The 124,914-nt window shown below is 38.5% G+C and overlaps 14 protein-coding genes and 2 pseudogenes across 15 annotated transcripts; 12 read left to right on the plus strand and 4 right to left on the minus strand.

Annotated features, from left to right (window-relative positions):
* Nucleotides 1-6,055: 6,055 nt before the first annotated feature.
* Nucleotides 6,056-7,691, plus strand: LOC133730476 (uncharacterized). The gene is made up of 4 exons (XM_062158059.1): nucleotides 6,056-6,256; nucleotides 6,857-7,070; nucleotides 7,270-7,516; nucleotides 7,619-7,691. The coding sequence occupies exons 1-4, from the start codon at nucleotides 6,056-6,058 to the stop codon at nucleotides 7,689-7,691; spliced, it is 735 nt and encodes a 244-aa protein (XP_062014043.1).
* A 19,786-nt stretch (nucleotides 7,692-27,477) lies between these two features.
* Nucleotides 27,478-28,517, minus strand: LOC133741039 (uncharacterized; annotated as a pseudogene).
* Nucleotides 28,518-28,925: 408 nt separating this feature from the next.
* On the minus strand, nucleotides 28,926-34,736 carry LOC133730484 (uncharacterized; annotated as a pseudogene).
* A 2,169-nt stretch (nucleotides 34,737-36,905) lies between these two features.
* LOC133730492 (uncharacterized) lies at nucleotides 36,906-38,215 on the plus strand. Its single transcript, XM_062158073.1, has 2 exons — nucleotides 36,906-37,528; nucleotides 37,738-38,215. The coding sequence occupies exons 1-2, from the start codon at nucleotides 36,906-36,908 to the stop codon at nucleotides 38,213-38,215; spliced, it is 1,101 nt and encodes a 366-aa protein (XP_062014057.1).
* Nucleotides 38,216-40,358: 2,143 nt separating this feature from the next.
* Nucleotides 40,359-41,174, plus strand: LOC133741048 (uncharacterized). Its single transcript, XM_062168985.1, has 2 exons — nucleotides 40,359-40,518; nucleotides 40,788-41,174. The coding sequence occupies exons 1-2, from the start codon at nucleotides 40,479-40,481 to the stop codon at nucleotides 40,976-40,978; spliced, it is 231 nt and encodes a 76-aa protein (XP_062024969.1). The 5' UTR covers nucleotides 40,359-40,478; the 3' UTR covers nucleotides 40,979-41,174.
* Nucleotides 41,175-43,499: 2,325 nt separating this feature from the next.
* On the plus strand, nucleotides 43,500-45,205 carry LOC133741054 (EPIDERMAL PATTERNING FACTOR-like protein 1). The gene is made up of 3 exons (XM_062168997.1): nucleotides 43,500-44,174; nucleotides 44,671-44,717; nucleotides 44,800-45,205. Exons 1-3 carry the CDS (start codon nucleotides 44,066-44,068, stop codon nucleotides 45,034-45,036), a joined length of 393 nt encoding a protein of 130 aa, XP_062024981.1. The 5' UTR covers nucleotides 43,500-44,065; the 3' UTR covers nucleotides 45,037-45,205.
* A 6,119-nt stretch (nucleotides 45,206-51,324) lies between these two features.
* LOC133741072 (coatomer subunit zeta-2-like) lies at nucleotides 51,325-53,663 on the plus strand. Its single transcript, XM_062169008.1, has 6 exons — nucleotides 51,325-51,460; nucleotides 52,078-52,237; nucleotides 52,382-52,529; nucleotides 52,627-52,704; nucleotides 52,865-52,949; nucleotides 53,429-53,663. The coding sequence occupies exons 1-6, from the start codon at nucleotides 51,437-51,439 to the stop codon at nucleotides 53,486-53,488; spliced, it is 555 nt and encodes a 184-aa protein (XP_062024992.1). The 5' UTR covers nucleotides 51,325-51,436; the 3' UTR covers nucleotides 53,489-53,663.
* A 6,720-nt stretch (nucleotides 53,664-60,383) lies between these two features.
* Nucleotides 60,384-67,075, plus strand: LOC133725442 (probable phospholipid-transporting ATPase 4). Its single transcript, XM_062152708.1, has 11 exons — nucleotides 60,384-60,600; nucleotides 61,062-63,007; nucleotides 63,109-63,219; nucleotides 63,783-64,059; nucleotides 64,145-64,233; nucleotides 64,359-64,446; nucleotides 64,539-64,748; nucleotides 64,884-65,009; nucleotides 65,612-65,710; nucleotides 65,889-66,080; nucleotides 66,174-67,075. The coding sequence occupies exons 2-11, from the start codon at nucleotides 61,182-61,184 to the stop codon at nucleotides 66,834-66,836; spliced, it is 3,681 nt and encodes a 1,226-aa protein (XP_062008692.1). The 5' UTR covers nucleotides 60,384-60,600; nucleotides 61,062-61,181; the 3' UTR covers nucleotides 66,837-67,075.
* Nucleotides 67,076-68,223: 1,148 nt separating this feature from the next.
* Nucleotides 68,224-73,496, plus strand: LOC133725443 (casein kinase 1-like protein 2). The gene is made up of 14 exons (XM_062152709.1): nucleotides 68,224-68,462; nucleotides 68,571-68,611; nucleotides 69,482-69,551; nucleotides 69,644-69,792; nucleotides 69,880-69,975; nucleotides 70,086-70,156; nucleotides 71,060-71,121; nucleotides 71,217-71,280; nucleotides 71,361-71,445; nucleotides 71,547-71,673; nucleotides 71,831-71,913; nucleotides 71,990-72,050; nucleotides 72,330-72,472; nucleotides 72,637-73,496. Exons 1-14 carry the CDS (start codon nucleotides 68,387-68,389, stop codon nucleotides 72,931-72,933), a joined length of 1,425 nt encoding a protein of 474 aa, XP_062008693.1. The 5' UTR covers nucleotides 68,224-68,386; the 3' UTR covers nucleotides 72,934-73,496.
* A 4,029-nt stretch (nucleotides 73,497-77,525) lies between these two features.
* Nucleotides 77,526-79,380, plus strand: LOC133741077 (uncharacterized). Its single transcript, XM_062169020.1, has one exon. It carries the CDS (start codon nucleotides 77,688-77,690, stop codon nucleotides 78,885-78,887), a length of 1,200 nt encoding a protein of 399 aa, XP_062025004.1. The 5' UTR covers nucleotides 77,526-77,687; the 3' UTR covers nucleotides 78,888-79,380.
* A 4,516-nt stretch (nucleotides 79,381-83,896) lies between these two features.
* LOC133741086 (transcription termination factor MTERF15, mitochondrial-like) lies at nucleotides 83,897-86,355 on the plus strand. The gene is made up of 2 exons (XM_062169030.1): nucleotides 83,897-85,592; nucleotides 85,983-86,355. Exon 1 carries the CDS (start codon nucleotides 84,031-84,033, stop codon nucleotides 85,237-85,239), a length of 1,209 nt encoding a protein of 402 aa, XP_062025014.1. The 5' UTR covers nucleotides 83,897-84,030; the 3' UTR covers nucleotides 85,240-85,592; nucleotides 85,983-86,355.
* A 584-nt stretch (nucleotides 86,356-86,939) lies between these two features.
* Nucleotides 86,940-91,204, plus strand: LOC133725444 (transcription termination factor MTERF15, mitochondrial-like). 2 transcript variants are annotated; one of them, XR_009854449.1, is made up of 2 exons: nucleotides 86,940-88,411; nucleotides 89,027-91,204. XR_009854449.1 is itself a non-coding variant. In XM_062152710.1 (1 exon), exon 1 carries the CDS (start codon nucleotides 87,119-87,121, stop codon nucleotides 88,343-88,345), a length of 1,227 nt encoding a protein of 408 aa, XP_062008694.1. In that variant the 5' UTR covers nucleotides 86,940-87,118; the 3' UTR covers nucleotides 88,346-88,415. The 2 variants fall into 2 exon arrangements, 1 of the variants encoding a protein (XP_062008694.1); XM_062152710.1 differs by lacking the exon at nucleotides 89,027-91,204 and having other exon boundaries at nucleotides 86,940-88,415.
* A 1,261-nt stretch (nucleotides 91,205-92,465) lies between these two features.
* LOC133741097 (cell wall / vacuolar inhibitor of fructosidase 1-like) lies at nucleotides 92,466-93,125 on the minus strand. The gene has a single exon (XM_062169038.1). It carries the CDS (start codon nucleotides 93,055-93,057, stop codon nucleotides 92,551-92,553), a length of 507 nt encoding a protein of 168 aa, XP_062025022.1. The 5' UTR covers nucleotides 93,058-93,125; the 3' UTR covers nucleotides 92,466-92,550.
* A 9,139-nt stretch (nucleotides 93,126-102,264) lies between these two features.
* LOC133730513 (uncharacterized) lies at nucleotides 102,265-103,500 on the plus strand. The gene has a single exon (XM_062158094.1). The coding sequence runs from the start codon at nucleotides 102,265-102,267 to the stop codon at nucleotides 103,498-103,500; it is 1,236 nt and encodes a 411-aa protein (XP_062014078.1).
* Nucleotides 103,501-105,156: 1,656 nt separating this feature from the next.
* LOC133725446 (transcription termination factor MTERF2, chloroplastic-like) lies at nucleotides 105,157-109,999 on the plus strand. The gene is made up of 4 exons (XM_062152712.1): nucleotides 105,157-106,277; nucleotides 107,834-108,020; nucleotides 108,421-108,883; nucleotides 109,187-109,999. The coding sequence occupies exons 1-2, from the start codon at nucleotides 105,193-105,195 to the stop codon at nucleotides 107,943-107,945; spliced, it is 1,197 nt and encodes a 398-aa protein (XP_062008696.1). The 5' UTR covers nucleotides 105,157-105,192; the 3' UTR covers nucleotides 107,946-108,020; nucleotides 108,421-108,883; nucleotides 109,187-109,999.
* An 81-nt stretch (nucleotides 110,000-110,080) lies between these two features.
* On the minus strand, nucleotides 110,081-110,711 carry LOC133725445 (uncharacterized). Its single transcript, XM_062152711.1, has one exon. It carries the CDS (start codon nucleotides 110,550-110,552, stop codon nucleotides 110,118-110,120), a length of 435 nt encoding a protein of 144 aa, XP_062008695.1. The 5' UTR covers nucleotides 110,553-110,711; the 3' UTR covers nucleotides 110,081-110,117.
* Nucleotides 110,712-124,914: the final 14,203 nt, after the last annotated feature.

A 124,914-nucleotide genomic window follows, 5' to 3' on the forward strand; every position in this document is an offset into this window, starting at 1 on the left:
TTGCATCAGGTGTAGTCCCGATCTGGTTCCTGCAGTACCAAATATTGTTGTTCCTGCAACTAGCTCATCAATTGAGGAGGGTTTGGAGGAAGCAGAGGCTATAGTTGCAGAGACTCCATCATGTGTTATTTGCACCGAGGATCTTCCACTAGGCGATGAACAACTGATTAATCGTTTGCCCTGCAAACACCATTTTCATGTGCATTGCATTCTCCGGTGGCTGGAGATCAGTGGCGTATGTCCACTCTGCCGATCCGAATGCGGCCAGCAACCATATCCTTAACACTAGTTAAGGCTCATGTAAGCCAATGCGACCTCACTTATGTAAGACCTTATTGAACTAGATATCAGTATTTTCACTTAAGTTGACATTGTGAGGAGTTTTAGAGTTCAGTTTGTAACATCAGTGAATTCAATAAAGTTGTAATCGAAAATGATTTTATTTAATGCAATCTGTTTGAATTTGAAATTCAAATTGTGTGATTATCCATATCAATCCTTATCAGACAAACAAAGAGGTTATTGACAGTTTCTTGATGGAAGAAACTGTGTCAACCGTTTTGCAGATATAAAAAAGGATTGTAACGTCTGTATTGATCCCTGCAAGAACACCATACCTCATATAGTCATATTCTTTGGTCCCATCACAAAACCGAGACTAAAGGGTGGATCTTGGAGAAGAGCAATAGACACAGGCACTCCATCATCATCATCAGCCATGCATACTTGATTCTTGGTTGTGTTGTAGAAGCTGGGAAGATAGTTCTCTTCCAAGGTTTGACAGAGGGGTGCGTAGTGAAACTCTATTGAAGATGTATTTCCCAGGTCAGGCAATTTCCAAGAATCATTTTCGATCCTTGCCCTATTTGGTGTCTTGTGAATTGTGTCAGTATCACAAACTACTTTTAATTTCTGATTTAAGTCTCATAGTTTGTTGCTGCAATATTGTGTTCTTATGATCCAAATGTTTAAGTTACTTTGAATATCAATTCTAAATTTGACATCGCCATGTTAATTGTCTTGTATATGTACATCTATAAACTTACAAATTCAGAATTGATCATAAATTAATTATTATTAGTTTTATCTGCAGAATTTAGATGAACTGTTTTTACAAGTGTTCTTGCTGCTTTAATTATCAGAGTTGCTATATATGATCAAGTATTTAGATGTTCAGAAATAAATTGCATCTAACAACTTAGAGGTGCTGCCAAGAGGTGCCCATGTCTTGTTTGTTTTCTTCTTACTTGCCTTCCTAATCAATAAGCTGCTACTAAGACAAATAAAGCTTAAGAATTGTCGTAATGTATCATCTTTTATTTAATTTGTTGGGAACCATGCGACATTTCCTTCCCTCTATTGTCCTGCTTTATTTGCTGAAATTATAAGAAATTTGTACTTTCATTTGAGATCATACTCAATTGCTTGTTGTCTGATTTCCTAAGACAAACTAGCTGGATTTAGTCATGATCCTTTGCTGTTTACCTTTAAACCAAATGGCCAGATCACTAAGACATCTAAAAGTAAGTCATCTTCCGTTCTTTTGTTCACTTTACTGTTCATATTTGGTCAAGAGATTACATATCATATGGTCCAAATTTGATATCTAATGCCTTCCCGTCATAAGTGGCAAGCCCACAGCCGCCCTTTCATGGTTTCTGCTATGTATATATAGATCTGGTTATATGAGAATGTAACAGTCTAGGTTTCACTTGTCTTAATTTAACTGAGTGACTTCTCTCAAAACAGGTTCTACTTTGTGTTTTCTTCTAATTCCCCGTGATGTGATTGTGCTTCGGATATTAATTAGTTAGTGACTAATGTCAAACTTGAAATATAGTCAATAGCTAGCTAGCAGTTGGGGTTGGTAGCCAAAATGGTGAGTGAGTGTGGGAAAATTGATTAGGATTAGAAATGGGAACAAAATTTTCTCTGTCTAACATTCAAAATGATCCCCATTTGGTATGTGGCTGGAAACTCAGTGCCAATAAGATTAATCATAAGTCCAAATTTCACTTGTAAGGAGCTTCTTTTGCTACATAGAAAGTCCTTAATTATGTGTTCGAGTAGTGGGTCATTACTTTCAAATAGGGATGTGGAAATATGAGTTTCAATTTCTATAAAACATGATAAGCCTTTGTGCATGCCGGTAGTAAATTCCTGATCCTATCTGTAAATAAATCATTACATTGCTGTTCCTCTTTGGTCAAGATATTATCTCTGCACGACTGATGAAGATTTGATATCTAATGCTTTTCCGTAAGCAGCTAGCCAGCTGCTGCATTTGTAGTTTCTTCTATGTATGAGAATGTAAGTACGGGTATCTGCCAATGTCAGTTTGGGTTTTAGTAGTCTGAAATAAGTGAGTGACTGTAATAGTGAAACATGTTTTACTTTGTTTGATTATGTCTTGGATATTAATCAGTTATAGATTACTGTCAATACTGAATTAATCAATAGTAGTTAGCATTTTGGGTATTTCTTCCTGCACCCAAACATTACAATTTAAAAGCTAAAAACTTCACAAACAGTAAATTGCCGATTTGTGATCGCAATTCATCGTCACTCACCAATATGCGATACCTGAGATGCAGACAAAGAGCCTCGAGTCGAGGACATGAGGCAAATTGGGCTAGTACTTAAGGTAATGATTCTTTTAGACCTTCACAAAGAAAAAGCCTTGCTTATCTTGCAGCTTTGATGCAAGAAATCTTCACAATCTTTCGATCATATTCTGGGGCAAGATTAGCAGCCCAAATGTCTGTCTTTTTTCCAATGTGTTACACCAGGTAAGGAGTCATATGTCTTTGTTTTCTGCGTTATGAAATTCTACTCGCTTATTTTGGTGAGTGTATAAACAAGTCAAACACAGAGGTGGATATCTTGCATCCGGTGTTTGACTGGACGTGTGCTCTGATGTCTGTTGGCATGAGGCAAGGGTTGAAATACATTGATATCATACTCTGATGTCCAGCAGAGTTTACTCATCTGCAAAAGAGTTTACCCATCTGCAAAACGATAGTTTTGAATGCAGTGCAAATGGATCATCATTTAGAGAGGGTTTATGACTATGCTAGCACAACAGGGATGTGAGAGAGGGAAATACATGAGAAAATTGTGTGATTCTGTGCATATTTATTTGAATTTTCTAATTGATTGTTGTTCATTTGTTTTGGTTTTGACAGCAAAAAGGAGTTGTGCAGGAAAAAGAGTAGCATTTGTGGGCTTTACAGCCTTAAGTAGTATAGAAGCTCAAATGGAGTGGGCTTTGTGATACGGAAACAGTGTAATTAATCACACACTAGGGCCATATGAAATGTCAAGTATATTGTTGGGTATAATAATATTGTTTGGTTACGGGATGAGATAAATTTTTATCAAATTGATGATAGTCGTCACTGCTAACTTAATGTTATAATTGAGTTTTTTTAATCTACAATTGCTACTAATCGTGGCTTTCCATTCTTATTTCTTATAAACTGGTGAAATGTGATGCTGATCTTGAATTCCTGAGATGCTTTTCTGAGTTTGTTGGGAAGGGAAGAAAGAAGGCATCTCCAACTAATGTTTGTTTCGAGACTTATAAATGGTATTCTAGATTCATGTTCATTGAAAATATTAATTCATCTCATTAGATTTGTTTCAGAATATCCACAGCTTGATAAATGTGAGAAAAACTTTGTCGGACAACCAACTCTCAATGCTTTCCTACAAAGGTTGATGTAAACGAGTTTGTATCTTGGAAGGGTTTCCATTGCCATATATGCCGTATGTATGAGGAAAATGCTCGTTGGCCATATAGGGATTGGTTTTCTCTGTGTGAATGAGTAGTCAGTAGCGAAAGAGTTGAGCTTCTTTTTTTGCCTTCATTTTTAGCATTATTTTATATTGTGTAGTTATCTCTGATTTACTTATATTTACTGTAGGGAAATATGGGAATTGTTTCACAAATCGAGATTTAAAGGAGAGCCATCAATATCTAAAGTACTATCAGGTAAAGATTAAAGATGTATTGACATAATTGTCAAAACGTTTGAGATAAGTAGGTCTCTGCCAATACAAGATCGATGGATACACCTGTGGAGGTTGAAACAAGATGATTTACTGAAAACAAGTTTAATTTCATAGTCAGCGTCAAAATGTGAATCCCATACTCTCTTGCCCAGAGCTGATAATTACTGCTTGAATCTTTTTTCTGGAGCTAGACTCCTACCAATTTTGCTAAACTTAGTGTGGATGGCACCCGTTGTAATCAATCTGGTATGACCGAAGCTGGGGTGTGATTAGAGACCACAATGGTGATTGAATTGTTGGTTTTAGTATTAACTTGGGTACGGAGCAGCCGGGCAGGTGATTAATGCTGAAGCCAGAGGCATGCATTCGGGTTCTAAGATTGCTTCTGACATGCGAATAAAGAAGAAACTGAATCTGATTCTGCAATTCTTGTGAAACGTTTATTGGATGGATGCAAAATGGTCACCCCCTTGGCAATGTTATCAATGGTTGCAGCCACCTCCTCCAAATGCTGAATATCTCAAGCATCAAGCACATCTTCAGGGAGTGTAATGGTACAGCAGATGCTCTGGCTAAAGGAAGTCTTACTCATGAACTTGGTCTTGTCATGTTCAATGATCTCCTCTACAGTGGCAGATCCAGGACATAAAATAGTGGGCTAATCTAAGGCGGAAAAAAAAATATATATATTTTGGTTGATAATGCTTCTAAGAATTTTGAGACACTAGGAGTAAACAAGGGAAAAATTTTAGAATTCTTTTTTTTTTTTTTGAAGAAACACTAATACAAATGTATAATAAAATAAGAAAAATTTTAGAAACTTTACACACGCACTCATATACATATATATATACACATGTCCTATCCAGAGCGACGCCTCGCTCTGAAATTAAAGTACGCTTTTAGAGTTTATAGTCACTTTTCGATCGCATATCTACATCTCAACCGTTCAATTTTTAAGTACTAATGTATAGATCATCTCTGCAAAATTTCAGCTAAATTGATGGTCGTTAAGGCATTGATAACTGTCTTAAATCTAGTACGGTTCAGGTTGGATAGATTCAGTTCTTCTATTGGTTTAAGGGAGTTAGATACCTTAAAGATCATTAATTTGACTGAAATTTTGCAAAGGTGATCTATACATTAGTACCTAAAAACTGAACGGTCGAAATGTAGATATGAGATCGGAAAGTGACCCTAAACTCTAACTTCGCACTTTAATTTCAGAGTGAGACCTCGCTCTGGATAAGTATTTCATATGTACACACACACATATATATATATATATATATATATATATATATATGTGTGTGTGTGTGTGTGTGTGTGTGTGTGTGTGTGTGTGTGTGTACAGTCCTTCTCAGGTAAAGACGTCCTTACATATTTCCATATTTTGGCCACTTTTCGATCACATATTCACATCTTAACCGTTCAGTTTTTAGGTCCTAATGTATAGATCATCTCTGCAAATTTTCAGCCAAATTGATGATTGTTAAGGCATCCAAAACTGTAATTTACACGAACAAACCGAATCTGTCCAACCTGAACCGTTCGTGTAAATTGCAGTTCTGGATGCCTTAACAATCATCAATTTGGCTGAAAATTTACAGAAATGATCTACTCATATATATCGAAAAACTGAACGGTTAAGATGCGAATATCTGATCGAAAAGTAGTCAAAATATGAAAATCCGTACTGTAAGCTAAGTTAAGGATATCCTTAGCAAAGGAGGCCTATATATATGTATATATACAAGGAAAGAATATATTGTTACAAAAAAAAAAAAGGAACCAAAAAATGGAAGAAAAAAAAAAAAAGCAGAAAGAATGAGGGAAAAAGAGGCACACTTTTGAAACTGATGGTAGAAAACATCACAATAGCTTTACTAACTTAACCAAGCTGAGTATTCATATGGGTCTATATATAATTATATATCATACCGCGACCTTTTCTCTCGCGCTCTTACTCTCTCTGGTAGGGTTAGGGTTTTTGAGGACTTCGTTGTGTGGTGCTTCTTCGATGGCTGTCTCCCTCGCGTCAATGACAGCTCGTTTGGCGACCAGGTTGTCGCTCAAGGATGGTGAAGAGCCGGTAGATCTCGGCAATCTTCGCTGCCCCGATAAGGGTTTTCTTGCGAATCAATTTTTTTTGGTAGGAAGTTTGAACAGTGCTCAGGCTGTGGTGTTGGACTCATTTCGTAGTGCAGTCCGGTCAATGTGGAGGTTGTCTATACCGGTGGAGGTGCAGTCTCGTGGAGATCGATTTCTTTTTACGTTCACAAATGAATGTGATCTGAACCGGGTGAAGAATAGAGGACCTAGCTTGGGCCTTCCAGAGAGCAATGATCCTCCTCAACGATTACAATGAATTTTCTAATGTTGCTGCTATCCCCTTGGATTTCGTCTGGATATGGATGGAAATTCTCAGTTTGCCGCGAGGACTAATGACGGCAGCAACGGTGTACCTCATCGCGGAAACAATAGGGCCGGTGCTACAAGTGGATAATCCGGGTGTACGGCAAGGCGTGGCTAGGGTTAGGGTTTCTCTCCCTCTGAATGACCCAGTCCGGTTGGAAAGGAGAGTACGGGTTTTGCCGGCGGACGTGTTCACCCAGCAGTTCCATTATGAATGTCTGCTGGGACGGTGCTGAGATTGTGCTATGATCAACCACTGTGGAGCTTGTTGTCCCCGTGGATTAGAGTAGGAAAGTATGTCATCTGATGGTGGTGTTGTGGAACCCCAAGGGCGGTAGCTCATACCCTAATTTTTCCGGCCAACACGACGTCGTCATTGCCGGCAGCTCTGTTGCCTAAATTTCCTATACCTAACCTGCTGCGTAAGGAAAAGAGGGACATCACCATTTGTGCCCTTCAGGAGGGATATGTGGAGCAAGTTAAGGTTTCGGGGATCAGACGTCAAAGGGAGGAGGAAGCTGTGGAGGACAGAAAAAGGGCTAAGCATGCTTTGGCATTGGTTCCATCTTCTCTACAGCCTGAGAACATGGGATTTACGGTGACTTCTGAAAGCCTCTTTGAGGTTACTGTTACCTCAGAAGGTAAAGTTTTGAAAAATGCTCCAGAAAACCTCAAAATGCATGACAACCCCAATGATGCAAAAAGACATAGTAAATGCTGCTGCAGTTGAAACCACAAATGCTATAATTAGAGACATGGATAATGCATTATTCTCTATTCTAGTTGATGAAGCTAGAGATGTTTCTATAAAAGAGCAGATGGCTGTTATCTTTCATTAAGTGGATAAGAATGGTTATGTGATTGAACGTTTCATTGGCATTGAACATGTTGCCAATACCACTGCCATTACACTTAAAGAAGCTATAGATGCATTGCTTTGTAAACATAGTTTAAGCATATCAAGTTTACGTGGTCAGGGTTTCGACGGAGCCAGTAATATGAGTGGGGAACTTAATGGCTTAAAGACACTTATTTTGAAGGAGAATTCCTCTGCTTTCTATGTCCATTGTTTTGCACATCAACTTCAGTTAGCTTTGGTGGTTGTAGCAAAGAAACATAGCATTAATTGTAGGTGCCTTCTTCACATCAGTTGGTCATGTTGAAAATATTGTTGGTGCATCTTCTAAAGGCGTGACATTCTTCGAGAAAAGCAGTCTCTCAAAGTTGTTCAAGCATTGAAAGTTGGAGAACTTTCAAGTTGAAGAGGCTTAAATCAAGAAATTGAGATTAAGCGTTCAGCCGATACACGTTGGAGCTCACATTATGGAACGCTCATAAACTTTACTGCCATGTTCTCTCCCATAATTGATGTGCTAGATGAAATTGCATTTGACAAAGTAGGTTCTGATCAGAAACATGATGCATTTATTTCATTGGGGTTATTGCAATCTTTTGATTTCATATTTAGTCTGCACTTGATGAGGATTGTACTTGGAATTAGTCATGAGTTGTCACAAGCCTTGCAAAAAGATGATCAAGATATAGTAAATGCAATGGATTTAATGAAAATTTGCAAGAGAAAATTGCAAGATATGAGGGATAATGGATGGGATTCTTTACTAGAGCAGGTTGTTGTCTTTTGTGGCAAGGAAAATATTATGGTTCCCAACATGAGTGATCAGCATCTATGTAAATGGAAATCAAAACGCAAAAGTCCAGAAATCACAAATCTGCACTATTATCGCTTTGATTTCTTTTGTGTTGTAATAGATCTCCAACTTCAAGAGCTAAACAATCGTTTCAATGAGGTTAATACTGAGCTACTCCTTTGTTTGGCATGTTTACGTCCGAATCATTCATTTTCTGCTTTCAACAAGCAACGTTTGATGCATCTTGCTCAATTTTATCCGGATGATTTTTATACATCAGATTTGCTGGTACTACAATCTCAGCTTGATATTTATATTGATGATATGCAATCTAACACAAAGTTTCAAGACTTGCAAGGAATTTCTTCTCTAGCACAGAAACTTGTCAAGACAAGAAAGCACAAGACATATCCATTTGTCTATCTACTCATAACCTTGGCACTAGTACTTCCAGTTGCAACAGCCACAGTTGAAAGAGCATTCTCTGCCATGAACATCATAAAAAATCGAATGCGAAATCGAATGGGAGATCAGTAGTTGAATGATAGCTTAACGGTATACCTTGAGAAAGATATATTCAATGCCATTGACAATGAGCCTATAATTCAACGATTCCAAAACATGGCTCCTTGTCGAGGACAACTATAGATGACTTGAGCAATACTGTTTCTGTTTTGTTAGGAAATATTGATTGTCTTTTGTGCTAGGAAATAGCTCAAGTCTTTTTTGTATAATGCGAATCATTTTTGTGTATTATATGCACTGATTGCAAATACATGGGATGTATTTTGGTTCATCAATGGTCTTTTGGTGTTTGGTTAATTTTTTTTGTCCCCATTCATATATATTCCTCCCTCCGCCACTGGTAACATCTATTTCTAATGACATGTTCATTGTTCCCTAAGGTTCTATATATATGATAGATCGATAGAGTTTAAACTCAGTTTGACCCAACTGAAACTCCTAATTGACTGGCATGAAAACATTTGAATTTTGAATTTTCGAGTTTCTGATGACACTGTTTGTGCTACTTCCTTTCATTCTCTGAGTTCTGAAACTTGTTTGTTTGTCTTGTAGTTATGTCTCTCAAGTACAATTGCTTGGTTAATGACGTCTACTATTTCAGTATTTTTCTTTTTGGCAAATATCCTCAACTCCCTGTACCAAAAATATATATATATATATATATATATATCCTCAACTCCTCAAGTATATTTAACACTTAATGAGATGTTATTCACTGATTCTTAGAAAGGTTTGTTCTTGTTAACCCTCATAGTTCACATTCTTTGTTTTCTTGGATATGTAGTACTTGGAACAATGATTCTCATCCTTTTCCATAATGGAGATGTGTTTTAGTATATTTTGGAAGTTATGGGATCAGAGAAAGTATGATTCTTCAAAATGAACTACCTCAAATTCAAGAGGCTGTGTTCATATTAACAATTGGATTTGGGAACATAATATCTGTGAGTAAGTTATCGAATAAAGGAAAGTATCTTGTTGGATGGTATCCTCCCCTCAATTATATCATGCTGAACTTTGGTGGAGCTGTTGATTAAACTGGGAAAGCTTCTGCAGGTTTTATTCTTAGAGATCATGATGGTAATGCAGGTTTTATTCTTGGATATGACTGAGGTTTTTGGTTTAAAGATGGGGTTGCTTTGGGCTAATTGTCTAGGTCTCTAGGAATTACGATTGGAGGGCGATTCTCTGCTTTTGATGCAACACATTTCTTCACTTCCGGCATTAATTCAGTAATATATCTTTTCAACATGTATTACGAGGAAGGAAATGTAGCAGCAGACTAGCTAGATCAAAATATGTATCATATTTGGTCTACTCATTTCCCTGTATCTCTTCTCTGTTATAATTTGATAAATCTTTGTGGAGGTTCTCAAGGGAGTCCATCCATGTTCTAATGCTATGGTATTTCGTGTTGTGGGGGGGCGGCGCGGAACAAATGTTGATCCGCCGTTTCCTTAAGATTCTCATAATTGACTCAGTTTCAACTTTCAACATCGGCTGAATCAAAAGATTTGCTGCAAGTAATTGCTGAGGAAGCTGCCTAGACAGTGGCGGATCTAGGATTCGAAAATAGGGAGGGCTACATATTTATGTGTCCCTTTGGGCGAAGGCCAAAATTTTTTTTTTAGTACAATTATGCACAGGTGTGCGAATGCAAGAGTGAGGAGATGAAACCTGAGAGTTGAACACTTAAAAGATTGAATTTAGTCCGTAATTTAGGCCTTTTGTGAAGAAGAAGAACAAGAAGAATGAGAATTTGTGATGGACAGAGAGAATAGGAGAGCCAGAGAGGAGTTTGACTTCGATAATTTGAGAGTTCGGGTGGGCTTCATTAAACAAACATACATATAAACAAAAAATATACATCATATATATAGGTTTTTTTTCCAACCCAAAAGTTTGTTATGAATATAAAGCCATGGATAGGACGAAATAGCTAGCAAATAAACCCAAGCCCAATCTGCAAAGTTAACTCTATAAACTTGAACTGATTACTCGGCATTCGAATGAGGCCAAGCTCCTCGCCGAGATACTGAGATAGCACAATAATTGATAAAATGATAAGTATTGAAATCAATTAAACCCACAATAATTGCACAGCAGAAAGAAGACCCACTGATCGACCTTGATAAGTTTTGAAATCAATTAAACCCACTTACCCACATCAATTAAACATTTAAATCCACATCAATTAAAGTATACATCTAATTTTTTTTTGAAGCCTAAAAATCTCGGACGGGCTCCAGCCCGCCCAAGCCACTACCTAGATCCGCCCCTGTGCCTAGATGGTGCATAGGGAACTGCATAAAGCAGTAATATGCAAAATTATGGTAGAGAAAGCAAAAGAAGGCCGATATGACTACAAATAGTAGTACTAATAGCACTTGAAACTTAAAATGTTGTCTTAGGAAGCACATCCAAAGTTCTTTACGAATATCTATAATTCAAAAAATATTTCTAACTCTTGTTGACAAAAATTAACGTTTTTGATAATCTAAAAGCGAGCAGTTAATTTTGGAAGTAATCCAACATGAGAACGATGGATAAAAAGAGAGAATCTATCAATTTATATATCTATGTATCTATATCTATATCTATATCTATATCTATATCTATATCTATATCCCATATCTCTACATATGAAGATAATGGTGAGGTTTGGCTAAATTTTTGAAAAACCCTAGCAAAAGCAAGAGCTCGAATTTTGCACGAAAATGCGTGCAGGAAGGTTGATATAGAATAAGTGCTCAGTGTAACCATTGCAAGTGGCCTAGTGGTTCTTGCCTAGTTAGGTGTGCTCTCCAACCTAGGTTTGAATCCCGAAGCTGTCAAAGTGGCCAGACACTGGCTGCAATGCACAGTTGGAGCATTTCACATGCGCCGAAGGGGTTTATCTTGGGCCTAGGAAGCCTTTGGGTTCCCCTTGACAAAGTCAAAAAAAAAAAAAAAAAAATGCTCAGTGTACAATTATACGTAACTTTTACCCTACGGTTCATAGGTTTACCCTTCCACTGATTCAACCGCCTCAAAAGACCAGACCTACAAAATTAACATTTACTACTTACTATTGAGTTAAATTTACCCTTCAGTATAAAAGAAAATAAAAGCTAGGGCTGGGCATAAACTGGTGAAAAATCGGTAACCGACCGAACCGAACCAGTTTTTCCGGTTCGGTAACCGAATTGTGAGCAAAACGACGTCGTTTTGGACGAGAACCGCACCGAACCGCTTAACTGCTCAAAGATATCCCATTCTGTCCCAAATCGCCAAAGATGTTGTTTGGCTCCAATTTTGCTGCAGCTGGTCAACAGTCTCTTTTCTTGCGCGGGCGTGCCAGCACCGTTCGGGTGCGGTCGTCGGGGGTGTCCCTTGACCTGACTTCTTTCAAGCAATTGTGGACGAGGAGAGCACCAACCTCGTCGTGGGATTCTTTGTGCCTCGTGGTGAGGACTTTTGCTAATCTTCTTGCGTCACCAAATCGATACTCGATGTTGTAGATCGAGCAGAGCGAGAACCACCGGGAAGTAGAGAGAACTTGCTAAAGCGTGACTTTAGCTTGGCTGGGTTGCTAGGGCGTTACCCTTGCTTGGCTGGTTCTGTAACCGTTGTGGTCGCGGCACTACCGTCGGCTCCCGAGGAGACTAGGACCGAAGCACGTTGACAGAGGGTTTGGTGGCACTGAAAGTCGGCTTCTGAGAAGACTAGGACTAGGAGTATGATCACCGGTAAGAGAAAGAGAAGGAGAGGAGTTGCTCTTAGAGAGGTTTGCTCTAGAGAGAACTTAGATCATCTTAGAGATGTTGTTGTTGAATGTGAATGTGTGAATTGTGTTTCAATGTAACCTCTATTTATAGGCTACCATGCCAACTACTTTGGCATTAAACAAATGAAAGTGGAGCACTAATTGGAGATAAGGGAGGTGGAGATGTAGGTGGAGCACTAATAGGAATGATGAATTTGGGAGATAAGGGAGGTGGAGATGGAGGTGGAGCACTAATAGGAATGATGAATTTGGGAGATAAGGAAGCACTTTCGGCTCCTTTATTCCTTCATGTATATCTCCATCAGAAATTTAGATTCTGGCCATGATGTCTTCATAAAAAATGTTCCACTATGAATCTAGATCATGCTGACCAAATTTCAGAGCTTTCTTTCATGTGGTTGGGCCGAAAATGCTGCTGGACCTCTTACAGGTCCAGTTTTCCAGTTTTGTTTCTGTAGAAAATTGGGCTGATTGTTTGAAGGCCTTCCACTCAAAAAAAGCTCTTGCACTCTTCATAAGAAATGATCCTTGGGCTGTCTAGAATGGATCTGGAACGTTTCAGCACATTTCGATTTCATTTGGTTAGTCTGCCACCCCTCCTTCCTTGTCTAGCTCGGTTTTTCCTAGCCGAAGTAGGAAAATATGCTAAAGTTGACTTGTCATACTTCCATAGTAGGCTTTATTTAGCCTCTAAATATATAGGGCTAAATACTGGTTACTACCCTGTGATTTAGGTCCAAAATCAATTCAGTCCCTGAACTTCTAATTTCATCAAAAACACCCCTGCACTTTCAATTTTGATCTAATAGGTCAAATTCGTTAATATTTTGTTATGGGTTCAATTTATAATTGGATTATTTATTGAAAAACTATTTATTTTTAATAGTAGGACTCACTCCTAAATTGACTATGCAGGCCACCTCGACACCACATCATAAAACATAGGCCATATATGAGCTACGTTAACAAGTTAAATAACTCAATTGTAGGAAAACTAACAAATTGGACCTATTATATCAAAACTAAAAGTGTAGGGGTGTTTTTGATGAAATTAGAAGTTCAGGGACTGAATTGATTTTGGACCCAAACTACAGGGTAGTAATTTGTATTTAGCCCAAATATATATTTCGAGCTTGTCGACAATATATAGCTTGAGCCACTGACATTGGCTCAATTCTTCAAGACACGCCTTGTCAGGCCAAAATGTTCATTTTGGGTCCAAACAGATGTGTTCGCTGTACCTGCTTCAACCGTGGCGTCCGAAGCTGCATTCAGCCTTGGAAAAAGGGTGGTGGACCTTTTAGAGCTTCCCTTACTCCTAAGATGGTTGAGGGATTAGTTTGCTTGAGTGATTGGCTAAGGGGAGCGGGATTTGATGTGTATAAGGAACCAACCAAAGATGAGCTGCAGATGTATGAGGAGTTGGAAAAGCTGGAAATTGGTAAGGGTTTCACCGTTTTAATTTTTTTTTTTTGAACTTCCTGTTTTGTAAAATAGCTGTGTTTTGCATTGTTAATTCTGCGATCATTTGTGAGGATATGAATTTGTAGTTTCTTTGGATTTGTAAGATAGCTTTCTGATTTGTATGGGTTTATTTGTTTTTCTGTTTTGCACTTGTTGGGAATTTGATGGACAGATGGAGGGGAATCTGCTGTTAGTGACATTGAGGAATGAAGTGAAGGAGCTGGATTGCTTGGAGGAAGCTTGAAGTCGACACTCCGCACTCGGCAACGCTGAGTTTGGCACTTTGGCATTTGTTTGCTTGTTGGACTACCATTTTATTTTGGTCTGTAATTTGGCACCATTATGAACTCCCATTCTCAGTTTTTGACTTTCTGCATTTGGTTAATTTGAACTTTAACAAATGCTTTGTATTAGTGTAATTTGAATCTACTCAGACCGATTGTAATCATTGTATTAGTAGTTCTGTAGTTGGTAGTACTTGGTATGTATGTTTGAATTGTTTCTTGACTTTCTTCTAGTGGTTGCTTATGTTTTTTTTTTCCAGATTTGGTTGATTAGTTGGTCTGTATGTTTATTTCAGATTTGATTGATTAGTTGTTGGGAATTTGGTCTGCTGAAAGTAGAAGTTTCAGTTTCAAGTTTTAGTTTATTTTTCTATTTTTTTCAAGTCTGCAGGTTTTCAAATTTCCAGGTTTTGGTTGCATGTTTTAGTATGCGGTTTGGGTGCAAACCGCACCGGACCGATAAAACGGTGCAACCGAAAATGCAGTCCAAACAATTTTAAAGCGGTTGCAGTTCGTAAAATGGGCCTACCGAATAATGCGGTGTGGTTGCGGTTTCAGGCCCGAACAGCACCGAGCCCAGCCCTAATAAAAGCTATAGATTTCACTTGCACACTGTACTACTGTACTCAGTTTTAGCCTCCCTGCTTTGTTGAGCGGAGCTACAAAACCCTAAAAATCCTAAATTGAAGAAGGAAGTGAGCAATTGATCAAAAAGCAAGTGTTTCGGTGAGTGGCTTCCCTCTTTGCTCCAAGTAGGTCTGATTGTGTGCTCCAATTATGTTTGGTTTTTGCTGTAGAAAATTGCAATTACTATTTCCCAGTTGTAGCATTGCTGTTGATTATTCAGTCACCCATTTTCAAAAGGCATCTCATTTTACAAGATTATATTCATCGAAATCATTATTAAGGGTCCAAAGTAAAAAAGATTGCTCTTTTATAGTTTCATACCTTACAAATTCATGTGGGTTATCCCCAAAACTTTCTCTCTCTTTGTCCAAGAGGCATAGGGTACATTTTGAATCCCCAGAAAAACCAGACTCAGTTGTTAAGCTTTTCAAGGACTATGGATTCAGCAATACCCACATCTCTGAAATTGTCAAGAAACTCCCAGAGCTGCTCTTAGTCAGTGAGAAGACCCTTTTGCCTAAACTTGAGTTCTTGGGTTCCATTGGAATTACAGGCACTCCCCTGGCTGAGACCCTTTGCGGCAACCCAATTGTGTTGAAAATGAGCTTAGGGCCCGTTTGGATAGGGTGATTTGGACTTGAGGATTTGGATTTCGAGGGCCCAAATACAAGGTAGCCTGTTTGACACATTTTTTTATTGAGGATTTGGATTTAATGAAATCAGCCCACTGATTTTATTTAACAAAAGTAGCAAATTCTAAATAACTAGGGTACCCTAGTTATTTGAAATCTCATCCTCTCTCGCTTCCGGAACACCCAGCTTGATTTCAAAACAAGCGGAGCTTGCTCTCTCTCCACTTGTGCTCTCTACGAATCGCAGAGGTTGGGCTAGAGTTGATGTGAGATTTGGTGAAGGTGGTCTCTCTTTCTTCTCTTAATTTGATCGGTCATAGTGATAATGAAGGTTGGGCTAAACAATATGCAGCTCGATTTTGTAGTATATGTAAAATTTAACCAAAGAATGTTTCTAGTTTGATTCATAATTTGCTTGATTGCTGAGAAAAGTAAATGAGAAAATAAAATCTACATGTTCTGTATTGGTGATGGAGCTTAGTTTTCACTTTGTCTTGAATCGGTTTTTGAGTTTATTATTGCAATTGGTTTGAAGTGTATGAGTAATGAGTGCATACTAGATTCTAATTTTGGAAATGAATGAAGCATATTTATGGGACTTTATGCCTGAATAAGAAGAGCAATTTGCTTTCTAGGTTTTTCTTGTTCTTACTCTCCTTTTGGGAATGACCAAAATTTGGTGTAATCCTGATTTGGTGTTTTCTGACAAATAAGAATATATGGTTCATGGCTTCATGTGATATCAATTCTATGTTTTCCTTTGTTATGCACATAGAGATATTAGTAAGGGTATATGACAGAGTTCACATTGTTCTTCAATGATCTCATGAAATTGTTTCTTGAACAAACCGTACTAACATAGATATCGCTTCAATTCTCTTGGAGTTCATGAGATCATTGAAGAACAATGTGAACTATTGAAATTAACCAAGTAAATTGAAGATACCTCACCAGTTCACTAATTAGTTTAGTTATCGGCTAAGGCCCCGTTTGAGATTGCTTCGCTTTTAAAAAAATCAGCTTTTGTTCAAAATTTTAGATTTTATTGTGTTTGATAAATAAATAAAAAGCAACTTTAATTGGAAGTTATAGGTCACTAACAGTAGATTTTAGAAGCAGCCCAGAGGTTGCTTTTAGAAGCTGTTGTAGATCAAAACACACTCTACAGTTGTTTTATATACTGACAGCACTTTTAAAAATATTAGGGCAAATTACTATTCACACCCTGTACTTTGGGCGCGTCGACAGTTTAGTCCCTAACATTTTAATTTCAACAAGTAACTCCCCAGACATTCGAATTTCAACAATTTGGTTCAAAATAACCATTTTACCCCTCACTTTCTCTTTTTTTTTTTTCTCTTTTTTTTAATTCTTCTCTTTTTTCCTTTTTTTTTTTTGTTATTTTTTCTGCTTCTCTCTCTCTCACTCTCGGCTCAGCAGTGCGATCCAAAACCCACCGCAGCCTCTCCCACCTCATCTGCATCTTCCCTCAGGACACCGCCCTCGACGGACTCTACCTCTTCGACCTCGCCACCTCGCTTGGTGCCTCAGCGACGGAGCCGGCAGCGGTGCCTCATTTTTTTTCCTCTTTCTTTCCCTTTGGCCGCACTATTTTATCTCTCTCTTCCCGACCTCTCTTCTCTCCTCTTTCCTCTTTTACTGCCGGAAACACCACATCCGGCCACCACCTCACGTCACCATCACTATCAACCAAATCAAGATGGAAATCCGATCCAAGCCCAAGCTCCTAGCTGCCAAAACACGATCGGCAACCTCCGCGTGAGGTCCTCCAGCCCACGACGCCACCTCCATTACCTTTCTCTGCTTTCAGGCCTCCATCTCGCCTCACCGTCACCGTCACTCGACTCAGTAACCATCAATCAGCCAAACCCCGAAGTCGTTACACCAGCCGACGCCGAGCGACGTCGCGCACACACCGTCGCCGAAACCCTAGCTTCTGCTGAGATTGATTCACCGTTCTCCGGCCACGTCTGAGCTTAAGGATCTCCGGCCGGAACCCGAGGTCCTAGTTTGTTGTTTGCCCGTGAGGTCAAAACTCGAAACTCGAAACTCGAAACTTGATTATTATTATTTTTTTCCTTTTTTCTTTTTGGCAAGGGTTGTTGATGATATTCATCATGAAATTGAATTTCAGAACAATAATTCTAGGGTTTTCATAGTGATTGATAGTCGGATTGTTTTTTAGATTGGTTTCATTTGGTTGCAGATAAGGGATTGTTGAAGATTATGGAGGAAGAGTCATGGAGACTATGATGGCGGCGAGGATGACGGCCATGGTGGAGTAGAGAATGGCGTGCCAGTGGGTGCAGTAGGAAGAAGAAGAAGAAGAAGACGCCATTGTTGGTTCAGTGAAGGTTCTGGTGTGGTTGTTGAGAGAGAGAGAGAGAGAGAAGCAGAAAAAATAACAAAAAAAGAAAAAAAGAGAAGAATTGAAAAAAAAAAAAAAGAAGAAGGGAAAGTGAGGGGTAAAATTGTCATTTTGGACTAAATTGTGTGAGATTTGGGTGTCTGGAGAGTTATTTGTTAAAATTAGGATGTTAGGGACTGAACTGTCGACGCACCCAAAGTACAGGGGGGGGCCCAGTTATTTCCCCAAAATATTATTTACTAAACACGAAACTGTTTTAACTCACAGCTGATTATTCTCACAACACAGCAGCAGCAGTTTTTTTTATGGGTCCTTGACCCAAAGCACCAAAATAAGCAAAAATTATCCCACTTAGTCACTTACCCCAGCAACAGATTTTTGATCCCACATAAACAATTTAATGTCAAATGACTATTTTACCCTCGATCCAATTAAAAAATGACAACCACTGCCACTCAACATCAATCTCTCTCATCCCACACTGACTCACTCAGCTCGTCGCCGGTCGTCGAAAATCTCCGGTAAGCTTATCCTCTCTCTCTCTCTCTCTCTTCCCCCCCCCCCCCCCAGTGAAGGATCTCGGCAATTGGAGTTGTTTGCTGCTTCACCGGATTTGCTGTACCGGGTAAAGTTCGACCCGACCACATTGGAGCTGGTTCCGTAGCTGGAGAACGAGTTCGGCGTCGGATGTCGTCATACCAAAGGTAGAAGACGGTTTGGCAAGTCGGAGCGGTATCCAGGAATCATAATTGAGGACGTCAGGGTCAAAGGCTTCAATTCTGGCAACCAGCATGGGTCAGTTCACTTGGTTCCCTTCTGCATCGTTGTCGTGGAGGTTCAATTGGTTGTGAGTTTTCGTTACCTTGGTTGTGGGTCTTGAACTGGAGGTTCACTTGGTTCTCTTCTCTCCATAACGAAGTCCTCATACAAAATTAAATCAAAGATTAGCTATGCTCTGTAGCTCTGAAGAGGTTAATTAGCTGAACAAAGCATCCATGGAAATATAGATGAAGCATGCCAGCAGCCTGGCCAATGTGAGTTTACTATTTGGTGAGATAAACCCTTCTGCACTTGTTGATATATAAAATAGAAAGGAAGGTCATCACGTGCTCTTTTTGATATATAACACAGAAGAAGGCTATCACATTGACATGTGTGAACTAGAAGTTGGAAAATGCCAAATTCTATTCCTATAATATTCTGAAGGTTTCTTATTTTGGAGCATTAGTGATTTAGTTGGTACTAGCTTTTTCTACTCTTTTGTGAATTTGTTTCGTAGACTTCAAAAGTTTATTGGAGGTTTGTTAAAGGTCCATTCGGGGGCAATAGGCGTCTATTGGGGGACAATAGATGTTTTGAATTGATATAATCTCTTCGTTTTTTTTTTTTTTGATCAAAGTTTTATTTGTCTAATTTTAAGAAGATTAGTTCTCATTGCGGTGGCCGAAAGTTCTATTGGGGGGCAATAGACATCTATTGGGAGGCAATACATGGCTGATAGTCGTCTATTGGGGGGCAATAGACGTTTATTAGGGGGCAATAGACTATTGGGGCAATAGACGTCTATTGGGGGCAAAAAACACTTTCCGGTGAGATTTTCAGCAATTTTCGGTGGGCGGCAGCCGGTGACCGGAATCCGGGGAAAGTTGGCCGGAATCCGGTGACCGGTGACCGTATTCCGGCGGCCGGTGACAGGATTCCGGCGGCCGGTGACAGGATTCCGGCGGCCGGTGACAGGATTCCGGCGGCCGGTGACAGGCTCCGGCGAAGTCTCCTATAGTTTCTCTCTCTTCCATTTTCTCTCTCTCTCTAAGTAACAAAGGGGTGAGGGGTAAAATGGTATTAAAAAAAATTAAAAACAAAAAAAAAAATCTTAATGGGGTATTAGGGAAGACTCCCTTAGAGTGTATTGGGTAAGAGGGAATTAAAAAAACTTAATGGGGTAAGGGAGAAAAAAATCCCTAGAAATGGGGTAAATGGACAAAACCCCATTTTTTAAAAGTCACAGCAATCCCAAACTAGTCCTAAATCTACTTCTTCATTTTAAAGGTAAAAAATTTGTGGAGGAAAAAATGAAAAATAGTAATAGTAAAGGTTAACTTTGTGGGTCCCATGTGGTTGCATCACAACCGTGGAAACTTACCACCTGGACTCTGAACTTGCGGTTGAATTCCAAGTGTGTACCTCAATTCGAAACAGAGAAACTTATCACAGCGAGAAGAGATTCAAGACCCACAAGCAGAAGCTCCAATGGCAGAACCAAAGCAAGAGCTGAAAGACTCTCTCTCAGGTATTATTTCTTTGTATTAACAGAATCACCAAGGTTATTGTCTATTTTTGTTATCTGCTTTCTTGGTTGCTTTTGCTATATTCTAGTTCATATTCAGAGTGAGATTGATCCATTAATATTCCGAATAAAAATTGAATCTTGATGATGGGTTTTGTGTAAAAATCGCATATTTATGTAGGAGAGGATTTAGATCATGTAAAATGATTTACCTAGAAGTTAATCTATCTATCTTTCTAGGTATATATTTTGATATGGCACATTGATATTCACCAGGACATCACGCTGAGAAATCACCAGATCATGACAAAGAAACGCATGGAACGAGTAATGACATTGATGAAAACACCCCAATTGAGGAAGTGAAAGGACCAAATGTGTTTGAAAGGGTGAAGGAAGAAGTCGAAGCCGTTGTGGAGGCGATAATTCACAAAGATTCCAGTAGCCATGACTCTTCTTCTAAGTGAGAGAGGTTGGTTGGTTGAGCATCAGTTGTATGCAACAACAGCTAAATGAGAAGTTAATATTGTATTTTCGACCTTTGTGTAACTTCTTTGATTGGAATGTTTGTTGAACTCTAGCTATTTACATAAAATGGGGCATGATTGTTGTAGTTTGGAGGAACCCCTTTAATGAAAATGCCACATGATTGTTTGGTACTTATTCTTTGATCATTACGTACTTTTCATATCATTATCAAAGACTTTGAGCTAGGCTAGCTATCAACACTCCCCAAATGTAGACGCCAAATATAGCTCCAATACCATTCTAGTTCGACCACAATCTGCTTTAGATTGCTATTGCTAAAATAAAATCCCAGACCATTCCAGTTTTGTTATAATATGTCCAATCTTTTTTGGTCTATTCTTGTAGAAAATGAGTCGATTATGACGATGTTCTAGCCTTGGAAACTCACTTGATGAACTCATGCCGTGAATGATATTGTTGAAATGTTGAAATATAGAATGATTTTGTTTTGAATATGAAACCGCAGGTGGATTGCCCTGGATTTTACAGGGGTTTTGGATCCATAAACCTTAAGGGTCAGGTGGGCAGAACCAGAAATTCTGGTTTGGCCAAGGTTTTACACTTTAACTCACCAGTTGGAATGTAAGATGTTGAACATTTCTTATGCTGTACTCATTAATTTCTTCTAAATTTTCACTCACTAGGATCATGACCTCTCTACAAATCTCAGTAGAATGTTTTGATATTTAAAACAAGGACTGAGTTCATTATTCATGGAGAACACAATTGATCGGTTGTTCCACTCACACGACTTTTATTTATTCGAGCCAACTCTGCTCCCAAGCACTCTTTGAGCCTTGTCACCAGGACTCATGTTTGGCCTTCCAGTTGAGATTTTAGACATACAATCCCTTGCCAACTCAACAGCCTTCCACGCATGCAGAGTTGATTACGAAATCTCCTCGTAACTTAGTATCACAATACTTTTGATATCCCCATTAGAAAGCATGGAGCTAACCCATTGACTTACATGACTATTCACTTGGGCTGTTCGTGATATCAAAGGTCGGGTATTATCTGCAAGAGAACAACTCCAAAGCAATATACATGCTATCATCATAAGCTTACAATAGATATAGATATATAGAAATTAAGTAAGAAACAAGTCTCCACAAGTCCATGATTGATCTTGTGGATTTGAGACAGGCCCCCATATGCAGAAAGCTCAGCTGGGTGGCCTCGTGCCTTCATGTGAAACTCTTCAGTAACTCCAACCACACTACTCCATCATCATCATTCTCTCTCTCTCTCTGTAAAACTACAAACTAGCTAGGCCAACCTCTCAAGTCCCATTCATTCCCATCCTTCCTCTCATTTTATATGGTAGGGGCCTAGAAGCCACATGCGCTTTGCCCTCTTCTCCTTTCCAAAATAATCTTTCATTAAAATCATTATATAAATCCCTAGCCTCTTAATGAAAGATGTTGAGCATGCCAGTATAGGCAATGCTATCCTTTTCTGTAATGGCTAAACCGTCTTAAACACAAGAAAGGGTCCTCAAATGTGATGAAAATGAGAGAGTAAAAACTGCTGGACCTCTATTTTTGGTGCAGAACTTATGAACAAACAAGCTATATAACCCTTGTGACCATAAGGGAAAAAATAATGTTATACGATCCTATATTGTTCTGGGAGGTCTTCATATGCATTAGGCGACTTTAAGTTATAAAGATGTTCACATTCAATGTTTGTCAAGGAAAAAAATAAGAACCGAAAAAGGCCTGAGAAAAATGCTATATTTTTGTTCCAGTGAAAATATTGTATAGCATGAGAGACGAACAAAAATGACAAGGAGAGAGAGGGTATTTGTCACCATACCTGAGCTTCCTTGTTAGAAAGGAAGGGAGAATTATGCAGTAAGCTTCACCTGAGAAGAAGACTTGCCAAAGTGAAAAAAATCGTTCATTTCCTATACAGCAGACGCAGACTATCTATAAGTTTGTTTTTTTTACCTTCACCTTTCCATCATAGTGAATTGGTTTCCTAAATGTTCTTGGCTCAATTTTGTTATGGTCGAGTCTCAGATCTCAAAGTCGTGTATAAAATTGAGAAACCAATAATTGCAGGTGGGAGGACTCCAATATAACATAGGCATGTGAATAAGAGTTTCAAACTTTCATCAAATGATAACAAGGACTAAATTTGTGCAGACATGATCCCTTATAAGACAATCCCACAAAATGAGTAGAAAACAAAGAATGACTTGAGAACCCTTGTTTTGTGGTAGTTTCCCTTTCTGAAAACAAAGCTTTAACAGTTAGATTCTTGGAAGAGATTTGCTCTGATAAACTGTTTCAGAAGGGCTTTCTACTCATCAATGCGCTTCTTTTCTTCAGGATCCTTTGGTCTAACCTTTCTTCTCTCTTCCAGAATCCACTTAAAAACTTCGAGTTGTTGATCTTCTGAGATTGGTTCCCGCAATTTCACAGCTGGCTCTGTGATGGTTGGCAGGGGTAGAGGTTTTTCAGTAGTAGGAGTTGTTTGGCCAACAGTTGAAACTGCAGTAGTAACTTCTTCCTCCACATCTATCTCTTTCTTTTTCGTCCGCATGAACAAGTAAGCTACAAATTAAGTGCACTACATCAAACTAAGAATCAAACTGTCCAGGATGGGGACCATCACTGACTACAATAACTATGCGAGGAAAAAGCAAATAAATTACCACAGCATTCCTCTAAACAAATCTTAAATATGCTTCTTTTGAACTAGTTCATTAACAACTATGCCAGGCACACATCCTGTGTCCATACCTACCAAGTGTTGGTGTAATGCAAATTCTATGTACCCACTTATAAAGAAAGCGATTTAAACCATCCATAATTTGTCGCAAACAGGAGCAGAGAATGCAGCAGGTTTCAAATGTTACACCAAGTGAAACATAAACATACTGGCAAATCACAACATCTTTTTCATATGGTACAACATATGAAAAGGGGAAAAGAGAAGTCATATCCATCCAAGTTATTATAAGTTTACACTCAAACAGGTTCCTTTAGATAAAATTCATGATGCAGGTTGTTCTCTTCTACTTTCTTTCCTTGTTTTGTGGGGGAACAGATTGAGAAAGATTCTCTGCTGGCTAGTATACCTCCACACATATCAGTTAATGTAGGAAGTAGGAAGCCTGGAAAGTTAATTCTTATACATACTCGAAATCAGGATACAAAGAATGATCAATTTGTCAATATAAACATGCTTAAACATAAACAATATAAACCCCAAAGGACTAACCTTAAGAAGAAATTATAGATCTTCCCATTGATCAATTTATGGATGCAACCTCTTTATGGAACCAAGACAAGCTAAAGCAGACCTAAGACTATTTATAGGCATACAAGAAATAAGCTCCTCCCAAAGAAGTGAGCAACTAAGCTTTACTTGATAGCCAAGTAGATAGGCATCCAATCCACTTTAAACAACAATTCATTGTTAGATTAGGATTACCGGACTCGCATTACACTCTAATTACACTACTTACTCTGCAAGTAATGTGTTGGGCTTAACTAAACAATGTATTGTTCAAGTCAGTTTCAAACTACTGATATCGAACTGAGCCGCATTTCAGCTTTCATACATTCATTCACTCTATGTACATATTGATACATAAATACACATTTCTGAACACAAAAGGAACAACAGGAAAGCAGCAATCGTATTTTAATTAGGTATCTTCCTCTCTAATTAAGCTATCGTCATAATGTTTGTTTGGAATATGTCCCTTAATATCAATGCCAGGAACAAATCCCAAGTTTTAGGGTAATACACATTCTATATAGTATATACCCATTCAGCTTGTTAGCTCTAGGGTTAAAACAATCATCCCTAACGCATTTCAAGTCAACAGAGATTACGATCTAACAACAAGACCTTCTGTGCTGGTCGAGCAAACAAAGATATTTGGATTCTTTTTTTCAAAGAAACAAGAGATTACGATCTAACAACAAGACCTTCTGTGCTGGTCGAGCAAACAAAGATATTTGGATTCTTTTTTTCAAAGAAACAAAATTTTATTAAACACAACTTACAGTAGGACAGGACAAATTAGGGGTGTCCACTGATTAGCTTCATCATTAGAACAGCTAAACAAAACATCTCGTAAGAGAACTTTGAAAAAGAGGATACAGACAACTAAGAGGCAACAGCCATCCAGTCTAACGAAATAGGCTACAAAGAATTATCTCGAACCCAAGAGAACTGATGCCCAAAGCCAAAGGATGAAGCTGTAATATCTACAAAACTTGAACACATGTGAAAGTTAGGGATTACCCAGAAAGCCCTCCCTTTTCCAAAACAAAAATAGACATCCAGAACTAACCTAAAATAGAACTCCTTGAACTACCCCTTGCAAAATCCAACATTAGTTCCAAGACCTTGTGTATTCTCTTTGGACACAACAATTGATCTGACATATTTATTTGCGGTGACACTCTCTCATATCTCTTACCACTCCCTTTCAAGTCTCCACACACACACACACAAATAATACATACCTACACACACACGCACACACACACACATATATATATATATAGAGAGAGAGAGAGAGAGAGAGAGAATTCATGATGAGATCTCTAGTACAACAGTAACAGAACAACCACAAGTATCATATGTATTATGTACCTTTCAACTATTGTTTATATATTTATGTAGCATTTTTCCAATAAGTTCAACATTAATCATCTTTCCTATCGAAAATTTGAAGCTAAAGTGGGAAGCTACCACAGTATCAAGTATGGACATTTTAAACTTCACCCTCCAGAATATTTTGAAGCATCAAAAATTTCTTGTAGTGGACTAGAGAAGTTAAACTCCTAGTGCAACACAATAACATCCAGTCCCCTTTGAGCATTAATAACTACACACAGGGGGAACTGTACAGAGTTTATTATAACCAACTTAACATCAAAACGTAACCTATATATACCAAGTTAAAGATAAACTACGGTACTAAAAACATCTTATCATATAGTACAAAATGTGAAAAAGGGGAAAAGGTTTAAGAAAAGTCAGATTCACCTAAGCTATGTGAAGTTTATGCTTATACACTATTTATTTCATACAACCGAGAGGCACTTGCCTGCAATGGTAGATATACTCGGTTATAGGCTGAAACATTTTATTGTTGTTTTCTTCTCCATTTACTTTTTCTATCACACTGAGAAAGTGCTTATTAGAAGTCATTGTAGGAACTAGGAGTTGTGGCAAACATACTGTGTAACCATCTCAGTCAGGGGCGGAACCAGGATTTAAAACTTGGGGGAGTCCATATATAAAACACGAGATATAGAGAATAATAATGTTAATTTTAGCAAATCCGACGCACATTATTAAATTTCATAATAATAAAACAATTAAACAAATTAGACATCAATGATAATTTATTACAAAATATCTAAACCTAAGCAACATTTCTATACTTCTTATTATAAATTGAGTAATTAATACACATTAAGTATTGTTAGTTTTAAATTATTTCTTTATTTTTTTCGTTACTTCTTGCTGCCATTGGTTTTTTTTTTTTTTTTGGGGGGGGGGGGGGGGGGTCCAGTATTGAATTAAGGCAAGACTTATATAGTTTTATGAGGCATATGTAGTTAATTAAGTGAAGATTAGATAAATGGTGGGGGGGGGGTCCGGACCCCTGCATGATATAAGGTAGTTCCGCCCCTGATCTCAGTAGGGTAGTTACAATTTTGATTGTAATTAGCAGCAGTGTATAGTGACCGTAATCCAACATAGAGCTCTTAACTCTAAGACCAAAGGATGCTAATGCCGAATTAAATTAAGGAATTTAAGAAAACATAATGCTCCAAGGGTTAATTAATACTAGAAGTAGAACTTACTCTTGTAAAACTGGCTTTGCAAGGAAAAGGTGCCTAAGACTAAGAGTGCATATACTAGACTGAAAGACTCATTTTATCGAATTGTTCTTGATACTAGCCCGATTCACATGATATCAAATTAACAAGCCATTTAATCCTTGCTATTACCACTAATTATGTGGAGAAACTTGATAGCAAATCGAAATAGAAACAGAAATAGAAATAGATTTCATTGATAGCAAAGGCCTAAATTACATATACCGAAAACTATATTAAAAAAAAAAAAAAAAAAAACTAAAATTAAAAATTAAAGGCCCTAACAGCATCTGCCCCCGTAGGCTATATCACCATTTATAGCCTATCTCTCTCTCCCACCGTAGGCTAGTACACGGGCTTCAAAAAAAAAATGGCCCGCTAACATTTCATAAGCCAAATTTGGCTTCCCAATTGGTAGGCTAAATGGTAGGTCCCATTTAATTTTTATGTTTTATTTCTTTATATGTTATGTTTTATACATTTATAAAATTATAATTTTCTAATATAAACGTTTCCGAATATAAAAATTATACCATTGTTAATATCTTGTTGAGATCTTCAATATGAACCTAATATTTTATATGTTCAGATTTTTTTTTTTTTGTGTAATTTTCAAGTTTTATGATACACACACACATATATGTTTTTATTTAAGTAAAATAGATTAATTTTATTAATAGCCTCGTCAAAACCATACTCGGAAATATATTCCGAGCTGAGAGCTGAAAAAAAGAGTACTAGAGTGTGAAGTGCTAAAACATAACAACAGAAAGTAAAACAATGAAACTAACAATTATTGAAATACACATAAAAAAAAAACTAAATTTAGCTAATATTCCGGCAGATTAGCATCACTTCCTCCATAACCATCACTTGTTCTAAATCCACCACTTTGATTGTCGTCAAGCACAACTTCAGCACTACTTGTTCCAAATTGACTACTTCCTCCAGCATGGGGCACTCCTCCATACGCACCGCTTCCTCCGAATCCACTTGGAAATTGTCAGGGACTACCAAAATTTCCATAATGAAAGGTAGCTTCAAAACCATTTTGGAATGAGTTTAGGTTACTAAAGTTACCGTAGCCAAATGTAGCGGGTGGTCCTTGCCCAACTCACGAGCTCTTCTCTGCATAATTTCCACCTTTCTCATCTTCAAGAAGTCACGATCCATTGGATTTGTTATGGAATCCAAACTGGTTAGCATGATTTTGTCCTCATTGCGCTGGCGTTGGATATTCAGTTTGTTTGACGTGTAATGCTCAATTTTGGAAGCGAAGCTTGTTTTCTCCAGCATACTTTTTTCAAGGAACTCTTTTATCGCTTGATTGTCGGCCATGATCTTATCATAATTCTTTTTCTTCTCCTCAGTGGATTTCCTTTTCATCTTTGCCATCTTCGTTCCCATGGGACGATCATGTGAAGCAATTTCATCATTGATGTACTCTTACTCATCTTCATCTGCATTCAAATCAACACAAAATGATGGAGTTTCAGATGACTTTGATGTGCGAGAACCTGATTGAGATCCTTCAGATGACTCCTTTCTTCTACGCGGTTTAGCGACGTGCATGGCAGCATTATCAAGCCATTTTTCCGCATTTTTTAGAAGAGGCCACACATGATCAAATTGAAACTTTTTCTTCTTATAAGTTGGATCATCCAGGAGAAATTCCTTAGCTTTCTTCAACTAGAAAGTGAACAAAAAAACAAAAAAACAACCATTAAGATTTAGATAGTGTAAGACTTAATCATACTACAACTTATGGTTATGCGATACTTACGATATATGATTCTGACGCACCACTTGGATTTTGGTACTCAATTTGTCGAACATGACCACGAAGTTTACTGACTGGTAAGCATAGATCAGAAAATCGACTTTGAAGAGACCCACCAGATCTGATCCTTTCCTCAAGCTTATCTTCATTGTAGATAACAACAATCCTCTCCCATAACGCATCCTTTTTTTGCTTAATACCATTAATTGGACATTGAGAGAGATCAAGATATATATGGCACAATTGTAAATCTTCCTCTACTGTAAAATTCAACCCACGCTTAGAAGAAGACATTGAAGTAGTAGGTGAATTGGTGTGTTGTGTATTGTGGGAGAAGAGGAGTATTTATGGTTATCATGTAGATAAATACTCATTTTAAATATTTAAATCTAACGGTGTTGATGCATTCATGTAATCTAATCTAATGGTTGGGGCAATCCTATCTTATCTGATCACATTGGACAATGTGAAATAATGTTGTCCAGTTCATTATTGAGTGTTCAGATAGTAGAATAATTGAGATACATATTTTTGAAATGTGTGCAAAATGAGATATGTGAAATTTGTTTGGAATAATGCTAAATCATTTATTTCATTATAATTAGAAAATACAATCAAGGAAACATAAATGAATACAAGAGAACATCAAGAGAAACAGATAACATCAAACAAAAAATAACGCAAAATTAAACATCTAATCCACTACTTCAAGCTTCATCTTTACCATGACGATCCCATAGATGATCAATCAATGCATCTCGAAGCTCAAAATGAGCCTTTCTGTCCTTGATTTGCCTATTTCGAGCAAGAAACTGATTAAATCGTGCATCTTCATCAACAACCATCTCAACAGTAGGGGCAGGTGCATGATTAAATTCTCTAATTGGAGCTGTCAAATCACGCTCATCCTCGATGATCATATTGTGCATAATGATACATGTAGTCATTATATCATGTAAAACACGTTTATTCCAAAAACGTGCTGGACCCTTAACAATTGCCCAACATGATTGAAGAACGCCAAAAGCACGTTCAACGTCTTTCCTACATGATTCTTGTTTCGTGGCAAAAAATTGCTTTTTTTTTCCGACCTTGAGGATCATGAATAGTTTGAACAAGCGTGGACCACTTGGGGTAGATGCCATCAACTAAGTAATAACCGGCATCATATTGCTTATCCTTAATAAAATACGTACATGGAGATGATTTACCTGCAGCATGCAAGCTCCGCAAATAAGTAGGATGCTTCCAAAACATTGATGTCATTGTTGGAGCCTGGTAAGCCAAAATATGCATGTCATATCCAAAGATCATAAACAGCAACTGCTTCAAGAATAATTGTCGCCGATCCACTACGCCCTGCATAAGCACCTGCCCAAGCTGCTGGACAATTTTTCCACCTCCAGTCAAGGTTCTAAAAATCTGCCTAGGCGCTAGGAGCAGCAACACCGTTCCGATTCTCCCCTAGTCGAGCGAGCTGGGCGCTGGGAATAAAGTCGGCCGCCTAGGCGGGGCTGGGCGGTCGGTGCCTAGGCGCTTTCTGTCTTTTTTTTTTTTTTTTAGGAAAACCTAAAACTAAATGAAAACCAAAACAAGACGAAATAGGGTGTCATTTTCTGCCTTTCTGGGTTCAAAATTAAGAAGGAACGCCGCTCCGTCGCTCCTTTGTCCGGTCGTCCCTCGATTCTCAGTCTCTCTCTGAGTCTCCGGCCAGCTTTCTAGCTCTCCAGCTCGCCTGTAAACTGGACTTCCAGCTCTCTGGGTTTTTGTCTTTCAAAGTTTCAATCGAATTTCTAGGTTTCAATCTCACAATTTCTGGGTTCACACTTTTCAGGGCTTTCTGGGTTCGATTTCTGGGTTCAAGGCTTCAAGCTCGGTGATTCTTCAACCTCGAAGCTTGGTGATTCTTCAAGCTCTATTTCTGGGTTCAAGGCTTCATGCTCAGTGATTCTTCATGCTCGATTTCTGGGTTCAAACTTCAAACTCGGTGATTCTTGAAGGCTTGAAGCTCGATTTCTGGGTTTTGGATTCGGTGATTGATTCTACAAGCTCGGTGATTCTTCAATACATTGTGAGTCATTGTCTCAAAGTATCAAACTGTGAATGTTATAAACTGTATCAAATTGTGAATATTAAGTTGCTGGGTATTATATTGAACTGTGATGAGTAGATGACTGATGGTTTCTGTTGTCTTGTAACTCTTGTTGTCTTGTTGATGAGATTAAGTTTGATTGTTTGAAGCTTCTGTCATTAAGTTTGGACTGTTCTGTTTTGGTCCTTTTGGACTAAGTTTCTGATTCTTTGATTGTTGACATGTAGTTTGGACTGTTTTGTTTTGCTTAATTGAATATTTGGCCGTTTTGGATAGGAGTCATGGGACTTGATTAATTGAATTTGGCCTCTGTGAATGGGAATATAATCAATTGACACTTGACAGGTTGTATACTTGTATAGTTGTATACTTGATTAATTATGCTTTGTGCCTCTGTTATGGAATTTTTGAGTTTTTGGTAATCACTTCACAGGTTTCATTGTTTTGGTAAACATAATTGCATATTTGCATATATAGAAATGGTTGTTGAATGTTGAATGATATTTTTATTTATCATCTTCCTCAGCATCTAATGCAATGTCGGAGATGGATAGATCATTAAAGCGTGGTTCGGGTGATATTGGATGGGAGTATGCGGAGTTGGCGGATGCTTCAAACTTGGATAGGTTGAAATGTAAGTTGTGTGGGAAATTAGTGAGTGGTGAAATATATCGAATGAAGCAACATATTGCCCACATCAAGGGAAACATGGCTCCTTGTAAAAAGTCTTCGGATGAGGATAAAGCCAAATGCAAGAATGCTATTGAAGAGGCAAAGTCTAAGAAGAAACAAAAGAGTAGACATGAAGCCAAAGTGAGGCAAGAAGTCATTCTTGAAGGAGATGAAGACAATGAAGCGAGTTAAGGGACAAGAAGAATGCCGCATACTCTTGGGCCTATGGACCATTTTGCATCCCCCATCGATCCGGATTCTTCATTGGATGGAAATAGGAAGATAAGGCAACAAAATATCAATGATGCACTTTTCAAGCAAAGAACACATAGTGTGCATCAATATATACTTGGCTAGATGGGTGTATGAAGCCGGGATTCCTTTTCATGCCATTGATAGTATTAACTTCAAGAGGTTTGTCTAAGCGGTTGGTCAATTTGGCCCGGGTTACCGACCTCCAAGTCAATACCAATTAAGGGAGCCATTATTGAAGGAAGAGGTAGAGAGAACTAAAAGTTCTTTCAAGAAGCAAGAAGAATAGTGGGCTTTGAATGGTTGCTCTATTATGACCGATGCTTGGAGTGACCGGAAAAGAAGAAGTATCATGAATTTGTGTGTGAATTGTGCGGAAGGCATAACTTTTCTTTCTTCTAAGGAAGCATCGGATGAGACACACACCGGGACGTATATTTTTGAATATGTGGACAAGTGCATTGAAGATGTTAGGCCACAAAATGTGGTTCAAGTAGTGACGGACAATGCTTCAAATAATATGGCGGCGGGAGATTTGATGAAGTTGAAGAGGCCAAACATATTTTGGACTTCATGTGCAACTCACACCTTGAATCTTATGCTTCAAGGAATTGGTAACCAACCTAGATTCAAATGGGTGATTGAGAAGGCAAAGAGCTTCACCATCTATATTTATGCACATCACAAGACTTTAGCATTGATGAGGAAGTTTACAAAGAAAAGAGATATAGTGAGGCTGGGAGTCACTAGATTTGCAACTGCTTTCCTCATTTTGCAAAGCTTGATGGAGAAGAAGAATGATTTGAGAGCTATGATTACTAGTGATGAATGGAATGCAAGCAAGCATGCAAAGAGTGTAAAGGGGAAGGCGGCGGTGAATATTGCTTTGAGTGCTTCTTTTTGGAATGTGGTAAGTTTTTGCTTGAAGGTGTTTGCCTCTTCAGTCAAGGTGCTTCGCCTTGTTGATGGGGATAGAAAGTCATCAATGGGCTTTGTGTATGGAGAACTACTTAGAGCCAAATAGGAGATTAAAATGGCATTCAAATATCAAGAAACTCACTATCGTCCAATCCTTGACATTGTTGATGGAAAAGCCCGTGGTCGACTTGATAGTCCATTGCATTTAGCGGGTTACCTCTTGAACCCTTACTACACATATGCCAATCCAAGCATTGAGAATGATAATGTGGTCATGGATGGGTTCTTCACTTGTGTTGAGGTATTCTTTCCCGATGACATTCAAACTCAAAGTTTGGTGACAAATGTAGAATTGCACAAGTATTTGAAGAAAGAAGGTGGATTTGGAAGAGCTTTGGCTAAGGCGGGATGCGCACAAAATGATGACAATTATAATCCGGGTAAGAAATACCAACATATTTTTTTAGGGTCCGGATCCTGGGACACTTTATTTTACACATATTTTTAAACTTCTTTTTAGCCATTAGATTTAAGTACTTTCAATGGTCTTAATTCATTATAAACATGATGCGGTTATGACATGGAAATAATTATATAAATATTTTTTCTGTAAGCTTCAATTAACTAATTTTATAAGGAAAATCAAAAACCAATAAATAGAGGATGAACATCTTTCTTCTTCTTCTGGAAAATATGAGAGATTGAGAGACTTTGCTGCTCTTCTTTCAGCACCATCTCACCTTTTCTTGAGTTGAACAATCAACTTTTTTATTTTTTGAATGATACCTTATTGATTTCATTTCATTTAGGTTTCACACGATTTGCTACAAAAAAATCTTCTCACCCAAATCATTATGTCTTACTGCAATTTGTGTTGTAAAAATCCATCCTCCCATAATCCCCTTCTTTTATTCCATCAAGTTAGTATTAGTAATTGTACTACAAGTTTTTAGATCTCTCTGCTTCTCGGGTCTTCAATTGTTTGCATACCCTCTTCTTTCTTTTAGGCCAAAATCACAACCCATCATTCGATCTAGATCTAGATGAAGAAGATTGAGTGGTTTTTCGATCTATTTCTCAATCTACACAATCTTACCGGGTTCTGCGATCGAAATATATTTAACAATTACATAATTATTGTTACTGCAATTAACTTGGAGAATATATAGTTGGAGACTTGGAGGGAGAGAGAGGCCATGCCTTTTCTTCTTTTTGCGTGAAGAAGAAGAAGATGACATTCATCTTCTAATTTGATTTGATTTTCTGTATAAAATCATTTTTATTTAAGTTTTTTTTTTAAGAAAATATAATTGTTTCCACATCATTTGTCACACCATACTTGAAAGTAATCAAGACCATTCAAAACATTTAAATCTAATGGCTAAAGAGAAGTGTAAAAATATGTGTAAAATAAAGTGTCCTAGGAACCAGACCTATTTTTTTATATAGCCAATTGTTATTGTTTTGTTTGTTTTGCTTTTGGAGTTTGGCTAATTCATAATTGTTGTTGCTTTGTTTATGTTTTTTTTTAGTTTTGTGGTGGAATATTTATGGAAACCTTGTACCAAAATTGCAAAGTATGGCTAAAAGGATACTTTCATTGACCACAAGCACATCCGGATGTGAGAGAAATTGGAGCACTTTTGAGGGGGTAAGTACTTATTTAGTTATGCATTTTTGTAAGTTTATAAGCAAGTAGTAATGTAGTTTACTAATTATTTAGAAACTCATAATATACTAATTTTTTTTTCTTTATGTAGATCCATACAAAGAAAAGAATAGACTAGATACAACGAGGTTAAACAATTTAGTCTATGTCCAATTCAATGCCAAGATCATTAACAAAAAGAGAAGAATGAAAGAGAAGAATATAGATGTATTACTTGCTAGTGAAGCTACTATGACCCAAGGATGGATTGTGAATGGTGGTGATGAAGATGTTGATTCCGATCTTACTAGTGAAGTAGTTGGAGAGGGATCAAGATTGGGAGTGGATAGTAGCTTAGAGCCTAGGAGAAGTTGTAGAATTCAAGAAATTAGAGAACTTCATGAGGAGGATTTTGTGTCGGATGAAGAGGAAGAAGATGAGATGGATTTTGAGTTTGAGTCCGATGAGGAGGGAGTGCTAGAGGGATATGGAGAAGCAGAATTTGAGGATTAGGCTTGGAAGAATCAAATTTGCAATTTTTTAATTTATTTCTAAGAACTCATTATCTCATTGTTGTTGAACATTTTATCTATATTTTGAGTATTTTTACTATTTTCAAACATTATAATACCTTTTATATTTTTATTTATATAATTATATGTTATAAAAATAAAAATAAAAAAACAGTCTAGTCCCCGCCTATGCCCCTAGGCGCTAGTCCCCGGCCTTCCGCCTGACTAGCGCCTAGCGTTTTTTAGAACATTGCCTCAAGTGCATGCAATCTAAGCTTCCTAACATTCCTGGAAATCCACGTTCTTCATCAATATGAAGAAGTCTTGCGACATCAATGACTGTTGGCTTTCTGAGATATTGCTCCCCAAATATCTCTACAATAGCCCGACAAAACTGTTTTTTGTTAATAGGCCAAATGAGCATCTTAGAGGGAATATTCCCTTTTTGGTAGGCTAAATATATTTGGCCTTTGGCCTATGGTGGAAGATGCCCATAGTATCCTATCCTTCACATCTGATCACATCTCATCCATTAAGTTGAGAAGGTATTTGTTGAAACGCTCGCATTTTATCAGGGCTCTATGGCATGTCCATAGAGCCTGATAAAGTGAGGGAGGAAGGGAGGAAGGAAAGCCCTCTTCGCCGTCATCATCAGTGTGGGTGTGGAAGTTGCCCAGATTGGCCCGGAGCGAGTCGAGTTCATTTAGAACTTGCCGGCACGGTATCAGTACACTGTCCACCTTGTATCGGTGCTGGACCTGGCAGTCGAGGTTGAGCTCCATGGGCAGGTCGTAGCACAGCTTCACAAACTGACGAGTGGAGACCCATACTTGTGCCGAAACAGAGCTCTGCGATTTGGCTTCAACGATCTTATCCAACATCTTCACACGGAGTAGTCCGATTAAGCATGTCAATTGGGCGGAATTGCTCTCCACCTGGCCCTTCAATTCCTCCAGTACGGGATGCATGACTGGAAACTCCTGGATCGTGTCAAAAAAATCCTCCGGAAGCACATCGGAGTCATTGAAGTGCCAACCAGAACAGAGAGTGGTGGTGATACGTTTTTTCAAACCTTGAAAACCCATCAGAGTGGAGGTTGAGAACTTGAGATTGAGGTTGGGTTATTGTTGAAGTGGTTTATATAGAGCGAGATCAAATTTTGAGAATTTGAATTTCGAATTTCAAATTAGGCTAGATTTTGACGCGGATCGCTCAATATACAGCCGTCGGATCTTAGAAAGATCACACGGTTTCAAATTACGCTAAATTTTTCACGCGGATCGCCATCAAAAAGAACTTTCATGCGGATCGGTCATTACAATCGTCGGATCATTATAAGATCCGACGATTTCAAATTAGGCTAGATTTTTCACATGGATCGCCATCAAAAAGAACTTTCCGGCCACGCGAATCAGCCATTACAGCCTTCAGATCATTATAAGATCTGACGGTTTCAAATTTGAAATGGAAATTAGTAAATTCCACCTCTGAACCCATTACTTTTGGAAAATTAAAAGAAAACCTAAAACCAACCTTAACCGGGCTCTTTATCCGACGGTTTCAAATTTGAAATGGAAATTAGTAAATTCCACCTCTGACCCCTTTACTTTAGGGAAAGAAAAAAAAAACTAAAACCAACCTCTACCGGGCTCTTGAAAACCACCGAGCCGGACGGACCGTTTTGATCCAAAACACGAAAAGAACAATCCCAGATCCCGGTTTTGGAAAACATAATTGAGGTGAAAAACGAAAACGATTGCTAGACTAGTAGACAACTTATATGTATTGTTCTTCGTCTTCGTCTTCATCTTCATCTTCGTATTTGTCTTCGTCTTCGTCTTCGTGGGAAAACAAGAAGAAAAATAGAGCAAAGGTTGAACCTTTGGAAGAGAATGATGAACATGGAGTCTTCTAGGAGAGAGAAATAAAGCAAAGGTTGAACCTTTCGAAGAGATGAAGAGAGAGACTCGGCCATCTTTGATGAATTGAATGAGAGCTTATCAAACTCTTCGACACCCTATATATACATACGAGGTTGTCGACTAAAATTACTAAATAGCCCTACATTTTATTAAAGCGAACCGTTCGATTGTCGACACGTACTCACTCTTTGCTTTAAAAGACGGCTCTCCCTTCAGAAAAAAAAAAACAAAAAAAAACAAACAAACAAACAAACAAAAATACAAAAAAACGACCGTTCTCTGTCTTGACACGTCAGTAGATCAAATCAAAAGGACAGAAAACCACATACATGGGGACACAGAACAAAGACCAAAACAAATCTTCCATCTTTTAAGAGCATCTGCCACCGTATGGTATAATTGATAGGCTATATAGCCATATATGGGTTATCACATAGGAATATTCTAGACAATCTTTGATAAAGATTGCATGTAGTTCCCACCATAAGCCATAATTGGTAAGCTGTAATTCAAAGATTGCATGCAACGGCTACTTATTTTTTTCAAAAAATCACAACGGCTAATTGGTCAATTATAACAGTAACTTTCACAAAATTCTATAAAAACTCAAAACCATAACTTCATTTTTCATTCCTTTTTGTTCAATCTTAGTCTTCTATCCATTTTCGACTATGAATACTTTTCAAATATCATCATCATCTTTGTCTTCAAACGGAACCAATGATTATTATTATCGGGTCCTGGCTTCATTTGATGAGGAGCAAGATTTATTGATTCGCATGTATGCGAATAATAATCACCTCTTGGCGGAGTTGGATGACAATGAGGACGACGAGGCCGAATCAAGGCGTAGAGGAGCAGTTCTTGGCCATATAGTTATTAATCGTCCTCGACAAGAAGCTGGATATAATCTATACATGGACTACTTTGTTGAGGTTCTGCGATTCGGAGAAGCCAAATTTCGCAGACAATTTCGAATGAGCAAAAGTTTATTTCATCAAATTGCGGAAGCCGTCAAAGATCACGACAATTTCTTTGTGCAACACCGCGATGGTATTGGTAAGCTCAGATTATCATCTTTGCAAAAATTTACAGCTGTTTTTCGAATGCTTGCATATGGTGTACCAGCTGATGCTCTTGATGAATATTTAAAAATTGGTGAGTCTACTGCAATTCGATGTATGAAAAGGTTTTGTCAAGCTGTTATAGAGGTCTTTGGAAACCGCTATCTAAGAACACCTAACGCTGAGGATGTTGTGAGACTTTTGTATATAGGTGAAGAACGTGGATTCCCAGGAATGTTAGGAAGCTTAGATTGCATGCATTGGCTTTGAAAAAATTGTCCAACAGCTTGGGCAGGAATGTATGCATGGCGTAGGTGATCACTATTATCCTCGAGGCAATAGCTGATTATGATCTTTGGATCTGGCATGCACATTTTGGTTTACCAGGCTCCAACAACGACATCAATGTGCTTGAAACATCTCATCTATTTGCAAATATTGCAGAAGGTAAATCTCCTCCTGTTAATTATAAGATTTTAGAAAAAGATTATGACATCGGTTATTATTTAGCCGATGGTATATATCCTAAGTGGTCTACACTAGTGCAAACTATTCATGATCCTCAAGGTCCAAAAAAAGTATTGTTTGGCAAAAAACAAGAGTCGTGTCGGAAGGACGTTGAACGAGCATTTGGAGTTCTTCAATCACATTGGGCAATTATCAAGGGACCAGCACGTTTTTGGAATAAATGTGTTTTACATGATATAATGACTACATGCATCATAATGCATAACATGATAATCGAAGATGAGCGTGATCTAAGTGCTCCAATAAATGATTTCAATCCAGCCCCTGCATTATCTGTTGAGTTGGTAACTAATGAAACTACACAATTCGAGGAGTTCCTTGCTCGACATAGGAAAATTAAAGATAAGTCGGCTCATATTGTACTTCGTAATGCATTGATCCATATATGATCAAACCGACATGGTATACATGGGTGAAGAGTGTTTAATATTGGTCCCCCCCCCCCCCCCCCCCGATTGTATTTTCAATTTTTTTTTTTAAATAATAGACATGTACAATGTCTTTCTCATAATTGTTTAGTTAAACAATAGAATCTAATTAATTAATACATATTGTCAAATTCTTGGAAATTGTGCCTAAATTCTTGGTTAATGAAACCACAGAATACAAGGAAGGACATGATGCCTAAATCCTTGATTATAATAAGCATAAAGAGAACGTCTCAAAATAATATCAAGAGTCTCTATTAATTTTAGGGAAATTCGTCCAAACAGTGTCTGAACTTTTTCAGACTATTAATTTTCGTACCTAAACTTTGAAAAATGTCACAATGGTACCTGAAGTTTTGGCCCCGACCCAATTTCCATACCTGGAAACAGTAAAATCGTCTACGGTGTTAAATTTTGAAGGATATTTTCGTCATTTTACTATTCATCTTCTCTGAAATTGACGGGCCACCACTCGATTGGCTCTATCCTCTTCTTCTCCTCCACCGAAACCATCACCAACACCTCTCTTAGCTATCAATGTTTTTCCTCCACCAACTCGATTCCTTTCCAACCATGTGAATACATTAATCTTTGGAAAGAACTACCGGAGCTACGAGACCATGAACACATTTATAGGCTGCCCAATGCAGCTCACACATTTTCGCCCCCCCGGCATTGATCCCATAGCTTTAAGCAAACAGTTACTACAGTACTTTGAGTCACACACCAAGCACCACTCCCTCTCCTTCAATATGTTCCCTTTTCCACACCTGCTGCAAATCCCTCTCTTACTTGCTACCTTCAGCGGCGAGGCCCAAGCAACCGGCGATCCCACCGGCTCCGATTGCGGCGGCGAGGACCGGTCGCCGTCGTCTTCCGTCTCCGATTCTCTCGGCGTGTTGAAAGTCACGACCGCAGCTCTCTTTCCTCCTCCTCCGGCGTCGTCCTCGACCGGTTTTGGCTCCGAGTTTGAGTCCTGAGCTGAAAATTCAGAGCTGAAACCTACCGAAAACGACGTCGAAGTCTGCGTTTCGTTTGCGGCGTCGCCGTTCCTGATCCGGCTGAACCGAGAGGCGTCCCGATCGACCGGCTCGGCCACCGGAATCGAAGAAAGCTCCGAAACCGAACCTGAAGCTCCGGAAGCAGCGCTGCGAAGCGAATCGATGTCGACTGGATCAACCTTGGGGACTTCGTAGGGCAGCGGAGGGCCTTCGTACTCAACTGCGATGGAGTAGTAGAGATGGTCATCGTCCGGCAATGGCGCGCCGGAAGGCAACATCTTTCTGAGTAGCTCCTGCCAGCTTTTCTCATCCTCGGGTTCCGGAGCCGCCATGGCGAGGCCGTTAGAGGACCCGCGAGAAAACAGGAAATGGAAGAGAGAGAAAGATTGTAACTGACGGTTTGTGGAAATGGAATCATCATCATCATCATCATTACTGTCTTCCTCGTCCTCTTCCGCCACCGGAGCCTCGGGAGTGAGCAAAGGACCTCGCTGTAAGCGCTTAAAGGTCTGGACGGTCTGTTGAAGCAATTTGAATTTCTTGGGATTGAGATTGGGCTTGGATTGGAGAGGCAAAGGCATGGTGGAGCTAGGGCTGGAACCCGGGCTGGGATTAGATTTAGAGACGGGAGTTGGAGAAGAAGGAAGTGATTTGGCGCTGTGGGTTGATCAATGGGGACGCGCCGTCGATAGCTAAGAGAGGTGTTGGTGATGGTTTCGGTGGAGGAGAAGAAGAGGATGGAGACAATCGAGTGGTGGCCCATCGATTTCAGAGAAGATGAATAGTAAAATGACGAAAATATCCTTCAAAATTTAACACCGTAGACGATTTTACTGTTTCCAGGTATGGAAATTGGGTCGGGGCCAAAACTTCAGGTACCATTGTGACATTTTTCAAAGTTTAGGTACGAAAATTAATAGTCTGGAAAAGTTCAGACACTGTTTGGACGAATTTCCCTTAATTTTATGTAGCCTAACATGCATCAATTAGTCTTCTATCGACTAAATGTAATTATTCATTTTGAAGGTAAAAAATTTGTGAAAAAAAAAAAAAAGTAATAGTAATAGTAAAGGTTAACTTTGTGGGTCCCATGTGGTTGCATCACAACCGTGGAAACTTTCCAGGTGGTCTCTGAACTTGAGGTTGAATTGCAAGACTTCAATTCGAAACACAGAAACTTATCACAGAGAGAAGAGATTCAAGACCCACAAGCAGAAGCTCCAATGGCAGAACCAAAGCAAGAGGTGAAAGACTGTCTCTCAGGTATTATTTCTTTGTATTTACAGAATCACCAAGGTTATTGTCTATTTTTGTTATCTGCTTTCTTGGTTGCTTTTGCTATATTCTAGTTCATATTCTGAGATTGATCCATTAATATTCCGAATAAAAATTGAATCTTGATGATGGGTTTTGTGTAAAAATCGCATATTTATGTAGGAGAGGATTTAGATCATGTACAATGATTTACCTAGAAGTTAATCTATCTATCTTTCTAGGTATATATTTTGATATGGCACATTGATATTCACCAGGACATCACGCTGAGAAATCACCAGATCATGACAAAGAAACGCATGGAACGAGTAATGACATTGATGAAAACACCCCAATTGAGGAAGTGAAAGGACCAAATGTGTTTGAAAGGGTGAAGGAAGAAGTCGAAGCCGTTGTGGAGGCGATAATTCACAAAGATTCCAGTAGCCATGACTCTTCTTCTAAGTGAGAGAGGTTGGTTGGTTGAGCATCAGTTGTATGCAACTATAGCTAAATGTGAAGTTAATATTGTATTTTCGACCTTTGTGTAACTTCTTTGATTGGAATGTTTGTTGAACTCTAGCTATTTACATAAAATGGGGCATGATTGTTGTAGTTTGGAGGAACCCCTTTAATGAAAATGCTACATGATTGTTTGGTACTTATTCTTTGATCATTACGTACTTTTCGTATCATTATCAGGGACTTAAGCTAGGCTAGCTATCAACACTCCCCAAATGTAGACGCCAAATAGCTCCAAGACCATTCTAGTTCGACCACAATCTGCTTTAGATTGCTAATGCTAAAATAAAATCCAAGACCATTCCAGTTTTGTTATAATATGTCCAATCTTTTTTGGTCTATTCTTGTAGAAAATGAGTCGATTATGACGATGTCCTAGCCTTGGAAACTCACTTGATGAACTCATGCCGTGAATGATATTGTTGAAATGTTGAAATATAGAATGATTTTGTTTTGAATATGAAACCGCAGGTGGATTGCCCTGGATTTTACAGGGGTTTTGGATCCATAAACCTTAAGGGTCAGGTGGGCAGAACTAGAAATTCTGGTTTGGCCAAGGTTTTACACTTTAATTCACCAGTTGGAATGTAAGATGTTGAACATTTCTTATGCTGTACTCATTAATTTCTTCTAAACTTTCACTCACTAGGATCATGACCTCTCTACAAATCTCAGTAGAATGTTTTGATATTAAAAAAGTAAAAAAAAAAAAAGTATATTCGTAGTGTTCTTTTCTGCTGACAAATCTGTAATCTTTTATGGTATCAGGAGTTAAATCATATACTATATTGATTTTTTTTTTTTCTACTACATTCGTGATGGATTGCAATCGAGTAGTATATAGTTGAACTTTAACCTCCTCATCAACCATAAGACTAACATAGCAAATTGTACTTATCTCCTATCTGCTAAGAAACTACATCTTATTCTTGTTCATATGCTTCACCAGAGAAGTTATGCTCCTGAGCAGAGAGTAGTTTAAGCCTCGTCTTCAAAATCATTCACTCCTATTGGAAAGGACACACATTAATGTCTACTTGGTCTGTATGCAGAAACTCTGGTTTTTCCTTTGAATATAGGCTCACCACCACATTGAGTTTACATGATAAAAGTGGTGTTCAACAGGGAGGTCTGGAAGTGAACATCAGATCATCACCTGTTTTCATAGCCAGAAATAAATAATAGCCTGGCCTTTTGTTTTTTTTGTGCGGGGTTTTATATCCTGGTGTGCTCCAGCTGGTTCAAATTCTTTCAGGGACAATAATGAATGAATGGTTGCCTTCTTCAACTCTCTCTGGTCTCTGTAGTTTCAGGTGGAAGAGAAGGGGTACGCCGTACACTCCTCAGCAGGCAATGCTGAAGTTACCAGTATGTATATACATGTGTGTGTGAATTTGAAGTTGACCTGTTCAATGCTTTTCCTACAAGTCTAGCTTTTTCTTCTTCTCTTTTTCTGTTTCTGAAACAGAAAAAGAGAAAGCAAGTCTTGCTTTTTATGCACATTTGTAAAATATTGGGGTAGGGCTATTATCTGGTTATGACGTCCCTAATCTGACCAAGTTATCCTTTTTAGGCACTCTATTGGAAACAAATACACACCCAAATTAGCTTACGGTAGACTAGTGCCCATATTACTAAGAAATCCAGCTAGAGTGGGGTGAGTGCGCTGATTGGTGCAATTAAGGTTGCTTCTATGAGACTTTCTTTCAAAGCACAATCCACAAAAAGTTAGAGGAGGCTAGCTTTGTATTACTTCTAGAACAGTAAAAACACTTCGAAACAATTACAACCATGTTTGGTAACATTTGGTAAAAATTGATGAGCGTTTCTTTGAGGTATAGAAGCATTTGCAGTGCTTCTTAATTAAAGAAATGTTTTCTCAGAAAATACTTTCAAGTGCTTTCACAGAAAGCATTGGTACTCTGTATCATAAGCGTTTTCTGTTAAAACGCAATTAAGCAGAAGCACTTCAAAGTACCATGACAGAAAACCCTAGTAATAGTGCCTTCTGTTACAACTGTACAAAAGAAAATGCTTCTGCAGATTTAATGCTAAAGGCCAAGCATATCCTTAAGAGAGCAAAACAACAAAACAAAGATGATGTTAGTAAAGTATAGGTGCACTGGTACTGTGCAGAATATGTTACTAATCAATGTGATCAACTAAAAGTACCTTTCAAGATATTCAAGGCTACCCAGATTCTTAAATGCCAATCTGCTTGAGGTCCAAATGGAAGGTCTACCATTTTAACCCAGAAAAATTGGAGGGTCCAGATTCAAGGAGATGCACAATACTGGGTGTTCCCCGCCTACCAACCTGTAAGACTGTGAAATAAAGTTGACCCAATTAACCTTATATTTACTCTGTTTAACTAACTCATTCAATTTTCTGATCTGTACTTACATGTCATTGATGCTTCCTACTTTTTATATAAAGGCTTCTGCTCCTGACAACTGAATCAAGATTACATAATTCCCTTTTAAGGCAATGGAGATATTGGAGAAAAATAGGGGAAAAAATAGCTGTGCAAGCTATGACAAAAAGGTTAAGATTGCCTTGGGGTGAACCAAATTTGCAGACCTCCCAAAGAGGAGCTGTGCTGTTACTCTGGGTTAGGACCAGCTCACATTTGGTACCACTCTCTTGGACTGATTTGAAGAAAGAGAGAGAGAGAGAGAGAGAGAGAGAGATCTTCCTCAGGCATAAGGGTCTTTTGAGGTGAGTTGTCAAATGAGGTACAAGCTTGCAACAAGAAACCCCAGAATCACTTGCTTGTGAAGCAAAATCTCTGTACCAAATGCAAAGATAGACAGACTATATAGAGAAAACCAAGAAATATTTGAGTTTCTGAGACTCGCTCTAGCTTTTGGGGAATAGGGTTTTTTTGTATTCTAGGCCTTTCCACCCTTGTTATATATAGAATCCCAGCTGCAATCAAGCTCTGACCTCAAGTGCTTTGAGTGATTCAATCTCTTTCTGTCTGTTCCTCTCTAACAGCCTTAATAATCACCACAATCATTTTGGGGTTGAAGCAATGAAGGGAATAAGTTATTGGTTTGTTATAGCTCTTCAAATCATGAGTTGGGTTTCTGCAACAAGCAGACTTTTTCCTCCAAGTAATGGTCTAGATGTTCATCAAGCAGGTACTTACTTGGTTTCCCCCTTTTCTCATTGAAGATTCCCTTTTCAATCATGAGCAATTGAGCATAAAAGTGAGCTTCTTTATTTGTTTCCACTACTGATTATGTCTTCTTGCAACTTAACTAAGTGGAAAGATTCAGTTTTTTATTTTTTAACATTTGGAGTATACATCTACAAGTCAAATGCTTTTCTACACCTCTTTCAGTAATACCTTACACTAATCGTAACCGCTTCTTATTCTTTGTCCCTTTTTATGAGGAATTGAAAAGAACACAATCTTTGTTTGGTTTACATAAGACTCTGGAGAATTCCTTCTCATGAAAAGTTTCTTTTGGCTTAATACCAGCCACTTTTCTTCTTCCTATCTCATAATTAACACCCTTTTCATTTCAAACCAATTTTCTTTTCTATTTAGTGTATTTGGTATTTCCTTTCTCTCATAGTTTTTGGTTAAGCTCCAGGCTTTCTCAACCAACTTTCAATCTTAATGCTTCACAGGTTCAGGACCGAATGCAGATCAGTCTTCAGATGTTACCTTGGAACAGGTTCCTCTTATTTTCCCTGTGTGTGCGTGTGTTTTGCTTAGCTTAGTGTTTGTTATTGACATTGTTTCTTCCATCAAATTAGGGATTAACAAGCTCAACTATTGGAGTGGCAAAGAAAAATGAAATAGCAACCTACAGTGGGGGAAGCAAAATAGGGTCAAGCCCTCCAAGCTGTGAGAACAAGTGTTATGGATGCACTCCATGTGAAGCTATTCAAGTGCCCACTACCAAAAAGCACACCCATTTCAGGGTTCAGTATGCAAATTATGAGCCAGAGGGTTGGAAATGCAAGTGTGGCCCTTCATTCTACAGCCCTTAGACAAATTTGATTTCATCTATTCGGCTCCTTCTATGTAGTAATAGTGATCATTCCATTGTACAAAATCAAAGTTCCAATTGACTTTGAATTCTTCCCAAGTAGATTTTATATGTTTAATCATAGGATATGCTTTCAGCTACTCATGTTTTGTTTATTTATTATCATTTTATTGGGTGTCGTCATCACGTATTAGCAACTGTTAAATGTGAGATTTTTAGTTGGGGAACTATTTCTTTTCCATCATCTACAAAATATTTTATACACTATGATTTGGCTCCAAAGGGCTTCCTGTAAGAAACATCTGTTGTAAGCTTGAAACTTGGCATGACCTTAAAATAAAGCAGATTGCTGCTGTCTATGAGCTCATGAATACAACTGAAAATCATGAACACGATCAAATTGAGAACACCTGCAACGGTTGAAACAGAGTCCCTATATTGTATAGATCTGAATCCTGATCAGAAAAAAATAATTTGTGGCTAGAAAATAACAAGGTCTCAACTCACAAAAATGACATTATTTGCATAAAGGACACGCAGTTTCGCAGGCCCAAAATTCTTCGGCGTTGCCTACTCGTATAAGGAAAAGGATCTGATTCCTATAAGGAAAAGGAGAGAAGTTATGGGAACTTGACAACTATCAAAAATTAATTACTCGCCCCATTCTGATAAGGAAAAGAAAAATTATGTGATTGACTTATTGCCTCAAGCAAAGGACCTATAACTAATTTCACTATAAATAGGGTGAAGCAGAGATCTTATTCAGTGATTCGAAAAATCAGAGATTGCAAATAGTGAATGCCAATGGAGAAGGAGAAGGGAGAAGAAGGTAGCAATAATTCAGCAGGAGGAGACAAAAAGAAGGCTCCCTTCACAAGTTTAAACTATAGAATTGTATATCCAGACGGTACTGTCTTTGATCGAGAGTTTCCTAAAGATATTGATGCTCAAGCTTGCCCACCAGTCGAACTAGGAGAAGAAATAGAATGTGGAGTTTGTGAAGTTTGTTTGAAGGTGCTCATCTATGCTTCACACTGCCCGTACCTTTTCTCTGTCCCCGAGGGCGCAACTCTTGGACCTGGGTATGCATTAGCCTGCAAGGAATGTTATTTGGTGGGTGGCCACCCTGAAAGACCCTGAGAAGCGCTTGCTGTTAGAAAGGTATGAGCCTTTTGCGTGTGGGATGCACATTGGACTGAAGAGTGCCCATATCAACAACCAGAGGGCGTTCGTGCCCAGTAGCTGCCTGATTATATGTATGTATATAGCTCTAGTTTGCAATGTAATTCTTGTGTTTTAAGGAATGGTGTTTTTTCCATTCGCTTTCCATTTAATATGTTTCTCACACTACAACAAAAAAACATGTTTAACAACATGCAATTCACGCTGTCAATCACTTTCAACAATATTCGGCGCATGTTGTAGATGTCAGAGTCGTTAAAAGTCCAAAAGTTTTTTTTTTTTTGACTTTGTCAAGGGGAACCTAAAGGCTTCCTAGGCCCAAGATAAACCCATTCGGCGCATGTGAAATGCTCCAACTGTGCATTGCAGCACAGTGCCTAGCCACTTTGACAGCTTCGGGGTTCGAACCTAGGTTGGGGAGCACACCCAACTAGGCAAGAACCACTAGGCCACTTGCAGTGGTTAGTCCAAAAGTTCTTAACATCGCGCTTTGCACGTTGTCAAAAAGAGGCGAAGCAAGTTGTTGTAATTATTCAACAATGAGCTTTGTGTTGTAAAACATAAAGTGAGAGAGTTTGAGAGAAGAGAGAAATGACGCAGAGAATGGGATGTCTTTCTATTCATCTCACCATGAGGTTTATATAGGACTACCTCAGGTATACAAAAGGTAACTATTCAACGATTACACCAATCACTCGTCTGATTACAAATCAATCAATCGCTAATTATATTCTATTAATCACAATCAATCCTAATTGGCGTATATCATGCAACACTAATTGGTATTACATGAATAGCCACATTAATATTTACAATACTCCCCTTTGGATATTCCATGTCAATAGTGTTGCCCTGCTGTGCGCTTCTAAGTTGCCTCGTCAAAAACCTTGCCAAGTAATAAAAACGCTGTGAGAAAAAACAATCTTGGTCAAAGGAGAAAAAGAGCACAACGCGCGTGAGTGTGGAGTAATAGTATCACAGCTTTAGAGATAGGTGAAGTCTTCTTATCAGCATTATAAGTAGGTAGTATGTCTACGAGAGGGATGCATTAGAGTTGCTGCACCAAAACCTTGCCCGGTAAACCCAGTGGAAGAAACCCGTGGTCGAAGGGAAAAGACGAGCAAATGTGTATGTGTCGAATCAAAGCATCTTTAGGATGTAGTAAGTGGGGTGACCATGCCAAAGATGTGCCTCATTAAAACCTTGCCAGGTAACAAAACCCAGTGGGACAAAATAACCCTGGACGAAGGACAAAAAAAGTACACGATGGTCAAGTGGGTACGCTTCAAGATACTCCCCCTGATTTCGACTCCCCCTAAAAATTACATGTTAGGTAATTTAGATAGTTTATATAGACCAATACCTTGGACATGCTTCTGGAATGTAGACTTCGGTAGTGACTTGGTGAAGAGGTTTGCACGATTGTCTTCAGATCAAATCTGCTTAACTTCAATCTTCTGATGCTCCTGTTGTTGCTGATTGAAGGAGAACTTCAGTGCAATCTGTTTGGTGTTGTCTCTTTTGATGAAACTCATCTTTATCTGCTCGATGTAAGCAGCATTATCCTCGTAGATAATGATCAATTCATCAATGGTGGAATGCAGTCCACATGTGCTTCGAACATGCTTTTGTGATGGCTCTCAACCATATACATTCACGTACTGCTTCGTGAAAGGCTAGAATCTCAGCATGATTCGAAGAGGTAGCAACAAAGGTCTGTTTCTTAGACCTCCAAGAAATTGCAGTATTCCCAATGGTAAAGACATAACCAGTTTGGGAACGCGCCTTGTGCGGGTCTAATAGATAGTCTGTATCAACATATCCAACAAGGCGAGCATCATTCTAAGGATCAAGAGGGTTTGATCCATTCCTTGATGCATAGGGATAGAATAAGCTCGTGTCCGCCGTACCTCTAAGGTAGCGAAAAATGTCTTTTATGTCATTCCAGTGGCGGCGTGTTGGCGCAGAGCTATATCTAGCTAACAAGTTCACATCGAATGAGATGTCATGTCTAGGGCATTAAGCCAAGTACAATAATGCGCCTATTGCACTTAGATATGAGACTTCTGGCACCAATATCTCTTCGTTATCATTTGCAGGACGATACGGTTCTCTCTAGACTTCGGACGACCATGGTTACAGTGATGCCGATTGGGCTGGGGACACGTTACATAAGGAGGGTGATGGAAATTACAATAGAAGAATGGAGGGAGTAGAGGCGCACAAACCATATTCTTTGCAAAGACTGTGCCCGGAGATGGGATATCTCTAGAACAGTTAGGTTCTTCTCTTTACCTTCAAAGACAAATTTTACTATGAAAAATCAATGAGTTTCATTTCATGAGTTGAGTCGGCTTAAACATTTCCATACATTCTAGACGATTAAATTTGCTTGTTTTCCTTTTCAATGTCGATAAGGGCCATTTTTTCTGTTGTACTATATGTTTTGTCCCCTAGCTACTAGATCTCTAATTCATGGCACCTCCTCTACATGCTCTTTCCATCTATTTCATTAATGGGAAAACATCACCAATGGTCACTGAGTTATGACTTATTCGACACTTAACTCACTGTATTTTCAACAATATCACTTAACTCACTCAGTTTTACATCCGTCTTTCACTTAACTCACTGTCGTTAATTTTGCCGTTAAAAGCTATTAAAATTGAGGGTATATTTGTCTAAACACTAAAAAAATGCATTTCTAACTTTTTAAAAAAAAAAAAAAAGACAATTTTTTTTTCAAATTATATTTAAGTTAAAAAAATCATTTTTTATTAGAAATCTCATAAATTTAAAAAATTGAAAAAAGTCTAATAAATGTAAATTGAGGGTATATTTATCTAAACACTAAAAAAATGCATTTCTAACTTTTTTAAAAAAAAAAAAGACAATTTTTTTCAAATTATATTTAAGTTAAAAAAATCATTTTTTATTAGAAATTTCAGAAATTTAAAAAAATTGAAAAAAAGTCTAATAAATGTATTTTTTTAAGTTAAAAATGATTTTTAAGTGTTTTGACAAATATACCCTCAATTTTAACGGCTTCTAACGGTAGAATTAACGGCAGTGAGTTAAGTGAAAGACGGATGTAAAACTGAGTATCATAGTTGAAAATACAGTGAGTTAAGTGTCGAATAAGTCATAACTCAGTGACCATTGATGATATTTCCCCTTCATTAATTTATGTAGCCATATATAAGAGCTAAGGCAAACTTAATCAAAGTGTCCATATTCTTTTAGTTGTTTCGCAATTTTTTAGGGTGTTATATATATATATATATACATACAAAATTTCTCAAGGAAGGATATCCATACCGAAGCTTATGGAACGGATTTCCAGTTTTTGGCCACTTTTTGATCACATATTCACATCTTAACCGTTCAGTTGTTAGGTCCTAATGTATAGATCATCTCTGCAAAATTTCAGCCAAATTGATGATCGTTAAGGCATCCAAACTGCAATTTACACGAACGAACCGAATCTGTCAAATCGGAACCGTTCGTGTACATTGTTGTAATTTGCAGTTTTGAATGCCTTAACGATCATCAATTTGGCTGAAATTTTGCAGAGATGATCTATAATGATAATGATAATTCACTAATGTGACATACAAAATTATATTGTATGTGACTACAATTTCAAAATACATCACATAATAGTTGGGAAGAAAGCCAAGAGTTAGATAAGATTGATTGAAATTGGTAAGTACAGAGGCACCCATGATGAAATTAAAAGTGCAAAGGGCACAAATAATTTAGGGGCCGTGACCACTTACCCAATTTTAGTCTAAAAATTGCTCACTTGCTCAATTAAGAGTTTTTTAACCCAATTTACCCAATCTAATATATATTGACAGTATTGCCCTCATACTCTCTCTATCTACTCCCCTCAGCCTCTCTCTCCTCCCAGACTCTCTCTATCTCTCTTTCTCTCTCTCTCTCTCTCCGAACCACCTTCTGTCGGTCCTTCTCGTCCTCCACCATCGACTCGAGCCGCTCACGCTTCCGCGACTCAAGGGAAGGGTTGCGGTAGTGGTGGCGGCGGTGGATGCGGTCGGTGTCAGGGTTGGACCGATTGCGTTCTCTTCACCGGATTCGGATCAGGTCGTGGCTGCGTCGTCTTCTTCAGCCACCGGTGGTTCCTCTTCTTCTCCGATCTGTGGTTGCGTGTTCTCTTCTTCCGATACGGCTTGGATAGTTGCTGTGTCGGATTCGGTTTGGAATGCGTTTTCTTCTCCGGATTTGGGTCGGATCAGGGATGCGTCCTCCTCTTCTTCTTCCCTCGGTGGTTGCACAGTTGTTTCCTCCTGTTCTTCTTCCATCTATGGTGGTGTCGTTGCGGCGGTCTCATCTTCTGCCATTGATGGTTTGCAGGGGGTTGGTTGGCGAACTGGCCAAAGAATGAGAGAAAAAGGGGAAATGATTAGGGTTTTGAAATGGTGGGAAGTAGTCCTCTTTAAGTTTCGTATAGACGACAACGCATTTGGAGAGATGTATTTTTTTGGCTTTGGGTGTTTATACAATTCACTTGAGGGCAATAATATGATTATGGGGAGGCAATAATATGATTATTGGGAGGCAATAATATGGTTACTGGGTATTATTAGGGGGCAATAAATTCAGAAGCCGGAATCCGGTCACCAGTTCGGTAGCCGGATTCGAGATTTCGGTAACCGGTCGCCGGATTCCGGTCACTGGTCATCGGAGTCCGTCACCGGAGTCAGCCACTGGTCACCGAAGTCCGGCAAGGTCTCCGATGACTTCTCTCTCTAAGTGAGAAAGAAGGAGAGGGCAAAAAAGTCCCAAAAATAAATAAAAAAGAATAAAAAAATAATTAATTATGTATTAGGGAAATAATCTTTTAGAGTGTTTGAGTAAGTGGGCAATCTTTTAGAGTGTTTGGGCAAGTGGGGTTAATTAACTCTAAAATTGAGTAAATGATCATTTCCCCAATAATTTAAGGTGTAAAAATTAGGGAGATAAAATGAAATTTGCCCAACTAATTATATCAACAAAAAAAAAAAAAAAAAACATGCAACAAGTTCAAAGCAGAAATGGCACAAGCAACACGACGTCGTTCTTCAGCACGAGAAACTTTTAAATGACCAAACTACCCATCTTCGTCCCTCTAAAGAAGAAGATTCAACCCTGAAACGCTGAACAGAAGACTGTAAGGCTAAAGCTCTCGGGGTACCTTCATTTGCATTACATCAATTATGGGGAGTCTCTTCGGTTATCGTGTAAGTCTCTCTCTCTCTCTCTCTCTCTCTCTCTCTCTGATTCTGCGATTCCAATTCTCTGTAAAGATCATTTCTGGTTCTTAGCAAGTAATTGTTTTACGAGATCCGTAAAATTTCTGAGAAAATATGTGAATTTTTCAAGTTACCTCTATCGATTTGTTTGGTGCAATTGAGTGGGTGATTGTTTGAGTTCACGTCTAAAGATGTTTGTATTTCCTTTGATTAGTAGCAAAACGATCCAGTTTCAGATCTTTTATGTAGTTTACAAGATACCTGAAGTCACCAACTGATGTGTGTATACCAAAATTATGCTGATTTTGAATCGATTGGGCATGTTGCAAATGGGGAGTCGTAATGTTCAATCAGAATTTAAGATCCAAGGATACACTGCTGTTGTCAGTTCTAGCTGATATGTGAATGTTGGCTTAGATTCCGACAGAGTTTCGGTAGAATATGTGAATGTTGCATTTCTGTGTGAATTTGGACTGCATTGATGCCATTTGAATAGAACTTATGATGATGTGAATTGAGTGGATCGATTAGGCTAACGGCGTATAGGATTTGGAGTGATCTTTACGCGTGCTGTTCTGTTCTGATCCGATTTTTATTTTATCTAGGATTCGAGTCCATCTGTGAAGAACATTCTTCTTCTAGACTCTGAAGGGAAGCGTGTGGCCGTCAAGTATTACTCTGATGATTGGCCGACGAATGCTGCAAAGCTAGCTTTTGAAAGATCTGTGTTTGCTAAGACTCTAAAGACAAATGCAAGGATAGAAGGTATGCAGCAATGATATCAGTGAAGTAAATGCATTGCCTGTCCAGTGATTTCTTTTTTCTTTTTCTTTTATCGATATGCTACAGAAAGTCATGTTATATCACCAGATTTGCAGTCTTCATAATTTACTATTGTATCTTATGCAGCGGAGATAATGATGTTCGAGAGCCACGTTGTTACATATAAGTTTGTGCAGGACCTTCACTTCTTTGTGACTGGAGGTGATGATGAAAACGAACTCATTTTAGCCACTGTACTTCAGGGGTTCTTTGATGCAGTTGCCCTTCTCTTGAGGTAAACTTGGTCATAACTTTTGCCTTAAACTCCTTTCACTTTTGATGATTATTTATTTCTGACCTTTGCTATATATTCATACCTGTCCTACTTGCAGGAACAACGTCGACAAAAGAGAGGCACTAGAGAACCTGGATCTCATACTTCTATGCTTTGATGAGATCGTTGATGGAGGGTATGCAATATATTTCTTATATAACTCTAAAGTTAGCACACTCTTCGAATGATGAGTATTGGCAAAGTCACTTAGTTGAAGTGGGCTTGGTTTGTTCTTGACCTTAGTTCTGTCAATGAGTATCTGATTATACATCTCATGTAGTTAACTTGTATTGCAGGATGATACTTGAAACAGATCCAACTGTTATCGCAGGAAAGGTGGCAACTCATACCATGGATGCTGATGCACCATTGTCTGAGCAGGTAATGCAAACTTTCTGTTTAAGGGCCTGTTAGGTAGTGCTAAAAGCGCTTTCAGACACTCAAATGTTCTTCTAGCGGCATTTACCAGAAATAGCTGAAAGTGTTTTCTGGGCTATTCAAGCACTTTTCAGTGCTTCCTCCCAAAGTGCTTCAAGTGCATTATAGGAAGTACTTTTGTAATGCACTTGTAGCACTTGTGTGATTCTTACAGAAGTGCGTCCGGCAACAGAGTTGTTGAGCAAAAGTGCTTACTGCCAAAGCATTCCCAAACAGGCCCTAATTTGTTGATAGCTTGCTATCTAATTTCATGAAATCTTGATGTACAATTAATTTCAGATCAACTGGCGGCACTAACCCCACTAACACCCTAACTTTACGAACTGGTATACAAACCACAGCTAGGCCACCTGCTACAATAGTTTGAAGCTCTTCTTCTTTAGTATTAATCTAATCCTTGTCCTCATTTTTGAACTCTGCAGACTATAACACAAGCATGGGCTACAGCAAGGGAACATCTAACCAGAACCCTTCTAAAATGATTTGAGTGCCAACGCATTGAATCAGTTGGCCTTCTTTTTGGTGTGATTGATGAAATTGTTTTGATATTGACAAGGTCATGCTCTCTTAATTCATGTTGTAGATGTCATTGGATTATCAGCTGGATCATATGTTATGAGCTTGTCTCCTTATACCATTATTCTTTTGTGGGCTTCATTATTGGTTGCTTTTGATTCATTTTGATTCATCTTAGAAAAGGTAAAGTTCTTGTTTCGTTTATTTCAAATCTGAAGATTAGGTTCTTTATTACTGAATTGGAATAGAACAATCTCTTGGCCCATTGACCTGTTAAATGAAAAATGTGAAGGCCTTATTCTCGCCGCGCCTAAAAAATTCTTGGTGCTGCCAAATCCTCGCTGGGGTTTAATTAAACACGAAATGCTTCGCTTCATGAAGGTAATGGGCTCCTCGGCCCCGCAATGTCTAAGTTTGAAAGTTTTCCTGGCTGCACCATGAAGGGTATCAGTCCGAAATTAAAACTTAAAAATTAAAAATTAGGATAGGCTTAATATACATGAAGCGAGACTTTCGTTTCACAACGACAAAGCAAATGTACATTATATGTTCTTGTTGGTCTTTCAGTACATACATAATAAATAGTTTTCCAAGAATCTAGCGTAGTTCGCTATACTTTGTTGTCAAGGCAATAACAGGTCTTTAATGACCTTATATATTCTACACCGCATGCGCGCACTGATGTATCAACAAGCCTATAGCCTTGCTCTTTAGGTCTGAATAATCTTTAAAATTTCACCATCATAAGATATAATGTTGCAATTGTCGGTTTTCAATGAAAAATTCCCAAGCCTATAGTCTTTAACTTCAGGTCTGAATAATCTTTAAAATTTAAGCATCATAAGATAAAATGTTGCAATTGTCGGTTTTCAATGAAAAATTCCCAATAAGCACGAGTCATCTGTTCATATCGACTACATCCACTGTACTAAGTTCCGCCACCATAAAGACATATAAATAGATTCTCATCAATGCTTACAAACCTAACAGTATTTGGGAGGAAGGTCACTCTGTCATTGTTAACGAGTCATTATTATTAGAGGACTACTAGGATCCAAATGTACTCAATTTGTACAATATCATATGCGCCTCTAGAAACCATTGCTTGGTCTTAACGAGTCAATAATACCCAGCAGCTTTACACGTTTGCGCGTTGCTCTTTGCTCTTGGAAAATACAATGCAGTTGTTGGTAACTTGGTATCATTCCAAAAATGAAAATCAGTCTACACCGACTAGCCTTCTACACTGATTAAAATGGAATCAGCAGCTTTCATTTAACAATTCTATTATATTTGTTGGTTAAGGAAAAAAATTCATGTAAATAAATGTTTGAAAACAAATACAATAACGTCAAACTAACCCAAAGTAGGATGATTCAAACTCACGACCTCTTAGAACTAATTCAGCTAAAAGCTTAAAGACTTGTATAAGTCAAGAACGCGTAGAAAACTAGTAATATATGCGATGAAAGTCAGTTATATGTCGTTAGATGTACTATTTATACTTTTTCTCTAGAAGGTCAAGCATCATGAGAGAGTCAAAACTGAGCATAATCTACGTCAATAACATCCAGCTGCAACTTACACATTTTTTAGTAGGTATAATTCCAAAGAAAAAATGATGAAATCATTCTGCACCAACTAGCAAGCAAGAAAGAAGAAAACAAACATTGCCCCTTCTAGACTTGATTGATTTCCTCTACTGCTACTAGTTGACAAAGATGAATGTTTGTTCAAGTCCCACTTTTACACTTTACACATTTTGGTATCGTTTTTTAGTGCTTAAGATATTGATATTTTGAGTTGTTAGATGCAGTAGATTGACAAACTTGTCCGGAGATAATGTTTCAGTATTGTTTTTATGACCAACTGAGTAAATTCCAATTTACATGTTACATTACTAGTGGTTGGGTAGGATCGGAGTTATTGCTTTGCAATATACGGTGTGGATGTTTATATATACATGTACGTTATATTGAGTGTCATTTTATGCAGTACTCGACAAGTAGCAGTAATTGTTAGTTGTTTGCATGAATTCTGTGTATTCCACAATTTCTATGGTTTAGTCAATAATATAATAATGCGTGCATGCATCCAAGTTGGTTAGAGACCTAAAATGAAGACTAAGAAGAGTACGTAGTTCCAAACCAAGACTGATAATTAAGGCACATTTGTCCCTTCCGGAAATTAAGGCACATTTTATGATGACATTCCGTCGTCTGGTGGAAATATAAGAACAAAAGCTTCACATCTCTATCCCAAGTCTTTAACGAACAATTAAAGAATTTTCCAATTAAGGTTTACAAATAATTAACAGATCGGAAGATACGAATATTTTGTCCAAAATAACATTGTATGTATATAACTTGTCAAGGAGCAGTAGGAAACAGGATTCTAGTTAATCCGTTAATGAAACTCCGTCGAGATCTGGTTATATTTCCTTTAGTTGTGAATCATTCCATTTAGGAATTTTATTTTTATTTTTATCATGCTCCAAAATTTGAATCACTATTTATATCGAAGAAATTAATTTATAGTTAAATTGTTAATTTAAGAGCAACTCCAACAACTTTGTCATCTTCACTCTTTAGCTATTGTAGGGAAGAATTGAAAGATAACAAAGAGCTTTTCTCTAGTTCTCTGTTTTTAGCTAGCAATAGGTACGTACTTTGACCTAAACTTGAAAAACTTCCCATACATTATAAATCATTTTACATTATTGTTACATTGTAAATCAATTGTGCCCCTATATTTCCAATTTTATCACATGTGCTCCTATATTTCTAATTTCAACATGTGTGCATATATAGTAAAAAAAAAAAAAAACATGTGTGCATATATAGTCATTTATTTTCATCAAAGTTGTCAAACCCTTCATTTATTGCCAGTTGTGTGAAATATATTAAAATTCTAGTCACATTTAATTTGATTTTACATGTCACATCAATGACACATCATTATAAACAAATGTTTACTAAAACCATATATGGTAGCAGTTAACATAATATATAACGGACAAAACTTATAGTTTGATAACTGATAAGTACATGAGTATATATATATGATGAATCTAGAAATGCATTAGTACAAATAATTCAAGGTGTAAAAGTTAAGTTAGTAAAAAAATAAGATGAAATTAGCCTTATTTCTTATTTAATATATTTATTTACTATTTTAGCTAATTTGTTACAAAATTAGATATTTGTTGGAATTGCTCTATATAAAAGCAGACATGTCAAATCCTGAGGGAAATCAGATCATCAGATCAAGTAAAAAATAGTACCACTGATGAGGCCACCGTAAGTCCGTCACCACCGTGGTTGTAATCGACCATAGTTATTAATGAACGTTTCTCATTATGATAAAGGAAAAAAATTATGAGTGAAATAAACATGACTTCTTGTTTTTTTTTTTGTACAAAGCAAGAAATTGCATTTAAACGGAATGATAATGTCGGTGAGTCGTGACCTGTTGGTTAGTTAGCATAACTAACAACGTTGAGGTCATGAGTTCAAATCTCATTGACATCAGAGGTGGAGTTGGGAGTTACATTGTCTTCCAGAATAAAAAATACAAAAATAAAAATAAAATAAAAAAAAAGGTGGATTGATAATGTCACAAGTAGTACTGCAATTCAACAACCATGCCATAGTATTGCAAGAACTGGCCAACTTTTTTAGACTCTTCAAACTATGCTTATCTTTGCTAAGATATTTAGTTCAGATATTTTTCTAGGTAGAACTTTAATTGAAGCTACTTTCGTTCTTTATCAGCTAATTGTATGGAGCCCATGAACCATAATTGTATAATGGTAGGGGACCTAATTATATGTGAATATTCAACCGACAGCATATATATATATATATATATATATATATATATATTAGGTTGAATGTTTGATTAATTAAGTAGTATCGCATATGTAGTTAATCTTGAGGGACTCATTCAACTAATCATTCTTGTTTGGGGTTTGAAAGCTCATGTTTTGAATGTTTGACAAGTCACTGTCCCTCCCTCAATTTTGATCAAGTGCATAATGAACAAGAAAAAGTATCAAAATCATTACCCTCAAACCAGATTAACATCTATCGTTTACCCTGATTACGAAAATGGATTTTTTTTTTCAGTTTTTTGTTTCCAAGGATATTCGGAAAACATAAATTTCAGCCTTTAAGACTTAATCCAAGTAATGAGGGTAAAAAGTTGATTTAGAATTGAACTTAGTCAAGATATAAACAAAAAGCAAAATGACCAAATCAGGTTCGGTCTGATCGCTATTTTTTTTGTTCTTAGTCACCTAAAATTTGCTAAGATTAACATAGGTTCACTTTCCACACCAATACTCTCATGCTCATGCCCTAATTTTTATTACAGGAAAAAAAATATATTAAGAAGTTTGATTTTTAAGTGGGTTGACAGTTTTGTATTTATGTGTACGTACTATATTATACAATTTTGAATATAAGCTGTGATCAATAACAAGTGATTGATTCAGAACCATGATGTGATGGATCTAACTGAGGTAGTTAGGTTACATATAGTTGAAAAGAACATGGCAAAATATCTCAGACGCTGGTATTAATTCGTACTAAACTACTAATCTAATCACCTCTTATTAGGCTATTAGTGACTAATCGAATTATCAATATTTTTTTTCTGTAAAACGGCAAACAGATCATGTTATGAGTTCCATTATTTCGAGCCGTTCAGTTGGTAGTTGGTACAACCTGCCAAAACAGAACCTGGCCATTTAAATTTGAGAAAATTCTTCTACCCACCTAGGTGGGTGGTCACCTAATGAGTTGTCAAGCGATCTAGCTTCATGAGGCGACTACGCGATCCGAGCCATCAGATTAGTCGTTTGTTAACAAAGCAGCTCACCGTCAGCGTCGTTAACTGTGTTGGAAAAAAAATCTCTACAGTCAAAAGAGGTAAAAATCCATGGAACGGGTAAATGAAACAAAATAATTAATCTATCTATGGTGAAATGAAAATGAAATTGAAAGCTAATAGAAGCTATGAAGGAACAAAGACACAGAGGTCCTGCAGTCCTATTTTTCATCTTCATTTTCTTTCATCTTCTCCGCCATTGCTCGTTGAAGTTTGAAGTGTGAGAAAGTGGTTACGAAAGATTAAAAACCCATAAGGAACACTAACTCTCCAGACCTAGCAGAGCAAAACCCATCCGCCCCAACCTAGAATCAAGACAGGAATGTGGAATTTTATGGGTGAATAGATGGATAATTGTAGTCGGAAGAATGTTGAAGAAGGGATTAAAGATTTTGAAATCGCAGGTGAGTCTGGAGAAGGAAGAAGAAGAATCAGCCCTCAGAACTAATTAAAGTTGGTGAACCAAAGACAAATAGCATTAGTCTTGGTGTTGGTGCGGTCGGTAATGCATGATGTGTTGGGGTGGTAGCTCAAGTTCAAGCCATCTCAATCTTTTTGTGTTTTTTTTTGTTTTTGACCTAACAGATCCTAACAGCGCGTGCATTGCACACACCGTTGAAGACCCCAGGTGAGCACCCACCCAGGTGGGTGGAAGAAGCTCCGTTAAATTTGGCCACGATTATAAAATGATTAGTACAACAAGCTTGTCATTCCAATTAGGACAACATAGAAACAGACCAACGTGGCGAGCCAGTTTAGTCTCATCTTTACTTTGTGTCCCTATCGCCACGACTCGTAATTTGTTAACAGATTCTCTTGACAGGCAGTGGTAGCTGATGGAGTCTGTTGGTTGCATTAGCTCAATTGGTTGCATGAAAGCAGTTCTCTGCATATCCAAGACCATTAACCCATATTTCACACTAACAATACTCAATGTCTCAAGTTTTGATATTGTTGGAAATTTTGTTACGGTAATTTTAGAAAAACTTTTGAGTTAGTATATGAACTATGAGTGAAAATCTATAGATATTGGGTGGGGTGTTTGAAAAAAAAATCTATTGATATTGATACTTATAATCTAGTTTCTAATATATTATGGATATCATGAAAATATCATTACAAAAATTTTCAATAAATATTTTGAAGACAAGGCTTTAACCATACTATAAGTTATTCACTTCTGATTAGAGCTTCTATCATAGTCGGGTTTCGTATCAATATTATAGATTTATAGTCAAGTATGATGAATTGCTAGTTTGCTAGCAAATGCATTACACATGATAAAACTCATTTCATATGTGAGAATTAGATTGGGATCTACAAAAAGATTTTGGGTTTCCCTACACACATCTAAACAACGCATTGTGTATCTCCACACCAACCTCATTCATTTTCTCACAAAACCTGGCTAGTTTTTTGCCAACCAAAAAGATTGAGACGCAAGTCATGCAACCCAAAACCCTACACACCAAGATTTAGGGGTACAAAAAGATCTGCAGTCTCCTAAACGCCTGCCATACACGACCTTCCAAACCAAAACTGTAATAACAATAAATTCAATTTCTCCCAAACTACGTGTAACAGTTTCAAAAATCTGTAACTTGTAGTAAAAGCAATCCTAAAATACACACAAAAAAAAAACACACCCTGCTTTCGCTGACCAATACGTGCCCTCTGACTCGCCATCTCAGCTCACGCTGGCCCCACAGCTCTGAACACAAGGGTGGCGGGCTAAAAACCTTAAAAAAGAGCAGGGGGGGGGGGAGACCCAGACTGGTTCGTTCTTCTTCGGTGGCTGCTCAAACCAAGACAGGTCATTTCTTAGCTCCCAAACAAAAAAACAAAAAAAAACCAAAATTTTCATTTTGTTAAATAAAGAAGGGAAATTTGGTTATTATTTACAATTATAAATATAGGAAAAGGAGGGCCCGGAAATTCCTGGCATTGGTTTGGACTTCACGACGGGGAGAGGGAGAGAGAAAGAGGAAGCTGTGTGTGTGCTAGTCATTCTTTTCCCTTTTTCTCTTTTTTCTCTTTCTGTTCCCTCCTTCTCTCTCTCTCTCCTCTCTCTCTTTCTCTCTCTACCCATTTGTGATCTGCAGCTGCCAAAGTTCGTTTCTTTTTCGCCGTGATCAAAATGGGTTCGTCTTAATTGGCGTCCAAGATCAACCGGGGCTTCTGATGTCAGGTACCCATTGCGCCTTTTCGTTTAAATTTGGCAACTTTCTTGGTTTTCTGGGTCAAAAGATTGGTTCTTTGGATTTCTGGGTTTGGCCGAATCTTTGGGGTTTTAGGGAAGAGGAGTCTGGAGCTTTGCTTGATGAATTGAGCTGGGCATTGCTTGGTTCTGAGCTGGAATGATGTTTGGATTTTTGTTTTTGGAAGAATTGTAAACCCATTTGTTTGATTATTCGGGTTTTGAGGTTGAGTGTGCCATTTGTCAAATCTGGAGGGTTGGGAAAGTTGGAAATCTTAGTATGCAAGGTATTTGAAATGAAGCTTTAGGAATTTAGTTTTTCTTTTAAATATTTAATGCATGAAGTTTTGATTACTTACATGGCGTGTGAAATATGCTAAGTATTTCATGTGTAGGACTTTGTCAATTTCTCATTTGCTTAGGTTTGATTTTCGTTTTACTTTTTATGTTAGGCATTAGAAGGAGAAATTGGAGATAAGGGGTAGCGTTGATCCCAGGGTGAGGACTGAGGGCAAGCATTTCTGTGATGGGTGTGTGCCAATTGTGATTGGTTTTGGCTGGAATTGAGAGAAATGGCTGGAGGAAGAATAAGGGCAAGGCTACGGCGGAGCCACCTCTACACATTCTTGCGTAAGCCAAGGGGCAATGAGTCAGGGGCACCTCATCCAATCCAAGGTCCTGGGTACTCGAGAACTGTACATTGTAACCAACCTCTGCTCCATCAAAAGAAACCTTACAAATACCGTTCAAATTACATATCGACCACAAAGTATAACCCGATCACCTTCTTGCCCAAGGCACTCTTTGAGCAGTTCAGACGGGTTGCCAATATCTATTTCCTTTTGGCTGCCGGTCTCTCACTCACTTCTGTTTCTCCATTCGGTCCTTGGAGCATGATAGCTCCTTTGGCTTTTGTTGTTGGTCTCAGTATGGCAAAGGAAGCTATGGAAGACTGGAATAGGTTCTTGCAGGACATGAAGGTTAATCTCCGGAAAGTAAATGTTCATAAAGGAGATGGTGTTTTCGGATATAGGCCATGGCATAAGATTGTGGTTGGAGATGTGGTAAAAGTGGAAAAGGATAAATTCTTTCCTGCTGATCTGCTTCTATTGTCGTCAAGTTATGAGGATGGTTTCTGCTATGTTGAGACTATGAACTTAGATGGTGAGACAAATTTGAAGGTCAAGAGATGCTTGGAGGTAACCTCACCTTTGGATGACGATGGAGTTTTCAAGGACTTCACAGCAACAGTTCAATGTGAAGATCCAAATCCCAATCTTTATTCCTTTGTGGGTAATCTTGATCATGACCGGCAGATTTATCCTCTTGAACCCGGTCAGATACTCCTGAGAGATTCAAAGCTTAGGAATACAAGTTATATCTATGGGGTAGTGATATTTACAGGTCATGATAGCAAAGTCATGCAGAATTCGACAAAGTCCCCCTCAAAAAGGAGTGGAATAGAAAAGAAAATGGACAAGATTATCTACATCCTTTTCTTCATCCTTTTAGTGATCTCCTTGATCAGCTCAATAGGGTTTGGTGTGAAGACAAGAAAAGATATGCCATCGGCATGGTACTTACGACCAGACGATGCAGAAGATATGTATAGCCCAAAAAAACCTGCAGCGGCTGGCGCTATCCATCTGGTCACTGCTCTCATCCTTTATGGATATCTAATACCCATCTCTCTTTATGTTTCAATTGAGGTTGTGAAGGTCTTGCAAGCAAAGTTCATTAACAATGACATACACATGTATGATGAAGAGCATGGAACTCCTGCTCAAGCCCGGACATCAAATTTGAATGAGGAGTTAGGCCAGGTAGACACGATCCTTTCTGACAAAACTGGCACTTTAACCTGCAACCAGATGGACTTTCTGAAGTGTTGCATTGCTGGCATTGCATACGGTGTCCGCTCTAGTGAAGTTGAACTTGCAGCAGCAAAACAGATGGCTACTGACCTTGATGATCAGGACGAGCATGACGAAGAACTTGCCAATGTTCCCAGGAATAAACATAGTCAACAAGTATCATGGGGGAATGAAGTAGGATCAGAAATTGAGCTGGAAACTGTTGTTACATCCAAGGATGGTAAGGATCCGAAACCTGCCATAAAAGGGTTTAGCTTTGTGGACAACCGCCTCATGGATGGAAATTGGTTGAGAGAGCCCACCTGTGATGTGATTTTATTATTTTTGCGGATTTTAGCCGTTTGCCATACTGCAATTCCTGAGCTAAATGAAGAGACTGGCCAGTATACATATGAAGCAGAGTCACCCGACGAAGGAGCTTTTCTTGTTGCAGCACGTGAGTTAGGTTTTGAGTTCTGTAAAAGAAATCAGTCAAGTGTGTATGTCCGCGAAAAGTATCCTGATCCAGGACAACCAGTGGAAAGGTGATTATCTGAATTTTTTTTGTTGTTATCAAAGTATTTGATTGAACTTTTCTATTCAATTTCTTCTGTCTTAATACCTGGGTCATCTCTTGGAAAAACAGGGAGTATCAAGTCTTAAATCTATTGGAATTCACCAGCAAAAGGAAGCGTATGTCAGTAATTGTGCGTGACGAAGATGGGCAATTATTACTTTTCTGCAAAGGTGCTGACAGGTTAGGCTCACATCTGGTCTTTAATTCCTTGGGGAATTGGTTTTGAATGCTGTTATATGTTTCTTTAGGGTCCTTTTCTTTTCAGGCCAAATAATGTGGTATATTCAAGCAGTTTTCGTATGTTGCTAAGTGTTGAATGTTTTATTTGGGGTTTCCTTCTGGTTAATTATATTATTTAGTATAATGGTTGAAAAGTAGTGAGGATACATTTCCAGAAAAAAAAAAAAAAAAAAAAGGCAGTGAGGAGAGTCTTAAAACTCTAAATAGATATCTAGCTATAACAAAAAAGTTTAGACTCTGCTTATCTCATCCTCTCTCCCACAGTTAAATATATTATTTAGTGTACTGGTTGAAAAGCAGTGAGAGGCTTACAACTCTAAATTGATAACTAGATATAACAAACATTTATTTGGACTCTGCAATATTTCATCCCCTCTCTCACCCCCCTCCCCAAAGCATCCTAAACAAGGGGAGAGGAAAGCATGGATTTTTGATCTTTTTTATCTTTATGTAATCTTATTCTCTTTAATTCCCATAAATCAATCCTTTATCTATATCCACAGCATCATTTTCGATCGACTGTCAAAGAATGGAAGAATTTATGAGGAAGCTAGTACCAAGCATTTGAATGAATATGGAGAAGCTGGGTTGCGTACGTTGGCACTTGCTTATAAAAAGCTTGAGGAGTCCGAGTATTCTGCTTGGAACAACGAATTTCAGAAAGCAAAATCATCTATTGGGGCTGATAGGGAGGTGATGCTCGAGCGAGTAGCAGAGAAGATGGAAAAAGACTTGATCATGGTTGGTGCTACAGCTGTGGAGGACAAATTGCAAAAAGGGGTAAGATAAGCTTCTTATTACAGTAGTAAATAAGGAACTGCCTCTTTGATTTACGGCAACTTAGTACCATTTTTTATTCTCTTAGGTGCCCCAATGCATAGACAATCTTGCACAAGCTGGTCTCAAGATCTGGGTGTTGACAGGGGATAAGATGGAAACTGCAATCAACATAGGGTTTTGTCTCTAACCATTTAAGTAGAAAGCATTGCCGTGAATAATGATGAGACATTTTCCATTCTACCTGATTAAGAGTGTAATGATTTTTTCTTTTCCTTTTGGGTGTGGTTTTTTGCCTGCAGATTTGCATGTAGTTTGCTCCGACAGGGCATGAAGCAGATCTGTATATCAACAGCAAATTTAGACACATTGGGACAAGATGGAAGAGAGGTACATATTTGTGTGAGAAAGGGGACATGAATTTCTTTTTCAGGAGATAAATTTATATGATGTTAGTCTTTGTTTTTTTCACTGATGATCAGGCTGTGAAAGACAACATTTTGAATCAAATTACAAATGCCTCTCAAATGATCAAGTTGGAAACAGATCCACATGCAGCGTTTGCACTAATTATTGATGGAAAAACTTTAACCTATGCTTTGGACGCTGATATGAAGCATCTATTCTTGGAATTAGCTGTTGATTGTGCATCTGTCATATGCTGTCGTGTCTCCCCTAAGCAGAAGGCATTGGTAAGAATTTTTGTTGCTTTCTATTCCAAAATCTCATTTTTCTTATTTCAATTGTCAAATGAACTATATCCTTATCAATATGGGTATGTATAGCAGTGTGCCGTGTCTTGATTTGTTCAGTTTTTTTGGCACTAGGTAACGAGGTTAGTAAGACAAGGAACTGGGAAGACTACATTAGCAATTGGTGATGGTGCAAATGATGTTGGAATGATTCAAGAAGCTGATATTGGTGTTGGAATCAGTGGCGTCGAAGGTATGCAGGTTGGTGGAACTTCTGACACTCTCTCATAGTGCATCTATAATGCAATGCTACATTTCCCCCCTTTTCTAATTTTTTTTTTTTAAATTTATACACATGTAACATCATTTCTTATTGTTTTATTTATTTAAAAAGATCGCAATAATGGAGGACAAGAGCCAAAAAATGTATTTACTCTGATAAATATGGACAAAAACCTAATAATATTTGAAAAGATAAACAGTAGTTGCATAAAGTTGATTTTTTTTTTTATACTTTTTATGTCTTTCATTGGCTAGGTTCAGTTAATAGTGCATGTAATGGAAGCCATATTAGGAGTTAAGGACACATGAAGATGTAGTACTCCTAGGAACAGAGATACTACAATGACATGGTGGTGCTTCGGATAGAATTTTTACCTGACTATAAACAGACAGACCATGTGTCGGTCTGTGTGTGGGTGGGTGGAGGGTGGTCTGGGTCTGTTTTCATATAACATATAATAGCTTACTTGTGATAATGTTTGTATTACATATCTAAATGGGAAGCAAGGTATCTGTGGTGGAAGTGGGAACCAGTTTCTCATTTTACAGTGAATCTCATGATAGTTGGTAATTGCTTGCAGGCTGTGATGGCTAGTGACTTCGCTATTGCCCAGTTTCGGTTTTTGGAGAGACTTTTGGTTGTCCATGGACATTGGTGCTATAAAAGGATTGCTCAGATGGTAATATCAGCATGCTCATCTTAGTACTTTATTGTCACAGATTTGTTAAAATGCCACTTGCATGTGCTTGTATGTTATATGCTGTATACTTGCACACGCCTAGGAACACAAGAGCATGTGTCTACAGTCTTGTTTTTTAAACTTCATCCACTTGTTGACGGAAATCTTTTACTTTCAGATTTGCTATTTCTTCTACAAAAATATAGCATTTGGTCTGACCCTCTTCTACTTTGAGGCATTCACGGGATTTTCGGGGCAATCAATATATGCTGACTTGTACATGCTAACGTTCAATGTTATTCTTACCTCATTGCCTGTCATATCACTTGGAGTATTTGAACAAGATGTTTCTTCCGAGGTCTGCTTACAGGTTAGTCCTTCTAGCAACACTCGTGTTAATATTTAACCATATATACTTTGATGGTAGCCCTGTAATGAGATTGTAAACTTCCTGGTTTTGCAGTTCCCTGCATTATATCAGCAAGGAGCCCGAAATTTGTTCTTCGACTGGTACAGAATACTGGGGTGGATGGGCAATGGTGTATATTGCTCTCTCATTGTCTTCTTCCTCAACATTATCATATTCAAAGACCAGTCCTTCAGGTCTGATGGCCAGATTGCTGATATGGCTGCTATGGGTACAACTATGTTCAGTTGCATCATATGGGCCGTCAACTGCCAGATTGCTCTGGCAATGTGTCACTTTACATGGATTCAACACTGCTTTATTTGGGGCAGTATTGCAATGTGGTACCTATTTCTCTTAATTTACGGCATAGTGACACCAACGTGGTCTGGAAATGCCTACCAGATTCTAGTTGAAGTCCTCGGTCCTGCACCCATCTTTTGGTCAGCCACCCTATTAGTTACTCTTGCTTGTAATCTCCCTTACATTGTCCACATAGCCTTCCAAAGAAGTTTCAATCCAATGGATCATCATATCATCCAAGAAATCAAATACTACCGGAAAGATGTTCAGGATCAACGCATGTGGAAGAGGGAGGCATCTAAAGCAAGACAAGAAACCAAGATTGGGTTCTCAGCTCGGGTAGATGCAAAGATTAGACAATTGAGAGCAAGGCTGCACAAGAAGCAACCCCAGAGTAACGCTATGTCCCCTTTGTGACAATGTGCATGATTTTACAGTTTTGGAAATCTTATATCTTAGGGTTTGAGGCCGATTGCAGTTTTTATGTTGTGGCCCTTTTGTAATTCTTTTCTTGGTATTGTTATATCCACTCACGTGGGGTTGGTTCTAAGTCCCATTCGTTATAGGAAAAGCGTAGGAGCTTTCATATGTACAATACGTCTGTAAGATTCAAAAGAGTGAAGATAGATGTCAATTTGCCAACATGTTTCTCTGCCTCTCCTGCTTCTGCATATGTTCTCGACTTTTCGGACCGCCAGAATCGAATTGTACAGGCTGAACTACTTGTCACTATTTAACATTTACAAATGGAGCAGAAAATGCAGATACATAAAGCTCAATGTATGGTTGTGTCTTGTGTGTGATGGCTGATAACCACAAGGTCTTTGTTTGGTTGCCCATTTAACATGGAATATGATTATTTTTTACCCAACCCATGATCCATATTGTCAAGTAGTTTTGATTGCTTTCTAAACATGTTACTGTGTTAGCCCTAAAGAGAACACATCTCACCCTCATGACTCAATTAGTTGCACCTAAGTCATGAAAAAAAATATTATTATTTCCAAAACCAAAACCATCCTCGATCACATGCATGACTAGTGAGGTTGATATAACTGATCTGTATTTTACTTTAAACAACACATAGTTGTTGATTTATGAATTTTATTTTTTAAAGTTTTTTTAACGATTCTTCAGTTTATTTGCTTTCTTTCAAGACCCTAAATGACGCAACTGTTCTAGTATTTATTCTTGTGGCCTCTTTTCGACATGCAGTCAATCTGGCTTCATTCGGTTGTGTCCGCCAATGTAAAACTAACTAATGTAACAGTATACACATGTCAAATGGAAGTATGGAACTATCTAATGTAAAACCAAAACCAATAACTAATTTGTATTTTACTTTTTTGTGTCAATTAATCTGTATTTTACTTTAAACAACACATAGTTATGAATTTTATTTTTTAAAGTTTTTTTAACGATTATTCAGTTTATGTGCTTTCTTTCAAGACCCTAAATGACGCAATTGTTCCAGTATTGATTCGTGTCGCCTCTTTTCGACAGCTAACTAATGTAACAGTATACATATGTCAAATGTAACTATCTAACAGTCAAGTGTAACAGTTAGGTCATCCAAGAATTGCCCAAAAAGGACACTAATTCAAAACTCCGGAAGCCACCCAAACGACGTCGTTTTTGGGCCGTAATTACCCAAAAAGGTAACGCGGGGAAAGGGTGTATAAAACGCCACAGGAAAATGCCGCTTCGATTCGTTGAGAGATGAGTTTCCAATTGTACCCCTAGACACCGCCCTGATTTACACGCCTCTGCCACTCCCTGCGGGAGCTGATTTATCTATCCAACTCCTTTTCCAAGACTCGGGGTTTGGTCAAGGGCCCTTGGTACGGTCCACATTTTGATTCGTTAGTCTTGTTCTTGCTCTTGCTCTTGCTCTTGCTCTTGCTCTTGTTTAGGGTTTTGATTTTTAGGGGTAGGGTTTCACTGTGATCGTCGACTTGTTTGGGCTTATGGAGCCTCGAGTTGGGGGGCGGTTCCGACTCGGCCGGAAGATCGGTAGTGGATCCTTCGGAGAGATCTACTTAGGTCCGCTTTCCTCACTTCTTTCTCTTTTGGTTTCGCGCTTGTTTTTTCGTCGTTCGATTCTTTTTTTTTTTTAAGTTTCTTTCTGGCTTTGTTTTTGATGATTTGCAGGTACTAATATTCAGACGAACGAGGAGGTTGCGATTAAGCTTGTGAGTTTTTTCTTTGCTTTTTTTTTTTTTTCAATTTTGCGTTTTGGCATTGAGAAATTGTTGGTTTTGACTTTGATGTTTTTGGCTGAGATGATGAGTTTGTGCTGAATTGACCTTGGAATTTTGATCAGTTTGTGATTTTGGGAGGGATTGGTTTCTGGGAATAGAAAGAAAGCCATGTTGGGACTTGTGCGAGTGGAAATTTTGTCTCTTGTGAGGAATTGTTTTTGCTGTTGTTATGTAATTGTTAGTGTAGAGGCGGTTATCGAGAGGGCTTGCTGATTGGGTGATGCTGGGAAAGGGTAATTTGAAAATGCAGAATGCCGTTTGTGTATTTCGGGTTGATCTGGCGCATGCCGTTACGCCGTTTTGGATTGTCCCAAGCGTAGTAAGAGTTTGGTGTCAGGTCCTGTTAGTTTTGTGGGCTTGAAAAGGTTCCACCACCATATGAGTCTCCTGTTAAGATAGGAAATTCTTTGGATTTGTTTGTTTGTGTGGTGATTTTTAGCTACAAGTTTATAGTGCCTTTTGTGCACTTTGAACACTTCACTTCTCCCAGCACTTTTACTGCTCTCCCACACACCCATGGGTGGGGCAGTGGGGGTTGTTAAGCGGGGTTTGGTAGGGTGGCGAAGCAGTTGTGAGTTTTTACTCTTTTTGCTTTTGTGGTATGACCCTTAGCCCTGTTCATTAAATGAGATTTCTGCTTTTTGCTCCCTTTGACTGTTATCAAAATGAGTGCTGAAAATCTGTGTATGATCTGTTAATCTTTCAATTGCATATTTGGCTGGATATTCTTATTTGTTCTTGTCTCGGATGACATGGGGTTGCTATATTTTCTTCTTGCTGATTTGTGCTTCTCTTTCTCAGGAAAATGTCAAGACAAAGCATCCACAGTTGCTGTATGAGTCGAAGTTGTATAAAATACTACAGGGAGGAAGTAATAGCCTTCACCACTATCCTTTTTTGCTTTTTCTGTACTCTGTATGTTGAAGTACATATCTTTCTGAACTCTTTTATGACTTTTGTCAGCTGGAATTCTAAATTTGCGATGGTTTGGCACTGAAGGAGACTACAATGTTCTTGTGATGGATTTATTGGGACCTAGTCTTGAGGATTTATTCAACTTTTGCAGTAGGAAGTTGTCTCTTAAGACTGTTCTCATGCTTGCAGATCAAATGGTAAGATTCTTTTTGTGATGGATGCATATTTTCTGGAATCTAGTGTGGTTTGTGGTTTAATCATCTTTGTATTGAAATTCATGTTAGATAAATCGAGTGGAGTTTGTTCATTCCAAGTCTTTTCTACATCGGGATATCAAACCAGACAACTTCCTAATGGGATTGGGTCGTCGGGCAAATCAGGTCCTTTGAACTTTCTATTTAATTCCTAATTCAGTGTTTATGTTCCATGTAACTATTGTTGTCATTTTTGTGCTATATGTAAATGCATTACTTTCTCTCTGCTTTTGTAGATTTACATCATTGACTTCGGCCTCGCTAAGAAGTATAGAGACACATCAACCCATCAGCATATTCCTTATAGGTTGGTTGCTTTGAATGCCTTTTGAATATTGACCTGTTTCACAGCTCATCCCTAATTCTGAAATTCTGTCATTTAGTTTCTCTTCCTCTCTTGAATATGTGTTTGAAGACTAGAGTCCTAATAGACTTATAGTGGTGGTTCTTAATGTGTCGGGCTTTAACTTGTGCTACTATCGATGTCTAAAGTACCAGCATTAGATTCACATGGACTTTCAAGGACGTTGAGGGTTTACCCACATTCAATCTGTAATGCCGATTCTCTATTTAGTTACATACAATCATGGATTCATGGTGTAGGAACTGATATCATTTATTTTCGCTTGGGCAATTTATGATTGCTCTAGAGCAGGTTTCTTCAGCCAGTATTTTATGTCATTTTAAGTAGAATTATTTAAAGGAGCAAGGAAAGCATTTTCAGTGATTTAGTTTTTGACTAGTGATGTTTTGGAGGTATGAGGATATTTTTTTCATGTTCTTGTATTTAGTTACCATCAAAGCGTGGATTGAGGCTGTAGTTGGTCGGTGTCTACCCCAAATGAATGAGATCCACTTTTTGGAATAAGTTTTTTAACATAAATTTGGTTGATTATGAATTGGTTTGGTGAGACTTGTGATGTGCAGTACTGTAAGGTAATCAGACCACACGATTTTGCTTACATAATGCATTTATTTCTGAACAAGTGTTCAGTTGGCACCTGCCCTAGTTTAATCCTGTTATATTTATCTGCCTTGCCGATCCCATTGTCTTGGGTGTTTTGATATGGAATGGCATTTTCTTAGTTAGTTTATCTATGGTTTTGATGTGCTCATGCCTTGCCGATCCCATTGTCTTGGGTGTTTTGATATGGAATGGCATTTTCTTAGTTAGTTTATCTATGGTTTTGATGTGCTCATGTGAATTCAGAGATAATAAGAATTTGACTGGGACAGCAAGATATGCAAGCATGAATACTCATCTTGGCATTGGTAAGCTATCTAACTCTCTCTCTCTCTCTCTCTCTCTCTCTCTCTCTCTCCCTCTCCCTCTAGCCGACTCTGATCTTGTAATTGTTGATGTATAGAACAAAGCCGAAGGGATGATCTCGAGTCACTTGGATATGTGCTGATGTACTTCCTAAGAGGAAGGTAAATATTGCACCTGCTGGTATTTTTTCTTTTTATTCTTTTGCATATTCGATTATGTCATGACTTTGTGTTTTGGATAGTCTTCCATGGCAGGGATTGAAGGCTGGAACTAAAAAGCAGAAGTATGAGAAGATCAGTGAAAAGAAAGTGTCAACATCAATTGAGGTTAACTGAATCTCATAGTATTGATTTTATGCACAAAAATGATTCAATGGTATTCTTGGAAGTATGGAATATTAACTGCTGCTTTCTTAATTCTTTCTTAGGCCTTATGCCGTGGTTATCCCACCGAATTTGCCTCATACTTCCATTACTGTAGATCTCTACGTTTTGATGATAAACCAGATTATGCTTATCTGAAGAGACTGTTTCGTGACCTTTTTATTCGCGAAGGTTTGACATTCTTCCCTTTTTTTTTTTCTTCTTTTTTTCTTTTTTTTTCCCCGTACACAGAAAATCTGTTTAAATATAGTTCTTTGATAGCTTACTTAATACTGCTGTAGTGGTCTTTTTGTAGAGTTCTTAACATATTGCTGTCTTATTACGCCAGGTTTTCAGTTTGATTATGTCTTTGATTGGACGATCTTGAAATATCAGCAGTCGCAGATTGCCACACCTCCTACTCGTGCTGCTGTAAGTGACACATATATTACTATTTGAGCACATCCTTAAGTTAACTTGTTATCTTATATTATTCACTATTTTATAGGGTGGTGCTGGACCAAGCTCTGGACTGCCTCCAGTTGTTGCAAATGTTGAAAGACAATCAGGTAATTGTATAATCATTCATTTTCTCAATCACTGTCATATTTACGTGGAAAAGCTTTCTTTTTAATGTTTGCGTATTTACTTAGTATAATATCTCAGAAATTGCAGCCATTGTTTTCTCTTTGTGGTTGAAATTTGCTGTTTATTGTATATGGTTTTGTATTTTTCCAGATTCTTTTCTTTAACTATTGAAGTTAGACTCGATTCCAGTATTTATGGATGTAATGTCTTCATTAACCAAGATGTTATTTATGTATTTATTTTTAATTAATGTTTTGCAGGTGGGGAGGAAGTTAGACCTACTGGTTGGTCGTTGGCAGATCCCTCACGTAGGAGAAATTCTGGACCGATTGTAAATCCTGGAAGCTTGTCTAAACAAAAAAGTCCTGTTGCAAATGATCCATCTGTGTCTAAAGACGCAATGGTAAGTATCTTTGTTTCTGTTCTGATTTTGTGTTGCTTTTTATTGACCAGATCTTCAGCTGTACCAGCTTTACACCTAGGTTGTTTCATTTCAGTCGTCATCATGATTTGGCCAAGTGTATAATTGGATTAATGTAATTTGTCGTTTTTCTTGGATTTGTGCAGTTATCAAGTTCTAGTTTTTTGCGGTCAACTGGATCATCAAGGAGGGCTGTAGTTTCTAGCAGTCGGGATGCAGTAATTGTTGGCTGTGAATCCGATCCCTCTCGCCCTCAAACCACAGAGGCAAGTCCTGGAACACTAGGTAAAATTTCTTCTGTCCAAAGAAGTTCACCAGTTGTATCTTCAGAGCAGAATCGTACGACTTCTGGTAGAAATATTTCGACCGTAAAAAACTTAGAGTCCACCCTCAGAGGTATTGAGACCCTTCATTTTAATAGCGACGAGAGAGTACAGTATTAGCAGTCGCTTCTCTCAATATGTCGGCCACTGTAAATTTGAAAAACGGTATACAGTTCTCATGCACTTCGGGTGGAATTTGTTTTCTTAAATGTACTATGTTTGAGGAAAGCTGCAACAATTTGGGGTTGTCTCAAAGCAGTTTGCAATAATGACAACATACAGAAGTGGAAATTTGATGCCCAGAAGACCTACCCAGGTAAGAAGGCCCTTTGTCAATACAGCACAAGTTGTGTCACTGTGGTTTCACCGTCTCTATACCTTGTCCAAATGAGTGTTTGTGCTTTTGTCAAACACTACTGTGTGGGTCAAATGCTGATAGACACTGTAAAACTGTAAGTACACCAACATTTTGATTTTGTGATGTATTATGATATTGTAATCCTAGATATAGCAGGTAAACTGAGTGTTAAAGCCTACCGATTGATGTTGGCACTAGGCACTTCTGTTGCATATATTATTGGAGCTCGATGTGGTTGTATTTGGTTGCATGACATACATTAGGGCTTCATGCAGAAATATCGACCTAGTGTTTTCATGTTTTCTCAAACCATGTGTTTTCAGTATGATGAGTGTTGTGAGATCAGTTGCCGGTCTTTATTTCCTATTTTTCCCCAGTAGACAAAATAACAACTTTTTTTTTTCCTACTACAAAGTATAGGTAATTGCCTGTAGTTCTGGTGATTAAGCACATTAATCTCTGCATTTCCTAAAAGTTGAATTGTTATCAACTGTTATTGTCGAACAGGTAATGAGATGATATTGTTCTGTTGGTAACAATCATTAGATAAACTGATTGCTTTTGTTTTGTTCTTTTTCTTTTTATTTGAAAATTGTAGTAGACTGTAATTAATCGAACTATGGTTCAAGGGTTCAAAAAATATATACATATGAAGTGGCATTTTTACATTTCAAATCTCATGCTCTTTCACTTCTTCCCCTCTTCCTCTTAATATTTCGTCTTTTCTCTGCAAAAGGTTGAAATATAAGCAACAAAGGGTTTGACAATAAAAGGTATTTTAAATAATACGTATTAGGTTCTTAATGGTCCATGTAAGAGTTTTGACGCTGATATACATACATGTTTGGTATTTTTCACGAATACTCCCTTATTTTGACGCCAACAGAAGATAAATTAAAGATCAACAATTCTTTGTCAGCACAGTTTTGTCAGTGCTCTTAAAAAAAAGAAAAAGAAGGGGGTGTGTCTTTGCTGATGGATAATTGCTCGTTAAAATTACTTAATGGGTGACTTTCACTTTCTAGAGTGCAGCATTCCACTAAAGCTGCTTTCATTTCACTCACCACTAAAAGAAAAAAAAAAAAAAAATTATAGACCAGAGATATTAGAAATCATTGTTGAACTCCAACATCTTTAATTCTCCTATGTTCTTTGTTATTTTGAAGGTTCTTCATTGATAATTTTATTGTTATCTGTATCTTATAAATTTATTTTTCTATATAGAACTTTTTTGTCATAATTCAATAATGGTTCTCAATTTCTATATTCTTCTACTATGTCATTTAGTCTTTTTATTTAGGTTCATTTTTTTTTGAAGAAATTAAACTGCTATTAGATTAATAATGAACATATAGAGGAAGATGTAACTATATGAGATAGCTGGGTAGGGGTGGGTCAACTCAACATTGTCAACTTCCTGGCCACGTCTTCCATAGCAGGTCCTTCTGCACTACTCAAACTGAGGCATCTCTTTGCAAGCTCAGCTACTGCTCTGACTTGTTCTCTGTGTCCCTGTTTTATGACTTGTGACCCAACAATCTGATCAAACAGACCACTTTGTAACTCCATGGACGATACAAAATGGGAAGACATGATTCTTTGACTTTCTGGTCTACCAAATGATATTGGCTTCTGTCCTGTTACAATCTCTAACAAAACCATTCCAAAGCTGTAAACATCGCTTTTATCTGTCAATTGGCCTTTATGAAAATACTTCGGGTCTAGATAGCCTAGTGTCCTCCGAACCAATGTGCTTATCTGTGATTCATTACTAGGGACTAACCTCGAAGGTCCAAAACCGATGACTTTGGCCACAAAACAATCAGTTAACAATATGTTGGAAGACTTGACATTTCCATGGATGATTGATGCAGAATGCAGATAAGCAAGTGCAGCTGCTGTCTGGCGAGTTCATAGACCAGTACGGGAGCTTGAGTCTCCAGACAGCAGCCCAACAACTTGACCACATTTTGATGGTTGATTTTGGTAAGAGTGATAATCTCATTTATGAAATGCTCGACTCCATTATCTCCTGGACCAAATATGTGACTTCTTATGACAGTTGATGGTCATTTCTAGCTCCTTGGATATAAAGATTGTTGTACATCCTCTGGTTGAAGCATTAATATGCTGCTCCAACCCTCCATTTTTCTGGAAGTTGGATTTTTGCTTAACCAACTTCTGTTTCTTCACACTGGAATAGATCCCAGTGATCCCAAACACAAGAAATAAGCAACAAAAGACAAGACCTAGAGTAAAATATTCCCGAAAAACTTCGCTGTTTGGAAGGTAACCCCTCCCACTTTCATGTGGTATACCAATTTATCATGTGTGCCAACTTTGATGAGTGAATGTACAGATCGTTTATCACAGTTGCGAAAGACAGCTAGTTTTTCATAGTATGGCTGTCGCGCACTACTGATGTTTCGTACCATGGACAAAGGAAAGATGAGGCTGGATTTGGATGGTGTACCAGTAACACTATGTCTCATGGTAAACCAGAAATACATGGATAATAAAGTTATGTTTACTATACTCTCTGCCTCCTTCGGAAAAAAGTACTCGATACCTCTTGGAATGGAGGAATGGCCACAGCCAATACCAGAACAAGCCCCATCCTCCTGATCAGCCAGAGAGCTATTGATGTTCAAAGTTAATGGTTCATAACCTACAAAACCAAATGGTTCATAACCGACGACTATAAAGTTATTTGCATTAGTGTTGGAGGTTGTAACCATCTGGCTGTCACCTCGGTAGATAAAGAAGCTTGTATCTCTGCTTCAAGATTAGTGCTGCAACATAATTTGTCAAGCTAGTGGTTACCTACAGAAGATCCACTTCCTTTTCCAGTAGTGAGGAAATCAAAGGAAATTGTGAGATTGAGATCTCCACGTTCTTTTTGGGTGGTATTGGCTTGTAATGGAATTGCTGTAAACAAAAGAAATTAGCAACCAAGAGAGCATGTTGTGCAAGATATGCCTAGTCCCAGAATCAAGATCTCCTATTGTTTTTCTTTTAACATATATTCTAACTCAATCTTTTATTTAGGTTCATTTAATAAATATTTCTATATCAAGTAGTTAAAAAAAAAAAAAGAAGCTCAATGCAGTCTAGTATGGGACTCCCATGTCTAGAGTTAGAGTCTCAACTCCCACCAGTTTGTGATAAGCACGTTTGATGTAATTCATCAAATGATCACTTAATTATGTTTGATGTAATTCAATGAGTTAAAGTGAATAATATTTTACAAAAATGATCTTTAAATATTAATTTAACTTTTGAACCGTTAATCATATATTTATATTGCCCATAACAGAGAATTTGGACACATAAATGATAAATCCATACCAGTAACAGAGCTGTCAATCTGTCATTTGGTTTGGTAATTATAGAACCGACCTAATATCAACTGATATTTTAGATTTGATAAACAAACTTTTGGTAATCGAAATCAATAAAACTGAAATAGAATATTTCTGAAAAAGTTGATTTGATTTAGTCATTTAGTAAATATCCAATCTACCAATTATCTAAAAATTAGCTATATATACTCTAGTTTTCAATACAGATACATGTATATTAAGAAATGTAAACATAATTATTATCATAATAGTATTAACATTATTACTAATACTAGATTAATAGTATATGTATTTTAAGTAACTTAGTAAAAGATAATTAAATACTAGTTTTATTGAAAATAATTAAAACTTGATGTCATATGTAAATAAAGAAAGCCATAATCAAATTAGTAGATGAGTTCAAAGATTTCAACAACTTATCAAATCTAATATTATTCATTCTAATTTATATTTAAAAAAATATTTGTTGTAATGTTTTTTTTTTTTTTTGATCGGGTTAGTTGTTAGTAACTCACACACCCATGCAGTGGTATCCCAGCGCCAGGACACCTGCACCGACATTGCGGCGAAAGCCTGGCAAAGCCAGACTAATCCACTGCACCGCAGACACACGAACCCAAAGGGTCCCTCAAATCTGCTGGCCACGGGATGGAGCTGGGATTCGAACGCTAGACCTGGGGGTTCCAGACTAGGCCATTCGACCAACACACCACACCACGTGGTTATATTTGTTGTAATGTTGATAATATTGAAAACCGAAATACTGAATTTAGTAGATATGATTAAAGACTGAAAATTTTGGTTGGTAATTGGTAGCTCCATTTTTAAATCGAAAGCTTTGATTTTAAAATTGATAAAGACTTGTAACTGATTTGAACCGACCGAGTGACAGCTCTACCAATAAGAATTTAAGGTTCAATTTATACTATGTGAGGAAAAAGAAAAAAAGGCACATAAGAAAGGCGAGCCAGTGTTCAGTTCTATTTTCTGTAATTTCACACCGAAGAAAACAGAGTTTCGGGCGTTCAGCTTCCGGTGCTCAAAAGCTCCAAATCCCAAATTGACGGAGCAAGAAATTGGTGGCTGGTTCATTTTGAGTTGAGAAAGCATTGGTATTGGGTGAGTCCCTTGCCTTGTTATCCTTTGCTCCAATTATGTTTGGTGTTTATTGTAGAACAAGATTGCAATTACTATTTCCAAGTTATCTCTGCTTTCAAAAGACGCCTCCTTTTATCACATCATTTTCATCGAAATCATTATCAGGTGCTGAAATTGATGAAAAAGGTCGCTCTTTTACAGTTTCATACTTTGTGAACTCATTTGGGTTCTCCCCGGAACTTGCTCTTTTTTTGTCCAAGAAACATAAGATACAGTTTGAATCCCGAGAAAAACCAGACTCTGTTATTAAGCTTCTGAAACACTACGGACTCAATGGTACCCATGTCTCTGAAATCGCTAAGAAACGCCCAACCCTGTTTTTATTAAAAGCTGAGAAGACCCTTCTGCCCAAACTCGAGTTTTTTTGTTCTATTGGCATTTCAGGCACTGTCCTTGCTAGGCTCCTTTGTAACAACCCAAGAATCTTGGCATTAAGCTTAGAGAGAAGTCTCAGACCTTGTTATGATCTCACCAAAACTCTACGTATCCCCGACGAAAAGCTCCGTTATTTCTTTGGTGACTTCAGGCGGAATAGTTTGGAAAGACTGTGCATTGTTGCTCGAAATATTCCGGTGCTGATAGCACATGATGTGCCACAATCCTCATTTCCTCTGTGGGTGCCCTTTTATTTTAGGGCACTATCCTTTGACTCTGAGAAGGTCAAGACAAATGTTCACAAGGTCATTAGCATGGGATTCGACCCTTCATCTGCCACATTCATGAAAGCACTGTATGTGATATCAGTGACGGATACATCGAAATGGGAACAGAAGATGGAATTTTATAGCAAGTGGGGTTGGACTGAAGATGATGTGTTGTTGGCATTTAGAAGGAGTCCCTTGTTTATGTCCTTCAGTGAGAAGATTATATCCAGTAAAATGGATTTTTATGTGAATACAATGGGTTGCCAGCCCTCAGATGTGGCTGGATGTCCAGATGTTCTAACTTATAGTTTGAAGAAGCGAATCATACCTAGGTGTTCAGTTATCAGACTTCTCCAGTTAGAGGGCTTAATCGGAAAGGAAGATGTATCTATAATTACCATTCTGCAGAAAAATGAGAAGTGGTTCTTGGAAAGGTTTGTGATCAAATATCAAGAGCAAGTACCAGAATTGCTGACATCTTACAAGGAAAAAATCAGTCTTGCAAAGTTTGGCTTAGGATTAGATGAAAGAGGTGGAGTGAAACAAGTCTAGGACAAAGCTTGTTATTCTGCATTCTAATTGATGATTCTGAGGATGAAGTTCTACTACAAATCTCACTGTGCTTTGAACATTACAATTTCATTTCTTTTAGTATGTTCTGTCTTGCAAAGAGAGAGTTTTAAATGGCTATGCAGAAAATGATGTTCTGTATGACTTGACCAAGTATGCTATCCTCAAACCGCTTAGTTCTGAGAGATGAATTCTTATGATAGAGAGAGAGGTGTTCAACTCAGATAGGATTGCTCCTGAACTGCTTCTTGACAGGCATCTTCATATTACATGTTTAACACTCTCTAAGTTTTTGAACACTACTATGTACGTGAACACTTCGAATCCAAAGCCATGTAGCTTAGATTTCTTTTCCTTTGAAGAAACTGTATGTCAATCATTTGTATTTACTGCACTCCTGTAATAGGATCAGTAACTCGGGACATTACTGTTCACTGGTTCACTCTGATAAATATGAAATTGCAGTTTCAATGCGGATGCGGGTATTGAGTCTTGACCAACATGAAAATGGATAAGTAATTCAAGATTTAGAGAACTTTGTGCTACATTTACATCTGGAGTGTTTGGTAAGTAGTATATGTTGTAGGTTGGGAAGGGTTTAGCCATGGATGTAAACAAATCTCTCAATCACCCTTCCTTGGGGTTGGTCCATTCAACATGGTTTACTCAGTGTAAAGTAGTGTTGGGATTCACTCGTGAGTAATTTCCTTACATTTCATTCTGTATATTTTTTATAAACGAACAAGATTAAGCTTCTCATATCACGAAGCATATGACTTGTTTTCACTGTCACCTAATGGGTGAATCATGCTTATTATCTTCTGCTTGTGCTGTCGATTAATCTGCAGCATGTATGGACAAAATCTTCTGCAGTCCATGAAGAAAGTCAATCAAGGCTATCAATGAGGCCTTGTTTGAATTCCAGCAGTGGTTGCCTTCTCTCTATGCACCTGATCGTGCTCATGTGATTGGTGTTAGCTTGGTCGCCAAGTACGCCTGAGTTGAATCTGTGGGAGAAGGAACAATGATATGTAGCAGCAGGAAAAGTACCAAAAATGTAGAAACAAGCCTCATACTAACTGTAATGAAGTTTAAGATCATAGAAGCGATCGATTTGACTGCTGCAAAGCAGGGTAGTATACACCCAAATGCCAATATTTGTTCATCAGTGTTAGATATTCAACTTTTAGTGATCGAATCTGGTTTACAATTTGCTTTGAATGCTTTTAGTTGTTCGGCTCTGGTATTTGTTCATTTCAGGTGAAGCTTCTTTAGCTCAAACACAGGTTCCAACTTCTACCAGTTCAAATTAGGTCTCAAGAGCGTAAAGTTCAGGGTTTACATGTACGAGACCAGATATGTGGAATTGGTTGCATATCTTGTCATCCAACATTGATTGCAATTCATTAGGATTTACACAGAATAAGAACTTCACGATCTTGGTTTACTTAAAAGATCAAGAATTAAAGTATTAAAGTTTGCAAATTAATTGAAATTTAGATGTTTGAATCATTGTAGACTATGCATAACTATTTAGATGTTGGCTGAATACTTTGGGGATGAAGTCCAATTTATGATCAAAAGGTATTAAGCTCCTTAAGAGAAGGAAGATTGATCAGTATTAAGCCATGTCATGTTTATACAACTAGGAGCATCTCTAACAGTTTTTCAATCTATCTGACTTGTTGGATTATTTCTTATAGTTTTTCTATTGGCACTTCAAAATTTACTCACTTGACCTCCTATACTTTTTACACCTCCTATTAAAATTTTCAAATACTAAATTTACTCGTTAAACCTCACTCAAGTTCCTCAAATAACCTCACTCATATATATAATTTGCAAACAACTTATTATCTTTAAAATAAAAAACTTTAGCTATTTCAATGATTTGATTACTCTATAAATCTTAATTACATGTTCATTTCTTAATCAGATAACATAAATCTCTTATCTAATAAAAAAAAAAATCTTTTTCTTTTAACTTTTCTTTTTATCTTTTAGATGTCCAAGAAAAAAAAAATGAAGAGTAATCTTTTTTTTTTTTTTGAAAAATAATTTCATTAAATCAATTAACGAGTATACTCGTTTCGAATGGCATCCCTTATAATGTCGGGAGCTTGGACAAACCATGATTGGCTATCACTATTCCTCAATGCGTGAGAAGCTAATAGGTGAGCAACCGTATTCGCTTCTCGTTGTACATGAATAACCTGGAAACCAGGATTTCCCTGAAGCAGGCTCTTAATCTCATCAATCAAGAGGCGCATTGTCGATAAATCTTGATCTTCTTGTTGCAAAGCTTGAACCAAAAAAGCGCAGTCACTCTCAAAAGTTACCTCTGTGTATTGTAAAGTCTGCGCTAGCCATAAGCCTTCTTTGAGTGCAAGTAACTCGGCATGAAAAGGAGAAAAAAATGAAGAGTAATCATTTTTTCTTAATGTTTATTTTTTTTCTCTATTTTTTGTCCCTCATGATTAATTATTCAATCATTTTTAATTTTTTTTTAAATTTCTAGCTTTTTTTTCTTTTGTTCTCCCTCACCAGTATGCATTCAATATGTATGAGTAGAAATTTTTATGTCACATGATCTTAAACATAGTTTTAATTCTTATTAAATATATATAAATGCTTTAATGAGTATGTAGTGAAATTGGAAAATGAAAATAGATAAAGAAAATAATAAAGAATGTAATATAATATTATTGAATTGGAAAGTCAAGAGAAATAAATATAATATTTTTTGGTATAATTGTTGTCCGAGGTTATATATGTCATTTAATAATTAATAATAGAGTGAGGTCAAGTGAGCAAATTTGGAGATCTCAATAGAAACACTCTATTCCTTAACCTTACAAGGCTTAAACAACGAGTTACAAATCTTTTTATCGCATACCATTAAGCAATTGAGATGTTTAAAATATCAAATTAGTGTTTACATACCATACCGTGATATCTAGCTTATACCCTATGAAAAGTGAAAAAAAAATTACATTGAAAAAGAATTAAAATATGGGAGCTTCTATTCATACCTCCAAATTTGGCATTTTGACCTCCCCACTTAATAGACCTCCAACTTACTTTTACAAATAACCAATTTGCTATCTACACCTTTTTAATTTTCCTATAATGCCCATCGTCCAATAAAATCAAGAAAAACCTTTTTTTTTTAGATTCTATTTATACTTTCAAAAATCAATAGTTAAACCTCCTTCAGTTTTTGAAGATTTAGAATTGCAGCAATTTTTTTTTTTTGGAAGTTCATCCTTTATGTACGAGTAACAGAGGAATGGGCGCGAGCAACTGAAGGAATACCAAAATTTTTATGATCTTCAAGAGGAGCATCATATTAGGTTAGTGATCATTTCGTTAATTTGATATGGGTGATGAGGTATTTCGTAATATGTTGCTTCCAGATTTTGTATATGAGACCTATATGTGGAGTTATGTTTCATTGTTTTGCGTCTTATGGCGTGGAATGAATCTGTAGCTATTTTTGGCCTAGATCATGGTATAACTTCTCATGAATCCTGGGGATTATGGGTGATGGACGACTTTGGTGGAGTTACGAGTTCTTGGATAAAGCAAATTTTTTTTTTTGGAAGTTCATCCTTCATTTTACAAGGGAAGTCAAATTCTGAAAATTTTGACTACAACGTTAAATAACGTTTGACAATATATATTTTAGGGTTTACATTGGAGGAGAAAGTTTTGCTCAAGTTGAAGACTATTACTGTTCGTAGAGATAAGAAGAGATTTTTTTTTTCTTTATTAATGTCTTTATTGGTAATTTGACATGAGTTGACAAAGTCAACTATTACTTCGAAAAAGAAAGAGGTCCAAATACCAATTTTGGAGGTATGAATAGAAGCTCCCTTAAAAGGGAGAGGATCTTCTCCTAACCTTCTAATCTTCCTAACCTACCTAAGCTTTGAACAACAAATTGACACGTGTCCAGATGTAACATCTAATGGCTTAGGTTTTCCCTTTCTTTCCCTTATTCTTTTCCTCTTATTCTTTCACTTACACGATCAGCAAGTGTTGGTCTTCATTCTCTCAGCTCATAATACTTCAAGCAGTATATCCCCAACTACAAACTACAACCTCCTTCTGCCCTCAACCACAAAACCAACACTCTTCAATTGAACAATCACCATTCCAATCTCAAATCACAAAACCCATAAACCATATCCGCATCCAAATCAAGCCAGCAATTTTCTATTTCCCCAAAAAATTTAAATCTTACACACCCACTAATTGCCACACTAGTTCCTAACCCAGAAACCACGAAGTCAATTCGATGCATAAAAGTTTTGAAACTCCGAGCAATTACAACATCCCTAATCAAATTTCCTCAACTCTTAATCCAAACTCTCCCCAATCAAAGTTTCTCCAATGCAAAACACTTAACAAGTATATACAAAAATAAATATCTTTCTGCAAAATCAAGCTAGAATCTCATGTAGATTTCAACTAATTGCTAGAAAACCAAAAATCTCCATATCTTGGACGAAAATCTCAGCTCCTGAATGGCTGGGTTGGGAGCGGTTTCTTTCGATGAATGAAGAGAGAGAGAGAGAGAGAGAGTCCAAGTCTACTTTGTATTTGAGTTTTGGTGAAAAAAACAAATCAAAATTGAGTTCAAGTAATAGCAGTCATTAGATGTGATTTTATCCACGTAGCATCTTGTGATGAAAAGCATAAGTAGGTTAGGAAGATTATAAGGTTAGGAGAGGACAGTCCTGATCACCTGGTCAGCAACTGACCAGGGATCATTTGCTCAATCACCGTCCGATTGAAATCGGACGGTTCACAACTCTCTTCTCCTCTCTCATCACTTAGCTGTGAACCGTCCGATTTCAATCGGACGGTGATTGAGCAAAAATTCCATGGTCAGCAGCTGACCATTGGAACGGGATTGGAGGACAGGATCCTCTCTCCCCTTAAAATATTTAAAGTGATCCCTTGTAAATACGAATTATAGTATTCTTCGTTCTTCAGTTCCAGAAAAGAAGAGCAAAGCCCTAAATCCCAAATTGACGGAGGGAACTGGAGCACTAAATTGTCGGCTTCAATTTCAGCAGAGAAAGCATTCGAATTGGGTGAGTCCCATTCTGATCCAAATATGTTTGGTTTTTGCTGTAAAAGATTGCGATTACTAGTTCCAAGTTGTAGGATTGCTGTTGATTATTCAGTCACCCATCTTCAAAAGGCACCACCTTTTACAAGATTATATTCATCAAAACCATTACTAGGGGTCCAAGATGATAAAGCTCGCTCTTTTACAGTTTCATACCTTATAAACTCATTTGGGTTCTCCCCACAACTGGCTCTCTCTGCATCCAACAAGATGAAGATACACTTCGACACCCCAGAAAAACCCGACTCTGTTATTAAGCTTTTTAAAGACTATGGACTCAGTGATGCCCACATCTCTGACATTGTTAAGAAATGCCCAGTTTTGCTTGTATCGAATGCTGAAAAGACCCTTTGGCCAAAACTCCAGTTTTTCACTTCCATTGGCCTTTCGGGCAATGACCTTGCCCGGATCTTCCGTGTCAACGCAAATATCTTGACATTGAGCTTAGAGAGAAGTATTAGACCTTGTTATGATATTATGAAAACTCTAGAAATACCCGAGCATAAGGTCCCTTATTTCATTAGCAACTATTATATGTTTAACCCCAAAGTATTGAGCAATGTACCTCACAATACTTTGATTCTGAGAGCGCATCAGGTGCCAGAAGCGTCATTTCCTCTGTGGGTGTGTTCTCATTTGCTTGCACTGTCATTTGCCTCTGAGAAGGTTAAGACAAATGTCGAGAAGGTCATCAGCATGGGATTTGACCCTTCGTCTACTACATTCATGAAAGCCTTGTATGTGATATCGGTGACCAATGCAGCAAAGTGGAAACACAAGATGGAATTTTATGAGAAGTGGGGTTGGACTGAAGATGATGTGTTGTTGGCATTTAGAAAGAATCCCATGTTTATGAGCTTCAGTGTGAAGAATATTTCAGCTAAAATGGATTTTCTTTTGAATAAAATGGGTTGCCAGCCTGCAGATCTGGCTGCACGTCCAGATATTTTGACTTATAGTTTGGAGAAGCGAATCATACCTAGGTGTTCAGTCATCAGATTTCTCCAGTTAAAGGGCTTAATTGTCAAGGAAGATTTATATATAATTAGCATTGTGCACAAAAACGAGAAGTGGTTCTTGGAAAGGTTTGTGATCAAATATGAAGAACAATTTCCTGAATTGCAGAGCATCTTACAGGGGAAAATGGGTCTAGCCGAATTTGGTTTAGGATTCGACGAAAGTGGTGGAGTGTAACAATTGTAGGACGAAGCTTGTTGATTTATCCTGCATTCTAGTTTGATGATTCAGAGGATTAAGTTCTCGTACAAATGTCAAGTCTTGCTCTGTGTCAAGTTTTACAGTATCATATCCTTTGCTCGACCAAATATGCTGTCCTTAAACCACTTAGTTCTGAGAGATGAAGTCTTGGAGACAGAGAGAGGTGTAGGACTCCAATTGGATTGCTGTACAAGTTTATTTTTGCAGGTTGAACTCAGTCAAACTGCCTAAACTCCGAGGCTTAAGGAAAGTCTCTATCAACAGATGGATTTTAGAGTCTATTTGAAAAAATGGATGATGAAATGAGTTACTGAACTGATTCTTGACAGGTATGTTAACCCTCCTTCATCAGCAGAGGACACTTCAAATTTCATTAGTATTTCTGTCTAAAGAGAGTAATTGTAAGTGTTTGAATTGGCAAGTAATTGAAAGTCTTATTAAAATCTTTAGTTCTAATAGTTTGATCACTTCAAATCCAAAGCCCTTGTAGCTTACCTTTATCTTCTTTTGAAAAAACCAAATGTCAAACATTTGTATTTGCTTCAATCATTTAACAGGATCAGTAAACGTGCTACAATGTCATTCTTTTACTGTTTTAATTCTGAAACTGCAATTTCAAGATGGACGCATTGAATCTTCACCAAAATGAAAATGGATGACTGATTCTTGTGCTACATTTACATGAATGTGTTTTGTAACAAGTTGTATATGGATTGTAGGTTGGGAATCAAGGGTTTAGCCATGGGTGCAAAAAGTTTGCTCTAAGATGCCTGCTTGTGTTTTGCTGCTCTAACATGGTTAACTCGAGTGTGAAGTGCATCTCGAGTTAGTTTGTTAACATTTACTGCTCTATTGAGCATGGAATGACATGTAAAGACAACATTTGGGATTCTCTGTCAACTTCTTTTCTTTACATTTGATCTGTATATAGTTGATTTAAAGAGCAGAATCAAGCTTATCATACGACTTATTTCTTCTGCATGATAATGGGTGAATCATGCTTATGACCTTCATCTTGTGCTGTTGATTGATGTGTGGCATGTATGGACTAAATCTGCACTTATGAGTTCTGCGGGAAATTAACATGGTTCTGAACTATAGTACATGTGGTGGTCGGTTGATGCGATTGGTCCACATGACTTTGTATATATTTCTGATTGGTTATCTTAATTTTTTTTTTTTTTTTTTTTCATCCATGCATGGTTCTCACCAAATTCGAGTAATATGATTGGCTCAGATCACCACACAGCAATGTCATTGTGGTACTTCGGGACAGAATAATTTCTCGAGGTCTGGTAGTAGGACCTGTGAAAAGCTTTAACTTGGATATCTGTATTTGGCTTCATTAGGTCTTTCTTTAAACTGGCTTTGTGTGGAGAAATGCAGGATGAAAATTTTGTAAAACAAGTATTGTTCGAAACATTGGCAAGTATACGTCAACTTTGGCACATTTATAGATAATAACGGACTCGTTTTTACACCAAAAGAAGATAATAACACGGTTCACAATTTAACACATTTTAGTATATCAAATAAAGAAGTTTACTCATCAGATTGGAGAGAAACAGACTTATACTATAATGATTAGAGTACAGATGTAATTTAAAATAAATGAAAAAGAAAAAGAAAAAAAAAAGTGACAATAATAAAAATTAAAATGAAAAATAATAAAGTAGTCAGAGTCATAAGCGCACCGTTTTGCCTTACCAGTCAGTTCCCGCGGAGGAGCAAAACCCTAAAACCCCAAATTGAACTAAATACCCAACTCTGAAGCAGAGGCAATTGGTATTTGGTGAAGCTGAGCCAGAGAGACACTTGTATTTGGTGAGTAGTCCCTTCCTCGTTTGCTCCGATTATGTTTGGTGTTTACTGTAAAAGATTGCAATTACTAGTTCCAACTTCAGTTACCCATTTTCATTGCTTTCAAAAGCTCCTTCCTTTTAGCAGATCATATTCATCTTTATTAGGATCTGATATAGATGATGATGATGATGATGATAAACCCCAAGGTCACTCTTTTACAGTTTCATACCTCATAAACTCATTTGGGTTTTCCCCAAAACTGGCTCTCTCTTTGTCCAAGAAGCATAGGGTACGGTTTGATTCCCCAGAAAAACCAGACTCAGTTGTTAAGCTTCTCAAACACCATGGATTCAATGGTACCCAGATATCCGAAATTGTTAAGAAACTACCAACCTTGCTTTTGTGCAATGCTGAGAAGACCCTTGAGCCCAAGCTCCAGTTTTTCGATTCTGTTGGCCTTTCAGCCACCACCCTTGCTTGGGTCGTCAGTTACAACCAACGCATTTTGGGTCAAAGCTTAGAGAGAAGTCTCCGACCGTGCTATGATATCATCAAAAGTCTACCTATCCCCCACAACATGGTGGCTGTTTTCTTGAAGAACTCGAACCGGGCATTTGGGGTCAAAATGCTTAGCAATCTTGTGCCCAATGTTTCAGTTCTTAGGGCAATTCAAGTGCCGGAATCCTGCATCTCCTTTTACGTTACCTATCATCCTCTTGTGCTGTCCCCTGAAACTGGCAAGTTTAAGGAAAGTGTAAACAAGATCATTAATCTCGGAATTCTGCCTCCGAGTTTTACTTTCATGAAGGCACTACAAGTCATCTCTCAGATGGATGCATCAAAGTGGAGACGAAAGACAGAGTTCTATAGGAAGTGTGGTTGGACTGAGGATGACTTTCTGTTGGCATTTAGAAAGAATCCCATGTTTATGAGCTTGTCAGAGGAGAAGTGTTCAAGTAAAATTGAGTTTCTTGTGAACAAAATGGGTTGGCAGCCTGCAGAAGTGGCTGACAGGCCGGATATTCTAACTCATAGTTTGGAGAAGTCTATCATACCTAGGTGTTCAGTTATTAGAGTTCTCCAATATAAGGGTTTGATGAAAAAGGGAGAACTTTCTCAAGCTACCATGCTGATAAACAGTAGGAAGCGCTTCTTGGATAGGTTTGTGACCAAATATAAGGATCAAGCACCTGAACTGTTGAGTATCTTTCAAGGGCAAATGTCTCTAGCAGAATTGGGTGTAGGATTTGAGGAAAGAGATGGAGTGAAACAATTGTAGGATGAACCTTGTGAATCTTTTTCTTACTTTAATTATCAAGAGCATCAGAACGGCTACTTATTCACTGTGAGTTCTGCTGCCACAATAGTCAATTATTTTTGGTACTTTTAGCATTAAAATAGCTTTTCTTTTACTATTTTCAGTCTTCTAGGCAGTGAGTTTTTGCCCACAAAAAGATGTATTTTTCAGCTGATATTGAAGTTGGTAACATATTCATTTCTAATGAAATCTCATTACATCTTAAGGTTCCATAGGTTTTAAAAATATGACTTGATCAGATAGGTTATGGTCAAACCTCCTTTTTCTTACATAAAAACAGGATACAAACTTGCACTGCATATCGGATTTTGATTCAAGTTTGTATAAGCACTGCTGATAGGCACTGATTCCAATTTACTGTAAGATAGTACAGTATAAGGAGCTTGCCTTCTAAATTTATCGCTCACTTTACATGTTTACTATGATCAGGTGCTTAGGGTGGAATTTGTTCTGTTTAGTGTGTTGTGAAAACTAAACGGTTTAAGTTTGCATCAACATGTTGATTTCGCAATGTTCCAACTTCCAAGTTGTTTTGGCTACTTCTGTTTAGTGTACTTTTGGAGTACCATGTGGAAACCTTGGGGTACTTCTGAATCTTTACGTATATGAAATATTGAATTGAGTAAGTTCCTTTTTTCACAGGTGCTGGGGAGTTTTGAAAGTAAAATAAAACTCCAAACCCTGAATTATGCTTTCAATGACATTTTCCATGCCCCCTTTCTTAGCTATAAGAAAAAACTAAAACATTTTGATGCCTTGTAACATTCACAAACTAAAATTTGAAGAATAAGTTTTCATGTTGAGTTCTTTCGAAAACCAGCTTTGCTTCATAATGTAATATATTCCCAAGAAATTTTATGTGAGGGCATGGACAAATGAGGTTATTTGTGTTGAGGTTGTGTGGCCCAAATTAAGGTAAAGGAAAAATCTTACATTGCATTATCGCAAGGAATATAAGTACTTGACCTACTATTGAGGCAATCGGGATAAACCCAAAATCTGTCTTTGTCCATGATGATTAAGCGAGAACAGTATGTGATGCCACTTTAGACTGGGTTTATGTAGAACCCGTTGCAAAAACATTGTTAATAGACCCAAAAGTTAGGTTGGAACAAGTTATTCAGGGTGGAATGAGGTTTAGGGTGGTGATCTTGGGCTTGGAGTAGCATCTTGGCTGGAAGAGAAATAATTTCCTCAGAGACACATTGGCAAGTGAATAATGGTAAAGTAATTCAAGTTTGGGAGGATAGATGGATCCCAAATAGCCCTGATGGCAGATTGCATCCATTTCCAACAAATAACAGATCTACTCTTGCTGTAAGTGAGTTATTTGATGAAGAAAACCAGTCTTGGGTGATTGATCACATTGAACCTTTCATCGCTGTCTCTGAAGCTACAGCAATCAAATCCATCCATATTGGTGATGTTAATGTTGATGATAGATTGATATGGCATGCTGAAAAATCAGGTAATTACACTGAATTCGGGTTATCATCTTATGCATAATCCTTCTATTTCAGTTCCTAAAGCTTCTTCCTCCCATGTGATTAATAAGAAAGTTTGGAGTTTTATCTGGGGCATTGACACATTACCAAAGATTAAGCACTTCTTATGGAGAGCAGTATCCAACTCTTTGCCCACTGGTCTAAATCTTTTCAAAAGGAAGCTTCTGAGATCTCCTGTTTGCAATTTGTGTGGAGTTGGTGATGAAAGTATTGAACATTGCATCTTACTCTGCCCTTGGACAGAGTGCACATGGTTTGGTAGTATATTGGGTCTACATATACCCAAACAAAACATCACCACCCTTGATGTTTGGTTGCTAGCTCTTGCCAATATGCCTGCTCCTCCAAATCATACAAAGAATGAGTTAATTTCTTTGTTCAGTTTCTTCATCTGGGAAATTTGGAAAGCTAGGTGTGCATTTGTATTTAACCACACCCCTCCCTCTCCTTGTGATATCATACATACTGCCACAAGACATTGGATGGAATTTCAGATTGCTAAACGTTCAGCCAAGAAACAGGTAACCTTCTTATCCGGCACTTTGAATCATTCTTGGTGTCCTCCCATGGAACCCCTGATCAAAGTCAATGTCGATGGTGCCTGAGATAAGAATACCACCTCCTCCGGATCAGGTGTGATTATTAGAGATGCAAGGGGTAAATTCATAGCTGGTTCCTCTAGATCTTGTATTGCAGGATCTGCTATTGAAGCCGAAGCCATAGCTCTTGTGGATGGTCTGAAGTTGGTCAAGCAATTGAACCTAGACAACATTGTTATGGAAAGTGATTCACAGGAGCTAATTTCAGCTTTGGGAAACCACATTGAGAAAGGTAATTGGAGAATCTACCCTGTTCTCATTGAGTTTCATCGCATCCGTCATCTTCTTAGCAGTGTCTCTTGGAATTGGATCTCCCGTGAAGCTAACGGTGCTGCCGATGCAGCCGCAAAGCTAGCCAAATCGAGGTTGTGCACAAAAGTGTGGGTTAATATACCCCCAACCTCTCTTGTCTCTGTTTTAACTAATGACCGGCTTCCTTGTCCTCACTAAGTTTTCATTATTTTGTTCTTGTAGTTTTGCCTGGTATTCCTACCAGATGTTTCAGTTGTATTTGGCTTATGTACTTGTTTGTGCCTTCTCCCTTTCGGATTTTCAATTGAAGTATTTTCAGACCAAAAAAAAAAAAAAAGGTGGAATGAGGTAAGTGTCAAGGGGCAGCTAGGGGTATTACGTGACATGCATAGCATGTGAAAATAAGCCAAATTTTGTCAATGCCTTTTATTTTTCTATTGAAATTCTTCAGTGTCATGGTGTTGTAATCTCACGTGATTTTCAAGAGCTTCTCCAATTGACAGGCTATAAAAACTGGATTTTCAAGAGCTTCTCCAATTGACTTGATTATTTTTTTAATGATCTTTTCGGTTTTCCAACTTCACAAAAAAAAAAAAAAATCGGATCAAGATTTGTATATTATGATTGTTATGGAATTGCTCAAAATCATGATTTGAGAGTAATAAGATTTTAGTGAGAAAATAAAAACATGTCATTTTAGCCTAAAAATTGTGTGCTATGGTCTCTAGTTTTAAAAGGAAACTAGAGGTTACATGGCTCCGGAGTGGGTTCATAAATCATAAGTCGCAATGGTGATTTGAGATATTAGCATACGTTCTTCCTCTACTCATCTTAAATTCAACTGTTTTAGTTGTAGAAGAATAAATGCAGAACTGATTTAAGGTAAAATGATGAAATCAAAAGCGCAAAGGCACACTTATTTGAGGTGTAAAGATTATGAAGGTAAAATGAAGTGAATAATTTTTGGGTTCACCCCTAAACGGCTAAACCTGCATATTTACTCTTTCTCCCATTAGCCCAGTATGTAATGACACGTGTATTAATTACTAAAAAATAAAAATAAAAAAAGCTCAGCTTCAGCTTTTTAGTTACCTCGCGTCATCCACTATTATTCTCATTCATCCCCTACTCATTCATCTACCAAACCTGTAATTCTCCACCTAACCCTGTAACTTCTCAAATATAAGCTCTCAGGCCGGTGACCGGAGGCCGCACGATAGGTAACTCTAATGAAAAAGCTTGAAGTAGACGTAATTTTCTCAAGTCCCATGATCATTGCTTACTTTGGACGAACATCAAAGCACAAGCAACTGGAGTTAATTGAAATGTTGCATTCATTAAGAACAGGGAAATGCCAAGGCCAACACCTAGAGTTGTGCATAAAGGAAGAGAGAGACTTGGGCAATTAGGCCAACACCTAAAGGAAATGCATTGAGTTTGTTGGTGGCTTGGTGCATAGAAGAAGGGTTTGGAGCAATTAGGAGGACATCGATCTCTCAGACCCGATATCAAATGGGAATCATGGGATTGAGGTGGATAGCGTGAGTAGTTAATAGCAAAATCAATTGAATTGTTTTTATTTTAATACATATGTAAGTGTGTAATAGTAGTAAGGAAGGGGTGAATATGCCCAAGAATTGTTCAAATGAAATTAGGCCTTAAAAAAAAAAAAAAATTCTAATTGGCAAGCACTCAAGAAGATAATCCTATAAAAGAGAACAAATATTTCCGTTATTAAACTTATTTTATTGATGTCAAGGTAGCATGGTTAAAAATTAAACAACATGCAACAGCAACAAGTGCTTATGAATCAACCAAATTGATTAATAACTGCTGCAGCCACACTAGCAACATCTGCCACATCTTTATTGAATTTTGCCAGAGGATGAGAGCTGCTGCCTGCAAAGTTGCTTTCGCATCCATTAGCCTCATTCACAGCGTCATTCATGCCATCCAATGCAAACATACGTCTTCTTACATTGATTGCCTCATAGGCTTCTGGGACATCACCTTTTAAAACTGCGTTGTAACTGTCAGCACAATCTATTAAGCCTTTGTCTCTCGGGCTTTGCTTAAGCAATTGGTTGATTTGGTTCAGAGTCGTCGTGGACTTTGCCTTGACCACATCGACCATTATGGTAGCCAAGCCATATATGTCTGCTTGGGCGCTCCGAGGGTCGGATTTGAGAGACGAGAGACACACCGGAGGGTTTGGTGTTTTTTGACATGTTTGAGCAATGATATTTGCTTCGGTTGGTAAAATTGCAGTTTGAATGAAAAATATGAGTACTGCCGCTAAGCACATCAAATTCTTCATTTTTAGGACGAAGGATTGATAATTTTGGTGGATGCTTGATGATATGGAGAACTGAATGTTTTGTGTATTTGCTTATTTGTGGGATGAATCTCTCTGCATATAAACAGGGAGGGAAATTAATGTAATTCAAGACCATATGTTTTTAAGGAAAACATCAATTTATTGCTTCATTCTTCTAAATCAACCACAATTAAATGAGCTTCCTTCTTTTCTCTTGTACGCCTGTATTTAGACAAATCTTTCTTGTCTGTGTATGTCTCCAACATTAAAGATCACTTAACCGTTAATTGTGACGCGTCATTCCAATCCAAATCTTCAATGCATTCGCTTTTTAGTTACTAAACTAGTATCCGTATAAGTTTGAAAAGATGGTGCTCTATATATGAAAGTTTTCCTCAATGAAAATTTGAAATCAAAGCAAGAATTAAGCCATAAATCACACTTTGACAATGTCGGCATATTGATTTATTTCTTTCCATATGTCTTTATACAAGCTACTAAAGAGTGCAATGGGAACCAAACAATGGATGGAAAATGTATTGATTTTCAAATCTACTAAATAAAGAATATTTGATGATGTAGATTGAGTGTATATTGAAAAGAAAAAAGTGATTGAGTTTAATTCAATAAATCATTATTAAATATTTTCTCCATCTAACTCAACACGATATTTGATTCGAAAATGCTTGAGACACCAAAAAATTTCTCAAAAATCAAAAATTATACCAAATATCAAATACCAAATGACATGGCAAGTGCCACATAATCATTTTAGATGTAATAATTTCATTGCTTGAAGTTTCCCTCTTGTAATTTTATCATTATCAAATATATATATATATATATATATATATATATATATATATATATATATATATATATATATATATATATATATATATCAAAAAAAAAAAATTAATATATCATTTATAAAATAAATTAATAATGATTTCAACCGCAGCAAAATAAGTGACCCCTAGCCTCTTCTCCGGTCGTGTTCTTCGAAGCTACTTCCATGGCTCTACACGGATGTGCGTATTTTTATTAACAAAAAAATAAAATAAAAAAATCGTAGATCTGAATTACTCCATATGTATGTATTCATGAAACAACAACTATAGTTTCTAAGTTTCAATGGAAGTTATGATTTGAAGGACAATCCCAAATCATCTACCGTACTTATATATATCTTCCTCCTCCATACCAACCACAACAACACACATGATGATGAAAGAAGATGATGGAAACTCATATAGCTAGCTAATGGCTAGAATACAATTCCAGCAATCTGAAACTTTCTCTTATTATTATTATTATTGTTAATATTATTAAAAAGGATTAAATTCTGTTTAGTCCATGTACTATGACCATTTTTTCGTTTCAGTCCCTAACATTCTCAATTAATCTGAAAAGTCCCTAACGTCAAAATTTCCGTTTGATTGGTCCCTCCGGCGTCAAATTAGGAGTTGGCCTTAGGTGAAATGTCTAATATACCCCTATGTTATTTCTTTTTCCTTTTTAATTTCTTTTTCTCTCTTTTTTTTTCTTTTTCCTTTTTAATTTCTTTTTTTTTCTTTTTTTCTTTTTCCTTTTTAATTTCTTTTTTCCTTTTTTTTTTTTTTCCTTTTTTTTTTCTTTTTCCTTTTTAATGACCATCGTATCCTGCTGTATCGGTAGCACCACGTCGGCAAACCAATCCAGATCGACCCGAAACCCCAATTCTTGTTCTCCATGCCGGCGACCCTTTTTTTTTTCTTTTTTCTTTTTCCTTTTTAATGATCATCGTATTATGCTGCATCGGTAGCGCCACGTTGGCGAACCAATCCAAATCGACCCGAAACCCCAATTATTATTCTCCACGCCGGCGGCCATTTTCCTTTTCCATCACTATTCTTCTTCTTCACTTCTGGTTTTGGTCAACTTGGCCATCAAAAACCATCATTTCAATCAGACCCAAAAACCTCAGGGTCTGAAAAAATGGTAGTTTTCAGTGAAAAGTTTCTAGATTGAGGCTTGATGTGGAGAGAGAAAGTGAGATTTGAGTGGGAGAGAGAGAAGTAGGCTGTGAAAACAAGAGAGGAGTGGTTTAGCGGCGAATTTCAGAGCTGATTGGGATCTGCTTGTGTTTGGGAGATGGCGTCGGCGATGATGGAGGCGAGGGCGGATCCCAACAGAGGGAGATGGCTTCAGAGAAGGTGAAGAAGTGATCGATCAGCTCCTAGCCTCTTACTTTTGCTCGATGTCTATCTCTGCACCGCCAAGCTAGGTCTTTGCTGGGTTTGGTTTCAATTTGGGGAGAGAAACAGATGGGTTGTGGAGTTTGATCGGAATGAGATTGGTGGGTTGAGGAAGGAGAAAGTAGGCAAAATGAAAAGAAAAAAAAAAAGGAAAAAAAGAAATTAAAAAGGAACAAGAAAAAAAGAAGAAAAAGCAAAAAAGAAATTAAAAAGAAAAAAGGAAAAAAAGAAATTAAAAAGAAAAAAGAAAAAAAAAAGGAGAAAAAGAAATTAAAAAGAAAAAATAAAAATAAAAGGAGAAAAAGAAATAACAGAGGGGTATATTGGACATTTTACCTAAGGTCAACTCCTAATTTGTCGCGGGAGGGACCAATCAGACGGAAATTTTGACGTTAGGGACTTTTCAGATTAATTGAGAATGTCAGGGACTGAAACGAAAAAAGGGTCATAGTACATGGACTAAACATAATTTAATCCTATTAAAAATTATTGTTAAAGATTTTTTTTTTTTTGGTTACAAGCGGGGCCTAAAAGACCCAAACAGAAAAAAAAAACAGCAACTAAGAATTAACACAAGCACTCTTTCTAGCTCTAGACACAGAGGCTATGTCATCAAGGTAGAACTGAGAGGCATGCAGGGGAGGGCTATCAAGAGCAATAAGACCAAGCTCATGATTAATACTGTCTTTGGCCAAGGCATCTACGGTCATATTACATTCCCTGAAGATGTGGCAGATATGAGCCATTCCCATGCTCTTCATGTAGTTCAAGGAACCAATCAATAAAGTACCAAGAGGGTGAGTGTCAAGCTCAGCACATTGGATCAGCTGAACCAGGACCGCAGAGTCAGACTCAACCTCCAGTTGAGGGATCTGCAAGTTAGCAGCCATTTTAAGCCCAAAGTAAAGACCCCAGGCCTCAGCATCAAGGATAGCACCAATGCCTAAGTTGACTTGAAATCCAGAAATCCAGTTGCCAAATTTATCCCTGATCACACCTCCAGCTCCAATCTTACCAGAAGATGAGCTCCTAGTCCCATCCACATTTAACTTATAGAAATTATCAGCAGGTTTTTGCCAAGCAAGATAAACACTACTGAAAATAGAATCAACATTTTTCCTGAGATTGACACTAGTCCACTCATCTGCATAGTTCCAGATAACTTTTCTAGGGCAGGTAGGCATAGCAAAACTGGGATCAAAAACAGCCTTATTCCTCCATTTCCATATGAACCAACAAATGAAAACAAAGAGACTGCACCATTTCACATTCTTTTGAATGACAGTTTGACAATGAATTTCAGCAGCAATCCAACCATTCCAATCAAGAGAGAAAGAGTTGAGAATGTTACCCGGTTTGAGAAAGGCTCTCCAAATGGCAGATGCTCTAGGACAATCTCTGAGCATGTGCAAGATAGTTTCCTCCTCCATATGGCATATAGGGCATGAAGGATCCAGTGTGAAGCCTCTTCTAGCTCTTTGGACATTAGTCAGAAGTTTTTTATGCATAACCACCTATAAGAAAGATTTGAGTTTTGGAGGAACATTAAATTTCCATATAGTGTTCCAATGGGAGACATGAGGCCTACTCAAATCAAACTTAGAATTGTAGGCAGACTTGACAGAAAATTTACCATTGGAAGTAGTGCCCCAGATAAGAGAATCACTGCCACAGTTCACAAAACCAGTAGGGACATTGACTATTTGGCTAACAATATATGTAACTTGGCACCAAAGTAAGGAGGAGATCAATCTTCCAACCAACATCATCCCAAAAATCACTGATAACAGCATTAATATTGATAGTAGCTAAGGGAAGAGCAAAAGTGATAAGGGGATTGGGCATGAGCCAATGATCAGTCCAAAACTTAATTCTTCTCCCATCACCAACTCTCCATTTTAAGCATTTTCTCATCAACTCAGCACCATAGGAGATGCTTCTCCAAGTGCTAGAACAATCAGGAGGGGGCTTATAGTTCATATCAGTAAGAAGATTTTTAGATAGATACTTAGCTTTGTAAATCGAAGCCCATAAACCACTATCATTTTGGAAGATTCTCCAACTTGCTTTAGAAAGCATTGCCTGGTTCATCTCAGCAGTCAATTTAACTCCCAAACCACCCAACTGTTTGGGTTGGCAGACCATATCCCAGTTGACCAGGTGGACTTTCTTTTTGCCATCAGTATCCCCCCAAATAAAGTCTCTATTTAACTTATCAATTTTATCACAAAGACTAGCATGTAGTTTAGCAGTTTGCATGGCATAAATAGGGATAGAAGAAGTAACAGATTGAACTAAAGTAAGTCTACCAGCCATGCTAAGCACCTTACTCTTCCAGCGAGAGAGTCTATTCTGGATCTTGTCAAAAACACCTGCATAAGTATGCATATTAACTCGAGAATGAATGAGAGGCATACCAAGATATTTTCCAAGATCCTCAGTAAGCGGAGAGCCACACGTCCTAGAAATATCCGCAGCAGTTATCTTGGTAGTGTTAGGAGAGCAAAAAATAAGAGACTTCTGATAACTAACAGCTTGTCCAAAGAGAGAGCAAAAGAGGTCAAGACATTTTTTGAGCGTAGTGGCTTGATTAGCAGTGGCCTCAGCAAAAAGCATTAAATCATCAGCAAAAAATAAATGAGAAACCATGGGGCCAGATTGAGAAGCTCTAACAGGTTTCCATTGGCCAAACTCCACAGCAGACTGAATCAAATGAGATAGCTTTTCCATACAGAGGACAAAGATGTAAGGAGAAAGAGGATCTCCTTATCTAATCCCTCTCTGAGCTTTAAAAGAATTAGTGAGTTCACCATTAAGGCAAATCTGGAAACTGGTGGAAGTAATGCAGTGCATGATTAATTTCACAATAGGCTCAGGAAATTGAACTTCCCAAAGCACACTCTCAATAAAGTCCCATCTTAGTCTATCATAGGCTTTAGACAAATCAACCTTCCAAGCAAAGAACCCTTTATGGCCACAAGACTTTTTGAACTTAAACAACATCTCTTGAGCAATCATGACATTGTCAGAGATGTGCCTGCCAGGAACATAGCTCACCTGATTAGGGCTAATGAGGATCTTCATCAAGGGTCTGATCCTAGCCACAATAATTTTAGAAATCACTTTATAAATGGTGGTACAAAGGCTAATGGGTCTGAAATTGACCATATGTTGAGGTCCATCAACTTTAGGAATGAGAGATATGATGGTATGATTAAGCCCAGCAGGAATTTTGCAAGCGCAGAAAGCCTCCTGGACAACCTTAAAAATGTCATTAGAGCAAGTTTGCCAGTGGTTTTGAAAAAAAATAGCAGGAAAGCCATCATGACCAGGGGCTTTGAGGCCACCAATAGCAAACAAAGCATCTTTAACTTCTAAGAGGGAAACAGGTCGGCATAAACTCACCAGCCTGTTCTGATCAAGTGTAGGGAAGAGCCAGGGAATTAAGAATCTAATATCTTCAGGATTTTGCAAAGAAAATAGATCAGTGAAAAAATCAACAGAGATGTTCTTCATGCTCTCAGAATCAGTGAACCAGGCACCATGAGAATCAAAAAGACCTTCAATCTTATTTTTCTTTCTTCTAATGAGGGTGGTCAAATGAAAGAACCTGGTATTCCTGTCACCATCAAGCAGCCACTTGTCTCTAGACTTTTGCCTCCAAAAAAGATTCTCTTGATCTCTAATATTTTCATAATCTTGAATGAGTTCAGCCTCCAGATTAATGAGAAAAGGATTCTCATACCTGTCTCTTGCCTTTTGAATACCACCAATCCTAGCCAGTAACCTTCTTTTCCTTTGGAAGAGATGGCCAAAAACATCTTTGTTCCAATGAGCTAGAGCAACAGAGAGAGCATTAGTTTTAGAGGAAAAATCACCAGATAAAGTATTCCAAGTAGAGGATACAAATTCGGAATAATTAGGGTGAGAAAACCACATGGCCTGAAATCTGAAGGGCATAGCTTTTCTACTAATGCGAATGTTGGAAAATGACTGCATAAGAATGGGACAATGATCCGATCTTGTCTTGGGCAAGTGTTGAATAAAAGCTTCAGCAAACATGGATCTCCACTCACAGCAACAGAAGCCCCTATCAAGTCTTTCCTTTACAGAATTATTACTCCAAGTGTAACATGAGCCCTTGAACCCCATGTCAATTAGAGCATTCCGATTAATCCAACTCCTAAGACCACCAAATCGTCCATTTAGAGAGCCACTACTTTTGTCAGCATCCGAAACAAGCTCATTAAAATCACCAATAAACAAAGCAGGAAGATTAGTAGAATCTTTAAGGTTATCCAAATAACTCCAGAGGGAAGCTCTTGAGGTGTGGTTAGGACTAGCATAGATCACAGTAAGCATCCAAGGAGAATTTCCAGGAAGGGTAACTTTAACAGAAATCGATTGAAAATTATCATCAATGAAGTCAATCTGTGTTCTGGAACTATTCTAAAGAAGCCAAATGCCACCAGAGAACCCAGCAGCCTCAACAACTCTAAAATCATAGAATCCCAGTTTTCTAAGAGAGTCCCTAGCTTTATGGAACTGCACACGAGGTTCACATAAAGCCAAAACATCGATAGAATTAATCTTAACAAGATCTACAACAGCAGACCTGAAATTTTCACTTCCAGCACCCCTTGCATTCCAAAATAAGATCTTAATCATTGAGAGGCAGTGAAAGAGAGGGTAGGAACCCAAGTTAAGCATCAACCATACCCTCCCCATCATGAGAAGGTAGGTTGTCATCAGCTGTCAGCTTGCTGTTATCAGCAAAAGTCTTTTCAACAAAGGTGGCAGAGTCTTGGGATGAAGAAGAAGTAGCAACCATGTTAGTCGCAAGCTCCTCAGGAGGGCAGTGACCAAAAATGGCAGATATGCCATCACCTGGAGCAGTGGAACCCATGTTTTCAAAGGAGAGCCTCTTGAAGATTTGGTTCTGCTGTTTGGTGGTAGAGGAAGTGTGGCTTTTAGTTTTCCTTTGGTAGACCACTTCAAGTTTGGATCCACCTGAGCTTTCAAGGTAAGAAACATCCTTCATAGGAATTCTGGATTTCCCCATGATTTTGAAGCTAGATATGTCAGTGAACTTTGGACCAGCTTTGAGAGGTGAAGTAATGCCATCAGTAGCAGTGCTCTTCATAAGGGCTTTAGAAGTGCTAGCATTTTTAGCTTTGGTGGACACAGGGGCTTGTTTCTTTTTCTCTTGGAAGCTTTGCCAAAGTCTCACAATCGGCTGAGCTGTATCAACAGAGTTTTCATTCATGGTCTTATCAGGCAAATTAGGCTCACTCTCATCTTGCAGCACAGAGAATCTAGAGCCAGAGTTACTGCTCTTTCTGCTGCCACCAGAATCATTGCTCTTCTTTTTGTTTCTGTAACTCATGAGCATCCACGGGCCCATGTCATCTTTTAGCACAGCATCAGGATCACAGGGATTAACAGGTAATTCATGCGACATATTCACATCAGAGTTATCAGCAACATCACAGCTAGGAGCAGGAGTCTTGGTGCTTTCATCAACAAAGGTTTTATTAGCATCAACTTTTAGAGTAGGACATTTGTCTTTAGGGTGCCCAAAACAGCCACATTCAAAGCAGATAAGAGATATTCCTTCATAAACCACTTGAAAAGCAGAAGATTCAACTTCAACATAAGGCCTCAACGGTTTACTGAGGTCAACCTCAATACAAACTCTAGCAAACTTGCCCCTAGATTGCCCAACAGTAAGCTTATCAACTTTCACAACATCTCCAAGGATTTTTCCAATTTTTGCAACAGTAAACTCCTTGAAATATTTCACAGGCAATCCAAAAATTCGAACCCATAAGGCCATTTTGCCAATTTGTTCAGTCATGGGATCAAAATCTGGTCTCCATTTTTTCACAATCAAAGTTTGGCCCGCAAGAATCCAAGGACCACCACACAAAGCATAATTCATGTCTTCCTCAAGAGTAAATTTCACAATGAAAAAATCATTGGGAAGGTCAATTAATTGCCAGCCCCCTTTAACCTGCCATTTTCTCCTAAGACCCCTCAACATGAAATCAAAGGTATTAGTTGAATTTGGCTTACCCATGAGCTTGACCACAACAACACATCGCCAATCATAATCCAGTTTGTTGTGCACCTTTTCAGAGAAGGAAACATTCAGGCCATGAATACCCTGGGAATAAGAGCAGTCCTCATCAGTAAACTCAAAGTCTTCCACCATGGTTTGTCTGAAACGGTCAACTAGATTCTTAAGAGTACTGGCATAGGTCATCTGAGGTTGAAGGCAAGGCGAGGTTCGAATCGAGGAATCCAAGTCTTCCATGCGAAGAGATTCCAGATCGGAGCTGATATCATCGCCATTCTTCGCACGTTTGCGTTGAATCGACATCGGAGCCTTATCTCCGCCGCTTCCCGGTGGAAGGGCGGAGAACACGAACGCTGGGGTAGCCACCAGAGAAGCTCAGGTAGCCGGAGAAGGCGGAGAGATTTAGAGTTGATAGGCCAATCGGGGAAGAAGATGAGTAGCATATTGGTTTTGGGGAAGGCGCGTGAGGCGCGTTCCAGAAAGCAAAAAGGTAGACTCACTAAAGAATTTAATATCTTATAAGAAAGACATGTTAGAAATTAAATTTCACAAAATCAATAACGTGGCATGCGCCACATCATTTGAGATCCAATTTTGGTACAAAAATTTGAGATCTCTAGCATCACTCGATTTGATTTATCATTGATAAAATTTCTAGACTCATGCCCAAGAAAACACGAAATATGAAAAAAGGGATGGGGCCTATTCGGGTATTTCGCCTAAATTCAATGTAGTCGATAGTGGCGACTCACTTCGGTTCCCGCGGAGGAGCAAAAACCCTAAATCCCCAAATTGAGTAGCATCGTCAACAGAAAAGCACTGATCAATTGAAGCTGAGCAGAGAAAGCATTGGTATTGGGTGAGTCCCATTTCTCATTGTTTGCTTCAATTATGTTTGGCTTTTGTTGTAGAAGATTGCAATTACTAGTTCCAAGCTGTAGCAGCATTTCTCTTGATTCTTCAGTGACCCATTTTCAAAAGGCATCACCTTTTAGCAGATCATATGCATCATTATTAGGATCTGCAATAGATGATAAACCCCAAGGTCACTCCTTTACAGTTTCATACCTTATAAACTCATGTGGGTTATCCCCAGAAGTGGCTCTCTCTCTGTCCAAGAAGCAGAAGAGGGTACAGTTTGAATCCCCAGAAAAACCAGACTCGGTTATTAAGCTTCTAAAACACTATGGACTTAGTGATACCCATGTCTCCAATATTGTTAAGAAACGCCCAGACCTGCTCTTAGCCAATGCTGAAAAGATCCTTTTGCCCAAACTTGAGTTTTTCGCTTCTATTGGCCTTTCGGGCACTGACCTTGCTCAGGTTGTCTCCGGCAACCCAAATGTTTTGAACTTGAGCTTAGAGAGAAATCTGAGACCCTGTTATGATATGATCAAGAGTCTACCTATCCCGGACAAAATGGTGGGTCGTGTCTTTTCGAAATTGTATCAGGGATTCATGGTCAGCGCAAATGTACTAAGCAATATTGCCCCCAATATTGCATTTCTGAAGGAAGTTCAAGTGCCAGAATCCTCGGTCAATCTGTGTCTGAGCAATACCCTTTTTGCAGTGTCACGGGAAAACCAAAAGTTTAAGGAAAACGTGGAGAAAGTCATCAGTATGGGAATAAGCCCGTCTTCTGCAACCTTTTTGAAAGCCTTGTATGTGATTTCTGTGATGGATCACTCGAAATGGGTACAAAGGATGGAATCATATAAGACGACATTCGGTTGGACTGAAGATGTTTTCTTGTTGGCATTTAGAAAAAATCCATTGTTTATGGCATTGTTAGAGAAGAAAGTTTTAAGTAAAGTTGATTTTCTTGTCAAGAGAATGGGTTGGCAGCCTGCATTTGTAGCTAAATATCCTAGTGTTCTAACATTTAGTTTGGAGAAGTGGATTATACCTAGGTGCAAAGTTATTAGAGTGCTTCTCTTGAAGGGCTTAATAATAAGGGGAGAAGATTCTTTGATTGGTACTGCCCTGTTGGCTGGTAAGAATTACTTCTTGGATAGGTTTGTGATCAGATATCAGAAGCAAGTACCTGAGTTATTGAATATCTTTCAAGGGAAAATGAGTCTTGCGGACGTTGGCTTAGGGTTTGAGGAAACAGGTGGAACGAAATAGTTGTAGGAAGGAGGGCTTTTCTTTTTCTTAATTCAAGAGTATCAGAAGAACCACTTATTCATTGTAAGTTCTGTTTACTTTTTTCCATCTTGTCAAGAGGTTTAATAGGTTATGCACACATACACACAAAAAGAAATTATTGTGTATGTAACATATCTATTGTTAATGGAAATCTCATTCTACCATGAGCATCTCTATGTATGACTTCATCAAGTATGATGTACTAAACCTTCGTGGTAGATTAACAATCAGGTTTTTTGCACACTATACCTACAATTTGAACCGAGTTTAACCGTCCTAAATGACATTAGACATTTGCCTTAGAAAGTTCAAATTTCTGAGGACCTTGTTAATTGTGCTAGTTTCTTCTTTCCATTGTTGGGACTTGGGATCTATATCTCTTCTGATAGTTACTAGTTTATGTTATGACAGAGCTTTCTTGAGGGAAAAAAAAAATGCGTTGCAATTGGCATGTTATCTGACCAGAATTCAAAATTCTCTGTTCATAAAGTTGACGTGTATCCTTCCAGGTGTTCTGGTATCAAGGTTCTCTGTTGTCCAGAGGCTTGGTATAGGGAAACTCGGCCTTTTCTTTTCTATTGGTATCACCTGTGAAATATCTTGAGTAAGGTTGTGAAATAGTATCAGTAAACATTGTCTAACATTGGATATCTATGTGTATGTGGGTGGATTGGAACATCTAGACTTGGGGAAGAAAAATATACAACGAAAACATCATAAAACAAGCGTGGATACCTTACAAGACCATCCCTTAAAGCTTTTATGAATATATAAGCATCTGTTCTGCAGTGTCTATTGATGTATAACACTGCACTACAGCAGTTTCAATCTAACATTCTTTTGGGTGTATTGGCTTCTTAATTTCATTTCAGTTTAACACTGTTCTGATGATTTTTTAGTGTGTCTGCATTCACATTCTGGAACCCACATTTCTGATTTCTGTATACATTAACTTATTTCCCAAAGCTTGAAAGCTCCAAAGCAGAATCAAGAAAGACTGTTAATTAAGATGCCAAAACCAGCAGTGAATCTTGTATTGCTACGAGTGTGTTCAGTTTTCTTTGTCTGGAGTTTTACTGAGAAAAGTGAAATGTGGGTATCTGAATCGATTAACAATGTAGAGTGTAAGTGGAAATGCTTGGTTCTTGAAATCTGCATCAGGACATATGTTAATTTGAAAGTGCAGAATCAGAGCAACTGATCAAAATTGAAACCAAGACTGACAAACCAAGAACTAATGAAATTTAGACATCGAGCAGGAACAATGTTGAGATTTACATCATGACAAACTTTACATTCCCCCAAAAAAAGAAGTTCAGAAATCTCTACCAGTCTACAACACACCCCTCAAGTCTTAACCATTTGAAGTCCAAAAACAACCATCATACTAGTGCAGATCTCAATGACAGCTAATCAGAGAGTTTGGCACTGAAGGGAGGAAGAGTGGTCATTATTGTACCAAGTGCAGTGGCATTGTAGTAAATTTGGGGAATGAGAATGTAAATTTGGTGACAAATAGTGGCGACTTACTCGGTTCCCGCTTTGGTTAGCGGAGGAGCAAAAAACCTAGATCCCCAAATTGAGTAACCTCATCAACTGCAAGGCATTAACCAATTGAAGCTGAGCAGAGAAACCACCTCTAGTTTGGTGAGTCCCATTCTTCTGATAAATATGTATGGTTTTTGCTGTAGAAGATTTCAGTTTCAATTACTAGTTCCAAGTTCAGTTACCCACTTTCATTGCATTCAAAAGGAACCTCTTTTTAGCAGATCATATTCATCAAAATCACTAGTAGGTCCTCAAGGTCCCTCTTTTACAGTTTCATACCTTATAAACTCATTTGGGTTCTCCCCAGAACTTGCTCTCTCTCTGTCCAAGAAGCTGTGGGTACAGTTTGAATCCCCAGAAAAACCAGACTCTGTTATTAAGCTTCTGAAACACTATGGACTCAATGGTACCCATGTCTCTGAAATCGCTAAGAAACGCCCAACCCTGTTTTTATTCAAAGCTGAGAAGACCCTTCTGCCCAAGCTTGAGTTTTTCAGTTCTATTGGCATATCAGGCACTGCCCTTGCTAGGCTCCTTTGTATGAACCCAAGAATCTTGACAGTAAGCTTAGAGAGAAGTCTCAGACCTTGTTATGATCTCACCAAAACTCTACGTATCCCCGATGAAAAGCTCGCTTATTTCTTTAGTGACTTCAGGCGGATTACTTTCACAAGATTGTGCTTTGTTGCTCGCAATGTTCAAGTTCTGAGAGCACATGGTGTGCCAGAATCCTCATTTCCTCTGTGGGTGCCCGTTAATTTTAATGCACTGTCCTTTGACTCTGAGAAGGTCAGAGAAAATATTGACAAGGTCATCAGCATGGGATTCCGCCCTTCATCTGCCACATTCATGAGAGCACTGTTTGTGATATCAGTGATGGATGCATCAAAATGGGAACAGAGGATGGAATTTTATAGAAAGTGGGGTCTGACTGAAGATGATGTGTTGTTGGCATTTAGAAAGAGTCCCTTGTTTATGTCCTTCAGTGAGAAGATTATATCCAGTAAAATGAATTTTTATGTGAAGACAATGGGTTGGCAGCCCTCAGATGTGGCTGGATGTCCTGATGTTCTAACTTATAGTTTGGAGAAGCGAATCATACCTAGGTGTTCGGTTATCAGACTTCTCCAGTTAGAGGGCTTAATCGCAAAGGAAGATGTATCTATAAGTACTATTCTGAAGACAAGCGAGAAGTGGTTCTTGGAAAGGTTTGTGATCAAATATCAAGAGCAAGTACCTGAACTGCTGACATCTTACAAGGAAAAATCAGTCTTGCAAAATTTGGCTTAGGATTAGATGAAAGAGGTGGAGTGAAACATGTCTAGGACAAAGCTTGTTATTCTGCAATCTAATTTGATGATTCTGAGGATTAGGTTCTACTACTAATCTCATTGTGCCTTAAACATTACAATTCCATTTCTTTTACTATGTTCTGTATTGCAAAGAGAGTTTTAAATGGCTAAGCAGAAAATTGTTGTACTCTTCTGTGTATGACTTGACCAAAAAATGTAGTGCAATTGTTGTAATTTCCAAATTTGGGCATTGAGAATGAAAATAGTGGCGACTTATTCAGTTCCCCTAGATCCCCAAATTGGCAAATTGAGTAACCTTATCAACAGTAAGGCACTAACCAATTGAAGCTGAGCAGAGAAACCACTCTGGTTTGGTGAGTCCGATTCTTCTGGTAAATATGTATGGTTTTTTCTGTAGAAATCTCAATTACAATTACTAGTTCCAAGTTCAGTTACCCATTTTCATTGCATTAAAAAAGAACCTCTTTTTAGCAGATCATATTCATCAAAATCACTATTAGGCCCTCAAGGTCCCTCTTTTACAGTTTCGTACCTTATAAACTCATTTGGGCTCTCCAGAACTTGCCTTCTCTTTGTCCAAGAAGCTGTGGTGGGTACAGTTTGAATACTTGGAGAAACCACTCCTACTTCTGAAACACTATGGTTTCAGTGATACCCACCCAAGTCTCTGAAATGGTTAAGAAAAACCCAAAGGACCCTAGTGCTCAAACTCGAGTTTTTTGGTTCCATTGGCATTACAGGCACTGCTCGCTCACGCCCTTTGCAGCAACCCAACTATGCTGAACTCCAGCTTAGAGGAAAATGTCATGCCTTGTTTTGATATCATCAAAAGTCTACCTATCCCCGACGAAATGGTGGTTGTTTTTCTTAGGAACTCATATCAGGTACTCGGTGTCAGAAAACTAAGCAATATTGCTCCCAATGTATCCTTGCTGAGGGAATTTCCAGTGCCAGGATCGTCAGTCTCTTCGTTTCTAGTAGCTAACCCTTTTGTAATGAACCTGGATAATGCCAAGTTTAAGGAAAATGTCAACAAGGTCATCACTCATCAGTATGGGATTCTGCCCTTCGCGTTTTATTTTTCATGAATGCAGTACGTGTGATTTCTAAGATGCTCCCATAAAAATGGGAAAGGAAGATGGAGTTTTATAGGAAGTGCGGTTGGACTGAAGATGATTTCTTTTTGGCATTTGAAATAATCCCCTTTCTGTGACATTGTCCGAGAAGAATATTTCGAGTAAAATTGATTTTTTTTTTTTTTTTTTTTGACAGAGTTGGCAGCCTGCATACATAGCTGGAACTCCGAGTGTTCTAACTTATAGTTTGGAAAAGTGGATTATACCTAGGTGTTCAGTCATTAGAGTGCTCCTGTTGAAGGGCTTAATAACAAAGGGGGAGTTTTCTTAGGCAGCTGGCACGCTGACTAGCAGTAAGAATTACTTCTTGGATAGGTTTGTGATCAGATATCAGGATCAAGTACCTGAGTTATTGGATATCTTTCAAGGAAAAATGGATCTTGCGGACGTTGGCTTAGGGTTTGAGGAAAGAGGTGGAGCAAAATAATTGTTGGACGAAGCTTTGCTATTTATTTTTTCTTAATTTTATGATTAAGAACATCAGAAGAACCACTTGTTCATTGTAAGTTCTTATTCATTATAAGTTCTCTTTGCTCCTGTTCTGTACCGTCAAGAGTTTTAAACTTTTAATAGGTTTTGCACACGAACTATATTATATTGGTGTATGTAACATAGGTATGATGACCATGATATAGCTATGATTTCATCAAGTATGATGTACTAAACCTCCTTTGCTTCTATAGATGCGTGCTTAGGTTAATGCGTCATGGAAATCAGGTTGTTTGCACACTATAACTACTATTTGAACCGAGTTTAAGCTTACCAAATCTCCTAAATGACATCAAAACATTTCCCTTTGGAAAGTTCAAATTTCCTTGGACTTTGTTCTAGTTTCTTCTTTCAAGTGTTGGGTCTATTTATCTTGATTCTCTTCTTCAGGGTTACTAGTTTATGTTTTGCAGGAGCTTCCTTTGCCTACGATCATTTCTTCAAGAAAAAAATTGGCTGCCATCTAGTAGATCTAACCAGGATTCAATTTTCTCTGTTCACAAGTTGTGGAGGATTATTCCAGGGTGTTCTGTTATCAAGGTTCCCTGATATCCAGAGGCTTGGTAAAGCGAAAGTTTGGCCTTTTCAATTCTGTCAGTATCACCTGTGGAATATCTTGTGTAAGTTTGTGACATCACATCAGTATACATTGTCTCAAACATTGGATGTCTATGTCTATGTGGGTGCTTTGGAGTTATTGAAGAAATCTGATTCTGATTCTGATTTCTTCAATAACTCCAAAGCCTGGGTTGAGATGATCCATGCACCCACATAGAAGAAATGTGGGTTGAGTTATTGAAGAAATGTGTGCAACGAAAACCTTGTAAAACAAGCGTGGACTTCTTGCGAGACCATTCTGTTGAAGTTATGTCTGATGTAAGCATATGTTCTTTAGAGTTTTGCTGATATGTAACATTTCACTGTAGCTGTTTCAGTCTCTACTTATTTTTTCAGTAACATTACCCTCTTATTTCATCTTTCCTTTTCCCTCAATAAATGCTAACTTCAGCAGACATAAGTTTTCAGCATACCTGAACTCTTTCTGCTTTATGCGTTGCTTTACTGGTTTTGCTTTCATATTATGAAAATGCTACATCTAAGACTAATTTCTTACTCGATGAGTTATTATCCACAAAGGCAACATTCTGAGATCATATTATTTTGGTTTTGTCTTTGTAGTGAGTCTTATTACTTGAAGACGACATTGTGAAGTGTGGATTGACATGGTCCCAAAGTTTCATAGGATGAAGGTGTGGTTGGAAACAGAGCGGAGTTTGGACGGACACTTCCGAATATATTGCATCTAGATTCCACCTGGTGTTTTCAATGCGTGTTCATTCAAATTCCAAAACCCACATTTTGGTATAACCAAACTTATTCTCAAACCATGAAAGCTCAGAAGCCAATTGAGAAAGATAGTTTACTAAAGTAAAAACGGCAGTGGATCTTTTTTGTTCTGCTACAAGCAGGTTCGTTTTCTTTGTCTGGAGTGTGATCTACAAAAGTTAAATATGGGCATCTTTATTGTTTAAGAATGCAGAGTGCTTGTTAATTTTCGAAATCTGCAGCAGAACAGTGGTGATCAAAACAGAAACCAAGATTAACAAAGAATCAAAAGTTCAAAACTCATCAAACTAGTATAATCTTCTCTGCTCACATATAAGTATGATCCATGTCAGAATATGACAGACATTACATTCCCCTTTCAAAGGAACTTAGAAATCTCTACAACAGACCTTCAACCATTTGAAGTCCAAAAACACCGATCATGCCACTACAGATCTCAATCACATTGGCTTAGGAAAAGAAACAACCATGTATACACATTTGATATCATAGACTACCCAGGTTTCTTGCTTAGCCTAAAATCGACTACAGCTGCTGTCTTGGAACCCAACTAAGGAAAATAAATTACAGAACTATAACTAGACATACAGAACAAAAACGAAAGTATCTGATTCTTTTCTTTTTATTAAATTAAATTCTTTAGCATCCAAGATTTTCAAAAGATATATAAATGAACTTCACATTTCAGAACAACATGCAGTGCTGAGTACACAAACCCAAGAAAGATTTATTCTTTTTTTTTTGAAATACCCATTTTGATCAATCATCGCCAGCCATAGACTACTTGGGTGTAGGTGCTCTTAATCCACTTAAAGCTCTTTTTGAAGGACCCTTTCATCTTCTCCTCAGCTGAATAGACTTTGTATCCAGCAACCCTCTTCTTCCTCTGCAACTCTGGGTCAGCCAAGCTCCAGATCTTTGATGTGGATGTCCCCAAGCTGCTCTTGCCTTTCTTGATCTTCACATCTTTAACAATCTGATGATTTGGGTATGCACCAGAAGTACCAGAGCCAGTATAGTTGACACTGTAACTCTTGAGATCTCTCATGCTTGTTGGTGGTGGTGGTGGTGGTGGAGCTGCCTTGCCTCCATAGTAGACCTCCATCTGCATATTCCTCTCATCTCTGCTGCCTCCATAGTAGACCTCCATCTGCGTGTTCCTCCCATCTCTACAGGACTTGGATCTATAATTCTCCATGGGAGTTATTAGAGGCAGGAAAGCAGAGCAGAAGGAGATAGAGTTCCAAAGGTTTCAAAGAATGAGAATAAGACAATGAATGAATGAATGAAATATGAGGGAGGTGGAAGACTTTTCAAAAGTTTGGTTTGGTTTGCTTTTCTTTGATAATGGGAATGTGATTAATTATTGGTAGTATTTTAGTTGCTTTATATGTGTCAAACTTGGAACAGTTCAGGGTGTTTCATTTCATTTTAGTCTATTTTCTTATTTTCTTTATATAATGTGCAATTTGGACATGTAACCACCCATCTATGATCTATTTATGAGTCTGACATTTTATGGGTCCAGAAGACCAGAATAATTTCAATCATCCAAACTATCTAATAAGGAAAAGTTATATTGCTAAATTTGGTAAACACCATCCATCTTACTTAAGAGTTAAGACGATGAATAATTTGTTTTTTCATACATCTAGATATTTTTTTTGAAAAAGAGCCCGTGGGCGAGTATATATTCATCAAAAGTCAGAATAGGCCGTTACATACCATTCCGCTGTCATCTAGACAGACAAGAAGATAGTGGTAATACCCACAGTGGTACATAAAAATAAACATACTCATTGTAAAATCAAATACCCAGACATAGCGGGATCCCCCTTTGGTACTACGCCGGAGGCGCTAGAGAGATCTGGCCTTCCCAACCTAACTCTTGACCAGTAAAGCTAGTCGCCTAGATACCTCAATTGGTTTACAACTAGAGACACTGAGAATTAAGTCGACAAGACCAAGACCAAATACTAAAACTAGAAGCACAAAGGTGCGTAGAATGTCCTTGAAAACGGAACCTTATTGTAAATAGACAAAAAACTAAAGAACAAAGTGATGGGCCAAGGCAAAGCCCTAGCCCAAATTAAAGGCCCAATGGGGTATCAAAGGAGAAATCCCAAAAAACCAAGGCCCATCAGGATTTGGAGTAAGGCCCAAAACATCATCATCCACATGTGTTTGCCCGTGCACCACCGCCCGCCACCACCATGTCCGCCCTAATCGTGCCGCGACGACCCATACTCCAACCAAGCCGCGCCTGCCCGACTATGACGCACCACCGTCCACCGCAATGACCCACTTCGCCGCACCCCTCTCCAGGATCGAAAGCCGTTGTCTGATCCCCTAGATCGTCACCGCCGCAAAGCTCCTCAAAGCCACTCCGCCGCTCCCCATCAGAACCCCGCCGCTACCCAGATCTGCAGAGCCCCGTCGAAGCATGCCATCCTTGCACGACGCAAACCCCACCCAGCAATGTCGTCTGGAACTCACTACCGTCACCCATCCGAAGCCCTGAGTTTCAAAACTTCTCTCCAGATCTCCCCGAGCGAATAGCAATTCCCGTCCGGCAGCGGCCCATTAGCGGCGAGGTAAAGCTCACCGAACCCGAGTGCCGCCGGACAAGCGAGATTCCGAAAACCTAGACCGAGGGAGTTCCGAGTTTTTTGGAGCTTCTCTCTCCTCAGATATTGATTTTTTCTATCTCTAGGGTTTTTCATACATCTAGATGACTAAACAATTTTTAATTTTATTACTTTGTGTAGAATGATCTTGGAAGCAATTTAGACAATGAACAATTTTGATCATGATAGTATATACTACCTAATGAAAAAGTGGAGAAAAAAATTGAATTGCTGAAAGAAATTGATTTAGATATATGTATTTTTCTATCACATGTCAACTGTATTGAGTTTTGTGGATATTTTAAGAAAAATTAAAAATATTATTGAAAATTTTAACAACTATTTCTTTATCATCTATCCATGTAGTCGCATCAAATAAGTTGAAATGCTCAAATTCATATTGGTTTTGGAGCTTGGATTCATTATCAACTTTATTATATGGACTTGGAAGAGTTCAATTAGGTACCACAATTTGTCTTTGTTGTATTGGTATTTTCTTTATTTAATGTACAACAGTAACATGCAACCATATCCTTCTAGTTCTACATCCCAAATTGACATAATAAAATTGTTTGCCCTATTTCCATCTGATTGTAAATCATAAAGCAACGATCATGAAATCAGGAATTATAAGTTTTAATATCTGTGGACAGATGTTCTATTTGAGATTTAACTTTGCTTTCATACTCGTGTGCTAGTTGCCAAGTTTGACTGGTTTTTGCACATGTGAAGCAGCTCAAGTTTGAATGCGAAACCATAAAGCTCAGAAGAGGAAGACAGGGAGGGCACTCGCAGCTCATTTGACTTTTGCATCATGAGCACTTGTCACACTCTATGTATAATATGTATATAGTTATATACAAATACATATATGCATGACATACTCAACATTGCTTAAATGGAGATATATATATATATATATATATTAACTAGCGATTAATATAGGGACATGTTGAATAATCTGGCAAACATTATAAGAAGTCTAAAATGTGATTTCCCTTCGTAAACAGCAAAAATGACTGCATAGAGTTAAAATTTGAACCGATTTTTCCTAAAATTTGTTCCTATATAGTTTTACACAAGTTTCCAGGAAATAAGGAAAAATCTATTTTACTTACTTTTAAAAAAATATTATGCGTGGAATCAATCACCAATGCCATGATTTATGAGCATCAAAATTTTTTGTTGCCAGAACCTCTAAAAAGTCATAAAATCTAAAGCAATGTAGTTCCTAAACATTGAGATTCAAGACTATGAGTCCCAGATTCAAGACTATTAGTCCCGTGGACCAAAGACAACCATTCATTTCGCCGAAACCAAATTTCGTACAATTTTGGTTGTAGACTCAGTGCTGAATAACATCTAATTAAGTCAATTTGGAATAATATCCACTTAAAGTGGCATATGTATTTGCAATTTCTGGAAAAACCATCCAACATTTAGGTAAAAACACTTGTACTTTCAGGCAAAACATTTTTGGTAAATCATTATTACTTTCCTATACTCATTCCTAAACCCCAAGGTTAGCAAGCCTAACTAAACGTACCTAGGCAGTGTGCTTCTAATTCATGCGAAACATATTGCATATCCCATTAGCATTGCCATCAGAGAAGCTTCTATCTCCATATTCTCATGAGATGGCACAGCCCTGATCTCATTCATCTATCGATCACCATTGAGGCACGAACTTAACATAAGGAATTAATGAAAATTTCCCCTATGCAGGCCGGCTATGCGATGAAATGAAGTATATATTTTATAAAAAAGCAATTGACGTACAAGACACGGGGCTAGGATTTCATTTGGACTTTTAGGAAGAAGTTACACCCATTGCTTGCATCTTAAGCTGGCAGATAATGCAATGTCAGGCAAGACGGAATGAAAATATAATCTGAGATAGAATTGAACCTGATCTTATTATTAGCTAAACATGCATGTTTGTTGATAGATTGCACGGTTAATTCTCCACGACCATTGCAGCGCTTCTTCTTCTATTGACAACCAATGCGGCACTTCTTCTTCTATTGACAACCATTGTAGCTCGATCAAAAGTGGCTTTCCTCTACTTCTTCAAGATCTTCCAATCTGCACCATATAAATCTTTATTACAAAGGACCCATCCAACTTTGGTACCAGAAGTGCTTTGAATCTTGACTGCCTTCAAGTAGTGCCGCCAACATTTGAGTTTCTGTTCCCACAGCATCGTGGATTTTCTTCCCTGCAGATTAACTTCTGGTATAGGAACTGTAATACGTACACATATATAATAACTGGTAGGATTAGATATCATGGTACACATGCATATGAATCTGCTTATATTCTCCAAATCGAATTAGGACTCTTGTCCTAGTGCAAAAATATCAGTAAGCTACGTACCTTTATAAAATGGAAGTGATCAGGATGATTGATGAGATGGGAGGCTCTTGTACACATAGCTAGACTGGATGACAACTCCACAGTAAGCCATTAATGAAAGATGTGTAATATTTTCTTGAATGTGTACTAGCTTCCAGCAATAGGAAAAGCTCCAGTACTCCTGATCAATGTTTTCAAATGCGAAAGCGAAAGCGAAGGCGACTTGTTAGAGCCTCACGAGGCGAGTGCCTCAAGGCGTTGAGGCGATCGCCTTTTCCGAAAATATTATAATAATACATTATAATTATAAACAATATAAGAAAATATTTAGATTAAAACAAAGAAAGAAATCCACAAAAATAATATATTTTCAAATATTCAAGTGGTATCTGCAACTATCATGGTACTACTAGCAATATAAGTTCTATCAGTTCTATTGCTGATGTATAAAAACGTCTATATTGGTTACAAGAAACTTTAGTAAATTAATTCCAAATGACCTTGCTGGCTGAATAATAGAGAATGATTATTAAATAGAAAGAAAAGGAGGTAAAATAAGGTTATAAAAGACGTCGTTTTGTTGCTTTAATTAACTGCCAAAGACGACGTCGTATAAAGGAGGTCGTTTAAAGCAATTAACTCAAACCCACGTCGTTTTGATGCAAAAGATGAAAGAAAAAAAAAAGGGGACCTACGACTTCACCTTCTTCCTTGCGCCCAGGCCGCGTCACAGCTCGCCTTCTGCAAAAACAGGCGCCCCATCGCTTTTCCGTACGCTTTTCCAGTAGCGCGTCTTAGTTTGGACCGGCAAGGCGATTTAACACCAGAGCGCGCCCTGGGCTCGGTTCGGCATCGCCTTTGAAAACACTGCTACTGATAGTGGATGAATAAACTGTTCTCTTAATTCTTCCAAAGAAAATGTGACCTGCATATATTAGGAAGATAAAATAAGGTGACAAATATATGCAATTTGTTGAAGGAAGTCGACATCATGTGTGCCTCTTCAAACTAGGGTTTTAGTCGTAGAGTTGTAATAGGAGAAGGTTCTAGATTTCCTAGTTATGTTCGGATTCTATTACCTTTCATGTACTCTGTAAACTCCCTATATAAAGGGCTCCTATTATCAATAATACAACACAATTCTCCCAGCAATTCCATTTTCACTACAACACGTTATCAGCACGAGCTTTAACCCTAGCTTGTAGATACCTACTAGCATGACTAGTTTGCTATCTCACCAAGCATAATTAACACCCTCTTTGGGACACCCACAAGCCATGGTGAGGCCCAACCGCTACTTGCATCTTGTAGCCCTATGTTCAAGCTACGCTACGGTATCCGGAAGTCACAAATCCGTCGCCGGGAAGCCACCTTTCCGGCCTCGCCAAGTTGCCTCTACAATATGCTTTTCTAGACTAGAATAGTAACTTTGAGTCCCACATCTAAGAAAATGTAAAGGAGAAGCATTCCTTCACCTATAAAAGGAATGCCTCCTCTCACTTAAACAGTCATCTCATTACATCTTTTGTAATCCCCTTGGGCCGCAAGGCTCAACACACTAGTGTAGCATTCAAGTGGACGTAGTCTCCCGCTAAGGCGGGAGGTGAACCACTATACTTCGCTTGTGTCGCTCTCTCTCTCTCTCTCTCTCTCCCTCTCTCTCTAAAGCTAACTAGAGACCCCTCGATCACTAACGTTAACATTGGCATCGTCTGTGGGAAGCCAACAAAAAGGCTTCATCATGTACCTTGAACTTTTGGTCCGCTAGCATGTCCAGCGGCGACATTTTCCGCTAGCAGGTCCAGCGGCGACATCTTCCGCCAGCATGACCAGCGGTGACATTTTTCGCTAAGCGAGTCCGGCGGCGACATCTTCCGCCAGCATGTCCAGCGGTGACATTTTCCGCTAGCGGGTCCAGCGGCGACATCTTCCGCCAGCATGTCCAGCGGCGACATTTTTCGCTAAGCGAGTTCGGCGGCGACATCTTCCGCAAGCATGTCCAGCGCGACATTTTCCGCTAAGCGAGTCTGGCGGCGACATCTTCCGCCAGCATGTCTAGTGGCGATATTTTCCGCTAGCAGGACAGCGGCGACATTTTCCGCTAAGCGAGTCCGGCGGCGACATCTTCCGCCAGCATTTCTAGCGACGACATTTTCCGCTAGGGGGTCCAGCGGCGACATTTTCCGCTAGCAAGTCCGCGGCGACATATTCCTCCAGCGAGACTAGCATGTCCGGCGGTGACATCTTCCGCTAAGCGAGTCCGGCGGCAACATCTTCCGCCAGCATGTCCGGCGGCGACATTTTCCGCTAGCGGGTCCAGCGGCGACATTTTCCGCTAGCGGGTCCAGCGGCGACATCTTCCGCCAGCATGTCCGGCGGCGACATTTTTCGCTAAGCGAGTCCGGCGGCGACATCTTCCTCCAGCATGTCCAGCGGCGACATTTTCCGCTAGCGGGTCCAGCGGCGACATCTTCCTCCAGCATGTCCAGCGACGACATTTTTCGCTAAGCGAGTTCGGCGGCGACATCTTCCGCCAGCATGTCCAGCGGCGACATTTTCCGCTAAGCAAGTCTGGCGGTGACATCTTCCGCCAGCATGTCCAGCGGCGACATTTTCCGCTAGCAGGACAGCAACGACATTTTTCGCTAAGCGAGTCCGGCGGCGACATCTTCCGCCAGCATGTCCAGCGGCGACATTTTCCGCTAGGGGGTCCAGCGGCGACATTTTCCGCTAGCAAGTCCGCGACGACATATTCCTCCAGCGAGGCTAGCATGTCCGGCGGTGACATCTTCCGCTAAGCGAGTCCGGCGGCGACATCTTCCGCCAGCATGTCCAGCGGCGACATTTTCCGCTAGCGGGTCCAGCGGCGACATCTTCCGCCAGCATGTCCGGCGGCCACATTTTTCGCTAAGCGAGTCCGGCGGCGACATTTTCAGCCAGCATGTCCAGCGGCGACATTTTCCGCTAGCGAGTCCAGCGGCGACATCTTCCGCCAGCATGTCCAGCGGCGACATTTTTCGCTAAGCGAGTTCGGCGGCGACATCTTCCGCCAGCATGTCCAGCGGCGACATTTTCCTCTAAGCGAGTCCGGCGGTGACATCTTCCGTCAGCGTGTCCGCGGCAATATTTTCCTCTAGCGGGTCTAGCGGCGACATTTTCCGCTTAGCGAGTTCGACGGCGACATCTTCCGCCAGCTTGTCCAGCGGCGACATTTTCCGCTAGCGAGTCCGCGGCGACATATTCCTCCAACGAGGCTGGCATTGCGGCGGTGACATTTTCCGCTAGCGGGTCCAGCGGCGACATCTTCCGCCAGCATGTCTAGCGGCGACATTTTCCGCTAAGCGAGTCCGGCGGCGACATCTTCCGCCAGCATGTCCAGCGATGACATTTTCCGCTAGCGAGTCCGCGGCGACATATTCCTACAGCGAGGCTGGCATGTCCGACGGTGACATTTTCCGCTAGGCGAGTCCGGCAGCGACATCTTCCGCCAGCGTGTCCGCGACGACATATTCCTCCAGCGAGGCTGTTTGGACCCAAAATAAGCATTTTGGCCTGACAAGGCGTGTCTTGGAGAAATTGAGCCAATGTCAGTGGCTCAAGCTATATATTGTCGACAAGTTCGAAATATATATTTAGAGGCTAAATAAAGCCTACTATGGAAGCATGGAAGCATGGAAACATGAAAAGTCAACTTTAGCACATTTTCCTACTTCGGGTAGGAGAAACCGAGCTAAACAAGGAAGGAGGGGTGGCAGACTAACCAAATGAAATCGAAATGTGTTGAAATTTTCCAGATCCATTCTAGACAGCCCAATGATCATTTCTTATGAAGAGTGCAAGAGCTTTTTTTGAGTGGAAGGCCTTCAAACAATCAGCGCAATTTTCTACAGAAGCAAAACTGGAAAACTGAACCTGTAAGAGGTCCAGCAGCATTTTCGGCCCAACCACATAAATCTGAAAATTTGTCAGGATGATCTACACTCATAGTGGAACATTTCATATGAAGAAGTTGAAGGCATATAATGAAGTTTTGTTGGAGAAATAATTGAAGGAATAAAGGGGCAGAAACTGACCTAAAACCAGCTCAATATTCACATGTTCATGTTTCCTACCCACATGAAGAAAGCTAGATGCTTTTCTCTTTTTCCTTGGATATATTTTTCTTCTACAATCTCTTTAATAGATCATCACCACTTCCATGTTGCTGCACCTTCATGCTTTGCTTTCATTTCATCTTTTCTCTATCTTTTCCATATTTTACAAGTGAACTTAGATCTACTTTCATTATTTTTCTTCCACTCATCATTTCACTCTTCTTTTTCTTCCCTATATAAACACCTTCTCCTCTCATTCTAAGATACACATTCACAACATCAAAACATCTCTAAGATGATCTAAGTTCTCTCTAGAGCAAACCTCTCTAAGAGCAACTCCTCTCCCTCTCTTTCTCTTTCTCTTACCGGTGATCACACTCCTAGTCCTAGTCTTCTCAGAAGCCGACTTTCAGTGCCACCAAACCCTCTGTCAACGTACTTCGGTCCTAGTCTCCTCGAGAGCCGATTGTAGTACCACGACCAAACACCGACACAAAAACACATTCACATTCAACAACAACATCTCTAAGATGATCTAAGTTCTCTCTAGAGCAACCTCTCTAAGAGCAACTCCTCTCTTTCTCTTTCTCTTACCGGTGATCACACTCCTAGTCCTAGTCTTCTCAGAAACCGACTTTCAGTGCCACCAAACCCTCTGTCAACGTGCTTCGGTCCTAGTCTCCTCGGGAGCCGACGGTAGTGCCGCGACCACAACGGTTACAGAACCAGTCAAGCAAGGGTAACGCCCTAGCAACCCAGCCAAGCTAAAGTCACGCTTTAGCAAGATCTCAATACTTCCCGGTGATTTCGCTCTGCTCAATCTGCAATATTGAGTATCGACTTGTGAACAAGAAGAAACTTCAGCAAAGTCCTCACCATGAGGCACAAAGAATCCCACGACGAGGTTGGTGCTCTCCTCGTCTACAATCGCTTGATAGAAGTCAGGTCAAGGGACACCCCCGACGACCGCACCCGAACGGTGCTAGCACGCCCGCGCAAGAAAAGAGACTGTTGACCAGCTGCAACAAAATTGGAGCCAAACAGAGGCTAGCGAGTCCAGCGGCGACATTTTCTGCTAAGCGAGTCCGGCGGTGACATCTTTCGCCAACGTGTCCGCGGCGACATTTTCCGCTAGCGGATCCAGCGGCGACATTTTCCGATAGCAGGTCCGGCGACGACATATTCCTCTGCTAGCGAGGCTAGGACAACTCCAACATAATTTGGGCACTTAATCAATTCCAACTCCAACTCGTTCCAAATTGGCATAAGATAAGTAACTATATCTTCATTTACGCTCTTTCAATTTGAGCCAGTGCCATGCCAATGCCAATGCCATGCTTTTACTACTTCTATGCATGCCAACAATATATCACACTTGATATGCTTTTACATGCTTCCATAAACTTTTAAGCATGCCTACAACATTTCGTAGATTTGGCAACACCTTCTAGGTCTCACATGCTAGATATGCCATGCTTCGTATACCGATCTCAAACGATCTCTAAGCAAGTTTACAATAATACAATGTTATTAGCATCCATATTACAAGTACATGCTATACACATATGCCATGCTTCTATTTTAATTGCAACTCAATTAAATAAACATGGGACACTCAAACAAAATATTATTACTTGCTCTATGTGTTTGTCATTTTTTCATGCAGATACAAACTTTACGAGTCTATGGTCTACGACCAACCGCCAAGCGGTAAGGCAACGCCTCATAATGACAATGACCGCTACGCGGCATTGCAGTCAAGTTTCTCCGTAGCCTAGCAACCCTGCATCCCCGTAGGTTCGCAGCCCCGCAACACTGCTGCCTTGCATACACTCTACCACTGCAATCCCTGCTGCCCCGCGTATCCGACACTGCTGCAAACTTTTCCCCATCACGCTTGCATCAACACGCGCGTGACTCAAGCCCTAAATCATCAAGTAAGTTTTTAAAAGATTAAAGTTCCTGCTTTCTTGTCTTTTAAATTCCTTTATTTGCTGCAGATTTGTATAATATGAATATGGCTTCGAGTATTTAATAAGCGGAATTGTGGAGATTCACACTTAACGAACTAAGAGCGTTCGTAATCAATGAACTAAGAGTGTTCATAATATTCGGACTAAGAGCGTCCGCAAGCATGAAATTGTGACCATATTAAAACATCATTGTTTGGTCTAATCCAATTATTCTTGGAAATTGATTTCTTGGTAGCATAGCTCGGAAATCTTATTATTATTAGTTTTCGTGGAAGTTTAGCTCCGAAACAAATTCGTTCTTGTTTCACCCTTTTTCAGGATGTCAAACTCGAACATACTCAATTTTGTTCCATTGGATTATACAAGCAAAAGATACCTATTGTGGGCTCAGGACGTTGAGCTCCATCTTATTTCCCGTGATCTATTGCACACAATCCAAGAGCTTTGTTCTGAAGGAACTGCTCCAGACCCTCAAACTGAGATTGACAATTCCAGGGCGCTTGCCTTAATGATGCGTCATATGGATAGAGACCTCCAGTTTGAGTTCATGAATGAGGATAGCGCCATAAAGCTTTGGCAAGCGCTTCGTGAACGTTATGGCAATGTTCGTGACTCCATCCTTCCGAATTTAGAAGCAGAATGGAATGATCTCGCTTCTCTGACTTTGATACAGTCATACAATTTTATTGGAAGCTCTCCGCATCACAGGAATGATGCGCTTCTGTGGCAAGACGATCACAGAAGAACAATTGATTGAGAAAACCCTCAATACCTTCCTTGTCTATGCTATGAGGTCCTGTGATTTATTTCGGACTCATATAAATGCAAGACGGATCACAAGCTTTCAAAAGCTTATTGAAGCTATGGAAATTGCTGAAAGGCAAGACAACGAGCTTGTGAGAAGAGAAATTGATAGGCTTCGAGATAGCTATCCAGAGCATCGTCCCATGGCTAGAGAAAGTCGCCATAGACGTCATGATCCATATGATCGAAATGCTCATGAAGGTAGTCGCCAAAGGCGACAATCATGCCACCGTAGGAGCCTTGATTTTGAGGGACTAAGGGTTGGAAACCATAGAGCCAACGTTGGCCATGGTCATAATCTTCCAACGCCTTAGGTCCTAGGGACCATGCACATTGCGCCAATGCGCCTCAATCAAGGGAGAATCCTCTTCATGGTATCTATTTCTGATATGGAACGTCTGATCAATGGGCCTGAGTTTGTAATGTACCTGAGTTTGCAATGTACCTAAGAAGGTAGCTGCCTCACAGTGATCAAGACATCAAGTTCAAGAAGACTTTAAATCTGGCAATGAAGACAAAATGCCGCAGATTTTTATTTAGAATAGTCTTTTATTTCCAAGAATTATGTAATGGCAGTTATGCCTTAAATCAATAAATGACATTTTGTTTTAACTCTTTCTCACTTGGCTCACCTAATTAATTAAGTATGATGTCTAGGAAAGTAATTGAGATTAGTGGTACTTAAGAGAGCCTCGCTCCACCGACATCTCTTCCTACTTTCCTGGTCATATTTGATTGGAGTCACCGAACGGATTGAGTGACTACAATCTGTCTAAGCTTGACTTTTATTTTTGGATTAGCCTTTGGTTAAGAAACTTTGATGTAATCATTGGCTATTAATAAAGTGTCGATTCTTTTACTTAATGTCTTGGACATCCTTAATTCGTACTTTATTTGAAAGATATAAGAGCCAATGGTTTTCATGTGGAAACACATTGTGAGAATGAACAAGAGTTCCTTTGCATCACCTCTAATGACTACGGACATAAACGAGTATTAGAGAAACTTATGTGTCGCTCTAGTGGGTTGTATGCAACCACTATTCGAGTCATTGAATCCAACCATGTCATGAGAGATGATTTATGGGATTCTGACACATATAGGCTTTGGCGTGACCGTTTTGGACACCCAGGTCGTGATATGATGATCCGTGTATTAAAGACTTCACACGGACATCCATTTTTCCAAACGAAAAGAAGTAAGAACCAAGAATTGGTTCGAGGAGCTGCACATGCGCCTCATGGCGCCATGATTGTGCAAGACTGGCCACACCTGGCCGGCACCGCCTACCCCCTGCGGCCAATACATGGCATTGACGCCATGTATGGAGACTTGGCTCCTCTCTCTACTTCTCAAAGAAAATTGTGACATTCTGGCTCAACCAAAACCTTCATTGGTTGATTATAAGGCCAATCTTTCGTTCTGTAAAGCCTGTTTTTTTAGGATCAAGACCATCCTATGCAAAGGACACTAAAGAAATAATTTCATTCTTACATAGAATCCAAGGGGATTTTGTGGATCGATTCAACCAACTTGCGGACTGCTTAGATGTTTTATGGTGTTGGTTAATGTGCGGACACGCTGGTCTAGGGATGGTAAAAATCCCCAGCGGGGCGGAGCTTCATTGGATACCCGCCCCTAATGGGGGGAGAATTCGGGGACAAATGGGGACTGGGGATGGGGATCCCCAATCCCCGCTATCTAAGATTGGGGATGGGGCGGGGATGGTATTGTGATCCCCATCCCCAAACCCGCCCCAATAATATATATATATATATATATATATATATATATATATATATATATATATATATATTTTTATTATATAAATCACAAATATATACATTTATTACTTTACTTTAATGGCTACACTTTTACTTTAATAGTTTTTTTTTTTACTTTTGCACTCACTAAATTATGATTTATGAATTTAATCATGTTTTAATTTTATTTGTTGTAGATTTTGATTTTAAAAAAGACAATATGAGAAAAAATTTATTTTATTTATTAAATTCTTATTGGGGATTTGGGGCGGGTTTGGAGGCTTAGTCCCCAGTGGGGATGGGGACGGGGAATCCCCAGTTTATTTTTATTGGGGATTGGGGCGGGGATGGGGGTGGAAAATGATCTCGGGGATGGGGATGGTATTGTGATCCCCATCCCCAACCCGCCCCATTGCCATCCCTACGCTGGTCACGTGTCGCGCTATCATCCACTCGTAATGCTGCTTATGATGAACTCCTAGCCCAGAACATATGGCTACGGGCTCACTACCCAGATCATCCCATTAAGTTAATTTGACTTGATAATGCTAGAGAGTTTACATCGAAAATTTTCGATGACTTGCATATCATTGGGTATTGATATCAAGTATCATATTCCCATGTACACACCCAATTGGTCTCGCGGAAAAGCCACCATTAAAAGACTACGATGGTAGCCCGGACTTTGGTTATGCGCACCAATATTTCCGCTTGGGTTATGCAATATCGCATGCAGCTATGCTAATTCGTCTACAACTCATAGCAGCCACTCAACTTTTATTTGCGTTACAGCTAGTGACTGGGTTCGAGTCTAATATCTCGTACTTATGCATATTTGAGTGTGCGGTTTACGTGCCAATTGCGCCGCCACAACGCATCAACATGAGTCATTGCAACGAATGCATATATATATTTGTGTTGGACATAAGTCTCCAACTATATGTCCGCTATGTAGAACCCTTGACAGGCGATCTCTTTTTTGCTGGATTTGCAAATTGTCACTTTGATGAGACAGTCTTCCCGTCGTTAGGGGGAGATTAGAACGTCAATGTTCAACAGGAACAACAGGAATTGTCGTGGTCTGTCCCCACTATGTCTCATCTTGATCCCCTAAAAGTGACGAGATTACATATACATGTTGCAAACATGTCTGCAAGGATTGATGTCCCCACAGGAGGACATGGTGCCACCTAGAGGAGATGGGTACGGCACCACTACCATGGATGGTGGTATGGTGACGCCACAAGGTGGCATAATGGCGTCATAGGCCATGGGTTCCGCTAGAGAGCGTAGGAGACCCATAGGTTCGATGGATTCTCGCCCTAGGAAGAGAGCGAGTTTGGCACAACTTGATCCATTGATAATTGATACTCAAAATCCGTCTCATGAGAATATTCTGGATTGTAGTTATGTCCAAGAGACATCGTTGGGGGACGCCTCAATGTTAGAACCAATTCCTGAGAATATAGAGATCTCTACGAATTACACTAGTGTACATGAAGACATGGGATTATTGAGACCAATGACATCGAACCTTACTCCGTTGAAGAATGCCAACGTAGAGAAAATTGGCCTAAATGGAAAGATGCGATCCAGGTTGAATTGGATTCACTAACAAAGAGGAAGGATTTCGGGCCTGAGATGCCAACACCTCCTAACATAAAACTTGTTGACATTAATAGGTCTTCGTTAGATAGCATGATGAGAAAAAGAGATGATAATCTCGCCTTATGGCGCAAGGCTTCTCACAAAACGCCCTGGAATCGACTACGAGAAGACATATTATCTCGTAATGGATGTCATTGCACTCCACTACCTTGTCAGTTTGGTAGTTTCTGAATAACTGAACATGCAGCTTACGAATGTGGTCACTACGTATCTCTATGGGGATCTAGATAAGGAATATAATGAAGGGTCTTGTGTACTTCATTTACCCAAATCAAG

The sequence above is a fragment of the Rosa rugosa genome, chromosome 1 (genome assembly GCF_958449725.1).
Source record: "Rosa rugosa chromosome 1, drRosRugo1.1, whole genome shotgun sequence".
Lineage (NCBI taxonomy): Eukaryota > Viridiplantae > Streptophyta > Magnoliopsida > Rosales > Rosaceae > Rosa > Rosa rugosa.

Bases quoted from the DNA above. Each gene is read 5' to 3' on its own strand.
- LOC133741054 (XM_062168997.1), top strand. From the start codon at position 44,066: ATGAAGGGAATAAGTTATTGGTTTGTTATAGCTCTTCAAATCATGAGT. The intron at 44,175-44,670 runs GTACTTACTTGG...AATGCTTCACAG, and splicing joins TCTAGATGTTCATCAAGCAG to GTTCAGGACCGAATGCAGAT. The intron at 44,718-44,799 runs GTTCCTCTTATT...CCATCAAATTAG, and splicing joins CAGATGTTACCTTGGAACAG to GGATTAACAAGCTCAACTAT.
- LOC133725444 (XM_062152710.1), top strand. From the start codon at position 87,119: ATGTTTGGTGTTTACTGTAAAAGATTGCAATTACTAGTTCCAACTTCA.
- LOC133741086 (XM_062169030.1), top strand. From the start codon at position 84,031: ATGTTTGGTTTTTGCTGTAAAAGATTGCGATTACTAGTTCCAAGTTGT.
- LOC133730513 (XM_062158094.1), top strand. From the start codon at position 102,265: ATGTTTGGCTTTTGTTGTAGAAGATTGCAATTACTAGTTCCAAGCTGT.
- LOC133725446 (XM_062152712.1), top strand. From the start codon at position 105,193: ATGTATGGTTTTTGCTGTAGAAGATTTCAGTTTCAATTACTAGTTCCA. The intron at 106,278-107,833 runs GTTTGTGATCAA...CTTCTTGGATAG, and splicing joins GAGAAGTGGTTCTTGGAAAG to GTTTGTGATCAGATATCAGG.
- LOC133730476 (XM_062158059.1), top strand. From the start codon at position 6,056: ATGACAGCTCGTTTGGCGACCAGGTTGTCGCTCAAGGATGGTGAAGAG. The intron at 7,071-7,269 runs GTAAAGTTTTGA...TCTTTCATTAAG, and splicing joins GGTTACTGTTACCTCAGAAG to TGGATAAGAATGGTTATGTG. The intron at 7,517-7,618 runs GTTAGCTTTGGT...CATCTTCTAAAG, and splicing joins TGTTTTGCACATCAACTTCA to GCGTGACATTCTTCGAGAAA.
- LOC133741077 (XM_062169020.1), top strand. From the start codon at position 77,688: ATGTTTGGTGTTTATTGTAGAACAAGATTGCAATTACTATTTCCAAGT.
- LOC133730492 (XM_062158073.1), top strand. From the start codon at position 36,906: ATGAATACTTTTCAAATATCATCATCATCTTTGTCTTCAAACGGAACC. The intron at 37,529-37,737 runs AGGAATGTTAGG...ATTTGCAAATAT, and splicing joins GGTGAAGAACGTGGATTCCC to TGCAGAAGGTAAATCTCCTC.
- LOC133741072 (XM_062169008.1), top strand. From the start codon at position 51,437: ATGGGGAGTCTCTTCGGTTATCGT. The intron at 51,461-52,077 runs GTAAGTCTCTCT...TATTTTATCTAG, and splicing joins GGAGTCTCTTCGGTTATCGT to GATTCGAGTCCATCTGTGAA. The intron at 52,950-53,428 runs GTAATGCAAACT...TGAACTCTGCAG, and splicing joins ATGCACCATTGTCTGAGCAG to ACTATAACACAAGCATGGGC.
- LOC133741048 (XM_062168985.1), top strand. From the start codon at position 40,479: ATGGCAGAACCAAAGCAAGAGGTGAAAGACTGTCTCTCAG. The intron at 40,519-40,787 runs GTATTATTTCTT...GATATTCACCAG, and splicing joins GGTGAAAGACTGTCTCTCAG to GACATCACGCTGAGAAATCA.
- LOC133725445 (XM_062152711.1), bottom strand. From the start codon at position 110,552: ATGGAGAATTATAGATCCAAGTCCTGTAGAGATGGGAGGAACACGCAG.
- LOC133725443 (XM_062152709.1), top strand. From the start codon at position 68,387: ATGGAGCCTCGAGTTGGGGGGCGGTTCCGACTCGGCCGGAAGATCGGT. The intron at 68,463-68,570 runs GTCCGCTTTCCT...GATGATTTGCAG, and splicing joins CTTCGGAGAGATCTACTTAG to GTACTAATATTCAGACGAAC. The intron at 69,552-69,643 runs GTAATAGCCTTC...GACTTTTGTCAG, and splicing joins TAAAATACTACAGGGAGGAA to CTGGAATTCTAAATTTGCGA.
- LOC133725442 (XM_062152708.1), top strand. From the start codon at position 61,182: ATGGCTGGAGGAAGAATAAGGGCAAGGCTACGGCGGAGCCACCTCTAC. The intron at 65,711-65,888 runs GTAATATCAGCA...TTTTACTTTCAG, and splicing joins ATAAAAGGATTGCTCAGATG to ATTTGCTATTTCTTCTACAA. The intron at 66,081-66,173 runs GTTAGTCCTTCT...CTGGTTTTGCAG, and splicing joins CTTCCGAGGTCTGCTTACAG to TTCCCTGCATTATATCAGCA.
- LOC133741097 (XM_062169038.1), bottom strand. From the start codon at position 93,057: ATGAAGAATTTGATGTGCTTAGCGGCAGTACTCATATTTTTCATTCAA.